The sequence below is a fragment of the Candoia aspera genome, chromosome 7 (assembly GCF_035149785.1).
Source record: "Candoia aspera isolate rCanAsp1 chromosome 7, rCanAsp1.hap2, whole genome shotgun sequence".
NCBI lineage: Eukaryota > Metazoa > Chordata > Lepidosauria > Squamata > Boidae > Candoia > Candoia aspera.
The window spans coordinates 32,688,755-32,832,933 of NC_086159.1; the positions used below are offsets into that span (position 1 = coordinate 32,688,755).

Sequence of the window (144,179 nt, forward strand, 5' to 3'; positions counted from 1 at the left end):
GTAACAGATGCCACTCTGTACATGACTAAAGCAGCCAAGGGACTTAAACTTCTTTATCCAAAAATGATCCATATCACATGCCTTGCACATGGTTTACACAGAGTGGCTGAAGAGATTTGAAGCAACTATCCTGATGTAGATAAGATAATTTTGAATTGAAAAGAAGGTTCATTAAAGCTCCACTTTGAGTACAAAAGTTCAACAAAATTGCTCCTTTGGCTTTCCCTCCCCAACCTGTCATGACACGTTGGGGGACTTGGCTGGCTGCATTTACGTATTATTTCACAAATTATGCTTCCTTGCAGTGGATAGTTAAAGAATTTGACTGTTGTGAATCTCCCTCCATCAAGATGGTGCAAGATTCCTTTTCTGAAACCTTGGCTGGAAACTTGGCATATATAGGATCTAACTTCAGGGGATTAGCAAGAGCAATCACCCGCCTTGAAACTGTAGGAATGGAACATAGTGATGCACTGAACATTGTAAAGTAAACTGAGAGTGATTTAAAGCAAGCAAAGGGGGAAATGGCTGAAAAAATTAGTGATAAACTGCAAAGAGTGCTGCAATCTAATCTGGGTTATTCAACACTTTGCAAAATAAGTAACATTCTAAATGGACTTGAAGCAAAATTTGAAGACTTCAAGCCAGAATTTTCTCTAGATGTGTTTGCTTTTTTTCAAATTTGTTCCTATAACCTCTTGTGATGTCAAACAGAGTTTCTCCAGATACAAGAACATACTGGTGGACGACAGAAGGAGTTTTGAGTTTGATAACCTCAACATGCACGTGGTCATCCAATGCAATTCTGTTGTTAATGAAAACCAATCCAGGGATTACCATTTTACTCTCAAAATGTTCATCTGATTCCTTCAATACTAGCACTTCTGCACTGGAAGTGAAGAAGAATAAACCTTTTAATTTGTTTGTGTGTGTGTGTGTGTAAGCACAGATTTTTGAAAATTGGGTGCTAATTTCAGAAAAATTGTGAAGTCATATTTTTGCTTTAAAAGTCATATTTTTGGTTTAATTGGTCATATTTAAATGGTTTTAAGGTCATAAATGCTTGCATATTTCTAACATTTTTAGGTCATAGAAATCCTTGCCTTAATAATCACTTATATGATAACACAAAAATGCCCATCTGTTCTTGTTTTACAATACCTTGGAAATGTATGATTTTATTCCCAGGGTCAAAGAATTCCATCACATTAGCTGAAATGATAGCCAGTGAACAGTGGTGATTTTTCCCCCTGAAATGCTCATAATTTCAGTAAAACAAGACCTATATTGAGCAAAGGATTGGACTAGACAATTTCCAAAGTATCTTTCATTTCTATGCATATGGAAACCACATGTCCTCAAAGAACCACTTACAGAAAGGAAACTGATAGGTTCTTGCCTTCCTGGCATAGATGAGAAAAGAGGGGTAAAGAAGCAGAAACACCAACTGGGGGCCATGGTAATCAGTGTTTGGACAGAACATATGAAAAATATAATTGCCAAAGCTTGAAATCTAGACTCTGGTTTCTTAAGCTAGCTTCATTTCCAGTTGGAATCAGCATGAGAGAGAAGCAGCTTAAGTCTGATGTGTGGAATTGCCCTTAGTGTAACTCAGCTATTTATAATTAACAGGTATAGGATTATTTGTTTGTAGAGAATCTGTTAAATCCTATATAATGAAGATTCTGAAGCACATAGGGCTGCAGACCATATCTAGATATGAAAAAGCATTTTAAGTATAGATATTGCCACTTTGCACTTAGGCCAATGATATTTACAGTATGTTGCAAATTGCTAAGATTCATAATCTAGTTCTATATACTCCATATTCTAGCCACATTTGTCAACAGACAGAATTTATCTATCTATCTATCTATCTATCTATCTATCTATCTATCTATCTATCTATCTATCTATCTATCTATCAAATGTGTGTCCGCCCATCTCCTCCCACTGGAGGGACTCTGGGCAGTTTACAACAGTAAAATAATAAAAATATGAGATGCTTTATAAAAATTACATATCATTAATAATATATGCCTTGTTAGTTTCAAATCTGAGTTTCTCATATTATTAATGGTCATTAAGATAATAATAGAATGTTATTACATTCCTTAGCTATTTTGGAAGGAGGAGGTATTCCATATTTTTAAGATCATTGGAGCTTATGGCCCTCCAATTTATAAAAGGTATCAGATAATACAGATTTCTAATCCTAACCCATGAGTGGAAATAGACTTGCAATTCATCAACCCAGTACAGAATTTGCAGGGTCTTCCCAAAGTCAGGTCCCATAGACAATTTATTATATGTATTACATGAAATGTTCAAATTGGTTGCCATTTTCTTCTAAACACTTCCTTATTCATTTGATGTATGTCCTTTGAACATTCCAAAGTAACATTTTCTCTGAAAAAAAAAAAAGATTGGCCTACAGGGCCTGACTTTTGGTATACCTGTATACCTTAAATAAAAACTTAATTCTAGAACATTTTTGTCTCTGATAACTTGATTGTTTTTTTAAAACTGATCAATTCATAACGATCAATTCATAAAAGATTAGTCTTTTTCAGTTTCATACCCCATGATTATTTAAAATCATATATGAGTTTATGGTTGAATTACAGTTTTCCTGCTGCCCGCCTGTCTAATCCTTGGCTGCAACAATCTACCATTCTATTTTACAAAGTATTTCAAAGCAGTTACTGAATGATGAGGTAACTATTAAAATTATTTGCACATTGCTATTAGGCATTGCATAACCAGGTAAAATGCACTAAAAATGCTCAGGGGGATCACAGACAAAAAGAAAATAAAAGAAAAACAACAACACTAAAATATGCAAAAGAACATGTGCAGCGTATTAAAGTCAATGAACTCTCAGACTGTGTTTTATTTATTTATTTAATTAATTTCTATAGCCGCCCATCTCAACAAGTGACTCTGAGCAGCTTACAATTATATAAAAAAAAATGTTTTCCTTGCAAAACAGTCAAGTCCTGCTATTCTGCCTCCTCATGGTATCTCTCTCTCTCTTTCTCTCTCCTGCTCTCCCTCTCCCTCTCTCTGTTATTGAGAAGGATGAGTGAAGAATGTGGGGAGTGCATGCCAAAACAATATATAGTAGAGATGCCCAAGGTCATCCCAGCTGCTCACCTAAGACAAGTAGGCTTCAATATTGGGGAGCAACAGTATAGGAAGATGCTGGAGACAAAGGCATCATTTCAAACTGTGCAGAAGAATGCAATGGTAAACCACTCCTATATTTTACCAAGAAAATCATATGGATAAACAGTGACGATATAGTGCTGGATGATGAGCTCCTCAAGTCGGACAGCACTCAACATGCTACTGAGGAAGAGCTGAGGATTGCGGATGATGGCTATGATGTGGCTAGATTAAAGTCTTTGTGGCATCTAGTTGCTGATGCAGGAAAATAAAATCCAAAGCTGCAAAGACAGAATTACAATAGGAACATGGAAAGAAGCATTAAAGTGGGAAAGCTTAATACAGTGAAATATTGAATGAACTTATTAAACAACATCATCTTAGATAACAGCAGATTGTAATGGACTGGAATTGGACATTTTCAATCAGATAATATTGTTTACCATTCAGGACATAAGAAACAAAGAAGGAATGGTGTTACTTTCATAGTAAGGAACATTGTAGCAAATACGATATTGTGTACAGTACAGTTAATGACTGAACAATATCAATTAGACTTCACAGACAACCCTTTGACAGTTATCCAAGTTTATGTTCCAACCCGTCCTGCGAAAAAGCAGGCTGAGGAGTTTTATGGTCAATTTCATGACAGCAAGATGTGCTGTGTGTGGTTAGAGATTGGAATACCAAAGTTGGAAATAGTAAGGAGGAAAACACATTTGGCCATATGGCCTAGGAAACAGAAATGAAACAAGAGAATGACTTACTAATTTCTGCCAATTTAATTATTTATTCATTGCTAATACAATTTTCTACCAACTAAAAAAAATGTCTATACACATGGACATCACCAGATGGAGTCCCTAGAAGTCAAATTGACTATATTATTGATAAAGGGGTTGGAAGAGCTCAGTTATAAGAGCAAAGATATGGCCAAGTGCTGACTGTGGAGCAGATCATAAATTGCTCATGTGCAAGTTCCAAGTTATGCTAAGCAGCAGAAGAAAGCCAGCCAGTTTGCGTGATATGATCTTGCGCATATACATACCATTTTCAAAGAAAACTTGGAAGAAGTTTTCAAGAATCACTTAGAAATCCTGAACCTCATGGATAGGGAAGAAGAGAACTGTGGAATGAACTTAAAGAAGTTGTTAAGGATGAATATGAAAAGAGGTTGTCAAAGATAATAAAACAGAAGAAAGCAAACTGGAGGTCAGAAGAAAGCATGGAAATTGCAAAGAAGAGAAGAGAAGAGAAGAGAGAAGCAATATTACAACATTTGAAAAGGCATCAGAGATGGAAACAGTCCTGGAAAAACAAAGAAAATCTTCTAAAATATTTCTGAATTCAGAAGGAGGTTCTAACCTCTAACTGGTATGCTAGAGGATGTCAATAGCAGGTAATAACTGATTCAAAGAAGGTCAAACAAAGATGGAAGGAGTATATTGAAATTTTATACAGTAGAGATGTCAACATCCAAGATACCTTAAAAGATATTCCCTACTTACAACTACTAGAAGATAAAATTAGATCGGCACTCTGGTCATTAACAATTGAAAGATGACAGGAATTGAAGGAATATCCAAAGAAATATGGGAAATAACAAGAATCAAGTTAAGTTTCTAACCAAACTATGCCAGCAAATGTGGAGAATGATATAGTAGCCAACAGATTGGAAGAGGTCAGTTTACATATCAATACCAAAGAAAGAAGACTTAACAGAGGGCAAACTATCATAAAATACCCTTAATTTCACATGCTAGCAAAAAAAAAACACCTTAAGATTGTCCAATGCAAATTAAAGTACTGCAGGGAAAGGGGAGATGCCAGATATTCAAGCTGGTTTTAGAAAATGCTGAGGAACAAGACACATTATTGCTGATGCATGCTGGATAATTGAGAAGGCCAAAGAATACCAAAAGAAGTCAATGTGTGTTTCATTAATTATAGAAAGGCTTTTGATTGTTTTTTAAAAAATAATCTTTATTAAAAATTTTAAACAGAAGATAAAAACTAACAAGAACTAATATAAAGTAAAAAGAAAAGAACAAAGAACAAAGAACAAAGAAAAGAAGTGCAAAAAGAAAAAGTAAAAAGAAATAGAGTAGCTTCTGATTTTCTCTACAGCAATTATGAGTACAAATACAAAATTACCTCTTACTCTATGGTTACAAAAACAAACTTTTTTCTATTATCTTTTTTTTTAATCATCAAAACCTTAACTCATAAGTTCAATTTTTTCCATTTCACGCAAAATGTCTATAAGGGGTTTCCAATCAGCAATAAACATAGACATAGTCTTTTCTCTAATCAAGGAAGTCAGTTTAGCTGTCTCTGCAAATTCCATTATCTTCACCAACCATTCTTTCATAGTGGGTAATGCAGAATCTTTCCACTTTTGTGCATATAATAATCTCACTGCAATTATCATTTATAAAAACAAGAAAGGCCTGTCAACCATGTCAAACTGTGGAATGTGCTTAGGAAAAGAAATTCCAGAACATCTTATTGTCCTCATGTGAAATCTATATACAGGACAGGAAGTCACAGTCTAGCCAGAATATAGCAGAAGGGACTGGCTCCAGGCCAGGAAAGGAGGGAAGGCTGTATATTCTTTTTCTTTTCTTTTCTTTTCTTTTCTCTTTTTTTTCTTCCATCATTCATTCATTTCTTTATTCATTTCTTTATTCAATCAATCAATCAATGCTAAATATATACTGAGGGAGGCTAGATTGGAAGAAGATGAGTGTGGAGGAAGAAATATCAATATCCTAATAACATTCTGATAGCTTGCCCCTTTCCTATCCTGTGTATAGATTTCACGTGTGCAAATTCATCTTGTGTGCCACTTGAGCCTGTTCCTAGATTGGGAAAAGCTGCTCTCAGTCACTCATGCCTTAGTCACTTCCTGGCTGGACTATTTCAATGTGCTCTACATGGGGCTGCCCTTGAAAAGCATTTGGAAGCTTCAACTAGTCCAGAATGCTGTGGCACATGTAGTTTTGAGTGCACCATGATACACCCATGTAATACCACTGCTGTGTGAGCTGCATGGGCTCCCAGTAGGTTTTAGGGTTTAATTCAATGTGCTGGGTGTCACCTTTAAAGGCCTATGCAGCATGGGGTTAGAGGTGCTTGCAGGACTGCCTGTCTCCTGTGGTTTTGGCCCATCCCAGCAGATCTGGCAGGGCAGGCATGCTCTAGGGTCATGTCTGTGAACGAATGCCACTTGACGAGACCCAAGAGGCATACGCTCTCTCCTGGGGCACCTGCCCTATGAAACAGCCTCCCCCTGAGCTTTGGATGGCCCCAACCCTGTTGGCCTTTCAGAACTTGGTTTTCCCTCCAGGTGTTGGAGCCAGGGATTAGTGGAGCCCAGTATGTGAGCTTGCAGTTTATGCTTTAGAGAATTTGTAAGGGTGCCTTGATTATGCTTTTTAATTAGTTGCCTTTTGTTATTTATACTAGGTTTATGCTTTTTTTGTTAGCCACCCAGAGGTATTGCTTAAGGTGGGTGGCCATATAAATTTGCATAATATAATAAATAATAAATAAATAGACAATGAAGATATTAAGGTAGTGGATGGTTTCAGCCTTTTAGGATTGACTATCAACAATAAAGGGACCAGCAGTGAAGAAATAGGGTGCAGATGAGCAATTGGTAAGATAGCAATGAAAGACTTGGAAGAGATATTCAGGTGCAGTGACATATCTATATCTATAAAGATCAGATTCATGCAGGCAATAGTTTTCCTCTGACACTGTAGGGAAATAAAAGTGGTCTCTGAAGAATCAGGATAGAAAACTGATGCTTTTGAACTTCGGTGTTGGAGAAGACTTCCAAGAATACCATGGATAGCCAAGAAAGCAAAACAAATGGATCATAGAACAAGTTAATCCAGAGTTTTCATTTGAGATACAAATTATCAGGCTCAAATTATCATATTTAGACACATTATTCAAAGAAGTCTATACTATGGAGAAAGGTGGAAGGAAAGTGAAGAAGAGGATGACCAGCAGCAAGGTAAATGGATTTGATTACAGTGGCAATGGGTACCCTGTGAAGACTTGAAGGGCCAGGTTGGGGACTGATCATCTGGAGCAGGTCTTTCTATACGGTCATTAAATGTTGACACAACTTGATGGCACATAGTCAATCAAAAAATCAATCAGCTGATGTGATGACAACAGTTCTGCCCTAATTGAATTGGTAAATTTTATCAGATTCTCAAGGTCTTCTTGTTTAGAGCAGTTCGTGGATATTTCATACTCTCTTTCCTTTCAGGTTTTGGTAAGTGGATTTGAAACCTGTTTGAAATAGTAAAGTAGTAGTAGTATTTGTTTGGATTTTGTTTTTATTAATGATACCATATGATTGTGACAATAATATGTTGAGGGCCTTGAGTGAGTTGCATACGTATGTGTGATTTTAGTACCACTGACACGATCAGTGCTTGCTGATGAGATTTCTGTTGTAAAACATGGTATTTTACTAGTGCCCATATACCATTTTCTTCCATTTGGAAACCATTCCCCCATATTTTTCTACTAATCTCATCAGAGAAAATTCATTAAGGAGGAGAAGACAGGTTGATTGTGCAGAATATTTATATATATAAAGCACTGGGAGCTTATGATGTGGCAGCATCCTCTAGGGCTATTTTATTATCATGTGAGTGTATCAGTACAATGTTACTCCATGGGCACTGGGCTCAATGATTAGAAATGCTTTCTTAGTTTTATTGAGACCAAATGAAATATACAGAACTGTGTTAGGTTCCTCTCAATTACTTTATTAGTAAAGATATTGCCCTCAGTGCAGTCAATTTTTTTTTTCCTCTGGCTTGATATAATGGTGAATCTGGGGTTGGATCATAATCAAAGAGATTATGCAAGTTGCCCCTGAGCTCTTAACTTCTGATGCAACTGAAAGACAAGAGTTTTTGGAATTTAATGGTAATCTGAGCACTTCAGATATTTTATAAATCTTTGCAGAAGGAGAATTAGGCCAGATTTTAGATTTGAATAGTATTATTTTCCAATTATTTCAGGATTTCATATTAGCAAAGTAAATAATACGAATCTTTGGCCTGAGCATCAGATTACATGCCAGTTACTTCTATTTTTTTACTGATAAAAGAAGCCTCAGGACCTACAGGGCAAACCTCATTGCTATAATTTTTGGACAGGGAAGACAATGATAACAATATGTATGTTACTGAGGTGCTGTGAGGATTAATTAGCTGTGGCTTGTAAAGTGCTTTGCAGATGAAAAGAACTCAACGTTATTAAAACAAAATAAAGTAAAGTGTCCTGGAGGGAGAACTGTGGCATTAGCAGGGATGCACTGATGACCTCATAGGTCTTCATCATTTCAATGTTTAGAAAAAGAAGACATCATTTCTGAGGCATGCATCAGAATACATCAGCAATTCCATTAGCCTGAAGGCTACCTGTCCTAAGGTTTGAGACTAATGGCAACCAGCACAAATTCTTGAAAGAAAATAAGGGACACAACTGACCTTGAAGCCAGTGGATTGTTATTAAAATAAAATTAGTATTGACAAAAGAAGTTTTCACTACAATTCCAGGTTCTGAAAGTATTCTTTTAATTTCATAAATAATAATTAAAGTTATTAGAACAATTTATAGTTAAAATTATCAGAACATGAATACCTCAAACTTTCTTGAAAGAATAGCAAGGTGATAGAAGAGAAATTTTACTGCCACAGGATTCTTCCTTATCTTCTTTTTGAATTATTCTGAGGGCAGGGAGGGAAGCTGGTGGAAAGTTCTTTTGAAAAAATGAATGGGAGGCAAGACAGAAATGAATTTAGTTATAATCTAGGGCTGTAGCCAAAATAAATCCACAAGGATCACCAGAGGACATTAATGCCTCATCATGTGATTTTAAGGTAGAACAATAGTTAATGACTACATACTTGACTATTCTCTTTCTGACCAGAGCCTTAATCCTCCCCCACACACTCTTATTAAGTTTTCATATGGCAGAGGATGAGATGGTTAGATAGCATCACCGATGCAATGAACATGAATTTGAGTAAACTTGGGAAGACAGTGGAGGACAGGAAGGCCTGGCATGCTGTGGTCTATGGGGTCACAAAGAGTTAGACATGACTTGACGACTGAACAAAGTTAAGGATCTTTCCTCAATGATTACTGTGATTACTGAAGTCTGAAATAAGTTATAGTAATAAGTTTTGGTTATAATTGAATACCACTGAATACCAGATTTTTTTTCTTTTTTCTTTTTGTGGTGGGGATGGTACTATTCAGTGTTAGAGGGCTGAGAAAAAACTTCAGCTTGATATCTTGGAAAATCCTTGTCACTCAAAGCAGACAGTGTGGAACTGTGTAGGCCAATAGTCTGTATCTGCATAAGGCAATATGGCTAACAGTGTGTGTCTAGTTATCTCTGTGATTTACTTCGTGATATGTCTTATTGAACCTTTTAATTTTTGTCTCATTTCAGGGAGTGTAAGAGCTGAAGATGAGGCCCAGAGCAGAGTGCTATTCTTCAAAATTCTGGCTTATGCTGGCAGTCTTAGCAACAACAGGTGGTATGGCTTGGGCCCAAAAGAACCACCCCAGCATTGGCATTGCTGTCATCTTGGTGGGTACCTCTGATGAAGTAGCTATCACAGATGCCCACAAGAAGGATGATTTCCATCACCTCTCCCTCATACCTCGGGTGGAACTGGTGGCCATGAATGAAACAGATCCCAAGAGCATCATCACCCGCATCTGTGATATCATGTCTGAACGAAGGGTCCAAGGTGTGGTGTTTGCTGATGATACTGACCAGGAAGCTATTGCCCAGATCCTGGACTTCATTTCTGCCCAGACCCTGACACCCATTCTAGGAATCCATGGAGGCTCTTCCATGATCATGGCAGACAAGGTAAATTATAGATTCCTGCACTGCAAATTGTAAGGGTTGTTTTCCATTATGGTCCTGGATGATATCTAGTGATGGCCAGTGTTCCCATTGTAGATGCCATAGGTCGGAGTTTATATCAGTGCAGCAAACATTATTTTTAATTTACTATTCATTTACCAATGCAGTGACTCACAAAATTAGACCACTGAAAGATTTAATTAGATAGATAGATAGATATAATCAAAGCAACTGCTATGCCATATGATTAAAAAAGAATCAAAGCAAGAGAAAATATATGCTGATGATCTGAAAATTATCTAAAGAGACCTTTAAAGATCTTGATTTTTCCAACGCTGCTAGGGAGCTATTGCTCATAAATTTTGAGGATGTTTTATGACTTAAAAAAACCCCCTCAGATTGTCTTCATATAATGTTTAACTCAAAAGATATGAACAGATGGATTACAAGAATGCTATCAGTGCAGAACTGACTGAATTGATTACAGGAGAAAAAAATCATCACTTTTAAAACTAGAAGATACTACAGATGATCTAAATTCCTTTGATGGCCAAAGGACTGATAATCTACAGATCATAGATTTGAATCTATGTAATCTAAATAGTGGTGTGCTATGAACATATGTATATACAGTAAGTGTACTGTAGAAAAGTGTTTGTGTTTTGTATCCCACTTTTTTGCATTCTAATATAATTGTTGCCTCCCTTTATTGTATTAGTCCTTCCAAATTAATTTGTAGTGCTATTCGATCATTTCAAATTTAGAGACTATTCTCTTCATTAGATAAGTTTTCAGTTCCTATAATCATCTCTTCTACTTCTGTGCAATGGCTTCCTTGGATTAAATCTTTCTAGGATACAGATGATGATATATACTATTCTATTTTCCATAGCAGAGCTAATGTTGCCCCCTTGGGGTTGTCCACCCTTATCAGGCAGTGGCAATTCTAGGTATTGGCATGTTTTTTTGTATGAAGAAATGGCAAGTCCATAGAGCCATAGAAATTGGTAAGGTCAACTGCCTCTCTGTCATATTCAGTACATAAGATCATGTACATCTGCTCTCTGTGTTAAGCCACGTTTCAACAGTCTGCAAAGTGACTTACTGAGACACATCCTCTTTTTCCTCCCCCATCAGCTGGTTATACAGTTGCTGGATTTTAATAATGTTTTCTTCCTTTCATTCCCTTTAGAAGTTTTAGTTTAGTTGTTTCTATGGTGGATGGAACCCCTGCCGGCTATTCAAACTTTCATTTGCAAATAGGAGAAGTAGCATCAAGCCCAAACATTTTGTCTCAAGAACTGAATAAATTCTGGTTGTCATGACCTTCTTTATAGAGAACTCAGATTCCCTGAATTTGATAGATCAATTTCAGTGACTAAACATACAAAGTATGGGTAGATTTTCTAGTTGAAAATCTAATAAGATAATTTGATTGAGTGAGGATTCCAAGATTTACGCTTCTCCATATCTGTCCCTATTACTATAAAATATTACTGTAATATAGTGTGTTGTCTATTGATTCTGATTAAAAATACTCATAAGGAACGGGCTCCAAAGGAAGATAGAATCAGAATTACATGCCTGCCAACATTTGTCAGGAGAAAACAAACATAAATTGTTTTGATAGAATGAAATAGGTGTATGTAGTGTGGTAATGAAAATAACATCTCTGTGCTAATCTAGTGTATAAATATTAATTTCATAATCAGCAAAGAATCTTGTAGTGCTATAAAGACTGACAATTTCATTATGACATAAACTTTCTGTAGTCCAGATAAGTGAACACCATAATAAATTTACTTGTGAAAGTCCTACAAGATTTCTTGCTGTTTTTCTTGCAGCAGATGTCAGTCATCTGTAAATTGCAGAAGACATGTAATTTCATGATATATATATTTTGCTATGACCAAGCAAATATGCTTTCAGGTTTAGAATGTAAAAGAGTTTTAAATTTGAATTGATATGTGCTTTAATAAAACCATACATTTTCAGAATAAACATCCTTAAAATAAGGGTAAAAAGTTGGCAAGAAGCAAGTAAAAGCATGAAGAGGGAAGAATATAGGGAGGCAGGCAAGCTCTGAACTAATCATATAGTGGAGGGAAGGCTAAGTAGCTAGCTCCCATGGGAAAGCTGTCTAAGATTTAATCTCTTTAAGCCATTGTGTAGTGCGAGTATATGTAAAGCATTAAAAAGAGACTGAAATGCAAACATATGAAAAGCTCCATGTCACTTAAAGATAGGATAGATAGCTCAGAGAGTAGGGAGGAAAGACTAGGCTCTCCTTAGCCACCTAGAAATGACACAGTAACTTCCAAAACAACATTAAGCTGTTTAAACTGAATGTGAATATATCTGTATACTACTAAAGCTCTTGGGTCTGTAACCTTTAACTAGGTGAAGCGGTGTGTCATAGGGTAAAAAATTTTCAACCAAGGTCCTTCAAATGGGCTAACTTACAGAATGTATCCAAAATCCTGGACCCATGACTCCCTTGGAATAGAAATTTGGTAAATTTTATAAAACATTTTATGACATAAAAACATTTTATGACATAATACAAAACATCATAAAACATATCCTTTGATCGACTCCTGATGTTTGACTGAGCTATACAGTTCAACTTGGGCTGCTTTCAAGGCAGATACATCTCTTCCTGAATTTTTAAGAACTTTTCCAGTACATTAGAAACTCTGCCATTGTTGAAGGCATTGAGGAATCTGGTAAGAAAATATCTCTGAAATGATGACCCAATGGCTCATGGGTTGTGTAGTCTCTCTTAAAATGTTCAATACATTTATTTCACTATGAGGCCCAGTAGTGATACACAGAAACATAAAGCATGCAGTGAGAGGATGGAAACTTTTTATGGACTAACTTGGAAAGCATTCATGAAAATTATCTTGCAGAGATTTCCACAGAAGAAATGAGGATGTACTTGAAAGGACTCTGACTCCTCTTTTCCTGTGCCCAATAATGTTTGCTTACCATTACCCTCAGATACTGAAATTTGTTCCCCATACCTTGTCCTGCCTTCATTACACCAAGTGATATCACTTTTTGGAGTGCACACGCTAAATACAGAGTTAAATATCTGAAGAGAGGTCTCACTAATGCTTTCCAAGTTAGTTCATAAAAGGTTCCCACCTTCTCACTGCATGCTTAATGTTTATTTATTTGTTTTAAAATAATTCTATGGGTATATCATTTTATTGTTTCCCAGGTTGTGAAACTGTTTAACCTCAAGGGACAGAAGAAACAATGAAATGGTTCATCGCTGGACTTTTCTATTTTTTTAAAGCCCAGGGGGAAATATAGCTGGTTCAGAGAAAGACAAATATGAATTTTTAAAAATCTGCTGAGTTTTAAACTGGCAACATTCTGTATGCTAAATAAAGGTCATAGCCACTGCACTATTTCAGCACTACTGTAATAGGAAAAATGCAGAGAACATGAGAGATCAGAGCAACTATTGACTCAGCTGAGGAGGTGTTCCTTCCTCTGTGAAGTAGCCAATGAACTGCTGTATAGTGCTCTAGCCATACTGGATAGGAGCATTTGAGGTGACATAATGGGAAAACAATACTTTAAAACTGCAGCAGGAAAGCATGCTGAAAATTTCATTCATGGTGAGTAGAGGGTAAAGAGAGGGTAACACCATCTGTTCCTGTTCCAAATAATGGTTGCTGCCCTGTTCTGGCAACAGGGCAATGAGGATAAGCCCAAGGAGAGTAAAATCAGCAGTGCCTAACTGAATGGCTACTGATTGGCTACAAACAAATGTAATTGGCCAATTAGCAGCTATATGCCTACATGGTGCTTGACCCTCAGTCTCCCGGTGGCTGATTAATAATCACATTGATACTTTTTGTCACTGCTGGATTGTGACAGCTATTCGTTTATGCTACATCACCTTTGTGGGACTACTGTATAAATTCATCTTCAGGTCACAAGGTCTGAAAAATAAGGGTGGGATGAATTACAGTCCAAATATATTGTAAATAAGATCTCTTCTAACTGGTTTTCCTATGAATGTCACTGTTCATATCCCATGTTTTTCATGTGAGTAGCTAGAATTTGGAAGTTCATATTCTTTTCTCAAGCTAAATTGCTACTGAAATGAAATGTTGTGCTTCTAAAACTGTGCAGCAGGCAGATATTTCCTGGCAGGGAGGGAAAATTCTTCTGAATGTTTATCTTGCAGCCAATCACCATTTCTTGGAAATAAGCAGTCTTTCTGTTGCCCTATAAAATCACCCCCTTTCCACTGAATTATTAAAGATAATATAAGTACAAGTAGTGAAGGACTAAAATTGACTTAATCTGACTGGCCAAATCATGAGGTCTTTTAAATAAAATTCTCCTTCGCTTAAGCACTACATAGTACATCTTAGAGCTGGCTTACGGGGTTGAACAGCTTCTGAACTCACTTCATTTTCTAGTTTATTTCACCTGTAGAAGGTAGGTCAGTAGTTGAAGTGAGTAACAACGATGCTTCATAACTAAGTGCTGAAATGGATGCAGCATGACATTTTCCTGTTCTGAGCATATAGCTGTTGGATGGTTTCTTTTTTTTATTCATTGTTCATTTATCCCACATTATAGCTACTTTTGTGTCACTCAGGGTGTCCAAGCAGAATTAAATCTAATAAAATACAATAAATATTCCAATAAAAACATACATACATACATACATACATAAAACCAAACAGATGCAACAGCTAAAATAAAGCATCAGACTAAAACTTACCTTTCTGTAAAAGAAATGTTGATAAGAAAGTTTTCACCCAAACAGAGGAAGACTATTAGAGAGGATCCAATATAGCTTCCTGGGTCAGAAACTTCCACAATTGAGGTGCAGTCTGTATTTATTTCCTCAAGAGAACAAGGACAGAAAGTAGGTTCCAACCAGTGGGGATGCATGCTAGCATCCATGTGGTTCAAGTTGCATATCTATTAAAAAGAGAACTGAAAATGTGCTCATGGTTCTGCAACCTCTTAATGTCTGTCTCCAGCTGAAGAATAGCAGTGCTTGTAGATACACCGGCTCTGTCTTTCATTATGCATATCAAATAAAGACTCAGTGGTTCACCCCCTCCTCAAGAAGCCATTGCTAGATTCAACTATACCAGACAATTTCCTTTTTTTAAATATAAGAATTTTCTTAGATTTAAGACAAAGATAAAAACTAAAAAAAAAAAACTAAAAAAAGAAAAAAACTAAAAAAGAGTGAAAACACAAGAATTTTTTTTTTTTTTTTAAATTACAAGAAGAGGTGACTTCTGGCTTTTAACAGCAAGGATATGCAACAAAATTTCCATAATCAATTTCTTACTCTATATTAAACCAAAATCACATTATTTCTATAAATCATTCCATTGGCACATTATAAAAATCACTAAATACAGTTGCTCCATCCTGTTATATTAAAATAATTTTTTTTTTGTTTATTTATTTATTTATCATATTTTTATGACCACCCATCTCCCCCGCACGGGGGACCCTGGGCGGTTCACAATAAAACAATTTAAAATTCAATAAAATCATAAATAATGCCAGTAATCAATAAATATACAATGCAATAAAATCCAAGCAAACAGCAGAAAATGTGTGTGTGTGTATACACACCTCCTAATCAACACCCCCCGCAAAGATAACATTTATTTAATTATTTCCTTCCTACTACTATTCTATACATTTCTGTCTACTGTAATAAAAATCAAACTAAAAAGCATATAAATTGTCTGCCTTTATAATTAATAATACAGCAATTATAATAAACTTAATCATATTAAGCCTAAAACCAAGCATATATTATTATACTTTATTAATCTTAATCCAAATCATTAAAGATGAATGAAGTCAAACCAGCCCTAAAAGTATCTGTACTGCTTTTAGGGCTGGTTTGACTTCATTCATCTTTAATGAATATTTTTCGTAAGCCCTTACCACACTTCAAAATAAACCAGAGCATTTACATATCCCCACAATGTGCACAGAGCTTTTTTCTTAAAAAATCAAACAGCTCAATTGCCCTCCTTAAGAACTCCCACTTCTCAGCAGAAAGCCTCCCATACATAATAACCCCTTCTTTTCCATGGTTTTCCACCAGAAATGCAATATTTATGGCTTGCAACTTGATCTGTCCCTTTAATTTCTTCAACTCAACTATCCGATCTTCATCCAGCATTTCAACAGACACCCCAATCTCACTGTTAGAAGAAACATTTCTATCATTGTTAAGCTCTTCAATTTCTTCCACAACATGCCCAACCAGATGACACATTTTAGACCTCATATTTTCCACAATGTCCTGAATGCCTTGCATAAAAACTTGACAGAAATCAAAAATGATCTGTTTAAAGTCTCAATGAAAATCCAGGAAAGTCTGCTGGAAATCCTCCATGTCTCACAAAGTAGATTATGGCACACCCTAGGTACTTAACCAGCGAAAATGTGGGAGATAATAGAAAAATTCCAAAATGTGTTTACAAAAGTGAAAGTATGGTAACAGGCAGTTCCCCAGGGAAAATAGCAACAGAAAGCTGAAAGTTCAAAACAGCAGATTCAACATGTAGGAAAATGCTAAAATCTTCAAATTTAGTACAAAAATAATAGCAGGGAGATGATTACATAGCCTCAACCTTGCTTAATATTTGGATGGGAAGCAAAATCCAAAACTTAAAAAGAATTTTTTAAAAGAAATTAATCACAAAAATAATGATAAGCACCAAGAGAACGTGTTTCTCTTTGCTGTAGAAAGCCTCTCTTAGGGTACACAAACTTAAAAATAAAGTGGGTGATTTAGAAATGGGGTAACCAGTCTTAATGTCCCTTTAAGGCTACAGTGCGGCTTGGAAATGGTGACGCCCCAGCCTCCCGGCTGCTCTTACCAGTTGATCACGAACGCTGTTTGTGATTTTCTGGCTGCAAGCAGCCTTCCTGAGGACAGATGGGGTAATTCCAAGTATTTTCCTTCCTCCAGAAAAATGCTCCTTGGCTTCAGTAAAAACTTGCCTGAGCCTGAAAATTGCTATGTTGTCAGTTCTGCCCATGGAGCCCGCGAGCATAGCTGCTCAGACCACCATGTTCCCACTGGAAGCCTATACCAGACAATTTCCATCTAGTATCCAGTCTTCCCTTTTAGGGAAGGTTATTGAGAAGATGGTCATGCAACAGCTTCAGAGGAACCTGGATGAAGTGTATTATCTGGACCTCTATCAGTTGGGTTTCAGACCTGGGTACAGTACTGAAACAGCATTGGTTGCACTACTGGATGACCTCTGGCATGAGTGGGATGGGAGTTGTGTATCTATCCATGCTCTCCTTGGCTTCTCAGCAGCTTTTGATACTGTCAACCATGGTATCCTTCTGGACTGACTCTGGGGGTTGGGAGTGGGTGGCACTGTATTCTGCTGGTTCTCCTCCTCCTTCTGGGGCTGGTTCCAATCAGTGTTAATTAGGAGCAAGAGGTCCTGCCCTCGTTCCCTGCTTTGCAGGATCCTGCAGGGTTCATTCTCCTCTCCTTGTTTACCATCTACATGAAGCTGCTGGGTGAGGTCATCTGCTGCCATGGAATGAGGTATCACCAGTATGCTGATGATACTCAGTTATACATCTCTGCTCCTGGTGAATTAAGTGATGCTCTTGATGTCCTGTCTTGGTGTCTGGAGGCTGTGGCATTTGGAATGGGGAACAACATGCTTCAGCAATGTTCAGCAACCCTAGCAAGACTGAGTGGCTTTGGGTGTTGGAAACTTCCAGTTCTGGGGATTTACCATATCTTGTTCTGGATGGGGTAACACTGTCCCAAACAGACTTTGTGCACAACCTCCTGGACTGACAACTCCTGATCGAAGACCAGGTGGCAGTAGTGGTCAGGTAGGCCTTTGCACAGCTTCGTGTTGTATACCAGTTGTGCCCATTCCTGGACCAGGAGACTCTAATCTCAGTCATTCATGCCTTGGTCAAATGGATTACCATAATACACTCTATGTGGGGCTACCTTGAGGAGCATCCAGAAGCTGCAGCTGGTACAAAATGTGGCTGCATGCAGTTATGTGTGCTCCTCATTCAGCCCACATTACAGTTCTGCTCTGTGAACTGCATTGGCTGCCACTGTACTTCCGAGTTCAATTCAAGGTGCTGGTAATAACCTATAAAGACTACCAGACACGGGACTGGGTTTTTTGAGCGACCACCTCTCCCCAGTTATTTCTACCCATTCCATTAGGTCCAGCAGGAGGCATGGTTTGCATCCCACCTGTTAAGGAAAGTCTTCTGACAGGACCCAGCAGAGAGCCTGTTCTGTCATGGCACCCACTCTTTGGAATGTTATCCCCCCAGAGATTAGATTGGCCCTGACCCTATTGGCCTTTGAAAGGCTGGTTTTGTTATCCAGCTTGGGGATCCAGTTGTAGTGTAGAACCTACTCAATGGTTATATGGAATGCTATGAATGTTTTGTATCTTGGCTGCTGATTATAGTGGTTTTAATGGATTTAACATGGTTATACTTTTATTTGTAGCAAGCAGGCAAGAAGGTAAGCAACTTCTCAAAATTTCTCCTCAAGGGAACTCAGTCCTACTGGTCTGATATTCTCTTCACTGCTAAAGAAAGAAACATCATAAAGTACCTTGCAAATCTCTAGTCAGCAAGAAGACTGAGTGGCAAGTCAAGCTAGAACAGAGTTCAATGTAGAAGAAGCTTCTATCATAATTTTTACCATTACTAGCTTACAAGAGAAAAGGGAATGCAGAAAGTGTGGATAGAAATAAGTGATGGTCTTTTCCCTCTCTTTTAAAACCAGTACATGTATAGTGTTCTATTGCTAAAGAGACCCATTTTATTTAGCAGATGGACAGAGATGAATGATAGACAAACTGATGTCATCTGATAGCTCATATGTGCTGATTGGCTACTTGTAGTCCATAGTTCATCTTCTTTAGCATTGTAACTGACTTGGGAATGAAGGAATTACAGTCATTCTTCTTCACACTTACGAGTTTGTGTTTGTATATCAGTATATCCTGCAAATTGTAATTCTATTCCTATAGTTTTACATATACTGACACCACTTTCAGGAGAATAGATTAATCATGAGTCTTAATTTGCTCAAGCAATTAAAAATTGCATTGTACAAATTAAATTATTTAAAGTAAATTTATGCACCAAAACTACTCGGGAAACATTTAATCTTACAATTCTTCATTTAGCCATATTTATTTATTTATTTATTTATTAAATCTCTCTAACCTTTTCAGATATGTGCTTTCATTGCTTATAATCACTCTTTGAGTAAGATGGGTGGTGACAAAATTCAAAATATCAATCAATAAACATATGTAACATGTTATTTTATTTATGGTTCTTTATTAGACTTTATAAACTTCTGAGGTCTTTTGATGGTATGTCACACACATACATACACACAATTTGCTCCAGCTATTCAAGATTAGTTTCTTAGTTCTGAAATAGGCAGATCTTTATTACAATCCTAACACTCTAAAATATTTTCATCCAACAATTTCTCTGCCTCAAAGCAGTTAAAATACAACACTAAAAACCTGGAGTATGAAACTGATTGTTCCTAATTCTTTAGATCCTCCTGTCTTTAATCAGTTACTGTATCAACATGCCTATATGGCAAAGCCTGGCACATGCAGTATTCCAAGTTCATACTCCAACGCTTTTAGTTGAAAATGGCCACCAAGAACTATGCCAAGAAATAATTCTGTCTGAAGCTCTGGAGAACTATCATTGTTCACAGTAGAACTAAGACTGACCTGCTGTAAGAAAATAGATGACATCTATTTCTTTTCACAAGTAAGATTACTTTCTTTACTCCCTCTCCCCATTATTGGTAAAGTGGGGGAAAGAAATGATAATAGAAGATAGGGAAATTATTCCGTAATTTCTATCACAAAAATATTGAAGGGAAAGGACTTTATTATTTATTCTTAAAATTGAAGGTTTCCTTCCTCCCCAGTATTTTCTGATTTTTTCCTTCCTCAGCTGGGATTGAGCAAATCATGTACATAGCTATTACAGTAGTGAGCAGTATGATTGCACATAAACATCTACCACAAAGTTGCCTGGAATGGTCCTTTTCCTACGTGTGTCTGGACTAACCAATAACCAATTTCCCTCTTGCACACATAGACTTACTGAAAAAGTTACTACTTTCTCATCATACAGCACACTGTGAGGGGGAAAAGTCTTAACTTGAACTTAAGTGTATTTACTTAAATGTAACATTTCAGTAAATCTGCACAAAATAGGACTTTTGGCCCCAATTTTTTTATCCAACTGTGCCCTAAAGAAAGACCACATAAAATATATAATACTGCCTGTGTTGGAATATCTCAAGCAAACAGAAGTTTTGCAAACTTCATAAATGTCCCGCTTGGACTTAGGCCTTAGAAATTCTCTCTCTAGAGACATATTTTAGATATTTTGGGCTTATTAAGCTATTAAGAAATTTGTCAGCTAAAGCTAACATTGAAAGCACTTTTATAATTTATTGTATCCATAGTTATAGAGCAGTATTTTTTGTAGCTATATAAGGAGTACAATAGAATAGTTGTTATTAAAAAAAATCCCTTAAAGGCTTCCTTAAGTTCATACTTTATATCCTATTAAAGGACATTCTTTTCAGTTTTCTGTTGTTATGTGAGTAAACGATACACACATGACAACTTCACTAATTGCTCTGTGCTTTCTCTAAGTTTCTCAAAAAGCAGCTACTACAAGATGATTATTGTACAGTATTCTAACAAAAGAGAAGATTATTACAACTCAACTAATGTATTCCTCTTTGAAAAAAGTAGGGTTAAATGCTCAGGACGTTCTGACCAAAACTATTAGGAACAGAGCAAAATTGAGCACAAGCAAAATGTAAACCAGGTATCAGAATTTATTTCCTGATGATAACATTTTTTTATTCAGGAAACAGTAAATATTCTTACATGGAGCTAAAGGTGGATAATTGATGAGAAACTGCATTGCAGAGCTCCATTGAAGCACAACGTGGGAGTATAACATACTATATGGTAGACATATAGTAATCAAAAGATGAAGTGATAAAGAGAATCTGGCCTGAATCCATGGGAAAAAAAATCATAAATGAAAAAATTCTGAGGAAGTATAGCAAGACTCTGTATGAAAATTGTAAATTGTAGCTCCAGAAAGAGAGGAACTGAAGTGAACACAGGATGAAGACAGAATCCACTGTGGTGACAGTTTTTTAAAAACTTAGATACAAGAATATCTTACTGAATATCACTGCCTCAGCCGTAGATTACCTCAGAAGTCACCAATCTATAGTAAAAGGATACTGCAGGTGTTCTGAAGAGAGTAAGGGAGGATAATGATATGCATTATTATTATATAGACATACACATTATGTGTTTGTGAGTGACCCTAGTAAATTATTAGAAATAGCTGTGTTTTTAATATCTCTTGATATATAACTTTGATTCCTATCAGCTATAGGCTTTATTACAGATTTTTAAAATGACCTCTGCAGGATGGTTCACAAAAGCTTTAAGTGGTAATGTACAGTACTGGTTCTTATAAAGGAAAAAATTGGAAAATTATGATCTAACTGAAAAAACAAGGTGAGCACTTAAGTTTATTTCTAAGTACTAGTGGGCAGGAGGAAGGGAGAAGTGATGGAAGAAATAGGTCGATTTCCAACAAGTTCACATACTAAGTAATGTAAAGAACATATGTATTTTGGTAATAACACTGAGCATAATTTTTTAAACACGCTTTTAGATATGATGCAAACTTCTGCTATTATACAGGTAGTCTTCACTTAACTACCACAACTGGGACCGGAATTTTGATTGCTAAGTGAAGCAGTCATTAAGCAAATCCAACCCGATTTTATGACCCTTTTTTGAGGTGGTCGTTAAGCAAATCACCATGGGTGTTAAGCGAACCATGTGGTTGTTAAGCGAATCATGCAGTTCCCCATTGATTTTGCTTGCCAGAAGCCAGGCAGGAAGGTTGAAAATGGCAATCGTGTGACCATGGGACACTGTGATGGTCATAGATGCAAACTGGTTGGGCCCAAATTGTGATCACATGACCACAGGGATGCTGTGAAGGTCGTAAGTGTGAGGACCAGTTGTAAGCCAATTTTTTCAGCACCATCGTAAGTCCAAACCATCATTAAATAAGTGGTTGTTAAGCGAGGACTACCTGTACTAGCAAATTTCATCCTCTGCATGTTGGCACAGATATGTAATTGCTCATGATTTTTTGTGAGATTGCTTACTATGTAATCACTGTACAAATTCCCTGAACATGAATGCATATTCCACATTCTGAAAGTCAAATATCACATCTCAGAATGAGCTCTTGCTTTTATGGTTCTAGAAGGGACTTAGCCAGTAAAATAGAACCTGCATTTGTCTCTTCATACTGTAAGCACAGTCCTCTTCCTTTGGATGAACTCAATCTAAGGCTTTCTCAGTGATTCTCTCGTTCTCTCATTGTAGCATTAGTGATGATCCATGAGCAGATCCAGGGTTGGCGCTAGGCTGCTTTGTTCTTAAGATGTCACAGCTCTTCTGTAGCTAAGTTGATTAACTTCTGATTTTATTGTGGAAGAAATGCTGCAAAAACAGTATTTTAGAATGGGAATTGTGAGACTGACTTTCCGATTCTCAAAAGGGTTGCCACTTGGGGACAACTAGTTACAAGGCACTGATTTATCAGAATGCTATTTTAGCCCACCTGATGTTCCATACTACACCTGCAGGCCTTTGTCTCTTTTCTGCGTACGCACTCACACTTCCAATCAATTCACACTTCCAGAATTTTGATTGTCTAAGAAACCATATATGATCAGTCTAAGGCATTCTTGCAAATTATGATGATGTTGGGAGCTGGGGGTTTTCCCTGCAGCATGCCAGTATCCAATTTTTAAAAAAAAATAAAGTTAGTTTAAAAGGAAATCTACTGAGTGCCAAGGGAGATACCTATGGGTACACTGATGTTCTTTGCTGCCACTTGGGGACTCCAGAGCTGGGCACTTTTTTTGTATGTACATGTGTGTTATACAGCTTTTCAGTTTCTTTAATTTATTTTAATTCATCTGGCTGCCCATCTCAACAAAGTGACTCTGGGCAGGTAACAATCATTAAATTACTTTTTCCTTTTAGCTATGGTGTGAGTAGTATATCTTTCAAATAAATAAGTGAGACCAATATTTGGGATTTAGTTTGGCTTGTGACAGTGGATGAATTCTGAAGAGTAAGATAACATGCTTATAAAGTTAATTGAATGAGGCTTCAAGCTTATACCCATATACCTGGCTTTAAGTCTCACTAAACTCAGTGGGAATTACTTTAATATGTAGGGTTGTGAGAATTAACTTTCAATATGGGATTGCATTATAAATAAATCATATGACTGATTTATTTATATATCAATCTGAATGGAAACATAACATCCTTAAAAGCAAGTAATTCGTCATTATTGAGTGCTGAAAAGACAGGTCAAGGATTTTGGGATAGTTACTCTCCAGGTGTAAAACTCAAACTGCCATCCATCCTAGCCATAGTTCAAAGGGTTTCTCTTCTCTGAGATAAGCTTTGTTCATGCAACCTGTAGCTATAAATATCAAGGCTGGTTCTTTCAAAAATGTCATACATTTCTTCTCTATTGTGTATACAAGGGTGCAGCTAGAAAAGTTGCTTGTAAACTTATAAAGCTTACAGGAGTATCTAGGTCTCCCCTGTGGTTGCAGCATCAAGAAGAAAAGATTTTCTTGCTCATAGAGAAGCAGTTCACAGTGAAACTACTTATTTGCTTGCATGGAAAGTAACCATTACTTTACAGAATGTATGAATATATATACTTTTATGCTATACTTTTAAATATAGTAAACGTATTCTAGGAAAACCTAGGAAATCAGGGTTGGTTGTTTTTTTTTTAAATACAGCTTCAATACTGCCAAATGGAAAAGCATGAGGCACTTTTAAGGGACTTTGTATTTATTTATGTAGCCCTAAAAAAAAAAAGATAGAATTGAGTGCTCCTGTTCAGAATTTCTGCCAGCTATACTTCTTCCATGAAACTCTACTCCACTCTATTCTCACCTCATTTTTAACCCATTTATTTTTTTTCTAAAGATGTATTGTGCTTCTAAATGTCTGAGTCTTCTCTGTGGCCTGCTTATAGCTCCCTGTTGTTTGAGGATTCTGCTGATTATCCAGGGCATTACACATTGAAACATTCCAAATTGCTGGGCACTTTAGAAAAAGGGGACCGTTACTCACATGGTTTATTGAAGGTGCTAAGCCTCCTCTTCCCCATCAATTTTAGCTTAAGATTGGGCAAAGAGAGAACCGCAGAGTAACCAGTCAGTTTATTTTGGTGTCCAAACTATATTGAATAACTTCCTCTTGAGACAAAAAACACTCATCACCATATTTCTGAATTGGTGCTGCTTGATTAATAAATATTTGTCACATTTGGAGATATTGTCTGTTATCCGTAATTCTTATCTAGTTTTGGGCATCCTCCTTCGGTGTAACTATATCTTTAATCTCTAGGAGGACAAACAGAATTAGGATTTTAGAACTATAGGTTCTAAATGCACTGGGTTGTCAGACCATGAGGTTTGTCACATGGTAATTGATCAAATTTCATTCCTTGTTCCTTTCTAACTCTTATTTTTCCTCTCTATTTCTTTAGCTTTAGCAGTTTCTTTGCTGTCTCTCATTCACTGCTTTTTACCTAATTACTATTTGTGCACTGTAATACTTTGAAAATGCAAAGTGCTGAGTACGTTCTAAGTGTTATTGATTGTTTGTGGCAGCTCTCTTTGCATTTGTTTCTTTGTATTCCTTTTCAATCTGGTTGCTGGAGAGTGTGTGTGCTGGTTTAAGTTATTTAATGGGGTGTTTATTGCAACTGTACACATTTTTATCAGATTATATACTAAAAAGATTATATACTAAACAGATTATTTACTAAATAGTGGTTCTTTAGACAACTAGGCTTAGAAAAGATAGAAAAGCTATTGTATATATTTGCCATCTATTGCTTAGAATATGAAGGAAACTAACCCTACACTGATACTTGACCCAATTTTCCACGTGCTGTGGAGAATTTATCTTTGGGAAAGTATATGCTCTGGAAATTTAGTATATTATTCTTTTATATGAATATCATCTATCATAGATATCTTACCTGAGCATTGCATATGCATTTATAAATTAATTAGTGAAAATTACTCTTTTAAATCAACGCTTAGCCTACTCATGAATGTGTTAACTATCATGATTATATCCAGGTATCTGCACACATAGTTCAAAAGATCAGCTCTTCTATTATTGGTTGTGCTATATTACCAGATTTTGAGAAGGGCAAGATTTAGTATTTTCTACTCTTCAAAATAATCATAACCAAATCGAAAGTGAGGCTTATGGGTGATATAATCAACCCCTGACCCAAAAGAGGAGACTGTACTTTTAAAAAGATTCCTGAAAGATCCCTCCTGATGTACAAAATTCTAGGTCCCCTCAAGGTAGTTTGTTTCATTCCCTAGTTACTACTACTTCTACTATGAAGAATAGAAATTTAGGGATAGGAACATGCCAAGAGATAGAAGAAATCTTATCTGAATCATAGAGTTGTAGAGTTGGAAGGGGCCACTAGGATCAGGGCTGCAACTAGGGGGGGCTACCGGGGCATGTGTCCCAGGCGCCGTGCTGGTGGGGCGCCAGAATGAGCGCTGGTGGAGCGCCAAAATGGGCGTGGAATTCATGTTTCCCCTCGGTGACACAGACCCTAGTGCAGGCCTGACTAGGATCATCTAGTTCAATCCTCTACAAACTGCAAGAAAACTAATTAAACCAGAGAGGTTCCTGTCCAGCCTCTTCTTAAAAATATTCAGAGATGGAGATCCACAATCTCCATAGGCAGACTGTTTCCATGTTATATAGATCTTACTGTCAAGAAGTTTTTCCTTATATTTAAATGAAATTTAGGTAGCTGCAACTTATTCCCATTACTCTTGGTTCTATCTTCTGTGACCACTGAAAAAAGTTACTGACCATCTTTCCTGTAGTTTCCTTTTATGTACCTAAACTTTGCTAACCTTTTGGCCTTCTTTTTTCCAGACTGAACCTCCCAAGTTCCTTTAACTTATCTTCATGGGGCATGTCCTCGGGTCCCTGTATCATCTCTGCTGTCCTTCTCTGAACCCTCTCTAACCCATCAATATCCTTCTGGAAATGTGGTGTTCAGAATTATATACAAGTGTGGTCTCTCCAATGCTAAGGAGAAAGGAATAATTTTTTCATGAATCTTTAATACAACGTATTTCTTACTACAGTCCTTCTAGCTGTCTCATATGTTCAGCTTGTTATCAAAGACCATACCCAAGTCCTTCTCAGATGTAGTGTTTCCAAGCCATGAATCCCTGATCTTGTATATATGTCTTACATTTTCCGTCCCTAAAAGTATACCTTACTTTTTTCCCCATGAAAGAACATCTTGTTCCTTTCAGCCCAGTCTTCCATTGCAATCTCATTCTGTCATTCTGGATTTGGCCAGATCCACAAGTTTGATAAGCAGCCTTCAATCCCATCATTCAGGCCATTAATAAAAATGTTGAATAATTCTAGCCCCAAGACAGTGTCCTAACAGTGAGACACACACTGAGACGAGGAGTAGTTCTCTAGTGTTTATTACTGCTACATAAACAGAATCCTAACAAACTGAATAAGCGTGGGAAAAACCCAGATATATAAACCCCAAAAGCTAAGGCGGGCCTGATCTGTGTCTCTTTGAATGGCTGCTTAATTCCTCAGTACTACGCATGCGTTTTCCACCCTGGATGGGAGCCCCTTCCTGCTCGCCATCATTACTCATGACAGACAGATTCTGTAGATCGCCAGTGGTTACTGCTCTCCAACTTGATGAAGATCCATTAATATTGACCCCCTGAGTGCAGACCCACTTTACTGTGGTCCACCCCAACCATTCTTCTAGATGGGAATGTCACGTGGAACCTTGTCAAAAGTTTTGCTGGAATTGATGTGCAAAGCTTCCGGTGAGGACATGGCAAACTGAAGACATCCCTGAAGCAGTGGGGATGACATTATGGCTGAAATCATGGCAGGATGGGAGATCCAGGATGGTGAAATCTTTCTGGAGAAAGGAGAGATCATGAGATTGCCCACACATCCTCCCGACAGCTGCTCTTCATGAGTAGATGGCAGGAACTGACATTTTTGCAATCTGCTTGTGAGTCAAGCAGCTGGGAGTCGAGGGATGATCCATCTAAGCTCGTAGTCATAATGTAGCCTTTGTGGACATAAGGTTCAGCTGATCCTAATTTCTTAATCGCTTTGGAGTTAATTTTTTATTGCTTTTTAAATATTGAGAACCTCCAGAACAGCAAGTTTTATGGTATTCACTGTGTGAGTTTCCTTCAATCCCTAATGATAGAAGTTTTAAGTACGAGTTTAAGGATTTGCAAAAAAAAAAAAAAGAGCAATTAGAGTGGTGATTTTTGAAAGTTTTATATGGACTAAGGGTCCAGATGGATTTAATAAAATTTTGAAAGTAAATATAAGAATTCTTCCTATGGAAAACTATTCAAGTTTTTGCTTTTGGAAGAAAAACAACATGATAAGATGGGACTTTGAAGGTTGGACACTAGAAGAACCAGAAGGAAATAGATTACAATTAAAGGAGAAGCATACTTAAACTCAATCTGACAATGCAGAATGGAGTAAAATACTTCAGCAATGGATCTATTGAGAGATATTTGTGAACAATTGACTCAGGAGTTAATTTTAAGGCTCTCAGCCATTACTGATAGACTAAATGATGTTATGGAAGAGGAATAAACTTTACTGTATAAGACTGAAACTGATTTAAATATGGATTTAAAAATGACAGGTTTCAAGAAGGATATGGAAAAAGATGAAATACTGAATATACAAATGAAGCTGGTTGATGTTTTAATCACTACAAAGGACATACAAATAATGGATCAGAAGAGTGACTTGGATAATCTTACTATATTGGATTTATAAAAGGGATGTGTTAATGTTGTCAGTGATTTTATGAGAAGAGACAAAGAGAAAATGAAAAGAAATGAAGTGTTTGGACATTACTTGAAGGGACTAAAGACCAAGATTTTGGGAAGTAAGAGGAAGGAATATAAAGTTGGTTTATTTGACCAAGGTTAAAATAGATAGGTTATCTCTGGTAATCTTTAATGGATTTTTTTCTGAGTAGGACTGGGTGATGGTGATTTAAGGTTTTGTATATAGATAAGAGTATTATGGGAAGGCATTCATTTGTTGCATTTTATGTTTATTGGATTAAGTTTAAAACAGTTATGTTGTTATCTCTGGTAACTTTTATTGGATTTTTATTGACTAGATTTGAATAATGAGGGTTGGGGAATGTGTTTAAAGATAGAAAATGAGATATAAACATAAAAGGAAGACATTCAAATGAGTATATTATATCGCGTTTTTAATAGATATGTTGTTATTTCTGGTAACCCTTAATGGACTTTTGCTGATTAGGATGGATGATGAGGCTTTAAATATTTGTTTATGGAGAATGATACGAGATATGGGATGAAGAGATTGTCTGTTGTATTTTAAGAGATGGTGATAAGTTGTTAAAGCTGTTTATATGTGCTGGGACAAAGGGGGAAGTTACTTCTTTTTCTCTCTTTTTCTCCTTTCAACTTTGAACTTTTTATCTTTTCTTTTTACTTTTTTACTTTTGTTTGTTTGTATTAGTTTTATCTGTATAATGTAGTCTTTAATAAAATTCAAGGGGCTGCCTTTGAAGAGTATCCAGAACCTTCAACTGGTGCAAAATGCAGTGGTGGGGGCAGTTATATGTGTTCCTAGTAGAACACATGTTACACCTCTGTTCCGTGAGCTTCACTGGTTACCAGTTTGCTTCCCGGTCCAATTCAAGGTACTGTTTTTGAGCTTTAAAGCCCTACATGGCATGGGACTGGCTTATCTGAGGGACCGCCTCTCCCCAATTACATCTGCCCATCCCACCAGATCCAGCAGAGGGCATGCTATGGGTCCTGTTGGCTAGGGAGCTACATTTGGCAGGCTCTAGGCAACAGGCTGTCTTTGCTGTGGCACCTGTTCCATGGGATATCCTTCCACCCAAAGTGAGGCTGGCTTCCTCACTTTGGACTTTCTGAAGGTCCCTCAAAACCTGGTTGTGCCATCAGGCCTGGGGACCCAGGGGACTGGTGAATTATTAAGGTGGGCAGACTGTTATTAACATCTCTTCACCTAATATTCCTTCTTTAGTTTAGTTTCTCGTAGTTTTTTTTAATGTTTTAATAATTATTATAATAATAGTAAAGGTAAAGGTTTCCCTTGACGTAAAGTCCAGTCGTGTCCGACTCTAGGGGGCGGTGCTCATCTCCGTTTCTAAGCCTTGGAGCCGGCGTTGTCCATAGGACACTTCCGGGTCATGTGGCCAGCATGACGACTCGGAACGCCGTTACCTTCCCGCCGAAGCGGTACCTATTGATCTACTCACATTGGCATGTTTTCGAACTGCTAGGTAAGCAGGAGCTGGGACGAGCAACGGAAGCTCACCCCGCCGCGCGGTTTCGAACCGCCGACCTTCCGATCGACAGCTCAGCGGTTTAACCCGCAGCGCCACCGCGTCCCTTATTATAATAATAGTTTAGTATTTATTAACTTCCTGTGTTTTAGCTTTGTTGTACATCACCCAGAGTCACTTGTTGTGAGATGGGCGGCAATATAAATTTTATAAATAAACAAAATAAATAAAATTATTATACAGTATATTAAAAAAGCTTTGCTGAAATCAAAGTAGGTTATATTCACAGCATTCTTCTTCTCAACTACAGTAGTTTTCCTATCAAAGATGGAGACAAGATTTGTCCCATGTGATCTGTTTTTGATAGAGCCATGTATAAATTACTGGACAAACAACTAGATTTGAAATAATTTTAAAAAGTTTCACAGAAAGAAGCAGAAAGAAGGAAAAGGAAAACAGTGGTATTCAGTAAGTTTATCTGGTTTATATGTTGGTGATTCCTCAAAATTTCCCATATTTTTTTCTTAGGTACTGAATGTAATTCATTTCCTAATTAAGGATTATTAAGTCTCCTCGGTGAGCCCTGGTAATTTCTGTAGAGATTCCAATATTCAGTACAATTAGCAAAAATACGATTTTCAGTAATAAATGGATATAGATGTAAAAAGGTACTTCATGGTTTGATCATTATGTATTTGTAAAAAGTCATTAACACCGAAGTTTGTCTGTATAGATAACTACTTCAATTAAGGTGGCACATGTTAATATCATTAAGCATGACAGCAGATATGTTTCTTAGTTTATAACCTTTATTGCCAGACAAAGTATTCTGGGTCAAAACCATGCTTTATTTTTTCTCCTGTCTAATAAATAGTTGAGTTGTCCTCATTTTCTAGTTTTTGCTTCCATCAATGTATTTAGAATGAGTATGTAGGCAGTTTTTATCTACACATATTAATTTTGATTAGCACAGCGATGGTGAAACTTTTGGGCTCAGTGTGTCAAAAATTCAGAAAATGCCTGACTCTGCTGGTGTGTTACCCCCCTCCCCGAACAAAAGAGAAACAATTCTTTGTTGTTTATTCGTTTAGTTGCTTCCGACTCTTCGTGACTTCATGGACCAGCCCACGCCAGAGCTTCCTGTCTGTCGTCGACACCCCCAGCTCCCCCAGGGACAAGTCCGTCACCTCTAGAATATCATCCATCCACCTTGCCCTTGGTCGGCCGCTCTTCCTTCTGCCCTCCACTCTCCCTAGCATCAACATCTTCTCCAGGCTGTCCTGTCTTCTCATTATGTGGCCAAAGTATTTCAGTTTGGCCTTTAATATCGTTCTCTCAAGTGAGCAGTCTGGCTTTATTTCCTGGAGGATGGACTGGTTGGATCTTCTTGCAGTCCAAGGCACTCTCAGAATTTTCCTCCAACACCACAGTTCAAAAGCATCAATCTTCCTTCTCTCAGCCTTCCTTATGGTCCAGCTCTCCCAGCCATATGTTACTACGGGGAACACCATTGCTTTAACTATGCGGGCCTTTGTTGTCAGTGTGATGTCTCTGCTCTTAACTATTTTATCGAGATTTGTCATTGCTCTTCTCCCAAGGATTAAGCGCCTTCTGATTTCCTGACTGCAGTCAGCATCTGCAGTAATCTTTGCACCTAGGAATACAAAGTCTTTCACTGCTTCTACATTTTCTCCCTCTATTTGCCAGTTATCAATCAAGCTGGTTGCCATAATCTTGTTTTTTTTGAGGTTTAGCTGCAAGCCAGCTTTTGCACTTTCTTCTTTCACCTTCATCATAAGGCTCCTCAGTTCCTCTTCACTTTCAGCCATCAAAGTGGTATCATCTGCATATCTGAGATTGTTAATGTTTCTTCCAGAGATTTTAACTCCAGCCTTGGATTCCTCAAGCCCAGCTTGTCGCATGATGTGTTCTGCATACAAGTTGAATAGGTAGGGTGAGAGTATACAACCCTGCCGTACTCCTTTCCCAATCTTAAACCAGTCCGTTGTTCCGTGGTCTGTTCTTACTGTTGCTACTTGGTCGTTATACAGATTCTTCAGGAGGCAGACAAGATGACTTGGTATCCCCATACCACTAAGAACTTGCCACAATTTGTTATGGTCCACACAGTCAAAGGCTTTAGAATAGTCAATAAAACAGAAATAGATGTTTTTCTGAAACTCCCTGGCTTTTTCCATTATCCAGCGGATATTGGCAATTTGGTCTCTAGTTCCTCTGCCTTTTCTAAAGCCAGCTTGTACATCTGGCAATTCTCGCTCCATGAACCGCTGAAGTCTACCTTGCAGGATCTTGAGCATTACCTTACTGGCATGTGAAATGAGTGCCACTGTTCAATAGTTTGAACATTCTTTAGTGTTTCCCTTTTTTGGTATGGGGATATAAGTTGATTTTTTCCAATCTGATGGCCATTCTTGTGTTTTCCAAATTTGCTGGCATATAGCATGCATTACCTTGACAGCATCATCTTGTAAGATTTTGAACAGTTCAGCTGGGATGCCATCATCTCCTGCTGCCTTCTTATTAGCAATGCTTCTTAAGGCCCATTCAACCTCACTCTTCAGGATGTCTGGCTCTAGCTCACTGACCACACGGTCAAAGCTATCCCCGATATTGTTATTCTTTACATATTCATTTATTTTAAAAAAATACAATCCAATTTTGGGCAGCCAAAAGGGCAGAGATAAGGGGGGGAGATAGGTGGGTGGGGGGAGTTGCAGTGCCTTTTGTTCATTCAGTTTGTTTGGTAACTCAAACAGGGAGAATAATTTTTGTCAGGTGTTGGTGAACACTGGTGTGTCACCCAAAACATTGTGGCATGTCACTTTTTAGATGCGTGTTATAGGTTCACCGTCACTGGACTAGCAGCTTCCAACTACAGCCAAAATGAAATATATGAAGACACCATCTAGCAACTGAGTTAATGTATTGTTGTATTTATCTTTGCTCTGCCTTTGCTCTGTGTAGGACAGCAGCATCTGTTACCAACAGATGTATTTTTTTTCTTATGTGTATGTCCATTTGCTTGAATATATGTTTGTAATGCTCAGAGGCTGGGAAGAAGTTGTACAGTGTGTCTTATGTTATCAAAACAAGGTGACAGCTTCCCCTGTGCAGCAGCTCTAAAATATAGTCTCTCTCTTGAATAATACATAGTCATTTTATTAACTAGAAGTGGTATGAGCTTTGGTTAATTATTCTTTCTGTTCATCTAGCTCATGCTACTGGAGAGAAATATATTATTGCAAATAATCAGTGTGGAAGGGGTCATGTGCAAGAATATGAAATACTGATGACCTTTTCTTCTTTTTGTTGATGTAACAAAACAGCATTACCAATCACTGCCGTTTTGCATATGTAGTTTCTGTTATTTTGGGAAAAAAAACTGATTTCAAAAGAATTTCAAAAATCTGATTTCAAAAGAAATGAAAAACTTAGGTAGGAGTTAGAAATAATTCCCAAAGCAAGTAGTAAAACTGCTCAGTGAGTAGGTTTAGAATAATTATGTCCTACAATCTGAGGGTAAGTATGCTTCATATTTAGAATATATGTACTTTACATAGCAAATATTTTCATTTTTTCTAGACCCAGGTATAGGAATTATGCATCAGCCATGATTGATTTCATGATTTGAACAATAATCTGATTCTACTCTGATCAGCAAAAGATGCTTAATTTGAGTCAGGCCAAATCTGAGTGGGATCCTAAAGCTTTTTTTTTTTAATTGACTCTTTGGGGAAATCCATAAACTGCTCTAACTCTGTTTTTATCTGTTAGTAGAACTGGATGAAGCCAGTCAAATTTTTGAGAAGTGGGTACAGGATTCTGATGTTTTGTTGCCAAAAATGAAATGAAATCCTCAAATGAGGTGCAATTTACAAATTACTCAATAGATTACAATGGACTTAGATGTTGAAATTTGAATTGAAAAGTTTCAAATCCTTATTCAGTTGCATGCCAAGACAATTTGAGTTATGACTGTCAAAATTTTGAGTTCATTTGTTGAAAAATGAAGAGGAAGAAAGAATCTAAATGAGAATATAATTAAGGGAAACATTAAGAATGTAGACAAAATTTTGAGTGTATGCTTTTGGAAGAAATTAAGGTGTGGAAGAAGAAAACCTTTGCAAGCGATGGCAGTGTTGTACTTTTGAATACAGGTAGTCCTTCTTTAGCAACCTCAATTGGGACTGGCAACTTGGTTGTTAAGGATTGCTAAGTGAAACGCGACTGTGCTTATGATCTTACTTCAGCTTTCCTTTGCTTTACAGACCTGCGAAGGTAGTAAATGCAAAGATTGGTTGTAAACTTATTTTCATCACAGTCGTAACTGTGAATGGTCGCCAAACAAGGCAGTTGTTAAATGAGGACTACCTGTACCTCTACAAGATGAAACTTTAAATGATTTGTTTAAAGTTATCTTGCCCTGTCATTTGAGAATAGTGAATGAAATGTAATTTATATATTAATTTCTATCAGTAATATTATGGGTGTCCAAGGTAGCCTGTATTTGCCTTGATGAGGCATATTGTATCAGGGAGGTGACATGATTGAACTTGTATAGATAAGCTGGCAGTGCTGTTATTTAGCCAGTTTATTCCAGTTTATTAGAATCTATTGTTACATATTTACACACATTAGTACAAACATTAGAGCCAAGCAAAAAGTTCACATTTTTCTCAGACAGGGATTGGGCTTTGCATCTGCCAGCAAAGTCACAGTCCTAAGAAGTCTATGAGCTTTCTGGAGAGACAAATTGCCAGGGCAGAATAAGAAAAAGATGAGGTTTTGGCTTACTTTTAATTGTACTGAAAATACTGGGACTTAGGCATCCAGTGAAGAATTAAACTTCTATTGATTAGTAGTATATCTGGTCTTAGTCCATCTTTGAACATCTCTACAAGGGTGGTGGCAGACCAATCCTCTACTTTGCCGGAGAGTGCTTGAAACTCCAGCGCATAATCCGAGACTGATCTGGAGCCTTGAACCAACTCCCTTAGGGCTACCTTTGCTTTTCCTCAGCTAGAGGATCACCAAAATGCATTTTCATTGCCCACATGAAATCATCAAAGCAATCCAACTCCAAAGCGTCCATGTCAACCAGTCTCACGAACCAGTCTGCTGCCCTCTCCTCTAGTTGGGTCGCGACAGCATTAATCTTAGCCCGCTCAGAACGAAACACGCTCCCAAACTCTTCCATATAGCTGTGTGCATTCGTCAAAAAAAATGACAGCTTTGTGGGATCCCCATTAAACTTCACATTAAAGTCTCGATATCGGACCCGGGTTGGGCTATCGTGTCTCTTTTTGTGCTTAGCCTTTCGTGGCTGTGGTGGCTCTTCCTCCTGCACCTCTGGCGCTATTTCTTGAGCCTCTGCCAGTCGAAGTTTCACACGTCTCCCCCCCTCCCGGCTCCGTCCTCTCTCCTTCTGCTCCCTACTTGGGGAAGGTAAGGAGGCTTTCTGTACATAAATGTGATTTATCCAACCTGTTATATATACATATGCCTATTTAAGCAAGAAGGCTTTAGGCATGACATTGTATTACTTTACATCAACCCAGTTCTAAGCAGAAATGTGGTGAGTTTAGGATTCCAGCTGATTTCTCTTAACTAGTAAAGCCTTTTAAATTGTTTTAATTATCTAATGGCAAACAATTTGAGGAATATTAAAAGGGTTGGTTGTGGTAAATAAATAGGGAAATAATTATGTCTGTTACATTAACTACTAATGCTCAAGAAGGATATCAAGCAATCTCTCCTTATAGCTTTGGGTCTTTACTCTTTACAAGCAACTAGGAATAATTTTTTAAAACTTTTATTATCAAGAGCTGAAGCTCAAAGGGAATTCTTTATATGGAATATTTTTCCTGTCAATCTTAAATTCCAAATCCACTTCATTTCTCAAGGCTTTAACTAAAGTTAACTTGTATTATTACAGCAGATTCCTGGATTTGTAATATCAAGGCTCAATCCCGTGTTGTGACTCATGCTTTTTATCTTTGTTGAAATAAAACAGCTTTTAAAGATTTACCTCCCAATCATTAACTACATTAATATTTCTCCTTTTCAAAGGCTATCATGAGGAATTATTATTGGAACTGGTTATTGGGAAATTTAGATAATGCCCCTGCAAGGAGGAGGCATGAGTCTCCTCAATGAGGTGTTTTGCATTGCTTTGAAAGCTTACCCAGCTGTTTAGTAGTAAAGGAACAGCCTCACCCATCTGGCAGTAGTAAAGGAACAGCCAGCAGCAATAGAATATTCAAGCAGATGAAGCAAAACAATACAATTACTTCCCTTTGCATTTACAAGTGTGGGGAAAATGTTATTTCATGAAGGCGGCTTCACTCAAATGAGGTGAAGCACCCATCGGAAACTTTGCACTGACCCAATATAGGTCTAACATGGAATGAGAGAAGGGAGATGACCCCACTTATGCATAAAAGTCTGTTCTGTCAAACAACCTTCAATGGCTATTCTAAGTCTATTATGGTCAAACATGCTTCCTTCTACAGAGCTTGAAATAATGTGATGTGGGTTCCATCATGAATCTGTTCACATCCAAAGATTGCTTTCAACCTATGCACACTTTTATGGTTTTTTAAAGTGAGAGAAGGTGAAGAAACCCCCCAAATCAGAGGCTATATGCGTATAAAATTTTGAAATTTTGAACACAATCTTCAGGGGTGGGGATGGGGATTGCATGGTTTTGGTGAGAGATGAAGACCAGACTTCAAACCTGACTGACCCTTGAGGTGAAGATAATATGGCATCGCCTAGCATCTAGTTTGATGTAGGGGTTAAGGCATCAGGGTAGAAACTGATATTGTGAGTTCTAGTCCTATATTGGAAGGAGGCAACGGCAAACCTCCTCTGAAAAGCCTGCCAAGAAAACTGCAGGGAGTTGTCCAGGCAGTCTCCAAGAAGGAGACGATTGAATGGATTAAAAAAAAAGCATCTCTATAAAAAACCCTCTTCACAGAAGGGATGCAGTCAATGCCCATTAACCAAGCCACAGATTATGGGAATTGCTATTGATATGCTCTAAAGCAGCCTTTCTCAATCTTTTGACCCTGGAGGAACCCTTGAAATATTTTTCAGGCCTCAGGGAACCGCTGCACATTCAGGCTGAAATATAGGCCAGAAGTTACAAAATTATTATATTTGTTTCATGTGTAGGCCTTTATATATGCATTAACAGTGTTCTTAAACTAAAAATAAAGAATGAAACTTACTTCTTTAAGGTGAAGTTGCTTGAATTTGAAATACTTTTTTAAAATAAATTGTGATCTCCCAGGGAACCCCTAGTGACCTCTTGTGGAATCCTGGTTGAGAAACCCTGCTCTAGATTTTTTAAAGAATGTAAGTTTTCCAATCTCTCAGTAGAAAGTTCAAAAGGAACCAGATCAACTTTTTTTTTTAAAAGGAAGCTTATAATGTGTGAGAGGGTAAGAATCCAGTAGTGGTTATGGATATGCTGAGAGACCAGATAACAATATATTTGGATGCAAGAAATGTGAGCAAAGTATGTTTAAGGTAATGTTTTCAATCATTTATGTTAGAAAATCATCAGTGAGTTTACATGAACAAAATTACTATAGTTATAATGTTTATAGCAACTGAATAACAACAGGCAGGTTCTTTTTAATAGCATTGCATGTTATATTGTTTGGTTAAAAAAAAAAACAAGAATATCTTTTGATAGTCCGAAGTATATTCTAGGCAAGGATCAAAAGAAGAAACTGAAACTGAATTTTAAAAAATGCAAATTTGCCATGTTAGGAATAAAATACCTAGGACATATTTTAACCAAAAAAGGTGTAGTAATCTGTTAACTGCAGTAATCAAAATAGAAGCCATTATTAAAATGCTCAGTCCAAGCCACAAATGATGAAGAAAGCTGTTGGCTGAAAATGCTGATTTTTACTGAATGTAAATGCATCCAACTGCATTCCTACTCAAAAATAATTAGCAGCCTAATAGAGTACATTTGTTGAAAGACTAATGAAACAAGTGTCAGTAGATATTTTGTAGAATTAGTTAGTTTATAATTGTTATAGAAAAGCTAATCTGTTGCACATGCTTACAAACCACATTCAAACAACTTTAAGTAGAAAAAAAATGTTGGCATGGGATATGAATTTACCAATACATCTATTTAAAAAAATATTCTGGTAACAGAAAGTAAGCTATTGAAAACAATTTTCTGAAAAAAATTATAGGAGGATGCTGAAATAAATTATTATCTCTATTCATGCTATAGAAATATCAGCCACAACTGGCATATGAACCATGCACAGTAGTAACAACTGCTGATGCTGTGTACTATGCCAGTAAATGTCCAGGAAGGTTCTACAAATGAGGTCCATGTATGGGATAAGAAAGCTAAGTAGATTGAAAACAAAGTACCTCTTTCTTTAAAAGAGGTAATTTTTACTGCATGTAAGGGAAGCAATAAGAAAAGAGCAAGACCAGAAAACTGAAACCAAGATTAGAAGCCATTTTTAGATCAATTATAATGTTAAATAAAGTTTGAAGTTTCCACATATCAGTCTCCTGAGATATTATTTGATTAAATCTGCATAAGTAATCCTTACATTTGCAGCCTCAGGGAGAAGCAGGGCAAAGGTTAGTAAATGGAAGGCAGAAGGAAAAATGATGCTGGAAGGGAGAGTGATGTTTTCAGTCTTTCAGAAGTTAGAGCAATATTTAAATTCATATTTAAATAATTAGAATAAGGAACATTCTCCCAGGTCAGACAAATGGACATAGTGTGAATTGTAGTGAACAGTCAGCTCTTCCTTCCTGTTTTCCTTTTAACCTCAGTTGGACCAGATGGTTGATTTCCTTGACTTTATAGCTGCCATCTTGCTTTATTTTTCTTGTTTTATTCTTTGTTTCTTGTCATTTTTGAGTCCTTATATTTCTGTTGGGGGCTGATGTGGTTATTGTTATCACTGGGTTGATGGGTTTTAACCTCACTATGGATGTCTTAATTCTTGTTTATGTAATGCTTTATATAAAGCATTTGACTGTGGTGGGATAGAAGTATTATAAATAAGTCAATAAAAATGTCAGAACCTGTTCTGCTTGCTTCTAGAACTAACACAGTTTTCTATTATGTCACAGAAAGCATTTCCATTTCTGATGTTAGTGATACTGATGTGTGGTTCATTGCTTGAATACTAAATACTTTGGCCACCTACTAAGAGCAAACGCAGACTATTCAGAAAAAGAATCAACAATTATGGATGTATAATTTTCTATAAAGGAAGACAGTGTTTGAATTGAGAGGATGAATAGAATCAAGGCTTTGCATCACTTTGGAGAGGTTCAAAGGTCATTTGGATATTCAGTGGAGTTTCTGGCTTTACAGAATGACAAGTTTTATTGCAGCCTTCCTTCCAAGTCTGGTGAATCAGGCAGTATAAACCTTGTACTAAATATTAAATATTTATTCTGCTGTTCTTGTTTATCTTGTTTGCTCATTCTTATGTGATCTTACTTTTTACACAGACTATATTTTATCATTTTGTAGCTCTCAGTATATTTGTCAGACCAACAATATAAACCTATTAGTCTCTGTGTGCAGTCTGTTTATACTTTTTCAGCAATTTTACTTCCCTGCTTTCATTTCTTTGCATCATTTCCACTCGCCACAAATAGAAAACAAAAGTCTTCTGTTTTCTTTCTGGTATTTAGCTGTTCTGTCTTAGACTGAATGTGCTAACCTTCATTGCATTAAGGGATTTGATTGCTCTTAGATTATTCCATGTAATACAAACTATTTATTTCTGTCAAGAGACAGCTTGTCGTAGTGGTTAAGGCAACAAGCTAGAAACTAGAAGACTATCCTGCCTTAGACATGAACCCAGTGTGGGTGACCTCGGGTGACCTTGGGCCAGTCACTCTCTCTCAGCCCTAGGAAGGAGGCAATGGCAAACCAATTCTGAAATCTTGTCAAGAAAACTGCAGGGACTTGTCCAGGCTGTTGCCAGAAATCAAAACTGATTCAAAGGCACACACACACAAAGTATTTATATAATTGTGTATTATATATGCAACATTAAAAAAAAATGTTGCATATAACATTTCATTCCAGAAAAAGGCTAAAATTGCCAATGAGTCATGCCAACAAATATGCCAGCTCAGAAAAACAAGTGATCAGAGGTAGTGTATTGTTAAAATGAGTTTTGGAAGTTGGAATGGTACACTTTCTGCACTGACTGAGCACAATTTAGGATCTAAGTTGGGCAGTTTTGAGGTGGCTGTGCTGCCCTTTCAAAGTTGCAAAGTTCTGGTAGAAGTTAACAAAATCAATGAAATAGTCATTTTTAGAATAATGGATATAATAAGACAAGATGTGAAGATATTGCCATCTGTATTCCCTCAAAATATTTTCTGTTGACTTGTATGGAAACAGTTTTATCTAGAATGTTAGAACACTAAAGTTCCTGTTCATAGAAGACAAGCCATGCAGTACAGCTCTCAAGGTTATTTCTGCACTAGAGAGTAATGCCATTTTAATCAAAACAGAAAAAGAAGGATTCAGTGCCTAATTTGTTTGTGGGCTTCTCTTTGTGGACTTTTTATCTGGAGGTCAGTGGATCTGTTCTTCACTAGACCTCAAAGGACAGAAGAATTATCAGAAGAAAATTGTAAAAACATTTAAAAGTAAATTCAATTAGTAATCAAAAATAGTGTGTGTTTGTGTCTGTGTGTATGTGTCTATCTGTTTTCATTCCTGCCTCCTATTTTCCCAACAACAACCACCCTGTGAGGTGGATTGGACTGAGAGAGAGTGGCTGGCCCAAAGTCACCCAGCTGGCTTTCATGCCTACTGTAAGGCAGGACTAGAACTCTGTCTCCTGGTTTCTGGCCCGTTGCCTTGAGCCCTAAGGCACAACCTCTGTCCTCCCCTACCACTGATTGGAACCTGCCTGTCTCCTGGTTTCTAGGCCAGCATCTTAACTTCTACACCAAGTAAATCAATTTATATATATTGTGTTGAGTGTTCATAAAATAGCAAAGTGAACATGCTTCAGTAAACATTGATATAAATATGAATATTAGATAACACCACCACATGCTTCATTTTTTTCCAAAATGTGTTTTTGTTTTAAATTTGGCTTCAAAATTTCTGATATTTTTGTCTTTAATAATCTGTTACTTTCAATCTATTCTGCCAAAGAAGAAGGGGAAGTAGTTGTATATATTTTAGTGCTTCCTCATTATAGCCAATGTCTGAATCTTTTATTAAATTGAACCTCACACTTGTTTAAACCTAATCTTGCCATCTTCCAGTATAGCATCCTGAACAGGATCTTGGTGAATTTGCATACCCCTAGCTAAGGGATGCGGTGGCGCTGTGGGTTAAACCATTGAGCTGCTGAGCTTGCCGATCGGAAGGTTGGCAGTTCGAATCCGTGTGACGGGGTGAGCTCCCGTTGCTAGTCCCAGCTCCTGCCAACCTAGCAGTTCGAAAACATGCAAATGTGAGTAGATTAATAGGTACCGCTTTGGTGAGCAGGTAACGGCATTCCATTCAATCATTCCAGCCACATGACCACAGAAGTATCTATGGACAAACACCGGCTCTTCGGCTTTGAAACGGAGATGAGCACCGCCCCCTAGAGTTGGACACGGCTGGGCTTAATGTCAAGGGAAACCCTAAGCTACTTACTTAGGCCTCTTTTGAAGTATGCTATTAAAAGAAGGAAATAAAGAAAATACGTTTTTTTGTATTCTAACATTTCACTCATTCTTTTTTCCTTCCAGTGCGTGTGCCTAGGGACTGACACATTAAATAACTTCTGAGTATTAAAAACACCTTATAAAATATGGTTTCATATTGTAATAGGCATATTCAAATGTGTAATTTATCTCAATCTCCCCTTTGGCCTTTTTCTCATAATTGTTCAGCCATTTAACACCATGAAGAGCTGGTTCTAGCTGCTGTGGGGTGATTCAGATTTATTATGGCAATGAGAACTACCTCCAAATTAGAACATTTTTCTGCTGCTTTACTAGATGAAATTTTCTACTACCTCATTTTTTCCCCTCTGCTATCTTTTATCTTATTGATATTAAACCTGAGAAAGTTGCGTACTTTTCTGTTCACACACTGAAAAGGATTATAGTTTAATTATTGTGAATTAATTCCTATGAAGTGTTTGTCAAAACAAATAGCATGCCAAATTTCACAGAACACAATTTAAGTTTACTTGTACTTTGTTAAAAAAGGAGAACAAGCTCTGCTCTGTTCATGAAATGCAAGAATCCAGAGTGCTTTTAGAAGAATGAAGCATTAGCTGTTGGAGGCAGTTTGCTTACTTCTTACCACCCTGACACAGAACTGGATCCTTGAAGCTTGCAGCTGCTTTGTGGCATTTTGGTTGGTTTTAATAAATGCACTATAATGTATATAAACAAAAAGTATTTTGTTTTTCTTATTAACTCACATCAGCAAAATTTCAAAGTGTGAAACCTAAAGTCATGGGCAGTTGGGTCAGAGTGCTAACATTTCCAGCCATCATTTCAGATGTCTTATCTTTCCTCTAACTTCTTAAGGTTTCTAAAGTTCCCCCTCTTCATTTTCCTCTAGCCCTTCGTTTGGATAATCACTACTGTAGTAGTGAATCTGGAAGAGGGGGACCAGATTCAAATCGACCTTTAGCGTAGAAACTGCCTGTGTGACTTTGGGCCAATTTACCTCACAGAGTTGCTGTTATGGAGATAAAATAAAGGGATGGCCCCACATAAGCCCCCTTGAGCTCTTGGAGGAAAGACAGGATATAAATCCAACAAACACATACCATGATGAGCCCATAAAAAGTTAAATGAACTTGCTATATTGCAAAAGAACATACCTCTAAATACCAATTAACGAGCAACATAGTCTTGTCTCACTTCCCTGCCTCACTTAATCATTCCCACAACTATATCGGTTACTAGTACTGCAAACAGAATATTGAACTAGAATATGGCAATAAAGGACTATCAGCTGAGTACAAAGCAAAGGACATGTCTGATCTCTAAACGGTGAACTTTCCTTGGATTCCCCATTTGCTGCTGTTCATTCATTGTGCAAAAAGGGTAATTGGGCAGGATAAGAAAAAAAAATCTTGTTCAGTATTGAAAACTAAATATTAAGCAGATCTGGTATTGGAGTTGGAAATATGAACCCCCTTTCCTGCCAAAATCAACCCCAAATCTCTATCCCTATCATTCAATTAATCAGCCACAACTTTATTTTTCCCCCCAATTTCCCCAAAACAATTTCCTTTCCATGAATCAGTTACATAAGAATAGTAATTTCCTCCCTTCAGTTTTTGCTCAACGTGACTGCTATCAATTCAGCCCAAGTCAGCCCTATCAGGTAGACCTGATCAAGAAATAGACCTAAAACTACTTTTATTAGAACAGCTGTAGTAACATAATCTTGCAAGTCTGAATGTACTACTTTTCCTCCTACTTTTATCTTCATGAGAATTGAGGGGGTTGGGGCTGTTTCAGATGTTTTTGCAAATTACTTTCTTGGCCTGGGCTTAAGCTTATCTGATCATTGCCTTGGTAGGGGATCTTCCTTCTCTCCTTCAAGGCCATCCTCTTTTTCACTACAGCCACTACTGTATTACTTGAAGACTGCAGAAGAAGGGTGCTAAAGACAGAGATGTACTGCAAGAAATGTTATTAAAACTACAAGAGATTGAGCTCTTTTTGCCTTGCGTTATACTTTTGCTTGCTTCTGGCTCTTGGCCTCCCCACTCTAGTTAGTTCCCTCCCCCCTGCAACACACCAAAGGAATAAACAATATATTGTAGCAGAAACCATTGCACAGTGAAAAACTAAGTAACAAAGCAGTTTTTGTTGTTTATTCATTCAGTCGCTTCCAACTCTTCGTGACTTCATGGACCAGCCCACGCCAGAGCTTCCTGTTGGTCGTCAACACCCCCAGCTCCCCCAGGGATGAGTCCGTCACCTCTAGAATATCATCCATCCACCTTGCCCTTGGTCGGCCCCTCTTCCTTTTGCCTTCCACTCTCCCTAGCATCAGCGTCTTCTCCAGGGTGTCCTGTCTTCTCATTATGTGGCCAAAGTACTTTAGTCTTGCCTTTAATATCATTCCCCCAAGTGAGCAGTCTGGCTTTATTTCCTGGAGTATGGACTGGTTTGATCTTCTTGCAGTCCAAGGCACTCTCAGAATTTTCCTCCAACACCACAGTTCCAAAGCATCGATCTTCCTTCTCTCAGCCTTCCTTATGGTCCAGCTCTCACAGCCATGTGTCACTACGGGGAACACCATTGCTTTAACGATGCGGTTAAACAAAGCAGCTACTACTAAGTATTATGGCCCTGCAGCTTTCTGGAGATCATCAAGCATTTTTCTGGTGCTGGAATATTGGAGACCAATGAAATCATAGCACCAGATAATTATGCGTATCCGAGTTATGGTATGGGGCTGTCTATACTGTTGGTGTGATATAGGTGCAGATAGGACAGCAATTATAGTTTATTTTAAGTCTGTATATTCTTGATGTAAGCCCTTTGAGGTAGGCCAGACTAGGAAACCAAAGTTATGAATGCTAATTATGAATGTTGCAGTAACAGAATCTTGCAAGTCTGAACGTACCTCCCCGCTCCCCCCGTTTATCTTCAAGAGAACTAGGGATGGTCAAAACTATGACACTTTCTCAAATTACATTTCTGCCTCAGACTCAAATTTCTTTTGTCTAACTGTTGTCTGGGTTGCAGCTCTGCCTCCTGTTCCTCAAGGTTATTTTTACTGTCCACTACACTTTACAAGGAGCAAGTTTATAATTTTGAATGTACAACTGTTGCTCACCTACATTTATCTGCAGACTGTTATATTAGATATAATATAATATAATATAATATAATATAATATAATATAATATAATATAATATAATATAATATAATATAATATAATCCCTGCCCTGTTTTATTCTGCCCCATTGCTGTAAAGTAAGGTCTTGATGGGGGGACAGTCAACTGAGGGAGGTTAATTCTGACTTTACTGCCAAAAATGGTAGTGGGTAGTGTAATTCCCATTGAACATAAGGAGTATTCCTGTAACTAAGAAAATTGAACAGTTCTTCCTGCAGAAGAGCACCTTCTGCTGTGGCAATGTCAATATATTTGAGTGTCTGTATGAATCTTTCAGCCTCTCCATTGGCTTTTGGTCAGTCAGGATGATGCAGCAATGTGTGAAACCAAAATAACCAGCAGATTGAGCAAATTCCTGACTCTGAAAAGGCAGTCCACTGTTACTTTTGAGAACAGGAAAGATAATTTTGTTTAGCATGCTATTTCTTTTATCCACGATGGGATACCAAGTTTAATAATTAATAATAGCCAAAAAATGGACACCATTATGGCAATCACAAAATTCTATAGTGACCTAAGACCATGACTGTGATAGAAGCATGAAATATGAAGTGAGCAAAAAGTTAGTGAATGAGTCTGCCACCTGACATAATGGACTGGTCATGATGGACCATTCAACATGTGTATCTATGCCTGGCAACCAGATTTTTTTTATAGGAGTGCTTTGGTCTCAACTTCCAGGGAAGAAATTGTGAATTGAAGATGGCTCTGCTAAAAGTGGAGCTGATGACCATGGTGGAATTAAGAGCTGCTGAGTAGACCGCCTCTTCATAAATCCTCTCTGGGCAAGGAGAAGACTTGAGATCACCCACAAGTGCTCCAGATAGTTACTCCTCGTGAGGAAACTGCAAGACAGTAGTTTCCAACAGTTTTAGAGGTTTGGGAAATGAGGGAAAGCCATCTTCGCTCAAACTGCAATCAGCGCTTTTATGGACACTAGGTTCACATACTTCCTTTTCTAATCACTTCCGGAAAATGCTTGTTAACTGCTTTTCAGCTATTAGGAACTTTTGGATTGACATGTTTTACTGCACTGGGTAAGTTTCTTTCACAATTCTTAGTGAAATAAGTTTTAAATACAAGTTTAAGGACTTAATTTTTTTTAATAAACAGCAAAAGGGTGATTAGTACATTGATTTTGGAAAGTTATATACGGACTAAGGGTCTAGATGGATTTGAAACAAGAGTTTGGAATTAATTATAAAAATCCGTCCTGTGGAAAAATGCTTTTGTTTTGAATTCTCTTTTTTTTAAAAAAAAACAACAACAACGTGATAGAATGAGACTTTGAAGGTTGGACACTAGAGAGAACCAGAAGGAGTTAAAGATTACAATTAAAGGAGAAGAACATTTAATTTTGACTTACTAATACAGTATGGAGCAAAACACTTTAACACTGGATGTATTGAAGGGTACTTGTGGACAATGGACCCAGAAGTTAATTTTAAGAATGTCTGTCTCTATAGATATACTGTGCTTAAAGGATGTTATGGAAGAAGAACAAGTTATACTGGTCAAAACTGAGATTGATTTGAAAATGGATTTAAAAATGACAGGCCACAAGAATGAAATGCAAAAAAGATGCTACACTGGATATACAAATGAAACCAGCTGATAGCTTAGTAATTAAAAGGAATATATAAATAACGAACAAAGGGAGTGACCTGGATAATTTTCCTATGTTGGATTTACAAAAGAGACTTGTTAAAGTGTTGAAGAATTTTGTGAGAAGGGACAAAGAAAAAATGAAAAGAAATAAAGTTCTAGGACATTATTTGAAGGGATCAATGATCAAGGTTGTTAAAAGTAAAAGGAAGGAATATAAAGTTGGTTTATTTGATCAAGGTCAAAATAGATATGTTGTTATCTCTGGTAATCCTTAATGGACTTTTGCTGATCAGGACTGAATGATGAGTATAGATTTGTTGATAGATAAGAGATGAGATACGGGAAAAAATAATTTGTTGTATTTTAACAGAAGGTGATAAGTTACTGTAATTGTTTATACTTGTGATAAAGGGGGAAGTCATTTCTTTATGTATTTCTTTTTCTTTACTATACTCTTATTTTTCTTTTCTATTTTTTTCTTTTCTGCCCTGTTTTTTCTTTTTTTCTTTTTAGTTTGTATTAATTTGTATCTTCTTAATTGTAATGTTTAATAAAATTACTATTAAAAAAAGAGGAGTGCTTTGTTCTCTGCTACCTCTAGGTCAACTCAACAGCATGGGCCAAAGAGATTCAGGAACAATTAAGCAAGTGAAACAAAAGAGATTTGCCTCAGTGACCATGAATTCACTATGAACTTTGGCTAGAGATCAAATAGTGCCCAATAAGTAATACTGTTCAGAAGTGTCTTCTAGTCACCATGCGAATGATAACTATAATTCCTCATAAGCACAAGTCCTGTCATGTAGCAGCCTCAATTCCTTTAGTTAAATTGAAGAAATCATCTACCAGATTATTTGGTCCTGGGTGATAACTGACTTTGACAATTTGAACATCCAGCACAGAGGAGATTGAAAAAAATAGGTTGTTGAACATTGGTCCAACAGACTTGAGATCAGTTATGACTGTGAAAGAAGAGCCATACAGATAAAAGTTAAATGGGAACATGCCCAGCAAGATCTTCTTTTATATTTGAATGTACATCTGTTCCATAAGTGAAAGAGCCTTGATGATAAATATAGCAATGTAGACTTTGCTTTATGAGATTCACAAGAGAACTTATACTCACCACCAGTTTGCTTTCCTTGATAAAGAATATGACATGCCAACATCATGTACAAATGATTTCAAATGATTATGTAGTTTTTCAAAAGCAGCCTGTGAGCATCTGGACACATCCATGGGTGATCTCTTTTTGTAAGATCTCTGAGAAGCTGAGATTGGGTGGCAAATGAAGGAATGAGGTGACAACAATAGTTTGCCAGTCACAAAATATTGCAGATTTTAGCAGAAATAGTTGTCACACAGCTTTCTTAATAGCCTGTACCATGCAGGGATATGTCAAGTCTATTGGAAGTAAGAGAGCTCTTCAGCACCTCATAACCTACTGACCACAAGAGATAGTGGGGTACAGATAGAGAGAAGGATTTTCTATGTGTCCCTCTCTGTCTATTGCTTTGCTCTTTGTCTATTAGATTTTATTTATTTACTTATATTTTTCAAATTTCCATTACTGCCCAACTCCCCCCAAAAGGGGGACTTTGGGCGGTTTACAGTAAAATCAACAATTAAAACCATAAAAATATAAATTACAGTATAAACAAACCAATAAATAAGAATAAAATAGATACAAAATCCAAGGGGTGAAGATCTTATTCATTGGGGAGGGATCTACAGTGCTAGCCATCCTCAAGAAGAACTGTTGCCCCTCCCACCCCAGGTGAGGCGGCAGAACCAGGTTTTCAAGTTCTTCTGGAAGGTTGGGAGTGAGGGGGCCTGCCTCACCTCCGGGGCCAGAATGTTCCAGAGGGTGGGTGCCACTGCAGAGAAGGCCCACCTCCTGGACCCCACCAAGTGGAATTCCCTTACCAGTGGGGTCCACAGCATTCCCTCTCTACATGACTGGGTGGGACGGGTCGATGTTATGGGGATGAGACAGTCCTTCAGGTAACCTGGCCCCATGCCATGTAGGTCTTTAAAGGTCATAACCAACACCTTGAATTGGACCTGGAAGCAAACTGGCACCTAGTGCAGCTCGTGCAGCAGTGGTGTCACATGTGCTGATCTTGGGGCACCAATAACTGCCCGTGCAGCTGCATTCTGGACCAGCTGAAGCTTCTGGATGCTCTTCAAGGGTAGCCCCATGTAGAGCGCATTGCAATAGTCTATATGGGAGATGACCAGGGCATGAGTGACTGGAAAGGGCATAACTGGCGCACAACATGGAGTTGTGCAAAGGCCCTTCCGGCCACGACTGCCACCCGCTCTTCAAGATTGCTAAAGAATTATACCAAAGACAGAGGTATATGCCACCATCTGTATTAATACTAAATGAAATCAAGCTCCTTCTGCCTTGTCTTACTCTTCTGCTTAATATTTGCTCTTGACTTCCTTTTTCTGGTTAGTTCTGAAATCTGAACCTGCTAATCAGATAAAATCTGGTCAGGATAAGTGAGTTGTTTTCCCTGCCCTCCAACCTGCTGTACAGTATAAAGAGCTATAGCTGGTCAGACTGGGAGAGAAGACAGTCCCCCACAACCTTCCAAAAAACACCCCAAAAACATACTGACAGCATTTAAGAAATATCTGGTATGTACCAGTTTGATAAATATTCTTGCCCAGGAAAACATTGGAGTACAATTTAGAGTTTAAAAATCATATACATTGGGCACAATAAACTGTCCAAACACATCCTTTATAAAGGCAAGCCATGATTTTGCATTATCAGATCTCTTCCATTTCTAATTGTGGAACACATATTTAAGCTATCATATGTTTTTTGTAAAGCATTCAAGTTTTTTGTAGAGAAAACATCTTGATAATTGTTCTTTCAACCATAAAAGAAACAGTTGTGTTACATCTTTCCCAAACTGACAAACCTTGATGCTTGAGGCAGGGAGGGAACTATTTGCTATTAATACCAGCTTTCTTAAAGGAAGGAAACCCTGAACTAATGAATGGGTATTTCTCTGTCTCTTAGTCTCTAATAGCATGACTTGCAAAATCATTTGGGACTAAGAGATTTGGCCTTCAGTAGATCTGGTTTATATCTTAAGCTAAGCATGCTTTTGCACCCTGGAGATATTTTTTATGGGAGGCAATGGTTTCTCAGTTCCTTATGGGCTAGAATTAGCATCTGCTCTTCATCATTTGGTTGGATTCATCTTAGTACATAACTCATTTATTTAAAATAAGCAGTTGATGAGCTTGCTCCCTGCCATAGTATCTTGCTAGCTTTTCATGTATCCATGCAGACATCCAAACAAATTCTTTGTGCTAACTGTGCTAACCTTTGTCAAGAATAGAGGATGTTAGATTTTCATAGGACATCATGCTCAGGGATGAAGGAGGGGCTGGTTTCCATATAAAGGTGGAGTTTTTAGCCAATATCAGAGGATTCCTGGAGAGGGTAAACTTGGAAATGGAGGTGATGATTGGAAGCTAAAATTTTAAAATGGATTTAGGAGCTTATCTATGCTACCAGGTTGTCTTGTTTCCAGAATGTGGCAAGAACAATTTTTGGAGGGCAGGGATGAACAACATAATTCTGTATTCTCATTACAAATGACATGTTTCTTGCTGATGTTTTAAAGCACTATTTTCTTTTCTTTTTTTACATCTCCTCAAGTTTGGCTAGTGGGCTTTACTGCATTACAGGCGAACCTCAGAAATTCATTGGCTACTTCACAGACGCAGGAATGCCCCCTGAACTAAGTTCATGGTTGCCATAATTTCCCATATCTTCTGCAATTATCTTTATCTGTAGTACTATAATGGCATAATGCTTATAACACTTGCCTTGTAAATATCAGACTGGTGGTTTGAAACCCAACAAAATTTGAATAGATGATTTTTTTTTTCTGGATTCATTTTGTGTTTATTGCTATTTTAATTCTGTGAAGTCACCCAGAGTCATCTGGTATAGGGTGGCTGACAAATCCATCCATCCATCCATCCATCCATCCATCCATCCCTGACCTAGCTATATTTTTAAAATAAGTCTAGCGGTGCAGTAAAAAAAGGAAAAAATATTTTAAACAAATTGTGTATACACACACAAACAAGTATATACTGTATATATCCAGGAAGATCCAACAGGAAGGAAAGTGATTGGCAATTGCTTTCCCAGAACAATATTTTTTGTTCATTATTATCTCCCTAACACCATGCCAGGACTGCTAAATAAATGCACTGGGATATCTTGTGCTCTAGCTTTTGTGCTTTAGGAGGATGGAGAAGCACGTGGTAGTGCTTGGAGCAGAATCTACTTAGCAAAACACAGAGTAGATGCATAATGCAAGGCAGTTTATCACTAGCTTTGAAGAAAGAATCTTTATTCCCTCAGCGCCCACCTCCATATCAAAGATTGACTAATACATTACCTTGGTAAAGTCCAGCCAAACTATTGTTATTGATTAGGGTTAGAAGTTATGGTAATAGAGTGCAGAAAGCTGATTTTAAACTACTTTGTCCATCATCCCATTATTCTGGCCCTATGACTCTTCAAAATGGATACTGAAAAACGAAGCACTAAAAATGCTTCAAGAGGCATATTTCAGAAGTTAATTAAGAGAAAATAATGTAAGTGGCAAAATACAAGATCTGTAATTTGTTCTAGAAATATTCTGGCCATGACATTCTGAATAGATTAGATATAAAATAATTTATGTAGGTAGCTTTTAAACATAGTTCTGAAACAGAAGTATATTTAGGCCATTTGCTTCCCCCTAATCCCCCTGCCTACAATGATCATAGAATCATACAAAGAACACCGTTGGATCAATCTAAAAGGCCAATTTATTCAATAATTGGTTCCACCTAGCTATTGTGACAATTAGATTTTGATACACCTTGGTAAACACCATTATTTTAATATGTGCTGCTCCAAAGCGGTCTGAAATCAGGCATTCTATGGTTATGGTAGAGATGGAAATGGAAATTATTTAATCAAAATGCTCCAATGGGTATTTTCAGTGATGGTCTCATCTCCATAGTTTTGGTGAAACAGTTCCAAAAGTGTATATGCCTAGTCAGATCTTTCTGATCTAAAGACTCATTGGACATCAGTCAAGAATAGACTTTCCCTGACAAAAAATTCAGTGCTTCATTATTACAGCAGTGCTTAAAGAACTCTGAAAACAGCTTTCTTTCCATGAGAAGTTACTACCTTTGGTTTCTCTTCCCAGCTGGCATGTAGGGACAACCGTGCACTTATTAAATAGTCTGGGATTCAAGAGTGACTTTCTGGTATTCGATCATTTGATTTTAACCTGTTCCTGTCATGGTGACTTTTTTTTTTTACAACTGCTTTGTCTTGTCATCCTTGGCTTTTGAACTGCAAGCTAGTAAACAATATGAAGCTGAACATGACTGGGAGAGCTAAAAGCAGGTCAGAAAGTCAAGCCTGAAAGTACCAGTAAGTGAAAAACAGATTACAAGAAACGGAAAGGAAGTAAAGGTTAAGCTAGGAGACACAAAACAATGTATGACTAGCACTGGTTCCAATAAATTGCAGTTGATTTCCCATTGATTAGATAATGATGGTGATGATGTTTGGTGATGATGTTGATGATGATGTATAATGTGCATGTTCAAATGCTAATTTTTAAATGGATCTGGGATTAAAAGAAAAAAATAATCCAGACGAAATTGGATTCTTTGTAGTATTCACTTTTCAGATACTGGGTGAAGAATAATAATATTTAAGTATATTTTTGTAAGTGCTCAAAGAGTTTTTGCACATTGTCTTATAATTAGTACAATAGTACCAGTATTACAGGTAGTATTAACATCTGTTAACAACCACTCATTTGGTGACCATTTGAAGTTACAACAGTGCTGAATGAGTAGTGGTTACAACCAGTCCTCAAAGTTCTGGCCCTTCCAGCACCCCCATGGTCATGTGATTGTGATCTGGATGCTTGGCAACTGGCTTGTACTTATGACACTTGCAACGTCCCGTGGTCACATGATCGTGATTTGTGACCTTCCCTGCTGGCTTCCCACAAACAAAGCCAATAGGGAAGCTGGCCAGGAAGGTCTCAAGTTGATTGGGTAAGTTTCCCCCACCCACACACCCTCCCCAAGTGTTGCTGCACTTGTGCAGCACCTCCCCCACCACTCAAGCACCCTCTCCCACCCTCTTCCACCCGGCAGCAGCCACTTACCTGCCTGCCAGCCTGCTTGCAAACCTGCTTGAGACTTGCAGCTTCCTTCCGGCTTCCCCACTGACTTTGGCTGTTGGAAGCCAGTAGGAACTTGCGAGGATGTGCTCGCTTAACAACCCAAGATCCTTGCTTAATGACAGCAATGGGGACTGCAGGGATCCTAAGTGATGTGGTCATATGACATCATGCTTTACAACTGCATCACTTATGAGTATGTTCATAAATCCACCTGAGAAACAAGGCAAGATCTGTTTAATGTTTCCAAATGGAGTCAGTCATTCAATCTGCTTTGAAAAATAAACTGAAAGTGCAAAATACTATGCTGGAAATGGCTTTGATTTAATCCAGACATCCATTTTATCAGGCAGATGGTGATATAATGTAAACATTTAAATTAGAACTGAAATGCATTATGCTGATTTTTGAATTACATGATGAATTGGTTTGGGATGAAACTTAAGTGATGGAATTTTATTTATTTATTTGTCATTTATTTGTCAAATTTATATAGCCGCCCCTCTCACAAAACAAGTGACTCTGGACGGTGTACAACAAAGTCAAAACAGTTAATAAATACCCAAAACAATCATCATCATCATTAAAAACTATTATTAAAATATTAAAAACTATAAAAACAAAGCTGGGGCCTAGGACAGGATCATACCCGTGCGACCTCTCTTGTCCCATCAAACCCGACACTCTCTGTGGTTTATGGAGAAGCTGAGGGTTCTGAAGAAGATTAGCTGAGGGTTCTGAAGAGACGGCTAGAGCACCTCTGGAGGAAGACAAAGACCGAATCCAACCGAGCTGCTATTAAGGCCTACCTTGTGGCAGTAAGAGCAGTGAAACGTCAATATTTCTCCACTCTTATTGCATCTGCAGAATGCCGCCCAATATTCCTGTTTAAGATCACTTGATCCCTTCTGGGGAAGGTGGACCCAGTGACCCACCTACAGGGCCGTGCAGAGGAGTTTTCTGGGCATCTGGAGGATAAAATTGCTTAGATTTGTTCCAAGTTGGATGCCAGGCGTGAGGCAGGGTCTGGGCAGATGCCTGGGGAACGTACTTGCCCAGTTATCTGGGAAGAGTTTGATCCTGTTGGGCCTGAGGAAGTGGACAGGATCCTCTGGACTGTAAATGCCACCACTTGTCAGTTAGATCCCTGTCCCTCCTGGCTGGGGAAGGCAGCTCAGGAGGTGACATGTGGGTGGGTCCAGGAGATGGTGAATTCATCCTTGGAGGAGGGAGTGTTCCCAGCTGCTTTTAAAGAGGCACTGGTGCACGCCCTCCTCAAGAAACCATCGCTGGATCCCACCATACTGGACAAATTTCGTCCAGTCTCCCACCTCCCCTTTTTGGGGAAGGTGGTTGAGAAAGTGGTGGTGTTGCAGCTCCAGAGGATCCTGGATGAAACAGATTATCTGGACCCTTTTCAGTCAGGTTTCAGGCCCAGATATGGGACAGAAACAGCTTTGGTCACTCTTTTGGATGATCTCTGGTGGGAGCAGGATGGAGGCAGCGCATCCATCCTGGCTCTTCTTGACTCAGCAGCTTTCTATACCACTGACCATGGTATCCTTTTGGGTCAGCTGAGGGAGTTGGAGGTGGACGGCATGGTTCTGCACTGGTTTACCTCCTTCCTCCAGGGCTGGTCCCAATCAGTGGTGATTAGGAGCGAGAGGTCTGGCCTATGGCCCCTCCTCTGTGGGGTGCCTCAGGATTCAGTGCTCTTTCCTCTCCTCTCCTCTTTAACATTTAAATGAAACCTCTGGGTGAGAACATCTGTTGCCATGGGGTGAGGTATCATCAATATGCTGATGATACCCAATTATGTATCTCCATCCCAGGTGATTTAAGTGAAGCTGTGGCCACCCTCTCTCACAGTGTCTGGAGGCTGTAGGGGTATGGATGGGGAACAACAGGCTTCAGCTGAACCCTAGTAAGATGGAGTGGCTGTGAGTTGGGGGACCCTTGGTGTCCAGGAAATTACCATCTTTGGTTCTGAATGGGGTTGCACTCCCCCAGGCAGACCTGGTGTGAAACCTGGTGGTTCTCCTGGACTCATGCCTCCTGCCTGAAGAGCAGGTGGCAGCCGTGACCAGGGGAGCCTTTGCCCAAATTCGTTTTGTGTGCCAGCTATGCCCCTTCCCTATGGAGTCCCTCCAGTCAGTCACTCATGCCCTGGTCATCTCCCATATAGACTATTGCAATGTGCTGTACATGAGGCTACCCTTGAAGAGCATCTGGAAGCTACAGCTGGTCCAGAATGCAGCCACGTAAGCAGTTTTAGGAGCCTCAAAGATGGCCCATATAACACCTTTGCTCTGTGAGCTGCATTGGCTACCAATTTGCTTCCGGGTTCAATTCAAGGTGTTGGTTATGACCTTTAAAGCCCTACATGGCAGGGTCCAGGTAACCTGAGGGACGACCTCACCCCCATTACATTGACCTGTCCCACCTGGTCAGGCAGAGAGGGCATGTTACGGACCCTGTCCATGAGAGAGTGTTGATTGGCAGGGTCCAGGAGGAGGGCCTTCTATGCTATAGCTCCTGCCTTCTGGAATAAGCTACCCCCAGAAATAAGGCAAGCCCCACCATCCCAGCCTTCCATAAGGGGCTCAAGACATGGCTGTGCCACCTCGCTTGGGGTGGGAGGGGGGAATAGTTTTTTGTGGGGGTGGCTGGCACCATAATACGGTCCTGGGAAATTTAAACATTCTACCATCTTGGGTTTTTACTACATATTTTATATATTTTAGAGCTTTTATTATATTGTATATTTGTATTTTATGGTATATTTTTCAATGAGGGTGGAAAAGGATGCACAAGATGCGTTGCAGTCAGCGTTAAGAGTTGACATGTGACTGCAAGCTAATAAAGACAAATTAACAGAGGGACAAGGATTTTGGTGGAGCAGGAATAGACTGTATATTCCAGAGGCATTGAGGAAGAAAATACTGGAGAGGGGCCATGATGTGAAGTCATCAGGGCATTTCAGGTTCCTAAAAACTCTACACCTGTTAAGGTGGCAATTCTGGTGGCCAACTCTATGTAAGGATGTAGAGGGAAACCCAGAGGACTTCTACAGAATGTAGCAAGCCCCACACAACCTTGGAAGCAAATATATATGGATTTCATAGTAGATTTACTAGAAAGCCACAAGAAAATAGTGATCTGGGTAGTGACTGACCTATTTTCAAAGCAAGCTCACTTCTTTTCTTGCGCTAGCATACCAACTGCTGGGCAACAACCCAAGATGTTTGTGCAGCATGTGTACAGGTTACACAGAACTCCCGAGTGGATTGTGAGTGACTGAGGCATACAGTTCACTTCAAAGTTTTGGGGGGCATTCCTTAAGATGATTGGTGTGGGGCAGGGAGTAAGTTCCAGTCATCATCTGGATACCAATGGGCAATGTGAACAATTGAATCAGGTCCTGGAGCAGTACCTTAGATGTTACATCAGCTATCAATAGGATGACTGGGTAGACCTACTTCCATTTTCAGAAGTAGCTTATAATAGTTCGGTACACCGAAGTACAGGGTTTCTCCATTTCAAGTGGTAAACGGGCAAGAGTTCATGCCATTCCCAGAATTACCAAAGGGTGAGTCTAAAATCATCCCATTAGTCAAATGGGTGAAATACATAGCAGATGGATGGCCAGTAATAGAGGAAGTGATGAGGAAAAAGTTGATAGAAGGAAGATTGATTCTTTTAAACTATGGTGCTGGAGGAGACTCTTGTGCATCCCTTGGACTGCAAAGATAACAAATAATGAAGTGTTGAAGTGCATAAAACTGGACATGTCACTAGAAGGAAAAATAACAAAACTTAGACTTAGTTACTTTGGTCATGTCATGAGATCAACATCGTTGGAGAAAGACGTTATGCTTGGAATGGTCAGTGGCAAAAGATGATGCCAAAGAATGTGCTGGTTTGATGTAATCAAAGCAGACACAGGCCAAAATATAAAGCAACTGAAAGAAGCTGTACAAGATCAGAAATCATGGAGAGAACTGGCTTATGGAATTGCCAAGGGTCAGAAATGACTAAATGAATAATTTGATTTGATTCGATGAAGAAAGCTAAGGAGGATTACAAGAAGTATGCTGATCACAAGAGAACACTGGAATGGGAATTAAAAGTGAGGGAGAAAGTATATTTGTCCACCAAGTTCTTAAAATCTTCACAGCCCTTGAAAAAGCTAGGTCTGAAGTGTGTGGGACCTTTCCCTTCCATTGCAGTCTCCTGAAACCAGTTATGGACTCAGCACCCAGGGCAAGCCCCACTGACCCCAGTACTAGTTAATGGAGAGCAGCACTTTGAAGTGCAAGAGATATTGGATTCCAGAAAACAGCGAGGGAAGTTAAGTACTTAATTCAGTGGAAACATTTCCCCAAATCGCAGAGTGGGTGGGTGGACAGCCGTCATGTAGAAGCTTCTAACTTAGTGAAAAAATGTCATGATCGATTCCCAGCAAAACCGAAGTAGAGGACAGAGGAAGGGAGGAACAGAGCACTATAACCTGTAAAGTGTACTGTATGTTCAGCATTCACCAAATAACATTGGAGAAGGCGGGGAGGAAGATGATTTTCAGGGAGGCGGGATGTCAGGATGTCATCCTGCCATGACATCAGGAAGGGGCACCTTGCCGGCTCACTGAGACCGGCAGGGCTGTGGGGAACACTTTGAAGTGTGGGATGATACTTTGAAATTTGAAGTAAAAACGGCCAGGCGTGTGAAGTGCTGGCAGTGGAGCGTTCATGAATTTGCAAACCTGCAGGCTATGTAAGCAGAAAGCTGTGCTGAGAAATTCAGCACCTTGGACAGATCAAAGGGCACTGTAATCAATGTAAATAATTTAACCTGGGAAGAGAGGGGGTGGAATGAGAGAATGCGGCAACTTGCAAATTGCTGATGGGGGGCGGGTGGGGGGGAGTCCTGATGATTTAAACTGCTGATCGCACGGGTTTTCCTCACTCGAATCTTTAATGTGCAATGGATCACTAGTTCTAATAAAGATTCCTTCATATCCCTTAAGTGGCTTGTGTAAGGAGTTCTGATTTAGCAACTAAAGGATCACAACCTGTAACACTGGTGTTTTTTGGCTGAATTGGCTCTCACTTGCTAGCATGCAGGTGGTTACATTTTGCATCAATTATAGCTTCCAAGTAGTTTTCAAAGGCAGCCTCATGTAAACCACACTGCAGTAGTCTAGTGATGATAAAACGTGATTCACTGTTGTTCAGGTTTCTTGCCCTAGGTAGGGCTGCAGCTGAAATTGGGCAAAGACCACCCCAGCTACAGTGTCCACCTGCAAGATCAGCAGAAGCTGTGACTGGACCAGAGAGATTTGTTTCTGGACAAATAGCAATTCTGTCTGGCAGGATTCAACATATGCTCTTGTGCTTTTATCCTCCTGCATTTTTCTTCTTCTGAGGCAAGGATATTAGTGACAGCTTCTTGTCACCAGCACTCGCTCTTGCCACAGTATTCCAACTCAGCTTAATTCTCTTTTCCCATTTCTAGGACTTCTCTGCAATCTGTAAAATACATCAGAGCTTCTATGTTCGCAGGCAGTAATTTGTATCCTTCATAGCAGTGATTTGCTCAAGCTTGGGCTATACCTCCCTCTGCTTTTTGCACTCAGTTTTGACAATAGGCATCTGAGCAGGCAAGTCCTTGGTTTCTCTGCTATTGTTTCCTACTCTTCATAGCAACAGTCTTTCTGTTGCTCATCTGTTCTATGGAACTTCTCATTTTCCTTTATTTGGATGTTTTGCAGCTGGGTTTTTAGATCAACTGTTGAGATCACAAACTCAGCTCATATTGTTACATGAAAATTTAATTTGTTCTATTTTTACTTTCAAACAGAACAGAGTGATCAAGTTTTCACTGCAAGATCAATTTAGTAGGATCTTAGCAATCCAAGAACAAGACCGATGTCAAATATGGTACAGCACATTTTATTAAAAGTTTTATTAAGAATATTCTATGTATAGATAATGTTCTCTGTACATAGATAAAAACATACCACCAAGATGGCTCTATGTAGTGTACCATAATGTTGCCTCTATATTTACTTGCATATCATCTCTGCTGGTTTAATTCTTGTTATACAGATTCCTTTGCCCTTAAAGTTTCCTTCAGATCACCCTCCTTTTTACATGAAAAAATTGCAGTCTATGAGAAAGTTATTTATTTATTTATTAAATTTATATCACCGCCCATCTCCCCCAGTGGGAGACTCTGGGTGGTTTACAATAAATAGGATTAAAACATAGCCAGATAAAAATTACATTAAAATATACATAAAAACAAATGTAAAATCCAAGTGGAGATGGATCACTAAGCGGTGCTATGGCGCCAGCCATCCCCAGGTGGAGCTATCACTCCCCCCTCCCAAGCAAGGTGGCAGAACCAGGTCTTAAGTTTCTTCCAGAAGTCCGAGAGTGAGGAAATCTGTCTCAACTCTGGGGGCAAGATGTTCCAAAGGGTGGGCACCACTGCAGAGAAGGCTCGCCTCCTGGACCCCGCTAGATGAAATTCCTTTGCTGATGGGGTCCGTAGCATGCCCTCCCTGCCTGACTGGGTGGGACGGGTCAATGTTATGGGGACGAGACGGTCCCTCAGGTACCCTGGTCCCATGCCATCTAGGGCTTTAAAGGTGATAACCAACACCTTGAATTGGACCTGGAAGCAAACAGGTACCCAATGCAGCTCGCGTAACAGTGGTGTCACATGGGCTGATTTTACAGCCCCAATAACTGTCCGTGCAGCTGTGTTCTGGACCAGCTGAAGCTTCTGAATACTTTTCAAGGGTAGCCCCATGTAGAGCGCATTGCAGTAGTCTATATGGGAGATGACAAGGGCATGAGTGACTGTTCGGAAGGCATCTCGCTCCAGGAATGGGTATAGCTGGTGCACTACCCGAAGATGTGCAAAGGCCCTCCTGGTCGCGATTGCCACCTGCTCTTCGAGCAGGAGTCGCGAATCCAGGAGGACCCCCAGGTTCCACACTGGTTCCGAATGGGGCAGTGCCACCCCATCCAGAACCAAAGATGACAACTTCCTGGAACCCGAGGAGCCATCAATCCACAGCCACTCTGTCTTACCAGGGTTCAGTTGAAGCCTGTTGTTCCCCATCCAGGCCCCCACAGCCCCCAGGCACCTGGAAAGGGTGGAGACCGCATCACTTACTTCACCCGGGATGGAGATATATAACTGGGTATCATCAGCATATTGATGATACTTCATCCCATGGTGATGGATGATCTCACCCAGTGGTTTCATGTAGATGTTAAATAGGAGAGGAGAGAGTACCGAACCCTGCAGCACCCCACAATGGAGGTGTCGAGGGCTGGATCTCTCCTATCACCACCAATTGGGAACGGCCCTGGAGGAAGGAGGTGAACCAGCACAAAACTACACTGCCCACCCCAACCACCTGAGCCGCCCCAGAAGGATACCATGGTCGACGGTATCGAAAGCCGCTGAGAGGTCCAAGAGGGCCAGGGTGGATGCACTCCCTCCATCCCGCTCCCACCAGAAATTATCCATAAGTGCGACCAATGCAGTCTCTGTCCCATATCCTGGCCTGAAACCTGACTGAAAGGGGTCCGATAATCCGTTTCCTCCAAAATTCTCTGGAGCTGCAACGCAACCACTTTCTCAACCACCATTCCCAAAAAGGGAAGGTGGGAGACAGGGCAAAAATTGCCCAGTATAGTAGGGTTCAAGGATGGCTTCTTGAGGAGGGGGTATACCAGCGCCTCCTTAAAGGCAGCCGGAAACACCTCCTCCCTCAAGGATGCATTAACCATCGCCTGGACCCAACCACAAGTCACTTCCTGGGCTGATTTTATCAGCCAGGAACAGCATGGGTCAAGCTGACATGTGGCTGCATTCACAGTCCGGAGAATCCTGTCCACTTCCTCAGGCCCAACAGGATCAAACCGTTCCCAGATAACAGGGTAAGTACAGTTGTTAGAAGTTGTTCTACTGTTGTGAGAAAGCTGTTTTTGTTTACCAGTTTTCTCCTACAATATAAGACAATTTTCTTGTTGGCATTTCAGTTATCACTTTTTAGCCTTCATGACATCCTCTGTCTCCCTGTGCTGGTTATCTTGCCACTTTATGCCAGTTATCTTCTCTACTGACAAGATTTGAGTTCATATGCCTGTGCTTTTCATGGGTACAGCAGAGCTGGGATGAGGACTGGATTTTTACAACCAAAGGTGGTTGGTAGGTGTGGGAGTGTCTCTCTTCATGTTGAAAAAAATGTCTGTCTGCTTCTTGAATGAACATAGATACGAATAAGCTTTCATGGTTACCATGCTTCTTTAGTAAGAACTTGGTAATAGGTGAACTGTTAATGTGATGCCAAAGAATTCAAAGGCAAAACATACGTAAAAGTAAAAGAGAATTCAGCAGAGCTCTCTGTAAAAGCCTATTCTATTAAAAATTAAAAGCTTTACCAGTGAGCTCACCAATGCATTTAGTGGAATGTATGTTTCAGTCTGTATGAATAGATTTGTGCATCTCCATGGAGACTTTATAATGGAGCACTTGTGTTTGTTGTGCATATGCAGTGCATGTATATTTTTTCCTTGTTCCACCTTCTGTTGCTCCCTTACCTAAACATACCAGGCAGGGCAAGACTACACAATCAATTTTTAAATAGTAACCTTCAAATGTACTGTTAGAAAAGGGTTCCTTACTTTCCCAAGGACTTTTTCAGTGCCTGTGGTTTAATATGAAAGTACTTACTTACTTACTCAAATGTAAGACTGTAATTATCAGGTTGCCCTGTGTTTGATTAACCAATTAATTTTCATTGCTCATGATTGCTCCACATTTGCCTATCTGTTATCTATCTATCTATCTATCTATCTATCTATCTATCTATCTATCTATCTATCTATCTATCTATCATTATAAACTGCCTCAATCCAAATAAATTATAGGCAGTGAACAAAAATGAACAAGAAGATACTCATGATGTATTTTTGCTTTACTATTTTCTGGCCAGACATTTGCTAAACCAAAATCTAGCATTTTTAAAAATTAGAAAGCTACCTAACTCTCATTTATAAGAAAACTCCTGAACATGCCATCCTTGCAGTTTAAAATAATGTTGCTTAACAACCACAGCACCAAACCCAAGGATAATTTTTAAAAGTAAAAAAATCCCCAGTGATTATCAGTGTAATGTATGATCACACAGAGAGAGCAAGGTGGACACTATAATTATGCACAATAGGATCTCATTATTTCACTACTTTTATTGTTTGCTGTACACATCCTAGTTTAATAAGGTAAGAACATATAACCAAATCTTGGATCTATTAAGTAGATATAGGCAGTTGTCACAGAAACAGTGGTTTTGTCTGACAGTTTTGTCTGTGCAAAAAAGTGGTAGGAGTAACTCATGTGGTCCCTTTCAACTGGAGAAGCATGTGGATGAAATGATTTTACCTTTTGGAAGCAACTCATAAAATAACAGTGTTCTCTGAGGTTGTTCAAACTTTAACAGTAGAAATAGTTGAGTGAAACAAATGCTGAATATAATTGGATTTTTAGATTTATCTAGCAGTGGTCTTCATATGCTTTTATGCCTTAGTTTGCTTCTTTTGGAAAACCATGTTTAAAAATGACCTAGATAAATGATTTCATATCAAATTTTAAGCATTTCTTAGGGTACATTATAGATACTTAAGACAGCCAGTTTGGTGTAGTGGTTAAGGCACCAGTCTAGAAACTGGGAGACTGTGAGTTCTAGTCCCGCCTTAGATGCAAAGCCAGCTGGGTGGCCTTGAGCCAGTCACTCTCTCTAAGCCCTAGGAAGGATGCAATGGGAAACCACTTCTGAAAAACCTTGCTAAGAAAACTGGAGGGATTTGTCTAGACAGTCTCTGAGAATTGGACATGGTTGAACAGATAAAAAAATAGATACTATATTTTGGGCATTTAGTATTAATTATTTCCTGTTAATAAAATTACTGAATCAGTGATTTATTAGTTTTCTTATATTTTTAGTATCTGGTTTAAAAAAAAATCATAAGGCCAAAGCAATAGGATACTAGATAAATCAGCTTAAGGTGGGGGGGGGCGTTCTACATCCTAACATGACTTCTAAAAGATAGTATTTGAAGAAGAAGAAGGTGTATGCCAAGAACAAATTTATATATGACTGGAATATGTACCCTAATATGTGTTGTCTGTGTTTGAACAAAACATTCATCCATGTTCAGTCAATTAACCCAACTTTGTGGGTTAGTATGATACACTAAACTATAACCGCACAGACTGTGTTTGCACTCTTTGCACAGCTAAAATGTGGTTAGTAATTTTTGACTAAGTGTTTGACTAAGTATGAACACAAAGATTATGTAAAAAAATGGCCTCCTTATCAAAATAGGATTTGAAAACAGAATATATATTCTCCATTATCTTTTGAAGAAACCATTCAACATTAATCAAACATTAACAATTAGGAAACAGTAAGGCTGGCTCCTTTTCTGGCAGAAAGTACTGTATTATTTAATTATTTCAGAATGGTGGGATGTGATGTGGAGGTGGTTGTTGAAAAAAGAAAGATGTTTTACTTGCAAAGGGGCCTGGTGGCATAAACTCACAATTAGCTGTTTCCATGGTAGTGCTGTAGAAACCAGCTTTTATTGCTATTTCTCAGAATGGATTTCAGTGCTTTATTGAAGCACTGCTGCATCCTTTAGAATGACTGATATTCATAGTTTCTTCTTCACTATTTTAATCATTTTATTATTTATACTAATGCATTTTGTAATAAAATATTTTATTAAAATCTTCCTATCCTTCTTTTATACATTAAGTCATGTGATTCAAGGATTATAATGTTTGTTTGACAGATAGACCTATCCTTTGCCAAAGGGGTTTTGATTGAAAATTGCTCCTTTTACAATGAGTTTTTAGGGAATATAGCATCTTGCAATAATGCCTAAACCCTTCAAAAGAAGATATAAGCACTGATGGAAAGCATTTCTGGTAGTGATGTGTGGTAATTACTGACCAGGATCTATAAGTCTTGGGCAAGAAATTGATGCATATAATGGCTTCCCAAATAGCACACAGTTCTGGATAGTATGATATAACTTCAGGTCCAGTACTGGATTTCTTACACCAGGGAATGGGTAGTAGAATACAGCTTTATTGGTGCATCTGGATCTCTTGCAGGATTCAGCATAATCAACCATGGTATTTTTCTGGTGTGGGATTGGTTTATGGTGTTACAATAGTTTTAGTCTTTCCTAGATGATCAGTCTCAGGAGATGGTATTGGAGAACAATTAGGTATTTTAAAAAATATCTCCTCAAACCATTGGGTAAAGTGAACTGAGCAATGGTTTGGGTAGGTTCTTGGGTCAAAGTTCAGGGCCTTCACATCATTAGGTTCCCTAATGACCATCCCAAGAATGCAGATGAATGGGCTCAGTAACAAACAGATGTAGCATTAACATCTTCTCTGCCTCAGCATGTCTGGGCTGTTGGGAAGCATCAGCAAGCATTGTTGATCTCAGCAATGTTTTAAAAGCAAGCTCCATTTTCCTCCTGAATGTTGACAATAGTGTGATTCAAGTGAGTTTAACAACTTCAGGATTATTTTATTTGTTCTAAGAGATTAAAGAAGTAGTTATATTAGTTAAGTATGGAATGGCTTTTTATGGGAAAGAAGATAAATGTTAATTTCATCCTTCATAGTAATTTAAAGGAAGGCTCTATTAGACCATGAAGTCCAGCAGCTAAAATTACCTAAGTGGATCACTTTGTGTTGAGAAATGACTAGCAAGCAAATGACAATCAACTCTACCTTTCATTTCCATTTTGTCATCCTAGGGAGATTGTGGAACTCTTGAGTCAGGAGGTGGTTTGGGGATTAAAGAGAGCAATCAAGTTCAAATTCAGTTCAAACAACAAAAGGGATATTGTAAACAGGGATATATGACTACTCTGGATGGAAGTTTACAAAATATCGTTCCTTTCTTCCTGAAGAACCAAGTATTTTCACAGTTTAAGAGTTTTCCTGGACTCCTGCTTTTTATGAACTTCAGTTTTAGCTGAAGACCTATCTACAAAGAACTCTACATTGAGATTCTACTTATATTGGACATCCATTGTTTTAGTTATTCATGCTGTAGTTACATCAAGGTTATATTACTGTAATGTACTGTATATGTGACTGCTTTTAAGGAGTGTTTAGAAAATTCATCTAATACAAAACATGGTCAAATACTGGTAAGTGCTAAGCTCTCAGATCACATAACACCTCTATATTAAAGTGCTGGTATTAGCCTTTAAAACCATGCACAGTTTAAGTCAAAATTATTTAAAAGATTACTTTCTTATACCAAATTGTCCAAATTCTGAAAACTGTAGTTATGCGCTTGCCTGGAGAAATAGAATTTGTCAAATTCTATTCCAATTGATAACCTTTATCATTACAGATCTTCAAATGAGCATTAAAGATTTACCATTTCACCTAGTCTTTTAAAAGCATAGAACCAGAAAGAACGATTTAGGCCACTCAATCTACTCTTCTGCCCATTGCATGAATCAAAATTAAGGCACTCCCAACAAATGACTTCCTAGCCTCTGCTTGATCACATCCAGTGGATATTATTTTTGGATATTAGAGAATTTCTGTATCTGATATTATCTGGTTTTTAACAATATTTTAATATTTTATCCATGTTTTATAGATTTTTCCTGGTTTCAGATGTTGAATACTATTTTAGGAGAGTCTTATTCTAAAAGGTGGCAATTAAAAACTATAATTACTGTAATTAATTAATTATTCCAGCAATAAAGAATGTGAATATACTGTGTATTTTTCAGTTGTCTCCCCATCTCCCACATTGTTGACCATGGACATATTTCTTTATTCTGTCAATGCAGGCCCTAGAATTTAGATCTTGAAGCTGAACTTAGATCTGTGCTCTGCAACATTAGTCAGCTAGAGAGCCACACTAGACTTTGTGGCCTAATTCAATAGCGAGCAGGGGCAGAGTCCATTTTTGGAAGGGGTTTTGTGAGGTTTAAGGGATGTAATGGATGCCTTAGGTTCCCTGAAACTTAAGGTACTCATTTTGTCTCTTCAAGCTCCCCAAGACCTCCACAATGAAAACAAAGCCCCAAATATATGGCCTCACCAACTCTGGAAGGCACCAAGGCTTTAAAGGAGTGCTGGTAGGCATTAGAGGTCCCAGGACTCTTTTGTTGGACAGTGGCAATAAATCCCATCTCTCATTGCTAAGTGATTACTTTTTGTAACTGGCTGGACAGGAGGGACTGGAACAGAAAATATACTAAGAATTCAGTAACTTGAAGATGTGTGGACTTCAACTCCCAGAATTCTGGAAGTTGAAGTCCACACATCTTCAAGCTGCCAAGGTTGAGAAACACTGGCTTAGGTAATCCGCATGGAATGATCATTGTGTATATCTGGTAGTAATATATTCCTCCTCCCTGAAGTTTAATTTGAATAACACTGAGCCACATGCTCCTATCATAAATGAGTCTTTTATTAACTTACTTTCTGTGTAAATAATTTTCAGTTTATGTAGATCTTTGTTAACACAAATTATTTCATGATTTGACAATTCTGCAAATTGGAAGAAATGAACAAGCATATGTACATTCATAAATAAATTGTACATATAGTAGCCCTGTTCACTGTCATTCTCTTATATACTCAGATCTGCTCAAGTATTTATGGAAAACAAAAATCAAATGATCCAGAATATTACTCATTGGATATCTATCCCCAAAGTTTCAGCTGTCTAATTTTCCTAATTTTAAAGAAACAGAAATGTTTACCATGATGACAAATGTTTGACAATAAGCAATTTAAATTCATAACACAAAGCACAATTTTCAGTAAAAATGCAATCTATAATCAGAAAAATAAATTAGTATTCCTATTTCTTACATGTTTTAAAAATACTTGAAGATAATAATTTTAATTGAATAATCTTGTTTCCTTAACTTGTTTTGACAGGTATAAGAAAATAAGCTTTCTAGCAGTAGAACTTTGTATTAATGTCTAAAGAGTTGGCATGTTCCCTTTCCTTCACATAACATTTTCAATTCTTCTTAAATGTATCCATTCTTTAGGTTTGCATTTTTGGGGAAGTTATCTGTTCAGCTGTAAGCAAATCACTTTCTTCACACAATGGTAATTCAACGAGCACATATATAGCCATGTGTATAAGAAATGGATCAGGATACATGGCTCTTTCCATAGTAAGAAATGGAGAACTCAAGTATGTTCCAGACCAGCAATAGATTGTCTATTTCTGTCCTGCACCCTTTCAGGATTCACAGATTCAAGTGACCAGGACTTATGCCTTTGCTGTATAAAAGTTAGGCTAGGGTGGAAAACATTTACAGGTTGTCCTTGTTTAGCAACCACAACTGGGACTGGCAACTTGGTTGTTAAGCAAAGCGGTCACTAAGTGAAACCACAACTGTGCTGATGGACTTACTTCAGCTTTCCTTTGCTTTACAGACCTGCAAAGGTCGCACAGTTACTTTTTCATCTCTGTCAGAACTGCGAATGGTTGCTAAATGAGGCAGTCACTAAATGAGGACTACCTGTAGTTTCTGTGGCTTTGTTCACTGATAGCTTTTCATTCTGAGGGATAGCCTGTGTCATCTGCCAAATGTCCTGGGTTTTGAATTAGCTGACTGGCCTTGTCCTCTTATTCACTCTCTCCCATCTTTGTTTGGAAAATTGCCTTCTGCTGAACATTCTGTAATGTTCTGAAACAAGAAGGCTAATCAAAGGCCCTGTTCTCTGGAACAGGGATACCAAGTGACAAGATCAATTTTTCTAATCAAGCAGCTGAATTTAGACTATTCCCATCCCTGCTTTTGCTTACAAAAAATAAGGTAAATCACATTCTGCCTAGAATTTTCCTTCTACATGCGGCAACTGTTTTTTTTTTTCCCTTTCTTGAGGCTGAAAATGGTAGTATAGCAATTTTTGCAACAGGGATCTGTCAGATGAAAGAAAGAAGGAATTAAATTTGAGGATATGGATGCCCTTTGGAAAGAGACATTCCTCTCACAAAGGGAATCTAGAGGTCTACGTTTCTACCCGGAATGTTAGCAGTTTGTGTACAGCAGCGGTTGCAGTAGTATACGGCATTGCTGTTAGGTTTTTAAAATGCTCAAGTACATAAGCTCAGTAGCTATTGTGAATGAACTGTTCACAGAACTATTAAGATTAAAACTGAGAAACAGAAGTGTCCGGGGGGTGGGGCGGGGGGTGTTAAATCGATACAACTGCTGCACCGTTGCGATGTATGACTGACATGACTTGCATATATGTACAACGTGAGTAGAGCTTGTGATGCAATGGCACAACACTGCTTTGGTTATTTTGATAAAAGCAGCAGGATCTTGAATACCCATGCTAAGAAAGATGTTTCACACAGAAATCAATCTGATTTTTTCTCCCAGATATGTAAATTGATGGTTTGTTTTCTTTTGGATGAATGGGCACTGGAAACTTATACAATCTTTAAAGTATTTCCTTTAGTTACAGATATGTAAACAGCATAGTGATGACAAGTATATTATTATTATTATTATTATTAAAATTTATTGGCTGCCCAACTCCAATGGAGAGATACATATTTTTCAGATATTTTTCTCAAAAACCTCAACCCCTCAACCCCTGACTGCAAATGCTTGTTTTCACCTACCCAACCATGACCTTCCAAAATGATTTTCATATTGCTACAGACTAGTACTTCCTTTGAATCTCCATCCCCTATACCACCCCATCATTAATAATTTCAGGAGGCAGTGACTGCATCATTGATGCTCAAGTTTGGTAGAGTTGGACTACTTCAATCCTCTCTAGTATCAAAAACTGTTCTTCCTTTGTCTTTGAAAAAGATTAAAACAATAATTAAAACAACTGCAAGTTCTTTGGGCAAATGTTGAAACACCTCAAGTTGTCTCTTAGGAACTTTAATTCCTGGAGGAACCACTATTTTCTCAACTTGCTCTGTAAGAAGAAAAATCTTCTTTCTTGAGGCTGATAAGGTCACAGATGACCTTCTATTGCTGGTGTCCTGGGCACTCAGCAAATAGATTTCTATAGGTTGCCTATCAGTAATTGAAGTGGCAAAGGGATTGGGGTCTAAAACATGTGTGTTTTAGCAGTGATAACTGAAGAAATGTGCTAGTGAAGCTTCACAGAACTATAGAGTTGGAAGCATTAATGTAGGACTTTAATGCAGGAATCCAAATTCAAGCATCCCCAAATAATCTCAAATCAAGTTTCTACCTAATATTCCTTAAACAGAACCTACGGCTTTCCTATGCATTAGATTTCACCACTGACAGTTTGGGGAAGAAATGAACACTTCTCCTTTTTACATTCATATTACTGTTGATCATTTATCTTATGCCAAATTTGTATCCACCCCATCCTTATGGCTTATAAAGTAATACAATATGTAATATGACACATCTGACAATGTAAGTTAACATTTCAGAAATGAAAAGAACCTTAAAAGCATGAAACCACAATTAATTAAAATTTAAATAAAATAAAATACCAGCAGACCTACAAAATTGCTTTTTTGCTTGTTCCCCTACTGGGGTGTGCACACATGTCTTTGTGCACAACTCTTATATTCCAGTCATACCTAGTGGTTTCTAATTGGTCAATTCTGCACTATAACAAAGCAATGCTCAGTGAACACATTTACAATTAGTAGCCATTGACAGTCAGTCAGAAGACTTTCTGATGAGGAATAAACTTGATGATGAACAGAATCCTAAGCCCCAAGGGAACTGTATGTGGCTATGAAAGAGGTGTAGGCTATGGAAAATTGTTGTATAGTTCAAGAATTTTCAGGTGGAGGTACTAAAAAGGTGCTTCTGAGTCCAACTTTTGAACAGGAGTTTTCCCCCTTAACCATAATGAAAGTGTTTCCTTAGCTTGCTATACTTAATGCTTTTTGTCCAGCTTCTTCGGAAAGAGATCAAATTAAGGTTAAATCTGTCAGTGATCAGTGTTTTCAAACATACGGGAAACAAGAACTGAATACCATCCCAGGCAGCACTAGAAATGGTTGCATGTTGCTCCAACAATTAGCAATTTCTTTTTCTAAGTGGCCCTAAATTTTTTTTAAAAAATCATTTGTGAATTTGAAGACAAGGTAAAGGTTGTTGTACGTGTTGTTAGGTATACAAAAGTTTTTGGTGCTAACATAACTGTGGCATGCTGCATCCCCCACAACTGCTCTTGGAGTGTACAGTATGCCCAGAATAGATATTCCCAGCAGGGTCACCCAAGGCATGAAAGTCATCCCAGCTGCCCAGCTAAAGCAAGCAGGTACCTATATTGGGCAGTGGAGATATAGGAAGATGCTGGAGGAAGATGATCGCTGTAGTGACAATGGCAAAGGAACCAATTAATACTGCACAGGAGAAGGTAATGGTAAATCACTCCTGTATTTTTACCAAGAAAACCACGTAGATAGAAAATATAAAATGATTGATGATATAGTGCCAGATGATGGGCCCCTGAGGTTGGATGGCACTCAACAAGGAATGTAAGAAGCATGAACACTGGAAAGGTCAACGTAGTGAAAGATGAAATAAAACCACTACCAATTGATTTATTAGGTATCAACAAACTGAGATGGAATGAAATTGGACACTTTCAGTCAGAAGATCACACTGTTTATTACTCAGGACTTGAGAAAAACAAAGAAGGAACAGCATTGCTTTTATAGTTTGGTGTATAACAAAAACAGTACTTGCCTACAATGCAATCAGTGACCAAATAATATTGATTAGACTTCATGGACAAGCCTTTAATATGATGATCATTCAAGTATATGCTCCAACCACTAATGCAGAAGAGGAGGTTGACAGAACATGCAAGCAAGATACGTTGCTTGTGATTGCAGACTGGATTGCCAAAGTTGGAAACATTAAAGAGGAAAATGTAGTTGGATTGTATGGCTTAGGGAACAAATGAAGCAGGAGAAATTACCAAGTTCTGCCACACCAATGATTTCTTCATAGCTAACACTGTCTTCAAACAACCAAAATGACATCGCTATACATGGACATCACCAGATGGAGTATATAAAAATCAAATTGGCTATATTATTGTTAAAAGGATCTGGAGGATCACGTCAAAGACATGGTTAGGTGCTGACTGCAGATCATGAACTGCTCATGTGCAAGTTCCAAGTTAAGCTAAAGAAGAAGAAAGCCAGTCCATTTCCATGATATGCCCTTCAACATATACTCACCATTTTCAAGTAGAATATCAGGAATTGCTCTGAAGTCCTGAATAATTGATAGAGAAATAGAGGAATCATGGAATGAACTTAAAGAAGTTGGTAAGGATGAATGTGAAAAGAGACTGCCAAAGATGAAGGAACAGAAGAAAGCAAACTGCATTTCAGGACAAACTAGAAATTGCCAAGAAAAGAGAAGCCGAAGCCAAGAAAGATAAAAATCTCAGAAAGGAACTTAAAGAGTTTCAGAGAGCTGTTAGAAGAGACAAGAAGCAGTATTGCAAAAATATCTGTAAAGACACTGAAGATGGACTTCTCTGTTTAAAATTTTGGAAAGTACAGATTTTGGAGCGAACTTTATTATATGGGTGAAATTGCTATATACTTCACAAGTGGCATAAATTATTGTGAACTGGGAATTGACTAAATTCTGTGAAACACAGAAAGGAATGAGGCAGGGATGCCCACTTTCACCATTGTTATTCATTCTGGCCTTTGAAGCTTTGAATAGAGATAAAACACAAAATGAGAGGATCGCTGGAGTGGAAGTTAAAAAGGAAGTGTATAAATTAAGGACATTTGATTTGGTTTTAATTCTGGAAAACCCTCTAGAAGGGATACACTAATGAAAAAACTAAGGGAATTTGTTGCACTGGCTGGATTTAAAATTAATAAGGAGAAAATGAAGATGTTGACAAAGAATATGAAGATGGAAGATCAAAAAGAGTTGTCTGTAAAAACTGGGTTTCAGATTGAGAAAAAGGTGAAATATTTGGGTATTATGATAACTAATATGAATTGTATGTTGTTTCAAAATTATTATGTTAAGGTATGGAGTGAAATTAAAAAGCACTTATTAAGATGGGAAAAGTTACAATTTTCATTGTTGGGAAGACTTTCTGTGGTAAAAATGGATGTGTTACCTAGAATGTTGTTTTTTATTCCAGACAATACCTGTTTTGAGACATGAGGCACCCTTTAAACAATGGCAAAAAGATATATCCAGATTTATATGGCAGGGGAAGAAACCAAGGGATAGATATAAAATTCTCCAAGATGCAAAGGAAAGAGAAGGACTGGGATTGCCTGATTTTAAATAGTATTTTGCTGCCTACTGTTTGGTTTGGATGAAGGAATGGCTGTTGTTAAGAAATCAGAGAATGTTAGACTTAGAACATGACCTGAGGTTTGGGTGGCATGTTTTTTTTATGGTATCATAAAGTTAATGTAGACTTTAAAAATCATTTTATTAGGAATGACTTATTACTAATATAGAATAGATATAAACCCAGGCTATGCCCAAAAATACTTTTTTTGGCCTTGGCTCAAGAAACGTTTTATAGAAAAGATAAATGGTTAACATATCAAGACTTATTAGCACAGAGAACTTAAGATGAAATCAACAGAACAACTGACTGCAGAAGGATTTACTTTTCAGTGGTTTTAATATGCACAATTAAGGGAGAGGTTTAATACAGATAAAAAGCTACCAGGTATAGAACAACATGTAACAGAATTTGAAAGGGAATTATGTACAAATGATGATCATGTAATTGTTAAAATGTATACATTATTGTTGAGTTTTGAAATGGAAGAACAAGTTAAGCAGTACATGATAAAATGGGCTAAGAATTTTGGTTATAATATCAGATGGATCAGTGGGAAAGAATGTGGTTAAAAATTCACATTGTCTTATAATTTAAGAGAGAATTTCTATAAAATGATGTACAATTGGTATATGTCACCAGAGAGTCTAAGATGTATAAAGGTACTTCTAATCATTGCTGGAAATGTGAAAAGTATATAAGGAATATTTTACTATGCATGGTGGACTTGCGAAAAAGCAAAAAAATTCTGGATGCAAATATATACGATGATACAGAGAATTTAAAAATATTCAGTTGAAATCAAAGCTTTTTTTACTAGGATTTATGGACAGACAACCAGAAAAGACTTGTGGATGATTGGTTTTATATATGGTTACTGGAGAAAGGCTACTCTATGCACAAAGATGGAAAAATTCAGAAAAATAACCACAATGGAGGAGTGGACTGTGAAGATGGTAGAGCTTGCTAAAATGGCTAAATTGACCTGTTTGATTAGTAAAGGAACAATAACTACTTTAGATAAATGACTGGAAACATTTTATGGACTTTTTGCTGAAAATGGACAAAAATGAATTGGTGATCTTGGGATTTACTAATTAAAAAAGGTTGTTTATGGGAAGAAGGGAACCATGTTGTGTAATTTGGGTGGGCAGAAACGGTATTGACCATGTTTGTAACTGCTGCAAAGAAGATCAGAAGTTGCTTCTTTAAATATTTTTTCTTTTTTTCTTTGACTTTTACTCTTTTTCACTTTTTCTTCTACTTCTTCATATCTTTTTCTCTTTTCTAATTTTCTCTTTATGTTTCTGTAGTTTTTAACTCTGTACAAAATTCTTCTTCAATTTTATATATATGGAAAAGATATTTAAAAGCCATACTGTGACTATACCTACAAAGTTTAGAACAGTGCAAGCCATGGTATTCCCTATTGCATTCTATGGAAGTGAAAGTTGGACTTTGAGGAAGCAGAATGTAAGAGTAATGATGCTTTTGAACTTTGGTGTTAGAGAAGCCTCCTGAGAATACTGTGGACAGCTAAGAAAACAACAAATGGATCATCAAACAAATCAACCCAGAGTTCTCACTCGAGTCACAAATGACAAATTTACTCTCTATTTCCTCATGGTTATTGATCTCAACAACATTTCTATGTACTTGAGTTGGAAAGTAGCCCTAGGACAATCCCTTGCAGATGTCATGTTTTGTTTTCCCTTGCTTCTTTTTCCTAAGTTCTTTAAATGGTACCAAAACACCAGTAAAATTCACTCTGTAATTGAATCTGAGTGTTTATAGATTATTGTTTCTAGGTGCTGAGTCATAGTTTATGAGTGGCAGGTTTTGAGATAGATAGTTTGGAACAAGTGCTTGCAATCATAGCATAGGTCCATTGGCTTTTCTTCCCCCAGTAATAACTAGATAGTTTCAAGCTGCAAAAGTTAATGGTTGACCAAAATGGGATAGTAAGAAGCATGCTGAAGTGCCTGAGAGGCTGGTGTGTGCATGTGCAAGAATGGTCCATATATCTTCATGTATATTTCTATTGATATAGATATATTGTCATTTTGAAGATTTCCTGAAAAATCTGTAGCAATTCTGCAGGCCATCTCATTAGAGAATAAAAATCTTCCCTTTCCCCAAGGTTTGTGGTAGAAAGAAAGTTTTTTAGGTTTAAATACTTCTAGTAGCATGTCTCCAGCAAAGGATCATTACCTTGTCATGGTGCTGGAGCTTGAGCAACTCAATGACACCATGAGCTAAACTGTGAAGGGCCACCCAAGACGGGAAGGTCATGACAGAGAGGTCAGACTAAATGCGATTCCTGGGGAAGATAATGGCAACCCACCCCAGTATTCTTGCCATGAAAACTAAATGGATCAGTACAACCAGAGATATGTCGGTATACCATTGGAAGATGAGACTCCCAGGTCAGAAGATGGTCAAAATGCTACTGGGGAGGAACAGAGGATACGTTCAACTAGCCCCAGATGTGATGACACAGCTAGCTCAAAGCCAAAAGGAAGGCTAGCGGCTGATGGTGCTGGTGATGAATGGTGAATCCAATGTTCTAAGGATCAAGACACCATTGGAACTTGGAATGTAAGATCTATGAGCCAGGGTAAATTGGATGTGGTTATTGGTGAGATGTCAAGATTAAAGATAGACATTTTGGTCGTCAGTGAACTGAAATGGACTGGAATGGGCCACTTCACATCAAATGACCACCAGATCTATGGACAAGAGGACCACAGAAGAAATGGAGTAGCCTTCATAATTAAGAGTAAAGTGGCTAAAGCAGTGCTTGGATACAATCCAAAAAATGATAGAATGATCTCAATTCAAATTCAGGGTAAGCCATTTAACATCACAGTGATCCAAACATACGCCCCAACCACAGATGCTGAAGAAGCTGAAGTGGGACATAGGCTGATAGAATTTTGCCAAGACAACTCACTCTGCATAAGAAACACTCTCTTCTAACAACCTAAGAGACGGCTTTATACGTGGACTTCACCAGATGGACAACACTGAAATCAGATTGACTACATCCTTTACAGCCAAAGGTGGCAGACATCTATACAGTCGGTAAAAACAAGACCTGGAGCTGACTGTAGTTCAGATCATGAACTTCTTATTGCACAATTTAGGATCAGAGTAAAGAGATTAGGGAAGACCCACAGATCAGCTAGATATGAGCTCACTAATTGTCATGAGTAAGGATGGCAAGCAGGGGGCTCCCATCCAGACTGTTAAGCGCATGTGTAGCACTGAGGAATTGGTCAGCCATTCAAAGAGACACAGATCGGGACCGCTTAACCTTTGGGGTTATATGTCTGGGTTTTTCCCACGCTTCAGTTTGTTAGGATTCCTGTTATGTACTAGCAATAAACATTAGAGACCAGTTCCTTGTCTCAGCGTGTTTCCTGGCTGTTAGGACACTAATATTCCTAAGGAATATGCAGTAGAGGTGAAGAATAGATTTAAGGGACTAGATTTAATAGATAGTGTCCCAGAAGAACTATGGACAGAAGTTCACAACATTGTTCAGGAGGCGGCAACAAAATACATCCCAAAGAAAGAGAAAACCAAGAAGGCAAAATGGCTGTCTGCTGAGACACTAGAAGTAGCCCAAGAAAGAAGGAAAGCAAAAGGCGACAGTGATAGGGGGAGACATGCCTAATTAAATGCAAAATTCCAGAGGTTAGCCAGAAGAGATAAAGAATTATTTTTAAACAAGCAATGTGCAGAAGTGGAAGAAGACAATAGAATAGGAAGGACAAGAGACCTCTTCCTGAAAATTAGAACCATCGGGGGTAAATTCCAGGCCAAAATGGGTATGATCAAAAACAAAGATGGCAAGGACCTAACAGAAGAAAAAGATCAAGAAAAGGTGGCAAGAATATACAGAAGATCTGTATAGGAAGGATAATAATATCGGGGATAGCTTTGACAGTGTGGTCACTGAGTTAGAGCCAGACATCCCGAAGAGTTAGGTTGATTGGGCCTTAAGAAGCATTGCTAATAACAAGGCAGCAGGAGATGACAGTATCCCAGCTGAACTGTTCAAAATCTTGCAAGATGGTGCTGTCAAGGTAATGCATGCTATATGCCAGCAAATTTGGAAAACGCAAGAATGGCCATCAGACTGGAAAAGAATCAACTTATATCCCCATACCAAAAAAAGGGAAACACGAAAGAATGTTCAAACTATCGAACAGTGGCACTCATTTCACATGCCAGTAAGGTAATGCTCAAGATCCTGCAAGGTAGACTCCAGCAATTCATGGAGCGAGAAATGCCAGATGTACAAGCTGGGTTTAGAAAAGGCAGAGGAACTAGGGACCAAATTGCCAATATCCACTGGATAATGGAAAAAGCCAGGGAGTTTCAGAAAAACATCTATTTCTGTTTTACTGACTATTCTAAAGCCTTTGACTGTGTGGACCATAACAAATTGTGGCAAGTTCTTAGTAGTATGGGGATACCAAGTCATCTTGTCTGTCTCCTGAGGAATCTGTATAACGACCAAGTGGTAACGGTAAGAACAGACCACAGAACAACGGACTGGTGTAAGATTGGGAAAGGAGTGCGACAGGGTTACGTACTCTCACCCTACCCTCAACTTGTATGCAGAACGCATCATGCGACGTGCTGGGCTTGAGGAATCCAAGGCTGGAGTTAAAATTGCTGGAAGAAACATTAACAATCTCAGATATGCAGATGATACCACTTTGATGGCTGAAAGCGAAGAGGAACTGAGGAGCCTTATGATGAAGGTGAAAGAAGAAAGTGCAAAAGCTGGCTTGCAGCTAAACCTCAAAAAAACCAAGATTATGGCAACCAGCTTGCTTGATAACTGGCAAATAGAGGGAGAAAATGTAGAAGCAGTGAAAGACTTTGTATTTCTAGGTGCGAAGATTACTGCAGATGCTGACTGCAGTCAGGAAATCAGAAGATGTTTAATCCTTGGGAGAAGAGCAATGACAAAATAGTTAAGAGCAGAGACATCACACTGACAACAAAGGTCCGCATAGTTAAAGCAATGGTGTTCCCCGTAGTAACATATGGCTGGGAGAGCTGGACCATAAGGAAGGCTGAGAGAAGGAAGATAGATGCTTTGGAACTGTGGTGTTGGAGGAAAATTCTGAGAGTGCCTTGGACTGCAAGAAGATCAAACCAGTCCATACTCCAGGAAATAAGGGAATGATATTAAAGGCAAAACTGAAATACTCTGGCCACATAATGAAAAGCCAGGATACCCTGGAGAAGATGCTGATGCTAGGGAGAGTGGAAGGCAAAAGGAAGAGGGGCCGACCAAGGGCAAGATGGATGGATGATATTCTAGAGGTGATGGATTTGACTTTGGGGGAGCTGGCGGTGGCGACAACCAACAGGAAGCTCTGGCATGGACTGATCCATGAAGTCATGAAGAGTTTGAAGTGACTGAACGAATAAACAACAACAACCAAGTCACTTACAATTCTGTAGTTGGGTGGCCTCTACATCTAAATAATAATAACAATTTATAATTTATAATTATGATAATTAAAAAAATCTTGGATGGCCCTTAGAAAATCTGTGCACTGACAGACTTCCATCTGTTAATTACAAAAGGCCACACTGCTTGGATCCTCACATATACTACACCAATACATTATGACATCGGAAGTTCTTGGGAAGAACTTGATGCAAATGAAGGCCAGCACCAGCTAAAGAACTGGCAGCTGTGATTTCAGATTGTTGTGCAAATAATAATAATAATAATAATAATAATAATAATAATAATAATAATAAACCACTAGCCACAGTCATATATTTCCTGGTCTGTAAATAGCTATTTGAAACCAATTATAAAAATAAATAAATTCCTCTAGGATATTTTCTTTCTTTCTTTAAATATACCATATCTTCTTTCTAAAAAGGATCTCAAATTACATGGCACTTGATAACATGTTTATATCCATGTTTCTTTCTGGTTTGCACTGTAAATAAGTGGCACAACTGGAATGTGAGATGAAATGGTAGACAAATTCTTGATCTAAGAATTTCTTCATAAAAAATAGTGATATACCACTATCAGTATTATTCTTCCTAAAAATGTCCTTCCAAAAGATTGTTGCTTTGGATGCAAAGTAGAGAAGATGACTGGGTGATACACATTTTCTGTCACTGTGTTCCTATTGTTTGTCTGAAGTCTGAATGTAGGTAATAAAAATATATATTTCCATTGCAAGCCATTGTTTAATGAACTTAACAATAACCATCCTGTAGTACATCATCAAAAAAATATGAATACTACTAGCATGAGATTTAGAGACAGATCATGTATTTGGCTTAGTTATTCATTGTATAGATTCCTTGAAAGTAATGAGATCATGATAGTCAAGACTTTCTTGAGGTCCATTGATTTCAATGGGATTAAAATATTACCTACTTAGTCTGGGTTATATTATGGAATTTGTCCATCTGTTTCTGTCTATTGTATATTTACAGTTATCTGAGATTCTTTCTGTTAATCTGATTTTGCAAATTTGTACTAAATAAATCAGTTGCAATATTTAAAATTGTTCTTATTTGTGGTTGGTTGGGTCATTATCAAGTATTGATTCTCTTCTGTTGCTGGATGAAAAGAAGAGAGGATTTTGGCTTAACTACTTGTGTGAATAAATTTAATTTTTGTGAGTGCTCATGCATATACTACTGAAATTTGCTTTCTTTAGTGAGCTTGAAATGAAAGTGCCAATGCACTAAGTATTTTGGCAAGTCAAAAATTGAAGGCAAAGAGGCAAACTAGATGCATCAAATGAACTGCAGTCCCTTTCTTTTTATGATCTTTGGTATGGCTATGGCTGCAAATCTTTGAACACATCTTAAAAATAAATAATTTTGAACAAGTGTGGCTGAATTCTGAATAAAAAGTCTCGCTTTTAATGTCACCATATTTTATTGACTGCAGATTTGCACAAGACTGAAGTTAATATGGTTAGAATAGAAACAAATGCATTTTGTTTGAAAGACAGGATTGGATCACATTTTTCAGTTTAATAAGTCATTTTAAACCTTCTTTCCAACTTCCCACACAAACATATATAATACTGTACATATTGAAGGGACTATGTAGAAGGAGATGCACTTTTGGCACAGGAAGTCTATTTTATTAATTTTTTTTCTACAAAATATTCTGCTCTCAAGAATGTGAAATATTAACATTATAAGATCTAATAGAAGATTAGCAATGAAATGCTAAAAACTTTAAATAGGAAATCAGTTCCACTGAACATGTATTGGCAGCAGCCTTTGGGGAAACTGGCAGCTTTTTTCCTGGTGGTAAAATTAGGTAGTTTACTTGAACATAAGAATCATTGCAGGGATTACATTACTTCCCCACTGGGTGTTTGTTTTAAAAAGAAAAAAAAAGTAGTTTCAGCTTTAAATTTCCATGAATTGTGTATTTTATTCTCCAGTTGTGCTTACTTCTGAATAAATGTGCTTAAGATTGTACCATAAGAATAGGGTTTGGCATTATGAAACAATGGACAACTTCTACATCCAAAAAGTTTTTTAAAAATCTTAATTGAGTCTAATTCTGAGCTAAATTAGAACCAGGTTTTTGGAAGCTGAAGGTGGCATTACGCAAATATATTTGCAAATAGTTTGGGACTAATACCTGCTGAAACCATTAGATTGGAAAGATATATACATCAGACTAGGGTGTAGACTAAATTGTTGTTTCTACCTGTCCCACAAGGTTGTACAGGATGGACATGTTCCAAGTCACCTTGCTGCAATGCCATCTAATGGGACTTAGGAGACATGCCTTCTCTGTTTCTGTGCCTGACCTTTGGAATAATTTCCCCACCAGGCTTGGATGCCTCAACCCTATTGGCCTTCTGTAGAGCCATAAAGACCTAGCCTTTCTCCCATGTATTGGACCTGAATGGTAGATGAACCCATTTTGTGATATGAATGTCCATTATTATCACCAGCCTCAATTATATGTTGCTTATATATTGGTTTTGTTTTCTTATCTTAGTTTGGTATGGTATTTATTTTCATTTTTATTATTCTACACTGCCCAGAGTCACAAAATAGGGAGGGTCAGTTTATAGTTTTTTAAAATAAATATTGTGGTCAGGTAGAAGAGTAAGGCCTAGTCTCACAAGGATCTTGAACTTTATCACATTTCTAAATTTCATCTAAAATATATGGACGTGTGGGCATATAAGTACGGACATGCAATGTCTACCCACATAATATTATCTTTTTGGGAAGTGTATTATAACATTAGGTGGGGCTTCAAGACATTCTGGTGCTGTACTGGCAATCTGACCTGCAGTCTGAAAGAGGTTCCCAGTATCTGATCTAACTAATTACCACAGTCCTGTTACATACAGAGTTTCAGTCCCAGATATATACATTTCATGTTTGATTAATAGCAAAGAAATTACAATATTTTAAAATATGTATGGGACATTTAATATATTTTGCCCTTCTATTATATATATATGCATTACCTGAGGTGGCTATATAAACAATATATACTAGTAGAAAATTAAGATAATTTAAAAGAAATATAAAAACAAGAAAAATATACTAAATATTTCTAATAAAAATAGGTAGATAATTTAGTTAAGTAAATGTAGAGGGTGATAATCTGGAATTTTCCACAGTTTAGGTGGAAACAGTTTAGGTGGAAACAGCAGTGGAGGTGAAGAATCGATTTAAGGGACTGGACTTAGTAGATAGGGTCCCAGAAGAACTATGGACAGAAGTCCGCAACATTGTTCAAGAGGTGGCAACAAAATACATCCCAAAGAAAGAGAAAACCAAGAAGGCAAAATGGCTGTCTGCTGAGACACTAGAAGTAGCCCAAGAAAGAAGGAAAGCAAAAGGCAACAGTGATAGGGGGAGATAAGCCCAATTAAATGCAAAATTCCAGAGGTTAGCCAGAAGAGATAAAGAATTATTTTTAAACAAGCAATGTGCAGAAGTGGAAGAAGACAATAGAATAGGAAGGACAAGAGACCTCTTCCAGAAAATTAGAAACATCGGAGGTAAATTCCAGGCAAAAATGGGTATGATCAAAAACAAAGATGGCAAGGACCTAACAGAAGAAGAAGAGATCAAGAAAAGGTGGCAAGAATATACAGAAGACCTGAATAGGAAGGATAACAATATCGGGGATAGCTTTGACGGTATGGTCAGTGAGCTAGAGCCAGACATCCTGAAGAGTGAGGTTGAATGGGCCTTAAGAAGCATTGCTAATAACAAGGCAGCAGGAGACGACGGCATCCCAGCTGAACTGTTCAAAATCTTGCAAGATGGTGCTGTCAAGGTAATGCATGCTATATGCCAGCAAATTTGGAAAACACAAGAATGGCCATCCGATTGGAAAAAATCAACTTATATCCCCATACCAAAAAAGGGGAACACTAAAGAATGTTCAAACTATCGAACAGTGGCACTCATTTCACATGCCAGTAAGGTAATGCTCAAGATCCTGCAAGGTAGACTTCAGCAATTCATGGAGCGAGAATTGCCAGATGTACAAGCTGGGTTTAGAAAAGGCAGAGGAACTAGGGACCAAATTGCCAATATCCACTGGATAATGGAAAAAGCCAGGGAGTTTCAGAAAAATATCTATTTCTGTTTTATTGACTATTCGAAAGCCTTTGACTGTGTGGACCATAACAAATTGTGGCAAGTTCTTAGTGGTATGGGGATACCAAGTCATCTTGTCTGCCTCCTGAAGAATCTGTATAACGACCAAGTAGCAACAGTAAGAACAGACCACGGAACAATGGACTGGTTTAAGATTGGGAAAGGAGTACAGCAGGGCTGTATACTCTCACCCTACCTATTCAACTTGTATGCAGAACACATCATGCGACAAGCTGGGCTTGAGGAATCCAAGGCTGGAGTTAAAATCGCTGGAAGAAACATTAACAGTCTCAGATATGCAGATGATACCACTTTGATGGCTGAAATCGAAGAGGAACTGAGGAGCCTGATGATGAAGGTGAAAGAAGAAAGTGCAAAAGCTGGCTTGCAGCTGAACCTCAAAAAAACCAAGATTATGGCAACCAGCTTGATTGATAACTGGCAAATAGAGGGAGAAAATGTAGAAGCAGTGAAAGACTTTGTATTTCTAGGTGCGAAGATTACTGCAGATGCTGACTGCAGTCAGGAAATCAGAAGACGCTTAATCCTTGGGAGAAGAGCAATGACCAATCTCGATAAAATAGTTAAGAGCAGAGACATCACACTGACAACAAAGGTCCGCATAGTTAAAGCAATGGTGTTCCCCGTAGTGACACATGGCTGGGAGAGCTGGACCATAAGGAAGGCTGAGAGAAGGAAGATCGATGCTTTGGAACTGTGATGTTGGAGGAAAATTCTGAGAGTGCCTTGGACTGCAAGAAGATCAGACCAGTCCATCCTCCAGGAAATAAAGCCAGACTGCTCACTTGAGGGAATGATATTAAAGGCAAAACTGAAATACTTTGGCCACATAATGAGAAGACAGGACACCCTGGAGAAGACGCTGATGCTAGGGAGAGTGGAGGGCAAAAGGAAGAGGGGCCGACCAAGGGCAAGGTGGATGGATGATATTCTAGAGGTGACGGACTCGTCCCTGGGGGAGCTGGGGGTGTTGACGACTGACAGGAAGCTCTGGCGTGGGCTGGTCCATTAAGTCACGAAGAGTCGGAAGCGACTAAATGAATAAACAACAACAGGTGGAAACAGCCAATGAGAATACTGTTCCTTTGCTCCCTATCATTTTACTCAAATACATTTATCATTTGTTTGTTCATTCATTCATTGAAACAATTACATGCTGCCTATTCTAGGTGACATACAATATAAGAGGATAAAAACAACAATCCCATGACAGTTTGGACATAGAAATAGACCTCTATCAGATCTGAGGTGTGGGAAGTAGATGGTTTGTAGGGAATATTGAATTTAAGAACTGTGTTTGGAAATAGACTAATAAATTGTGCAGCGCTTGCAGGATTAGTGTAATCTGGTCCTGCCTGTGAGCTTCCATGAACATTATTGGTACTCTGCTCTGAACCAATTGCCATTTCAAAATATTTTCCAATACTTGCCCCAAACAGCACTCCAAGAAATAATTTTAACTAGATCAGACTAAGGCATGGACCATTGTGGCCAGATCTGAGTTCATCAGGAACATGTGGTTGTTATACCAGCTTAAACTGGGCAAAGGCCATCTGAATTCTCCAGAAATATCCCTAGGCTACAATTCTAATAAGTACTATCCCATTCCAAACAGGCTCCAGAGTTTTCCAAATGCTTTTTTTCTTGCCTTGTCTGGATTAAGTTTCAGTTTATTAATTCTCTTCCAGCCCATTACTGCTGCCACTTTCTGATTCAAAGCATCAACTGCTTCCCTGATAATAAATGAAGAAAACAGAGCTTTGTGACATGCGTTGACGATGCACCTTAAATCCCCTGATGTTTGATTATGTCAGGCTCCCTTCTGTTGGTTCACCTGCCATTAGAAGTTTCTACATGTGTTAGCTGGCTTCACGCATTCACCGCATTCCCAGAGAACCAACCGGTGCTAGCTTCACATTCCTTTGCTTCAGGCATTTTAGCCAAGGATGCTTTGCTGCTGATAAGGCACCTGCATTGTTAATCACTTTAATGAACTGCCGAGATGGGAGGGGGGAACTCAGGAGTGAGAAACAGCTTGTTTGCAAGACAGGGAGGAGGGGTGAGATCAGAGGAGGGAAAGAATCACTTTGAATGTCTTGGCGCCAAAATCTTACTTGGAGCTTTGATTACTATCCTGTGTTAATCAGTTCCTTAATAAAGAATTCTTTAAGCTTTCTGATGGACTGTCTGGAGAATTTCTAAGTTAGGATCTTGGTACTGGGATTGTCACAGATTACTCCAGTTTCAGGTAAATGTTTAAAAATATAAGGGTTATTGAACAATTGAATCTTGAGGATCACCATACACAAATGTCCAAAGGGCTGAAAAGGAGCCCCCAGCATCCCATTCTGAAACAGTCCTTTCAGGCAGGACTTGAACCAATAAACTTGAACCAATTGTTAAACTTTATCTTCCAAGTTAATTCCTGGCAGGCAGTCCAGAAGATAAATAACAAATGTGTTAATATGTTTTATTTAATATTTATTAGAATATCCTTGACTTGTCATTGGCTAGAGATCACAGGGTTTTTTTTCTAGTGGCTGAGGGACAATGGAGGTGGAATTTTCAGTGTGCTTTCTGCATGTTTAGGAGAGGATTAGGGGATTTTAGTTACAGCTGCACTTGTGTATTCAGATGAACAGTATGGGCTTCATTAGACTTGAATATTCATCATATGGTTCATTAAGCTCAGTATCCATCATAATCACTAGAAAAGGTTATTTGCTGGGCCAGTCTGCAAAGAGGTTACATTCTGTTCAAACAATAGATTCTCTGTGGTTCAGCTAGCTCTTGGTTCTGTATATCTAACGTACCCTCCAACACTTATTTTCTCTTCTTACATTTATCTCCCTTTGTTGAGAGCTCAAACTGTGGAGACCTTCTGCCTGAATAGCCTGTTTCATTCTTAGCAGCTGTATCTCCTGCTGTTGCTTCTACCTACACCCCACTTTGCCATTGTGCCAGAATGTGTGTAAGAAAGAGAGTGGGCAATGGGAGATGCAGAAAACAAGATGTTTTGGGATTCTTTTTTGAGCCTGCAAAGGATCTGTTTCAAAACCTTACAAGCATCTCCTTGGGTTTTATTCTTCCAAGTCCTTTTATTCTTAATGCTATTCTCCCTTCACTTGGCAACCAAGGCAAATGTTCCTGCTGCTCAATGTCTGTGTTAGAAATCTTGTTCCACATATGCTACTGATCTATTTTTTCTCTTTACATGCATCATTCTTAGGAAAAAAGTTGCAGCTGAAGTCGAGTGGTTATAATCAAAAGGGAACATTCTAAATCTGGATGGAGAAGGAGGAGGAAGCAGGGGGTGGGGGAGAGAAGAAAGTAAAGGAGAATAAAAAGAAAAAATGATTGACTTAAGCCTTAATAGAGTTGCATATTCTTAAATTTCTAAGTTAATTATTGTATTTTAGTATGACTGTAAGGGGTTATTTATGTTAGCTTTGTATTTGGATTGTGTGGATCTGTTTCTTTTTGTTCCAGTCTGCTTGTTGTTGTTGTTATTGTTATTGTCATCCTTGCCATCTATACTTTTCATTTTTGCCTATCATATTTTTTCTTGTTTTTAATGTTTTTTTAACTGCCCAGAGTCATTGGAACAGCATATAAATTTTATAGCAACAACAACAGTTTTCCTGTCCACATTATATAGCCATTTGATCTGCTATATATTAAGAACATTGGGAGCTATCTTCTACTTCTTCAGACTGTTCATCTACTTAACCCTGGCTTATAAAAGAGTGACTAGTAGCCATTATCCAAGGTTTGAGGCGTGAATTTTACTTGGTTCCATTGGGGGATGCTTAGAATTGAGCCTGAAACTTTCTGCACAAAGCATGATTGTAGAAGAATTTTATAGTTACCTCAGACATCTTACATACTGGGTAGGTGAATGCTTATTTTAAGTGGTATATCTTTATGTTAATGCTTACAATGCATAAATATCCACATCGCCCACTATTTTTATCTGACATCCTTGACAGCTGCTGAATCTCACCACTAATATTAGTGTCTGCTGGGATTTCTACTCTCAGTCTCTGTTGATCATGGCCACCATGTTTATTTTCTGAGAATGCATATTCTGTTGTATTGGGGCATTTATTCATGGCAACTTCCATGTCCTTTACAATATCTTGGAATAAAGGCACTTCCAGGATACTGCAGTACCAAAATTTGGTGGCTGCAACTGATGGGGAGCCATTGAATAGTGCCCTGTTAATCGATCCCTCAACTGATTACCACATAAATTCACTAAGGCCTGTGCTGATTGTTAGTGCCTTTCTAGTTACAATGAGATCTTACAGTACTGCAAAAGTCCCATACTGTAATTTTGCAAATATATTCATAAAAGCTACCAGTTCATATAGATGAATCAGTTCAGAATGCAACTGCTGTGAATAATGCCAATTCCTTGTTGAGGATTATCAAGAAAGAAATAGTAATAAAAGTGCCAGTATCGTACGCTTTATATAAATCCATGATGTTCCATTCCCTTTCCTACACTCCAAGAAAATATTGAAAAGCTAGTAAATGTGTTACCTAATTATCAAGGGCTTGGAATAGTTATTCTATGGATGAGTAAAGGCTACAATATTGACTTTTTATTTTTAAATTAATAAAATACAATGTATAAAATTATGCATTGAGAAAATTAATTGGGATGTTCATTAGAATAAATTAGGCTGAACTGTGGTTCAAAGACAAAATGAATTAAGAAAAAGAAATTTCATGAATCCAGTCCCAAGAAATGTCTGTCATAGCCATTAATGTTATTTTATATATTTGCAATTCTATAAAATGTAGGTAAGGTTATATACTATATTAAGGATATTCACTACATTTCTAGTGAAGGAGATAATATTTGGATTTTCTAGAAAGGTTCTCATTGATGGGAAGGGTAATATGTAAAAGTATCTTTCAGACTGTTTTCTGATCAGAGGTGGCAAGATAAATTTTTCTGCCTTGGCCCTGCCCTAATTATGTGAAAACTGGAGAAAACAAGATGCACACATACACAAAAGAGTATACCATATGCATGAGATATTTTGTTGTTTTAGTTTCAACAAGGATATAATGCTACTTTTCTAGAAATATCAGAAATAACTGAGATTGAACTAGGAGTATCTTGACTCCCTTGATATTCTTATAAATAAGTATCTGAGCTTTACTGGTCTCAGAATTGTTTAGTTGGGAAGGGAGAAAATCAGTAAGTGTTAAAAACTTAAAAAATCAATTAGCTGAGCATAGAACATGTAACAGCAGCTTTCAGATGCACCGATTGTTTGCTGGTCAATTAGAAAACAATACAGATGAAAGCAAACATTTTTTTTTATGGTATCTTTTCTTTTAATGGCAGGTAACTATAACTGCTCCCACTTGCAGAAGTAAATGGACTTTGCTGAATATGATTAGTAATGCTGCTTGGGCATGAGGTATCATAAAACCTGGTTTCATCCTAATAGCAATTGGTCTTGATGCTGCTTGCCAAAACACTGTTTTTTTTCCTTAGTTTTAAAACTAATATATGGTCAGAGTAGCTGGCCAGTCATGTATGTTGTATGACTCTATGAAGCTTTGAAAGAATGCTTTGCTTTGATGAAGCTTGAGAATAAAGTGACTAAGTTGCTTTGTCTCATTGTACTTTAGATCCTCTTTCAGCCTTCTCCTACACCACTGGCCTACAGCATTCAAGGTCAAACAAATAGTTTCATCAAGTGTCTTCTTCACTTCATTGAACAAAATAGCATCACTCCCAGGTCTGAATCTCTGCCCAACCAAGTCTATGTTGCTTTGCACAGGCCTAGTATGTAGTTAAAGTGACTCACTTTATTAATTGTTATTATTAAAATGTTTTGTATGTAATAATAGTAAGTAGAAAAATGGGATATAAATCCAATAAATAAATAAGGCCAGGTTGTAAAATTATCTAGCCATGCAATTGAAGATGCAAACAAGCTTAGCATGTATATATGCTATATATGTTTATATTTCTATATTTCTTAGAGTTTTTATAACACTGTTTATCAAGTTTGTCAACAGTTTACAAGTAATTAGAATCAGAAGGAACATAAAAGAGTTAGACTAAAATGTAAAAACCAGAATTAAAACAATGAAAATGTCTATTCAAATTATGTCTTTTAAAGGCCTTTTAAAATCAATAAGGGTTTCATCCCCACAGCTAAGCAAGGAGCCTATTGCAGTGCCCTGGAAGCTATAGCTGGTCCAGAATGCAGAGGTCTAGGCAGTGATGGGCATGCCACAGTATGCCCATGTGAAAGGCCAAAAAGAACAAATGGAGTCATATTCTATCAGTCTCCAAACAATGATAATCTGATAATCCACTCTGAAGTCAATTTAAGATGGATCAAAATAACCTGCTTCCTTCAAACTGTCTACAAACATACTGTACATAGCAACAGCATATTTCTGTATTAACCTCTTATAGACCATGTTAGAACAAGCAAACCACTACCCAGTTGGAAAAAGTTTTGCTGGAGGGTACTCTGGTAACACAGTGGTTGTAGAGTAGTATAGTTTTTTCTGTAGTTATCATCCATAAAGGAGATCAAAAGTGAGCTCCTATATAAGTTTGCTTGTATGCATTGTGAATTTCAGACTATAGCATTTATATAGGTAAAGGTTTCCCTTGACGTAAAGTCCAGTCATGTCCGACTCTAGGGGGCGGTGCTCATCTCCGTTTCTAAGCCTTTAGAGCCAGCGTTGTCCGCAGACACTTCCGGGTCATGTGGCCAGCATGACTCACGGAATGCCGTTACCTTCCCGCCGAAGCGATACCTGCCTGGAAATATCACAAAATGCTGATGACACGCTTTCTGTATTTTCATTTATCCCAAAGCTTTAAAAAAAGAAGATATTATGAAGTGGGAAATTCATGCTTCTCCTGATGATGAAAGGCAATTTCCAGCAGCCCAGTTTGCATGATCACTTATGAGGGATGCTGAGAGTTATAATGCATAACAACTAGATAGCTACAGATTTCTATGTCCCCTGTGATAACAGAGGTTACACGTACTATACATCCTGTGAAAGGACTTCAAATATTTTGGTTTGAAACATTTGTAAGGCACAAACTTATTTTATTCCTTAGCTGCATGCTACATGTGTATGATATGCAAATACAAAGAGGCACATAAGTCTATATGTGAAATGATATGGGACAAGATAAGCAACAATTTTACTAGCATTAATGCTTTCTGCAAGGACCTTGCATAATTATAGCTCTTTGTGATCCTGGATAGTCAATTTTCATTCGCTTTGAGACAGATGACCCAACAATTTCTATGCTGAAAATAATATGACAGTGGTACCATCCTCTTCCATGTGATCATCCTGTTCTGCAACACATAGCAAAATTATTTTAAAGGAACTGAAATGCAAAAGATGCTTTACAGGCTCCAGAACCTGTTTCATTCAGTGCTTCTGAATATTAATAATAATCTTTTTATCTTTATAATTTACTTTTTGTAAGTCCTTCCAAATAACCTTTTTCTTTTTGCAGATAACTTTTTGGATAACCTAGCCTGAATGAGATTAGTTCTCTGAGAAGATTTCTTCATATTAAAAGCTAATAAGCTCCCTAATTTTAAAGACAACTTTTTTTTAACTAGGACATCTGAATTTACTTGATTGTCCTCTCAAGTTAGAAAAGCAAATGAGTACAGTAGCAGTAAACCATACCCATGATGATACTGTAGGAAATATGAACTGCCATCGTCTTGCTGTTGCCAGCTCTACTGAGCTTTTGGGAACAGCTATACAATTTGTGAGTGGTTGCTAAGGAAACAAACAAATTTCAGCTGGAACTAGAAATTCAGGGACCATTTTATATCCTCTAAATATGAGGCATTCAAACTGTTCTATGAGTGCTATGTAACAGCCCACACATAATATTAAGAATGGACCATGGATTGATATGATTTCAATTGATAGTGGTTTCACATCTAAATAAATAAACCTCTTACCTCTTTGAACAGATAAGATTTGATAACTGGGTGTTGAAAAACATGCTGTATTCTTGTATATTGATTATTAGGTAAAGGTAAAGGTTTCCCTTGACATTGAGTCCAGTTGTGTCCGACTCTAGGGGTCAGTGCTCATCTCCGTTTCAAAGCCGAAGAGCCGGCGTTTGTCTGTAGACACTTCCATGGTCATGTGGCCGGCATGACTAAACGGAATGCTGTTACCTGCCTGCCGAAGCAGTACCTATTATTCTACTCACATTGGCATGTTTTCGAACTGCTAGGTTGGCAGGAGATATCTATTATTAGTCTCCACTTTTTCTAGACCAGGAGAAAAGAAATTCCTTAGATGATCTCATGCTTGCATATAGATATCTGATCAATTCTTAACTTGGCATTTGACAGAATTCTGAATGAAACAGTTACTCTCCCCAGATGAGTCCAGTAATTTCAATGTTCTGTATAGAAGGGGGTAGTGGGGTGGGTGGAAGCTGGACCAACCTCACAGGTTTTTTTCCCACCCTCTTTAAATTATTGAAAGCATAATAATGATATACTGATCTCTTTAGTTAATTAGAAAATGGAAAACTAGTTTGAAACCTTTTATCAGTCAGATATTCATTTTATAGGGTATTTTTCTGTCTAGCTACAGACCACAGGTAGTCCTTGACTTACGACCGTTCGTTTAACAATGGTCTGAAGTTACGATGGCCTCGGAATGAGTGCTTTACAACCTGTAAAATGCTTCTGAGAGTCACAAAACATCACATACCCCCCACGGTCACATGATCGCATTTCAGGCGCTTGGCAACCAGCTCACATTTACGACTGGTTACAGTGTCCCGCGGTCATGTGATCACGTTTTGTGATTCTTTTGCCATTTTCTGGCAAAAAACATAGATCATAGATGCTTAATTTCAGAATGATTCCTATTTTCTGAGTTCATTTATTGTTCAGTGTATAACCAAATGCAATTGAAATACTTGGTTTGCAATTCATTGAGATAGTCCGATTTAGAGATACATAATTTGTCTTTCTTTTACTAATAGTAGCACAAATCATGCCAAAGATCAGAAATACTATGTATGGACCTAAACCATTATTGTTAATCCTCATTGTTCAGTTGTAGGGTTATCTCTAACTATAAACCTATTTTTTTTTCCTATAGCTATGCAATTAAGATACTCATAATGCTGTATTGAAGAATTAGTCTGCTTCCATTTTTATTTTTATTTTTTAAGCTTTTTTTACTTCTCAGTTTGTTTGTTTTTAAAAACTTAACCAGACTCTATTTGTCTGGGGTTAACAGTATAGGTTTATTTTTTTAAAAAAAAGACTTGCATGAAAGATTTAAGCTTTGACATTTCTAACTTTTACAGGATTAAGCATTGTATAGAGGCTGGTTTAAACATCCCTTCTTCATGTCTTGCCAAGTTTTAGGAAACATGGTAGTAAAGATTCTGAATATTGCAGTTTCTAAGAGATGACCTGAAGGAACAATTGTTTCTCATATTATTTTACACCATCATATGTTTCAATCCTTCAAAACCACATTTTATCTCTAATTGTTTTTGCCTGCCCAGTATGTTCCAGCAAAGAGGGTACACTCCAGGTTCCCTCTATTAAATTTGTCATCTTGCAGGACCAAGGAAGCATGCCTTCTCTGTTGTGGCCCCCACCCTCTGGAACAGCATCTCCCCAGAGATAAGGACAGCTCCCTCTCTCCTAGGATTTTGGACAGCTCTTAAACCTGGCTTTGAAATTCCACAGGATTTTGTTGTCAAATTAATTTGTATACCAGAATAGAGGGAAGATTTCTTATGATGCTTTTCTGTTTCTTAAATTAGAAAAATTAAGGCTTACATTTTTGTAGCCTGGCTATTACTTTTAGTGCTAGGTTGTAAGAGTGTTTGAAAAACCAGCCAAGGTGGGGGAAAAGTAATAGGCAAAAACCTATTCTTTGCTGTCTTTGGAAAACGACTGCTGGGTTGTGTATGACATTCTTACTCAAGGAGGCAGAAAAGTTCTGCAGGGCAGCGGTGTGTGGATGATACATTTAACCAAACCTTTCTAACTTGATGAGGGGAGACATTTAGGAAATATGCATATAGATAAATGAACTGATGGGGGTTATCACACTGGGAGTGGGCAGCTAAACTTCTTACAGAACTATACTCAAATGCAAGAATCCTTTTTTTTTTTTTGTGATTCAGAACTGTGTCTTGCTTTTTTATAAGACCCATAGTTTGCTTCTCAAGGATTGGGACAACCAATTATTCTGTGTTGACTAGCATATATTAAATTAAAACAATTCTATATCTCTCTTTTCCCATAAAAGAAGATGGGGGATATTTGAGGGACTGTTTGTGGGATCGCCTCTCCCCAATTTCATTTGTTTGTCCCACCAGATCCAGCAGAGAGGGCATATTATGGGTTTCGTTGTCCAGGGAGCTACATTTGACAGGCCCTAGGTGGCGAGCCTTTTCTGCGGTAGTGCCTGTGTTGTGGCATCTTCTCCCCCCTGAGGTGAGATTGGCCTCATCACTTTTGAGCTTCTGAAGACCTGGTTATGCCAGCAGGCCTGGTGGCCCCAGGGGAGGGGGGAACTAGTGAGGTGGCTCCGTTATTATTAACTCCCTTCATCTACTCCTCTTTTTGTTTTAGTTCAGTTTTTATAGTTTTTAATTTTTTTAAATAATAATTATAATGGTTTTAGGTATTTAAATGGTTTTTGCTTTGTTGTAAGCCACCCAGAGTTGCTTGTTTTGTGAGATGGGTGGCTATATAAATTAGACAAATAAAATAAAATGAACTGTGCATAAAGATAATATGTAAACATTAACACATCAGTATGTATTAGGTCTGTGCAACAAATATTCACTTTGCTAGTCCCAGAGAAGAATTATCTTTGTATGCACATACGTGCCAATGTAACAGTAGATAGCTTCTGCAGCAGCTGTGTAAACTTCACAAAGGAAATAGCTGTTTTAGCTTTTTGAAGAGAGCTGATGCATTCTCCTCTTTCAAATGCTTTGCACAGCCCGAGTATATCTACTTGGGACTTTATTTTCATGATTCTTAGAACAATAGAATTGTTGCAAGGGACCACAAGGATCATCTAATAGTTCAACATTTGGCAATGTCCAGGAAAACCAGTTAAACCATCTATGAAGTAGCTCTCCAGCATCTTCTTAAAAACCTCCGGAGATGCAAAACCTGTGACCTCTATAGATACGCTGTTTCACTGTTGTATAGATCTTACCATCAGGAAGTTTTTTCTTATGTTTAACTGAAATTAGATAGCTGCAACTTTTATCCAATATTTCTAGTCCTAGTTTCTGTGGCAGTGGAAAATAGTTCCTGGCCATCTTCCCTACAGCACCCTTTTAGCTGAAAATATTATTTTATTTTGTAGCATTTATTACACCATGTCTTTAGTTACAGGATTAATAGCTTTCAGCAATCAGTACCTCCTTTTTGTCTGAATTGAATCTTACTTCATCTACTCTCATCCAGTTCATTATAACACCCATTCATTTGATATTTGATTCAGATCTGCCACAGTATTACATTCACCCAATGAAGATAAAGCCACTAGCCAGGTATTATCTATTACTGGTCACATCTTTAGCCAAAACTTTGACCTTTTCCCACTGGTTTCATGTAGATATTCTGTAACCTACAAAGGAGAATAATGATTGGAACAAGCAGGATATTTGCTATGCTAGCAATAGTCATTTCACAACAGATTTTCAGGATAGAAACATATTTGACTTGGCTAAAACACTATATATATGGACTCACAGCTTTCTCAACTCCTCTGAGCTAAGAATGCTGATTAAAAATTCAGAATGAGAGAGCTTTTTAGCTTATGGAGGGAGAAGATATGGCAGTGAATCTGCTTCAGACTTTTGAGGGATTTGTGAAATATTTTGCTGTTCTTCTGAAGCACCAGCAGTAGGAGATATGTTGCTCACAGCAGGGAGCAATAGATGAGACATAATGATGGGCCTAAAAGCTGATTGAATGCTTGCAGACAGTGATGAGGAAATCGTTCAACTCTAGCCATGCTCCTGCATCTGAAAAAAAATCCTCTGCTACTACTGCTATTGAATTAGCTTTGGACTGTATACATTACTTTAAATTTGTATATCATAATATAAAAATCTGAACTGAATCTGAATTACATAAACCTTACATTTTCTATAATTAAAATAATGTTTATATTTTGAAAACTTCTGAAACAAAACATAGTTTGCTGTGGTATTTTGGTAGCGTGTCAAGAGAAGTTCAAAAATTAGGCCAAGATATCTCTCTCTCCACTTCTGCCAAATACATAGCAGGTCTGAAATTCCATCTTGCCTGTATTTCCTTTGTGTCACAGCCTGATAAGGGAAATACAGGAGAAAGAGGGAGAGGTGGGAAAGGGCCAAAGGCAGCCCATCATGTCTTTTTATCAAGCCAGTTAGGAAGGAACGGTAGTCTCTTTTAAAGGACAGTCCTGCCAGCCTTTGGCAGCATTTTTGACAAAGCACCAGACATACTCCTTGAGCAGGCAGTTTTTAGCATAAAGTAATACACTGTTGGGACTGAGTAAAAAATTGGGGGGGGGGCAGAGAGCTTTTTACAGTTATTTTGGTTTATCTAAATGCTATACTTAGAAACTACCCTTAATATATAATTTGGCTTATATAATTTTCCAATACATTGGCTTCATTGTTGGCTGAGTGGGAATTAATCATAGGTTACATCAGTGAGCATCTTAACTGTGGGGTGTCACTGATCAAACACTTCTTTTAATTGTCAAGGGGAAGGGAGCATCTCTTGGACTGTGGCAGCTCACTTTCCTTCTAAGGCTGCCCAGCTGGGCTGTTCAGTGACGTGTTTGCTTGGTACATCTTGGAAGATGAACAGGAGAAGAAAAACATGGCTCTAACACTTGGAAGTTTATTTCATCCTCCTAACTTTCATCTTATAGCTAAGAGGCTTATATTTTATAGAAGGTTTCATTTATCTGGAAAAAAAAGCCCAGGTTCTTTCAGGTTCCTTTTATAAAGTAGTGGCCTTTTGTTATTTTATTCATACTCTCATTGTGCCTTCATTCTGGTGCGTGAAGTAGTATGTGAAAATCCAAATTTAAGTTTATTATTTGTTTGTTTATTAAATGTGCTTGAACACTCTCATTTTAGAAAGTTATCCTTAATGTCACTTATTAAAAAACTGTGTTTATATACAATTATTATCAATAATAATTGATAATGTGAACTAAACGTATATTCTGTCTCTTTCATAATGCTTTCTTTCTTTTTAAAAGAAATACCTTTCATTCCTGTTGCTTGCATCCAACAAGAAAAAATATTTTTAGACCAGTTCTCAAATTATTTTAAATATTTCCAAGAATTGAGGGTCTGACACAAGCTCCAAAGATTCTTGGATTCAGCAAATCCAGGTTCTCCTTTCCAAGAATGTCTCTTGTCCAGCCTCTGTACACCCCCTTTGAAATGTTACCTATGTTAGAACCATCCTTGGAGGATAAGGAAAGGGTGATTCCCCCTCCAAGGTCAGAATCTCTCTCAAAACTTAGTAGAAGAATTATATGGCCATGAGATGCTATCATAGGGCCCACACTGGTCAAAGACCGCAATAAAGTTTATATAAAGGTAAAGGTAAAGGTTTCCCTTGACATTAAGTCCAGTTTTGTCCAACTCTAGGGGGCGATGCTCATCTCCGTTTCAAAGCCGAAGAGCCGGCGTTTGTCCGTAGACACTTCCGTGGTCATGTGGCCGGCATGACTAAACGGAATGCTGTTACCTGCCCACCAAAGTGGTACCTATTAATCTACTCACATTGGCATGTTTTCGAACTGCTAAGTTGGCAGAAGCTGGGAGTAGCAACAGGAGCTCACCCCGTCATGTGGATTCGAACCGCCGACCTTCCGATCGGCAAGCTCAGCAGTTCAGCGGTTTAACCCACAGCGCCACCGCGTCCCATATAAAGTTTATATACCTACCTGTTTTAGGGTCAGGCATTGGTGTTCTAAGCTTTCCAGTGTGGGTTTAATTTATAACTTGTTTCAAAAGAGAGAGATACCTGTACAATCTGAAGAAAATAAAAGGTCAACAGTGCAATCCATTCAACAGTGCAACCTCAACTGAATTTAATGAATTTAATGGCGCTTATGCCTGTGCATCATATTCTTTTAACATATTTTCAGACTGAAATTCTATAGCTAGAGTTACATTTTCAAACATTGCATACAGAATTATTTGAATTCCACATTAAATTCAACAATAGAGTTATTGTCAAAGCCTATCTCTTCAGTGAAAATCAACATGAGAAAATTTTTCTTTTTGTTGCTTTTGCTCTGAAAATTCATGTCCTTTTTCTCTGAATATTGGGGACAGGGATTTTGAAAACAGCGTACGTCTTTTTGCCTGGAGAACATAAACCAAGTATTTTAAACTGTTAATCTCTTTCAAGCAGTACAGTTGAAACAATTAGAACTGCAATAACTTAGGGATGGAATTTCAGTAATGCTGCATATGTTTCTATCACTGTATATTTTACCCAATCAAGTATGTAGCACATACTTGTATATTAGAATGGCAGTGTTTGAACCTTGTCTTCCATCTGCAAAATAGATGTTTTTAAAATTGGAGTTGTTTCAGTGTTCTGATTATTCCATCTATTCAATAGTATTTGTGTGCTACAAATTGAATTACTGAAAGTCAGTGGGGTCTTGTGAAGATATAGTTGCCTTGTAGATTATACTGAAAGTATATAGTTATCTCACTTTAGCCTATAAAATGAAGCAATTATTTCTAGCATTTGCTACAAAGCCCTAATCTAATCTTTAATGACTGCTACTGTGGTATACCTATTTATATATCTTCATTTTTAATAGCTATTGGAACTGAAAAAAGGGTAAAATACTGATAAACTCCAAAGCATTTTGGGGTCATCAACATGTTTTTATTGCTAATTTAAAATAATGATGTATTAGGATTTCCATTCAATTTAATTTGTGGAAAAGCACTTTTCCTTGCAATGTAATATTTTACTTTAGTACATCTCATTCTTGTAATAGCTGATTTTGCTGATTTTGTTAAAGCACACTGCCAGGTACTAAGATAGATTGGTTTGAACAATCCTAGCTCTTTTGTTTGAACTGAAGTAACTTCTTGCTGATGTTATGATAACAGTGAAAACTGCAGAAACTCTAGCATAGCAACTACTTGTCCTGTGGATTTGCCCATGACATTTCCCATGTAGATCAGTTGAAAGAATATTTGAAGAACTGTAAATTAAAAACGAAAGGAGAATTTTGTCAAGATTTTTATATTCTCCATTTTAATAAATGGATAAGATAATGGAAATAAGAGATAATGCTAGTTGGTATCACTGATTTGATAGGATTTTCTTGGGGATTTATTGCATATGTCCATATATGTACATGCATAGTAGGGCTATGATGTTGATATCCTATAACATATGTACATTTTCTCTAATTTCTGCTGCTGCAGCTTCTATCAAGTCACTGACCCAATTTTCAAAAATTGGATAGGAGTTTATAATTGATTTGTCAATTTAGTGGCAGTGGTGATATGCCTCTGAAGCAGCAACTGAGGAACAGTCATAGTGTGTATAAGGAGCAGAATTCTCCCTCCATAGTATTACTATTCCTTTTATTGAGAACCACTGAAGCTTGCTCTGAATGAATACAGAAACATTGATCTGAAGAACATACAGTTTCTTTAACATTTTCAAATTAATAAATTAAATTAACAAGTAAAGAATGCTTGTTACTGGGGAGATCACACAAAGCTGTAAATATTGTTCAATCTTATTTATTAGATGCAATAATTTTCAACTTTCTTCTGTCAAAACGTAGGGGTACGTGTGTGTTTTCAATCTCTCTTCCATTATTGGTTTTGTATGTTTTATGATATCTTGAAATTTTCAGTCCTGGTATTTCTATAGTAGCTTCAGTTAAATTATAAAGCTGACAGTTCTGTTGAATGAGTGCCAAATGCTTATAATTCCTGAATCAAAAATTGCTTAGGATATCACTACAAATTTTGTATTACTTCCAAGTTTCAAAATGTAGCCTGCATGTTGATGTTTCAGTGAATCTGATAATAACTGCAAAAAATTCCAGTGATTTAAACATACAGGAATAAACTTTAAATACTCTGATGAAATAGGTAGTTTGTCAAACAATTTTCAGTAGCAATGTATTTTTAAAAGCTATCTTCAAATCATTATGGTTCCATTCTACCCTAATCCAGAGCTTGATAACTGTGATTTTTTTTTTAGTACAATTAATAGACAGAGGAGATGATGAAGTGGTTCTCTAAGTACTTGTTTTAGCATCTCCACTCCACAAAGAATATTTTGAAGCATTTGCAATGTTCTAAATTGAAAGATAGGCTTCTTTTGCAGGACTTGGAAAATTATTTCATCTCATTTAGTTTCTCTCTTTGGCCTAGGATATAGTCCTATCATCAACAGATCTTAAATTGCCTATAATTTGGGTGGGCTCATGATTTTTCCAGGTTTTCCAGGAAAAAGAAAAGCCTGACAAAATTTCCAGCAGAAAAAGGTGCACTTATTATTGGCACCCTCATTTATTTTTATTGCTGCCTTCTACTCATATCTAACTTCCCAGCCGTCAGCCCTCAAATATTTTGCTCCCTTTCCCCTTCTTTGAAGAGTGGCAACAACAACAACAACAGAAGCCTTCATTTCTGTCTTCATCATCCATCCTTTCTCCCCAGGGCTCTATCAGCAGCTGAAGGGGCCTGTGGAAGAACTACGATGCCCCTTGTCATGCTGCTATTTTGGGGAAAACCATTCTACATGCAAACAATTAGAATCTGAAATAAAACCATCTGTCTGTTTTTAACCTATCAATTTGCTTTCCTTGAAATATTCCTATCTTTTCTTTTGGAATTCTAGCCTGGATATGATGATTTACAACTGATTATTTCATTTGACTATACTCACTTGATATGTGAGTATGCAAAGGCAACCTGAGGCTTCTCAAACCAGAGGAAGGGTTGAAGAAGATCTACAGTATAGAGATTTTACTACCTCAGGGAATATGCTTGGATGTTTTCACTGACTCTGGAATAATAAAACAAATTGTTTGATTTTACATTAATGCAGCATTTGAACTACATCGTGTAACACTATTGATCATGTATAAAATCCTTCTAAATTCTCAATAACTAATTAATTTTTTTAATGAAAAATCTCTAATGTGTTCACTCTACTGATCTATTTAGCCCAAATGCTTCGTAATCTAGAATATTTTCTAATTAATAAATGTGTGCATGGCTCTGCAAACTGCTTTAGAGAGAAAACAATCTTAATACTGATTCTTATTCTTTAATAGCAGCTCACGGATTTGAGAAGGAATATACATCTGCTTTTAAAATGTGCAAAATAATTTTTATCACAATATCACAAATAACGAAGTTATCACAGATAACGAAGATCTAGGATCTTTCTGATCCCTGTAATTTGTTTAACCCATTAACATGGCTTTTAGTCTAAACAAAATGTGCAAGTCAGTCAGAGTAGAATTTTCCCCTACATTTGTTGCTGCTTACTTCCCAAAGTAGAATGAAAGTTGTCTTTTTTGAGCTGATATTTCTCCTGCAGTACTTTTTTTCCATACTAGATGCATTTTAATACTGGGCTTGAGGAAGAGAAGTTGTTGACTTTGTACTTTCTGGGAAGCCTGTTGTACCAAGAATTTATTGTACTTTTCCCAATGTGATTGCAGGTTTTAAAGATAATTAACCAAAAATTTATGATTGTGCATGCATAATTATATGTAATCATAAGCCATGTATTTAAATGCAAAGCAAATCAGTACAAGTTAGCTTCCCTCTTCTCTGTATATCTCAGTGAAGCTATCCAAATTTTTTATTATGTTCTCTTTTTGACTTTTGCTTCCACCTCTTTTCTCCTCAAATAGGATGAATCATCCATGTTCTTCCAGTTTGGCCCATCGATAGAACAACAAGCTTCTGTTATGCTGAATATCATGGAAGAATATGACTGGTACATCTTCTCCATTGTCACTACCTACTTTCCTGGCTACCAGGATTTTGTTAACAAGATCCGCAGCACTATTGAGAACAGCTTTGTGGGCTGGGAGCTAGAAGAGGTACTCTTGCTGGATATGTCTCTGGATGATGGAGATTCAAAGATCCAGAATCAACTCAAGAAACTCCAGAGTCCTGTCATCTTACTTTACTGTACTAAGGAAGAGGCCACCTATATCTTTGAGGTGGCTAACTCCGTCGGTCTGACTGGGTATGATTACACATGGATTGTGCCCAGTTTGGTGGCTGGAGATACAGATACAGTCCCCTCTGAATTTCCCACTGGACTTATCTCTGTGTCATATGATGAGTGGGACTATGGTCTTCGTGACAGAGTGAAAGATGGAATAGCCATAATAACCACGGCCGCCTCTGATATGCTATCTGAGCATAGCTTTATTCCTGAACCCAAGAGTAGCTGCTACAATACACAAGACAAGAGGATCTACCAATCTAACATGTTAAATAGGTAAGGGAAATAAATATAATAATATATTGGTTGCTCACAAATTCTGATCATCATTAAAAAGCATTAAAAATATGTGTTGGAGTTGTTTTTTCCCCCCTTGTAAATGATTCTGAGCCAATAGAAGACTAATTTAGACATTTACTTGGGAATAAGGAACAGGTGTATGAATATGAACTGCTTGATGATACGGGGGTGATAACAATTACGTATTTCTAATGTTGAAAATTAAACTGTTGTTCCGGCACTACTCTCAGGGCCTTCTGCAAAGTGTGAAGTATAACCAGTGGAAACATTTATCAAGGTGGTTCTTGAAATAAGTATTTTTTTTAAAAACTGGTGGACCTGTAAATACCACTTCTAGGAACAGTAAATTTTTGGCAAGATGGGATAAGTAGAGGAACATGGCTACAAAGTAAAAAGCTGCTAGACTGCTGGGAAGGAAAACTGTTGTACGAGGCAGATAAGAGCAAGATTCAGATATCATAAGACAGATAAGAGTCAGATTAAGAAAGAAAAAAAAATCAAAAATAATGAGGTCAGCAGGAGAAGGGATTAGGAACAGGACTGGCACAGAGAAATGTCACAGGCTGGTACAAAAAAGCAGCCTATAGATGTGGTGGGTAGCATTGGGATATATGTTTGGTGTATAATTAAACAGTGCCAAGAGAGACAGGGTCTTTTTCTAAACCTCAAGCGAGAAGCAAAAGTTCACATGCTAGGGTGAATTAATTCCATTTAGAGAAGGAGCCTAAGCAGCAGTCAGCACCATTCGTTTGGAATATGGGTCCAGCCATTGAACCTGTGACTGGGCTCAGTGTTTTGTCAAGCCAGCTTCTAGCTGCCTGGTTGAGGGCAGCACATAGGAGAAACAGTTTTTTGCTACAGTCTACCTTTAGTAGGCATAATCTCCCAGAGCTCTCTTGGGTATTTAAGGATCTGAGCAATTGGACTTCATTCCTAAAACCAAGACCTTAAATGTTACAGCAGATTTGTGGGATGAAGTTACAGGAAAGCATCTGAAAGAAGTTAAACTCCAGATTCTCATTTCAATGAGATGCATATCCATAAATATGTGTTAAGACTTATGGCCTTAAATTTTAAAATATTAAGCTAGAAATAAAAGCCACTGTTCACCTATTTACAGAATCACCTTCGTACTGGAATATTTTATTACTGTGTAGTACAAATAAGACAGATTTTGTTTTCTTTCAAGAAAACAGAAGTTATATTGTGATATGTGAAATATACACACGGGAATTGATCATGAACCCTTTATTCACAGGACCCTTTGGATTTGTTCTGTGAGAAGTAATGTTGATTCTTTTGCAGTTTCCATTCTTCATGTTTTTATTTTTCATAGAAAAGCTTGGTGTCTGCACATAAGCATTCAGGGTGTGCAGTGGAAAAGTGGGACTGCAATTACAGTTTTAAGTTTCTTTTCTAAGGAAGGTTAGAGGTTGTATAGTTTTTACAGGTTACAGGTTTCCCTGGACTTATAAGTAGCCAGTTTAGTGTAGTGGTTAAGGCATCAGGCTAGAAACCAGGAGACGGTGAGTTCTTGTTCCACCTTGGGTATGCGGCCAGCTGGATGACCTTGGGCCAGTCACTTTCTCTCAGCCCTAGTTAGAAGGCAATGGCAAACCACTTCCAAAAAATCTTGCCAAGAAAACTGCAGGGACTTGTCCCGGCAGTTTTCAAGAATCGGACACGATTGAACAGATTAAAAAAAAAAGTAGCAGTCAGTGAAATGGGAGGCTCATAATATAGTGCTGACACATCTGATATTTTGTGATTCCTCAAGTTTATGGGGAAGATCAGAGCAGAAAATGTGAAGCTGCTACTTTTGAAGGCAGCCATGCATATAGTGTCACTTTCATTTCTGATTCAAGAGACAGCTGAAGCTCTGAAACTGCCAAAGCAAGAGATTTCAGATATCATTATAAACTCATACGCTTAGTTATATGTGAGATTCTGCCTGTCTTGTGGATTAGCAACCACAAGCAAGAAGAGTCCATGTCCATGTATTGTAAATCGGAGGTTGTACATTTTAAGTGAAACTGTTATTCATAAAGTATTTCCATGAGGGGCCCTTTTTTCTGCCCCGTTTAATAATTGTGGAGGACTGCTGACAAGATGATGAGGAAAGGAAGGGGCTAAAGGAGCAATGTTTATGGGCTGCCTTTATGTGATGATATGAATGTCATGTAATATCATCATGTAATGGGTTACAATCATAAGCTCCTTCCCACAGAAAAAATATTGCGGCTTAGTTGCTGGGAAAACCTGTGGTTCCCATACCAAGTATGTTTCTTCAGGAAAAAAAAAACTTTGTGATTCCTCACAATAATTATGCTGCTACATGTGGGAAGCTTGCTCTTTCCTTGAAGATTCCACTGCTATATAGCAATTGATAACCCAGATTACAGTGGAATCTGGAACATTGTTGCATCTGGGAGGTACTAAAAATATACAGGAAAAAGTAAAGACCATAATCCAGTCCGTTTCACGCTTGTTTAAAGATTTCAGAATGTATCCAGTCAGATCTTTTTCTTTTGAGCTGCAACCCCCATTCATATAATTTAAATGGGGCAGGAGAACAGGGCTGCCACCTATCAGTGCATAGAACTAGATGTATGATGTTCCTGACTGAGACAATGGCTGTAGAATGAAAAAGAAGCACAGTTTTGGGATACACCTTATTCTAGTTTCTATAGTTACTCACCAATACTACACTGCAGTGTTTCTCAACCTCAGCAACTTTAAGATGTATGGATTTCAACTCCCAGAATTCCCCAGCCAGCATGGCTGGCTGGGGAATTCTGGGAGTTGAAGTCCACACATCTTAAAGTTGCTAAGGTTGAGAAACACTGCTATACTGTAAACTCAACATGCTTAGTTTACAGTTGCCCATGAGCAACAGGCACTGCAAAGAGCTGGTCCTATTTAGAGTTGCTTTCGAAAACAGGGCTGTGGCTGTCATGTCTGCCCTCTGCCTTTAATAAACTAATATGCCCACATGCCCAAATTATACTAATATTTGAACTTTGTTCTTAAAAATTATTGTAGCACTTCACACTAAGTTGAGTATTTTTTTAAAAAAACAGGTGCAAGTTTGTTTGCTGTTGTTGCTGCTGTCTCATAATGATTTCACCACCTTCTGCAATGCCCTGAGGTGCTTGGCTTTCCCTCTTCCTTTCCCATTTCAACCTGAGATCTCCTGCTGATCTACTCTGCCACCCACCTTCTTTCTTTCCAGATCCTGGATCATTTCATGGAGAGAATGGCATCATTAGGCTGGACCCAAAGACCTTTAGTGATATCAGGCAAAAGAAGCACTGGTATAATGAGCCAGAAGCTGCAGCTATGAATACAACTGCAGCTTCTGGCTGCCTATCATAGTGATATATTATCATATTGTAATGTTTCTCTTGCTGGCTGGTGAGCAGGGAGGAAGAAAGGGTCTGTAGCAGTGGCAGCAACAGAAGTGGCAAGAGGCCAGGAAAGGAGGTAAGATGTGGTGATGGTGGGCAGGAATGGGACCAGAGAAATAAAAGGGCGAGAGCAGAAAAAGGGAGGAGGGCAGAGACAGGCCACAAGGCACTGGGTTTGGGCCTCTCAAATCCAGCAATGCCAGTGCAGAGAAACCCATTACCTTCCCAAACTCTACTAATGCCTTTCTTCCAAATATTTGCAACTTTATTTGTCTTTCCAAGTCTTCCAACTGAGTTGTATGCCTGAATCAGGTCTTGTACTTTCAGAAATGTTGCATATAGTTTACACTTGTTTGTGCATTGTGCAATGCAGCTGGTACTCTTCCATTTTGTCCACCTGGCTTTTAAGAAGTGAACCATGTATCTCCTCTGAATATTCACTGAACAGTTTACACTAGAGGACTCCCTTTAAATGAAATGTAACACCTCCCTTTCAGTAAGCAAAATGCTTATGGGATCTAGTGAGCTTGTTGATGTGCGAGGACAAATAATTGGTCCACATCAGAATAATAAAGTGAAAACAGTAAATAACCATGCCACTTAAGTAAATAGCTATTGATAATTTTGTGTCAAGATCTTGTAAAATAATTTGATTCTTGAAAGAACACACAGGCCTGTTTTTCGTTTTATTAATTAACATTCCTTGCTGCTCCCACTGATGTTTTTACTATATTCCATGATATAAAAATAGAAGTTGCTGTGTTGCTATGACTCCTTGCATATTTCTAAAACCTCTCTCCTTTTTTTCCTGTACATTTTCACTTAAAAAACTGGTTTAACAAGAGACCTGCTCAGTTTGTCCCCTGAAAGTTACATCTTGTGGAAAAGTATTTCCTGGTCATTAGAAGATCAGTGCAAATATTGGAAGTGCACAGTGTAGCGTCTGGCCTGTGCCTAAGTTCAGTTAGTAACATCTTTCTAGTCTCAGCAAATAGGTTCACAGTTTGACTAAACAGTTTGCTTCATTTTCCAGGCCTGAGCTGCTGAATTCCACTTTATAGGCATTTAACATTTGAAAGTACATCTAAAGTAAACGTTGCATTATGATCTACATTGATCAACATGCTCAAACAGATACTTAAGTCAAAGAATGAATATATACATATACATATACATACATATATATTTAATATGTATTATTTTCTGATATAACTCTCCAGCATTGCATGGAATATGGTGAATCCCAGTCAACTCAGGAGTCTGGGCAGCATTAGCATATAATTTTTATCATGCATTTTACCATTTTACCAGTCCTAAAGATTTTTCAAGAGTAACACGTTATAGGAACGTTCTCAAACCTGTTGTCTTTGAGGTGTTTTCGACTACGGCTCCAAGTTCCTATATTCTGCATGTTTGTTTTAGCTGGGGATGATTGGAGATGCAGCTCAATATATCTGGAGAGTGTCAGAGAAGTAGTCTTAGAGATAGAGCTCAGATTTAGTTCACGATCACTCATGTCATAGTCACCTTCCTTTGTGACCATTGTAACACATTTTACCTGGCACTATGCTTGATGAGCATTGGGAAGCTACAGCTGGTACAGAATGTAGTGACCTCACTGCTTCAGGATCTGCATTGGTTGCCAGTTGGCTTCTCAGTGCAATTCAGAGTGCTGGCTGTAACCTTCAAGGCCCCACACAACACTGGACCTGGTTATCTGAGAAACTACCTTCTCCTGTATTCATCTACCTAACCAACTAGATAAGATAGGGTCAACTTCCTCAGGTTCTGTCCCCACTATTTGGAACTCCCTCCTGGCAGAGATTCAGTCAGCTCTGTCTCTCTTGGGCTTTAGGAAAATGATCTTTTCCATCTTGCACAAGAGGATGATATAACTTTGCAAGCACAACATTTGTTTTTTCTGTTTTTTAAATCTTTCTTGATTTTGTTATTTTTATATGTACTTGAAGGGTTGGAGTTATTATTTTGCTTTATGTTGACATTATTAGCCTCCAGGAATGGGCAGCATATAAGCAAAATAAAATAAATAGACAAATAAATAAATGTAAATTTCACTGATGCTGCCCTATCCATCTATACTGGGCTATGCACAGGTCACTGTGAGCTAATAACATAATATCCTCCAACACCTCATAGATGAAAACTGTGACTTTTTTTCACATCTAACACTTATTCTTATACCCAGCAATGTAGTGTGATCAATTGCTGAAGGATCTCTGCCTATTATTGATTTAATCTTACTTACATAACCTGTAGTAATCCTCCAGCGAATAAATTGTAACACTCCAGTGTGTGTGTGTAATTTTATTTGTTTATTAAAATTTATATTTCTTACTTGTTGTTTAAATTCCACTCAGGATTGCTAATAATAATTTAAACAAATAAAATACCATCTAAAGTAGGAGTGGGGTAGGCAGAATATAATAAAAACAGGCAACTCCTAGGTAAAAGAGGATTTGATAAAACCAACACATTCAATAAAATTTTGCTTAATAAGAGTGTCTTTACTGTGCAGGAAATAGTACAGTATACTGTGCAGTCCAAACTACTTCTAGGAGCCAAGTATTTCTCAAGCTTCAGGAGGAACAGCTACAAAAACAACCTTTTTTTTTGTCTTTATGAGAGGATAGTTAAGTATTAAATATGCTCAGTAACATTAGAAGGAGGTAATAAAAGACATATGATATGATCCTGTTCACAAGATAGTATCTTTCTAGCAGATTCTCAATAAAGTTAAATATAGAAGTTCCCTTTATTTTAATATATTTGAATTTTCTTCTCCACAGCCAGAAGAATCTAATCCCAATAATCCTATGAGCAAAAGGTTTTACAAATCAGATGAATTTATTTCAATCTGTTTTGAAAATGCCTTTAAGTTTCCCAATAACTTTGGTTTTACTCTGCAACTTGGCAGTTTACCATGCAGCTAGAGAAAAACTTTTTGAAAAATTTGAACAGAAACTGTTAATCCAATTTGCCTGAGTTTTAAGCAAACATGTTTTCTTTTACATGTGATGGGTTTGAATTCTTTCTTCAGTCCTTGGTCTCCAGTTTATCTTTTCTGCATTGTATACTCTATCTGAGATTCATATAAGGCATTGGATAAATAATGCTTTCTCATTCAAAGAGATCTATCATTTTGAAACAGGGATGACACTGAAAAATTTAATATAGGGATAGAAAATGTATTAAATTGTCTGTTTCATCCTGACTGCTTGCATCATTTATCTAGTAACTGTATTATACAGTATATGCAGTATATGATTTTCCTTCTCACATGGGAACACATTTATAAGGTCTGACATTTGGCTTGATAGTTTGAATGATGACAGTCACCTTAGAGATTTGTAAAAAAGAATATAATGACTATATGTAATCAAGAAAATTTATAATGGGTAGATGAAACTTTAAAAAAAAAGTCAACTTCAGGGAAAAGCTAATTAAAGGTAGTATGAATAGTCTAAGCAAAATTGGAAGTTAGCTTTTATTTTCATACTATTGTAGTTTTTAAATCAATCAGAAAATTTCTATATGTGGAACTGAAATAATTAGCATTAATCTATGATTAGAATGTTATAGATGATATTTTTTCTATCCATATTTTAGCAAAAAAAATCATATTAGTGAACTTGTTACTTTCACCAAGGTTACTACATTCTTATTATATCATTATTTTACATTATTTTTATATAACTCTATATGTTTTATGTATAAGCTATGGTTATATTATTTTGTATTTTGAATACACCAGCTTCACAATAAATTGTTGAGATGTCCATATCTATACTGCGGCTTGACTTCCATCCTGTTTTAAGAGTGCTGGAGTTTAACGTCATGGCATATAAGTGCTAGGTATTACTTTGATCCTTAGCTTTTTTTTTTTTTTAGTATTTTCAGTTATACACTGCTTCTCTTTTCTTCTTTCAAGACACTTAGAATGGCAGATATAGGGTTTCCAGGCTTTCTTCCACTTGGTGTTGATGATCCCATCAACTCCTAATCTAAAGTGCCCTTTGGCGGGCCTTATTCTTTGTCCTTATGTTGCCAGCATTCAAAGCAGTGCAGGATAATCGGATCTAGTCACCCCTTTAATCGTTTACAAGCTTCAGAATGAAGTTAGATGGAGGATATTATGGAAATTTAAATGGATGGCTACATTTGGCTGCCTTGTGCTGCTTAGAACACTGCGCAAAACAAATGAAGGGGCTCAGCGCAGGCATCAGTAACTGGTATTACCCCAAATCTACAATATATATTTAGAATCTTTACATCTTTAGGATTAAATGGTTTCACTGTTGGATTACAGAAGTAGTGAGGAAGGAGCTAATAGCAGTGATGAAATCTATAGAACTGAAAATAATAAGACAATATCACTAACAGACTCTCACCAATGGAAGATAACAGTGACTGTGCATCACAGATGGGACAAATGCAGCTATCATATTTAAGCAATGCTTTTTTTAAAAAAACAGTTTTTAGCCCAATGCATTTGCTGTTTTGCTTATCAGTTGAACAAAGATTGGTATACATGTTTTTTCATACGTGGATTTCCCCACATAGGAAAAGCATCACCCACAATGGTAATTTTTCATCAAGTACTGAGGCTAGAATTGAAAACATGTACTTAATTATACTGTGACACATTATGAATAATTTTGAAATGGCTATGTTGCTGAATACTATGAGTCTGTTTGTTTTTAGAATGTCATGACCATTATTCTACATGAAGGTGCTAAAAACTGTTTGGCTTGTACTGAACACTAATTGGGCTGCATTTGGTCATTATCACCACTTAAGAAATTTCCCATTTCATTAATGAAGCAGGAGTTGTAATGATAATTACAATTTCAGAGTCAAAGAAACAAACAAGCAAGCAGTTTTAGAGACTATATTTGATAAAAGTATGCTCATGCTTTGAGTATATCTATTGAAATCAGTAGGACTAGTCATGTAATTGATTTTAGTAGATCTACCTTAAGGGTGACATGCCCAGATCCAGTCTGGTGTTTTAAAAGCACTTGTTATCTTCTGTTCTGATTCTTGTTATGAGAATCTTCTATCAATACATCAGATAGTTATCATAAAATAATCATCCTATTCATCATCAGAAGTGTAAAATATACTTGCAAATATTGATAATAATAAAAAATGAGAATAAGGGAGATGAGTGCATAAAAATGATATATATTATTACTGTCATAGAAATTAGTACCTTGTTGCAGCTTGGCAGAATAGCTCCAAGAATTCTCCTCTTTTAACTTTATTCTTCTCAGAGAGGTTGGAAAAAACAAGAGATGATCACAAGGATCAAGGCAAAAAAGCACCCTCATCTGGTATATAGTTAATATTCCCAAATGGATAACTGTTCATATAAGTTAATGTAAACGCCTTCTTAAACTGCTTGATTTATTCAGTAATAACAGAGTTATTCTTTAAGGGAAACTTGGGATGAAAATATACATTGGCTAGGAAGCTGTATAAAACAAATTTAAAAAATTAAATTTAAAAATTGCATTTTTAATTGCAATCTAGCCACTAGAACCAACATGAGATACAGATTAAATTAACAGTTAAAATTTATTTTAATCTATATCCTTGTTTCCCTATGGTGCTGCCTCCTCTTTCTCCTCCATAAGTAAATGGTTATTCTAGTGGTGAAACAATAATCTATTGCTTTCATTCTTACTCTCTGTGTATGTATGTATGTATGTGCAGGTGTGCACGCACACACACACTTCAGTTTACATTCTCAACTCTATGATTTGATTGCATGAATTGGTATTCAAAGGAGGTCAACCGCCCAGAGTCCTTCCTTTCGGGAGGAGATGGGCAGTGATAAAATTTGATTGATTGATTGATAAATAAATAAATAAATAAATAAATAAATGGAGGTCAAATCCCAATGACAGAAATAGAAGTTTATATTCAAGGTCAACAAATCATTCAAATGGGAAGGCTGGGTTATTAATACTGTTAATTAGCATTTTATTACCATAATTTCTCAAATGTCAAGCTTAACTGGGGCATTGTTATGCTGAGGGAAATATAATATGTAAATAGTGTTTCTTTTTAAGCCAACAGTAGCTATTGTAAATTTGACTTAGTCATTCTTCTAGAATTAGTAGATGAAAACTGTTCAAGAAGAATTCAGATTCTCCAGGAAATAAAAATGGAGCATTACCAATATAATCCTTTTATGTGTGAATTATATGTCCTATGTGATGTAGTGATAATTCTAAAAACTAAGTTGGCTGTACTAATTAATAAAAACACACATACAAGCATGCCATTTTATTTCTTTCTGAGTTAAGCAATGTTATGGAAAGGGCAGAAAATTAGATGTAGTAAGCAAAAGCCATGCAATAAGGGAAAAAAAAGGAAATACCTATCTATATCTAGTTCACACTTACACCACTCACTTTTATTTTCTATTTCTTTCTGTCTTTCCCACCATCCTTTCTTCCACCACATCTACATCCTACTTCATATATTCCCTTATCTTTAAGCTTCTTACATCTCTCTTTTTGAAGATCTCATTAGCTCTTTTCCATTCATAACTTTCTCCATCGTTTCCTTCCTCTCAACCCATTCATTTTCCTTTATATATTTATTTTGTGATGCAATCCTCATACATTCTCTCTGTATCTTCCAATCACCTTTTTCTTTCACATCTTTCTTCACATCCTTACCCACTTTCTCTTTTTGAGAAATCATCAAATTATATTATGCCATTTATTTGTAAAATTTAATCTACTTTACTCAATTCATGTTTGTAACATTCTGTGGTCATGCTTTAGTCTCACATTTCATCATCTCCCTTTTAATCTCTTTTAAGGCGGTCATTACAATCATTGGATCTTTCTTCCTCCCCTTCTTCTTTTCCCTTTAGAAAAGTGTTTTCTTCCATATTATGTTAATTTGTAGTTCATTTTTCTTGATGATTTTTGGAGTAAAATATGGGGAAGGAGAGATAATTGGGAGTGAATGAGCAAATGAAAAACATCTGAGGTCCCAGCACTGAGCTCTTTGATATGACTTTCTGTCCCCCTGAACATTGAGGCTTTTTAAAAACGTCATTTAATCTTTTCTAAAAGGAAAGTTGGCATGTTGCAATGCTAAAGTGCCAGCTTTCTTCATTCTGTTTCTTTCCAAATATGTGTCTCAGTCCCATTTAGAAAATAAAAACATCAAGTGACTGCAGTCCAATGCTTTGTTTATCCAGAGAAAAGAAAAAAGTATGTTGGGATTGTATAATTTTCTGAAAGTAACAGATAAGGTAGTTTGCATTTTCACCAGTTTGTCTTCTGGTAAATCAATGACTGGTGGCTATGTCCACTACCACAGCCATTTTATGAAGGGATAATCCTGTTGACCAGAAGAGCAATTTTATGAACATGTTCTTGAACCAAACCAGGAGTGCCTGGGAAAGAGGAATGCTCTGTCTTTAGTAACCAAAATATTGTATTGCCCGGGCTTAATCATTATTAATATACTTCCAGGGTCTAACTGCTTTTGATTTAGTTAAGACTGAGGAGGTCTATTTATATCACTCTTTTCCCAATCTCTCTAATAGGCTCTTTCATGATGAGATCCAAGAGCCAAATGAATTTCTCCTTCAACTGAGCACACAAAAACAGCATATTGAACTTGCTTTGAAGTAATAGTTAAACAATTTGCCCAGTTTTATTATCTGAATAAAATTTTATGTGCTTTCCATATTCACATATTTTAAGTGTGTGTGTGTGTATGTAAGTGAAGGTAAGACTACCCCTGCCTTACTGGATCCAGAAAAAAATGCTCTTGTTCCTTTTTTGCCTACCACTAGTGTTAAAATCTTATATCCAAAACATTTTTGCCCACTGTGGACGTAATTGATTGGTGTGATATCCTTGTTGTATTTACATGGTGGGTGTATCAATTTGCAGAGGTAACTGTCAACCATTGATTGATAATCTTAAACCTAACCCATTTGGCAGGGAGAAAAGTGCTAGGCAGCCGAAATAAGCAGATGTAATGCTGACTGATGTGCAAAACTCACTGGCGGTCAAAATCTTTTTGGTGGTCAAAAAAGGAAAAAGAGCCAAAAATATTTAGGATGAGTAGAGTGGAAATAAGGAAAAGGATCTGGCTGTTATTACCTGTACATCTCTCATGTTATATTTAGACTATTGTGCTTTATTCATAATAATATGAACAACAGATATAGTTTCTGTCATCTCTCTGTTAATCTAAGCAACTCTGTTTTCTCTAGCTATCTTTATCTTTGAAAACACAACGAAGATACATGTGTGAGCTGCATGTTTAGGATCATTATTAAGAAGAACTACCTCCCAAACATTTGCTTTCCCATTTCTTTGGTCATAAGTCTATTAAATTTTCCAAATCAATTGACACATCAGGAGAATGCCTTTTGTGTAATTCTCATTATTAGACTGTTTCCATTAAAATGTTAGATGTTACCAGGTTTCAGCTGGGTGGAATAGCCATCTTTTAAAAGTTCTTTTCCAAGCAACACAGCCTGAGAATAAGTAAAAGTTTGTAAAATAATAGATCAACAGTAATTCTATATCCTACTCATCTCAATATTTAAGGTGATAAAACTATTTCATTCAAAAGACAATTCTAGCACCCTGTTGACTGATTTTTTTTTTATTTTTATCGTATGGCATAGCAGTTTGGTGTTCATGCTGCTTTTTCTTGCTGGGAAATAAATGGATTTGGATTTGAGTAGCCATATAATGAAATTAAAATTAAGGTGGGCAGAAATAAAATGCAGAGATATATTTCAACAATATAGATATTTAAACAAATTCCAAGCTGCACCATATACATAGAAGTAAAATAACCAAAATATGGAAATAGGTGACTTTTGGCTCTAACTAGGAAAATCCTTTGCAGAGTTGGATTTATAACTGAGTATAATAAATGTGAATACAGATAGGGAGGTAGATAAATCATAGTTATATAAAGAACTGTATTTATTGTTGTACAGCTAAATGTCTTCAGGGCAAACATATTCACACAATTGTGGTCTAATGCAGGCCTCTTTCAACATGGATTTAGTGCTTTAGTGCTTTCTGAAAAAAGAACGGAGTGCATTTTTCTTGATAATATATATGCCTGGGATCTACTTATTGTCTTCTTGATACCTGTATTGAAAATGCAATATTTACCAACAGTTTTCTTATTCAGTTATCAAACTCTATGTAGAAAAGGTACTGTTAAATCATTTTTTAAACACAGATTAGCAAAAATGTTATCAACTGTAATGGGTAGCATCAGTTGTTTGCAAAATTGCTGAGTGGGCAAATGAGCTTATGTAAATGGCTTTCTCAGTCTGTGTACTATAGAATTGGATGAAAGGTATGTTTGAATGTGAATATGAATGATTAAATCATTATGTGATTGGATGAATCAGGTATTCATTAAGCAAGTTCTTACCTGGCTTTTTTTTAATCATACCATGAAAATCATGAAACCTTAAATCTGTGATTTTCTCCATGCTCAAAAACCATCAGGAACTCTAAGGAAAAAGCAATAGCTGGGCATTGCACTAACTTCTTTAGCTCTGTAGGATATTTTAACATTCTGACCTTTTTTCCCCCCAGAAATTTCCATTTGTAATAAAGTGTCATAAAACATTGTCCTAATTAAATCTTGTTAATTATACAGCATATCGGTGTCACCATTTAATTTATTTACATCATACATTGGCCCAGTCCAGTTTTGCTCCTTTATTCTGCCCTTCTTCTTGGATGGATGTTTCTAATGCAACAAGGTTTTTTCAACAAGGTTAACTACAACTTTGCTTTTTTTCATGATAAAGGCAGGACATAACAGTCTTTTACCATGTTATTAGTCTGAATCACAGACATATTTATCACAGAAGAGGCATTTTGTCTTTTGTGGCAGGTTTTGTGTTTGGCATAATATAACACAAACATATCTCTTTTTGAAATTGTATTTTTTAAAATAACTGACAATTAATAACTAATAGCTAATGAATAGTTCCAAGAAAGTATTGTAGCTATTATATTAGTTTGATTGGCCTTTAAAGATATTAGCTCTGTAGAGTTTCAATAAATCCAGGAGTTGTCTAGATGATGGTAGGCATTCACTCTACCTGGTGGCTGGATTTTAAGAATGACTGTGAAACGTAAAATGTAGACAATTCAATCTACTGCCCAAGAAGTCACAAACATCCCATTTTACACCCTAGGCAGATGTATTATACCATCTCATTTATGGTTTTCTGGATTTCTCTCATCTAACAAATTTGTCCAAATTTTCCCTGGCCAGTTTAAAGCAGTTGGATAGATCCAATCAGAGGCTTACATAAATTAATATGGATTAGACTGTACATGTATTTGTTAACTGGGTCAAAAGGTGGCAAATTCCAAAGAGATTTGTAAGAATAAGCACTGTCAATTAAAAAGGAAGAAGCTTATCCAGAATCTTGGGCTAATTAGGCATTTTTATGCTTCCAAAGCCTGTGCAAAACAGGACTGTTCATAGGGAAAATGCCTATTTTGTTCTCTCTCTCTTTTGACCTCTCAGAAATATCATCATCTATGAAATTCATTTTTACCATGGGAGTAATATCGAGGAATCTTGCTTTCTAGGCACCTCTTTGTCTCAGTTGACCCAGATAGAGATTAGTTAAGCAAGGTCAGAAGTAGTTTGCTTGCACCAAGGCATTTGTACCTTGCATGCTCCATGTGAACATTTAAACATAATTGTACCTGCTGGATACACCTGCAGGGGTGTATTGGGTATCCAGAGAGAGGTAGCACCTCTTCTGAAGGGGCCTGCTATGCTGCTCGTTCACCTTTGGTCCCCACCTGGTGCTCAGCTCTCACCTGTGGCTCCAAGAAGCTGTAACATGTACAGCAGCCACACCCTGGTAAACCATCTCAGCAGACGGGTCAAACCAGGTAAGGGTTTTCAACACCAAGGTCTTCAGCTCTCAGTGAGATAGGGGAGTTGTCTATCCCAGTGTGTAAAGTCTGGTCCTGGCAGATTGAGCAGAGGAAACTGATCAATGGTCCAATGGTCAAGAAGGCATTGTGGAACACTAAGAGCACGACAAGACACTTAGACTGTCATGAGTGCCGTTGAGCTGAAGTCATCAGCGCAATGGCACACATGACAATAGCAAGGAAACAGGGGAAGGGGCTCAAGATAAGTAGCCATCAACCCATAACGACTAACGGTCAAGAAACAATAGCTAAACGGATCACGGAACACACCCAAGCCATCAGCGCTAATACAACGGAGATCGCCCAGCTGAAAGCAATCACCGGAGGAATAGAGAAACCGATGATGGGCGATCCCGGAACGCCAGCGGGGCCTCGCAACCCCTCACCCACCGGCAGGGCAACGTATTGGACAAAGGGGGGTGACGTGACCGCGAGTGAGGGGGCGCTGACCGGCGCGGGGTATTTAAACCCCGCACCGGCGCGCTCCTGTCACTCTCAGCTTTTTTCCCGATGCTGTACCTACGCTATGAATAAACCAGAGCCTGTTCCACCGAGTCAGTGTCTGAGCATTATTCAGGGGTAGGCAGCGCATGACATAGACCTCCTGGTCATCCACTGCAGCAGGCGAGGTCTCCAGCCATAATGGTTCTCCCTGCCACTGGATTAAGGTCTCTTATGCTGAGAGAGTGGGACTGCCCCTGTGCAACAGCTGTTCCATTTAAAACTCCATCTTGCACGGGTTTCTGTTGTGCAATTCATCTTCATGTACAACTCATCTGCAAATCATCTCAGTCCAAACCTAATTCATTGAGCCCTGTGATGATAAGGGAGTGGAGAAGCAACAGGTGGAAATGACCACTGGCAGTTGTACTCACAAACCTGCACGTGGGTGGCCCTTGGACCAGTGGTGGTTCATCTCAGCACCTGGGGCAGCAGAGATGTCAGGCATCATTCAGGGTGACTGGGTAGCCCTTTTAGGATAGCACGGCCTATGCTTACATTGGGGGGGATGGGTCTGAAAAGGTACTGTAAACATTGCCTGCCCCACCACATCTGGCTAGCTAACTGTGGCTGGCAGATCAAGTCCTTAGTGGTCGAGCATCAAGAAGAATGAATAAAAGAAAACTCATTTTCAGAGACTGGAATGTCCATACCTTGCTGGATAGAGACAAGGTGTCAAGGCCTGAAAAACAAACAGCACTCATAGCAGCCAAACTTTGCCATTATAGCATTGACATTGCTACACTCAGTGAGACCAGGCTAGCAGACAAGGGTTCATTACAGGAAGCAGCGAGTGGATATACGTTCTTTTGGAAAGGGAAACCAAAGACTGACAACAGGACTCATGGAGTAGGTCTTGCAATCAAAACTGCTCTGCTGAAGAACATCTCTACTCTACCCACTGGAATAAACAAATGCATTATGAAGTTCCACTTTCCTCTCAGCAAGTCCTGGTATATCACCATTGTCAGCACCTATGCATCAACTTTCGTGAGTCCAGATGAAGACAAGGAAGGTTTCTATGAGGATCTGGACCAGATTATTTGAACAACCCTGCCAGCGACAAACTTGTTATTCTGGGCAACTTCAACACTAGGGTGGGGACAGACAGTGACAACTGGGATGGAGTGCTTGGGAGACATGGGATGGGAAAACTAAATAGCAACAGCCTGTTGCTTCTGAGCAAATGTACTAAGCACAAACTGTGCATCACTAACACAATGTTCAGACTTGCAAACAAGTACAAAACTACCTGGATGCATCCCAGATCCAAACACTGGCACCTACTTGACTATGTCATAACATGTCAGCACAACCTTAAAGATGTCACCATCACCCAGGCCATGCGAGGTGCTGAGTGCTAGACAGAGCACAGGCTTTCCTCAGCTACCAGTCTTGAATGCCCTAGACCTGCCTCCCTCTACTGATGAGATCAAGAAAGTGATCTCACAGATGAACTCAAATAAAGCAACAGGGCAGGATGGCATTCCTGCTGATATCTACAAAGCACAAGACCAAAACGCCTTAACAGGCATTCCAAGGCATCTTGGAAGACATTTGATCCACAAGGGAGATGCCTGACAACTTCCGCAATGCCCTCATTGTGGCTGTCTATAAAAATAAGGGAAGCAAATAAGACTGCGGAAACTACAGAGGTATCTTACTGCTGTCCATTGCAGGCAAGATTTTTGCCCACATTCTCCTGAACAGACTTCTCACTGTCTTGGAAAGGAACCTCCCAGAGGTGCAGTGCGGCTTTTGGCCAGAACAGAGTACAACAGTCATGATATTTGCTGTGAGGCAAGTCCAGGAGAAGTGCATTGAGCAGAACAAGCCTCTTTACTCTGTCTTCATTGACCTGACAAAGGTATTTGACACTGTAGACATGGAGGCTCTCTGAATCATCCTGAGATGGTATGGATGCCCGAGGAATTTTTGAAGTTGATTCAGCTACTCCATGACGGAATGACTGGACAGGCTCTTTACAATGGTGATACATCAGCTGCATTTGCCATTTCCAATGGGGTAAAACTTCGCTTGCATGTTATCATGTGCTGTCCAAGATCTGAAGGAGGGAGTGTGCATCAGGTACTGATTGGATGGCTCTCTCTTTAACCTTTGCTGCTTGAATGCATGGACAAAGTGCCTCTATGCAGTCATTCAAAAAAACCTCTTTGCTAATGACTGTGTGCTCCTGGCACACAAAGACAGTGATCTGCAGTTGATGCTGAACAAATTCTCAGACTCTGCTATACTCTTTGGCCTTTCAGTCTGAACAAGATTGAAGTACTTTACCAGCCTGTGCCAAATACCAACCCCATAGAACCAAAAATCACTGTTGACTACACCCAGCTGACAAATGTAAACAGTTTCAAATATTTGGGAAGCATCATCTCGAGTGATAGGTCTTTGGACAAAGAAATTGACTCCAGGATGAGCAAGGCCAGCCAGGCACTGGAGCAGCTACGTACCAGAGTGCTCAATCAACACTACAGCCATATCTCCACAAAGACAAAAGTCTACAGAGCTGTGGTTATCCCTTCTCTCCTATATGGATGTGAGTCCTGGACTTTGTACCAAAGACACATTAAACAACTGGAGAAATTTCACATGCATGCTCTCTGGTCCATCCTCGCCATTCATTGGCAAGACCATGTCTCCAACCTGGAGGTCTTGGATCGCATGGAGTCCACCAGCATTGAGTCCCTGATTATCAGAGCCCACATGTAGTAGATGGGACACATAATCAGAATGGACAACCACTGTATGCCTCTCCAGTTGCTCTACGGTGTACTGGAGTCTGGGAAGAGACTTTGAAGTTGACCACACAAGTGCTACAAAGACGCTGTAAAAGAAACCCGACACCACTGTGACATTCAGCCAAGGGAACTAGAAGCTGCAACTGCTGACAGAACCCACTGGTGAGCCCTGTGCTATGAAGCTTCCACTGGCTTTGAAGACAGGTGCCACCAAAACTTGATAGAAAACTGTGGGTGGTATCACAGAATAACATCCACAGTTACTACAACAATGGACTTCCAGTGCCCCCATTGTGCAAGACTCTGTGCTTCCAGACTGGGACTGCAGAGCCACCTCCATGTCCACAGATGAACTGCACAACAGCATGTCTTCTTTGAACCCGAAGGACTACCATATACCTGCAGGAAGAGGGCAGAAGGAAGGATCTGGTAAATGGTTGGTCTGCTCCCTTAAGATAAAATTCTCTATGCTTAGTGCACTGGTCACAACTTTAATCCCATTCCAAACAGTGCTTAGACAATGGTGCAGTTAAATCATTTTAGATTCTGAACATAATGATTAGATACAATCTGATTTAGGCTATACTATTTTTAATTGTGTACTTTATTTATATCAATGGTGATAGGCCAACTTTGCTACATTCAGGGGCTTTCCTGTTCATTGTTCTAAGTGGGACCCAGTAGTTCTGCCTGAAACTTCTAACCTGTTGACACTACTTTGATGACATGTGGGCATAATCATTATGATTAGAACAGGAACTTTTTTTCTGGCTTAAAGAGAATTCGAAACATTTAAGAAGATAAAAGATATAGAGGTTACGTTTCTCCAACTTCCCTAATTTAGTTTCAGGGTGGTACTCATCATAAAGTGAGTACCCTGCAAAACATGTTACTAAGTGGCAGGAAGATACACTTATGAGCTTTTTACTTGTCTTTGCACCTTGCACCATGCCAGACCACAGGTAAGTTCATAATATATATTGACTTGCATTCATTTTCTTTAAATAGTACATTAGCATAGTAAATTGCTTCCTATTAACTATTTTGATAAAGAAAATCAATATGCCTTTCTTAAAATATATCCACTCAGTCTCATTTCACAAACTCTACTTTTGTTATTGGAGTAGTAGTACTGAATACTGAAGTAGCAGATGGTGAAAGTACCTTGGCTTCTCTTGAGGTGTCCACAATTCCATATATCTTGTGCCAACCTATATTCAGAGGGGAACTGGAGTTGGTAATCATGGCTATTTATTTATTTATTTATTTAATTTATTTCTCATATTTCTGCACCGCCCATCTTGCAAGCGACCTATATCAGATAGGTCTTTGATTCTCTTTGTAGAAGATATGTGTGGTAGACAAAGCTCAGCCTTTGAGATTTGATATCTCATTGGATATCATTCTGATTGGGTATCATATATTGATAGCATCTGTGTAAAAAAGGGTGTGTATTAATTATTCGAAGAGAAAAGCTGATGGAGACAACTGGATAGTTGAAAAACAACACTAGAATTATTGAACATTCTTCTGTCTCTTTGGTTTTTTTTACATTTTTGAAAGGAGACTAAAATATTTGAATGAAGAGTGTTGAGATGTATTAATTATGTTGGCAGCCTTCATTCTTCATTTTCAGGTTAATTTAGACAAGAAATTAGAGGTGTTGGTGTCCAGCTGCTGTGACAATTAGGCTAAATTTCTCATTGCAATAATTTGTGTTTGGAACTGATTGACTATTGTCATTCAAAGTGTAAAATTCCTCAAAGTTGCTATTTTATTGCACTAAAAGTATTGAACTTTATTTTTTGTTTTTTAAATATTTTTAAAAGTTGTCATTTGCTATTTGTTTTAAAAATTGAGTTTAATGTTGTGTACATTCTCCCCCATGGATGGGGGAAATCAGTTTATTAGACAGTGTTTTAAAAAAACTTGCCCACCATTTCAACGTCATGATGTTTCCTATTTGTTATAAAATCCAGTATGCTGTATTGGTTAGAGTGGCAGAAAAAGGCTGCAGATCCCTAGTTGTCAATGAAGTAGTTGTTATATCTGATTTTACCTCAAATGGTTTAGGGACTATAAAAATTGGGAGACAAATTGTATGTCTCATTTTGACTTCCTTGGAGAGACCGATATCGGTGTCCTAAATAAAACTATAAGTTTGCTCTGCCTTCAGTAATGAACTTGGCTTTTGAAAACAGATGGGTTTCTGGAAGTGGTTGCTATGATTTTCTATTGGTCCAGATGGGTAATGATCAGAGTTATTGTCAAGGGTCCTTACACCTCCTGCAGCACTGACTGAGGGGTCTCTTGTTGTTGTTGTTAGTTGCCGTCGAGTCATTTACGACTCATGGCGACCCTATGTATAACAGAACGAATGCTGTTTGGTCTTGTGCCATATGCCTGACTGTTCCAATGTTTGCATCCATTGTTGCTGTAACTGTATCAATCCATTGCATTGAAGGTCTTCCTCTTTTCTGCTGGCCCTCGACTTTACCAAACATGATGTCCTTTTCAAGTGATCGGTCTTTCCTGACGATGTGCCCAAAGTATGAGAGTCTAAGCCTAGTTATCTTTGCCTCTAGGGAACATTTTGGTTGTATTTCTTCTAAAACCGATTTGTTTGTTCTTCTGGCAGTCACCACAATTCGAATGCATCAATTCTTCTTCTATCTTCCTTTTTTAATGTCCAGCTTTCACAGGTATATGTGGCAATTGAGAAGACCGTGGTGTGAGTCAGACACACCTTTGTTTTTAAACTGATATCTTTACTTCTGAAAACTTTAGATAGGTCTTTAATGGCAGATTTTCCCAGCACGATATGTCATTTGATTGCTTGGTTACTACTTAGGTAATTTCAAGTTGGGCTGCAAAGAATCTGCCATGCATGTGAGAGGGGTCAACCCAAAGCCCACTCACTCACCCTATACTGAAAGGATTCATGACTCAGCACAGATTATGGGGAATCACACAGCGTGTTTGAGAGACAGATAGCATGAAGCCCCCTCAGCATGTTCAGGGGATTTTTAGGCTGGATAGCTCCAGCTCAGACCTCAGGGAATATCATAGTGTGCATGAGTGGTCTCTCCAGCATAGCGAATCTGGTCACTTCCACAGCCCAAATTGCTTCCTTGAAGCAAATTATATCACTGTGCACAGAGCTGTTCAGGCCTGTAACTTATAACTGTGCTATGTTTTGTAATTCCCTTTCTCCCTTTTGACTATTGGGACTATGTTTTTACTTCTTGAGTCTTCCATCCCCTCACCAAGATTCCAGGACTTTTCAAACATTACACTCCGAGGCTCTGAGATCACTTTTAGACCTCCATAGTTATAAACCCAGGTTTCCAGTTCTTATGTATCTCCTTCAGAATAATAATCTCATTATTCAGCTATATAGGTCTCTTAAAATGTTCCCCAGTTTTTGTTCTTATAGTTTGTGTCTCTGCTTTCAGGAACTTATTTTTCAGAATAGTCTATCCTTCTTAGGCTTCTTTGTCCATTAAGAATTTGAATTGTGGTATGCTGTCCACCTTAATTTTTTCCCTAAAAGTCTGTCAACCTGAACTCCAAGGTATGTGACTGATTTCTTTCAGCATGTTTTTTACCTAATTATCTTGAACTTTGAGGAAATAGTGATTTTATATTAATAAATATTTTAAATAATTTCAGCTCTGAATATATTTTCTTATCACACTTTATTTCAGAGTTGATCTTCTATGAAAGTGCAAAGGATAGATGTTTGAATAATATCAGGCAAATTGAATTTCTTTAAAGACATTTTAGAAAAAAGAACCTCAAATCTTACTTTAAATGACTGGCTACATGATGCACCACAGTAACTTACCTGTTAATCCTACTTGAGGTTTTGCCAATCATCTTGGGTCCCTGTCAGGGCATGCCTTCATTGTACAAACTTGAGAATTGCTGAGGCATTTTCTATCCCCAAGGTTTCAGGGTTTTACAAGTGTATAATTTAGAGGCATTCCTCTGTAAACAGTTATTTGGAATTCATTGTTCAATTTACTAGTAGCATTTAAGAAGCTCCAGTATCAACCTGATAGCAAGAGCATTCCATTTGGAAAAACTTCAAGAAGCCTAGCTCTTGAGGTTGATCTGTAATGAATGCTAAATAAGAATGAAAGAAACTTCTGAGACCACCATAAATTGTGGACCTTTTTAAAGCCAACCAAAAAATTATATTTGGAAAAAGTTCTACTCTTATATTCACTGAAGTTTTTGGAACAGCTGACTGCAAACAGATTTTCATGGCCCCTGCGTGGACTTATGTCAAGTTGTATTCAATGAAAGCTGACAAGCTGACAGATTTGATATGTCAGTGGAATATGGAGAAAGGAAGATGTCTCTTATGTCTGTATCAGAGGCACAGTTACAAAATATAAGGCCATGACTGTGCCAGGAAAATTCTTGAAAATAATATCTGTCTATATTTGGATCATATTCTGATATTGTACTACACTGAAGTACAAACATACATACAGCTTCATTTTTATTTTCTGGGATCATATGTAATAAAAATATTTGTGGTTTTAAACTGAATTTTATTTTCAGAATTTTCTAAATGTTTTGGTGTATTTCTTTCCAGTATTTTGATAAAACATTGCTTCTTTGTTATGGCATTTCCAACATATATTGTATGATTTTTCCATCAATGATGGAGATACATACTATCTGTAGAACATTTTGTACTAATTTCCCTCAAATCATAATGGTGTAAATTTTATTAATTTTCCATTGTTTCACTGTTAAACGCTTCTTTGAAATTTTGCATCCATTTTATCATAAAGTTTTTTTTTAATTTTTTCTGTCTCTGTGTCATTTTTAAGTAACAATTATCGTATGTAATAAAAATATCTGTGGTGATCTTGGTTCTGTATAAGTATTTCAAATTCTATAATCTTTATTGTAGTCCTACCTTCTTTAAGACCACAATAGGGGTTCTGCTAGTTTCTCTTCTAGTTTTTTATTATATAGGGCTCTCAGCCCATCTGGCCCTGGCGGCTTACTAATTTTAATTTTATTTATTGCTTCTTTAATCTCTTGAGTTATTAATTTGCTTAATATTTCCTCAGATATGTTCTTAAGTAAATTCTTTAGACTCTGAGTTTTCAATGTTTCCAAATTTCCTTTGTCAATTTTATGCCCGGAATAAAATTCCTTAAAATTTTTTTGCGAGTTCTTCTATTTCTGATCTTGTATATAATATTTTGTTTTCTTTCTTTCTTTCTGTTTTCTAATTTGACATGCCAGAGGTTTCCCTGGCTTGTTTACATTTTCAAAATGATTCTGTTTGACATATTTTATATTGTTTTGAAGTTCCGCTCTTTCCAATAAATCTAACTGCTGTTTAACTTTATTTAACTCTTCCAGTGCTTGTCAATCTGCATTGGTTTAGTGAATCTGGTCTACTTCCTTTATTTTCTCTTCTAATTGTGATTTCCATCTATTATATTCTTTTTCCTGATTTGCTGCATGTTTTATTAAGATTTCTGTCATATAAGCTTTACTTATCTTCCATATAGCTGTCTCTGACATTTGAGTCTTGTATTTTAGGATGATAAAGAATAGGACTTGACATTCTTCATAACATCCTTTCAACAATTTGAGTAATGCAATCACTTCCCACTACTCTTTTCTCTTTTCAAGGCTAAACATTCCCAACTCCATTGATCTCTAGTCATATGACATGATTTCTACTTCCCTGATCATTCCTGTTGTATTACATTTATCCTTTTGGAGCCATGTCACACTTCTGACTCATATTCAGTTGATGATCAACTAATATTTCCATATTTTTTCAAAAGTACTATTACTGAGCCAGACATTTCTCCATTCTTTACCTGTGTATTCTTTTTTTTTATTTTCTAAATATCTCTCTCTTATACTAAAGGATATACGTAACTCCATATCTAAAGATGGCTTCACTGTAGGTTACAAAAATGATTTTAAACATTCTGTGCAACAGAGATAGCATAGAACCATTTGGTTATTTATTAAGTACAGTTATTTTCAGTGCAAAATAATTATTAATACATCTTTGTTTTCCTTTTCTTAAATGTGCCCTCTTTCATGAAAAACAAACTAACCAGATTTTGAATGTGTAATGAACTGGTTGCTTTGAAAATTCAAATGGATAATTGTACTGACTTAAAAATAAGACATGAAATATAAATAAGGAAAATCTGTCACTACGTAGGAAAATGTAAATGCCTCACTGTTCTAATACTTTTTGAGTTGAGCTTATTTCTGAGGTGACAGTTATATGGTTTGATGACATAGTCAGGCTTTCCTTTTCCCCAGTTGAATGAAGACAAGGCATATTTTGAGGGATTTCTAGAGGAGCAGGGATGCTTTCAAAGAGAGAAATTTAAACTGATCAATCAGTACACTGGGTGGTATATTTAAGCATCTCCATGTTGATTGCTATGAGGCTGAGCTACAGCCTTGAGGTAGCCATTATGGAATGAAAGCTAGATTTGTGACAAATACTAAACTGTTTGAATAATACTTGCTTTTCAGTGGTGAATTTGCATGATGTCAAGGAAGGTCCCGTTGCACAGGGTTTTTTTTGCCCCTTTAAGCATGTGCAAAGAGGTGGACAGGCTTTGGGCATGTATGAGATAAGCTTTTTAAGAGTCAAGATTAAGTCATTTGTGCAAAGTGCCTGAATTTGCTGCTGCTGCTGCTGCTCCTCCTCCTCACTTGGTTGCAGCAGATCTTGCTGGGTGTGCTCAGACATGAGGCTCCATATGGCTTCCTCAGAAAAACTGCCCTTCTTTGGAGTGACTTGCTTGGTGGGTTATAGCAGTACTAGTTTTTATTTATTATGTGCTTATAACTAAATGCAGTATAGGCATAAAATAAAATAACAGTTGAAACAGTAATATATTGCAGTTAATCATAATACCGTATCATAATATCATTCTTTAAACTAAAAGGTCCATAATACAAAATAACAACAACCTCTAAACATTTAAAATGATAGATAAGAATTTATGTTGAAACAACTTCTTAGGGGATCATGAAAAAGAAGTGTTCTAGTGCTTTTGAAATTTTAAGTGATCAGGTTCCAAGTGTAAGTTTATCCTACAGAACTGGAGCCAGATGAGAAAGACTTCTTAACTGTACCCATACACAGGACACAATGTGTCAGTGCCATCAATCTGTACTGATATCTTCTCAAATTCCAAGCCAGTGCAATAACTGGTAATAAACAAAAGGTACAGGCAAAGTAAGGAGTATTCACAGTAATACCAGGTAATATTCTAGACACAAATCAAGCAGTGGAGTGAGGCCTTGGGTGACCTAACTAAAAGGCTACTACAATACTCCAAGCGTGACATAATCACGGCATGAACTAAGAGGGGGTTTGGGTGATGATAGAGGGAGTTGCCCTGTTGCGCTATGAGGCTCTTTCATGAGTAGCCTATCAGTTACATCAGTGGATGCTAGCACTGCTTGATTACCACTCATAGGCAGCATTAGTGTCCAGGGATATCATTAAGAAAAGCAGTCTCTCAACCGTGCAGATGGATGCTAATGCTGCCCATAAGTTGCTTCAGCTGCTCAGAGGAAGCAGGCTGGTTGCTGCAAAGGAGCCATGTGTAGCTTCCAGGCCTACCCAGAGACATTTGCCATAACTGGGCAAAAAGAAGCAGATATAGCAACAAATGACGCTAGGGAAGAAAGAGGAAGTGCTACAGGGGAGGAAAAGGAAAACCACTGGCTCCAGAATCTAATACCCCAATTCAAGATTTCAATATTACTGGCGTTGTTATTTCTAGTATGTCAGTTATGCTGATCTGGAACTTGTGTGAATAATGAAGGTCCCATGTACACATGTGCATACAGAGATTTGGACTGCAAAAATCCAGCCTGGACAGCCCCCAGATGGCAGCAAAGAGTTAGAATTGTCTGTATCTAAAAACACAAAAAGGCCCATTCTCTCCTCTTTTACTCAATCTCCTCATAGAAATGTTAGCATGGAATTATAGGAAGAACAATAATATTCAAGATCTTAATATAAAAACAGATAGTCATATAACACAGTTGCAGATGATGTGCTCATTTTTCTTCAAAATCCTAAAAGAAATGTAATTTCATTGCATTTTTAATTAAATATTATGGAGTAGCTGGTTTAGAAGTTAATTTTGATAAGTTGTCTGCTCTGTTAATTAACATCAAGAGTCACAGAGACAGCTTCAGTAATCTACCAGACTTCATATCACTCCAGATACATTTAGATATTTAGGAGTAGTTACTACAAAGAATTGGCACTAGCTGCTAAGATATCATAATGACCCTCTTCTGTTCAAAGCTTAAACTGAATATAAGTCATGTCAACTTCTTTTATTAACTTTACTTGGTAGAATAGCTGCACACAAAATGACTATTTGTGCTAGAATTTTACTTTTGTTTCAAGCAGTCACAATTCATTGTGTGTAGAGCATTTGCCTCTGCACCAGCCATCTTCCTTAGGTTGCTGAGCCTGCAGTGAAAGCAAAGCTAGGGTACCTCTCTACTTGGTTCCATTTAATTGTCTTAATATATAGCATTTGATTACATTTTAAATATCCAGGTTATTAAGGGATTTTGTAGTAATCTGCATCTCAGGTTTGTTGAGCTCATCCAAGATAAATGAAGTGAATGAAGCAGGAGTTAATGAGTTAATTTTTTCCTCAAGTATAGTTAACTTATGAGGAAGTAACATTTCTATATAGCTTCCTGCAATTACAAATTACATCTTTGTTCTTGAACCATCTGTGCTGTGAAAACAGAGGCATCTGTGTAGTTCAGATGAATCCAGAAAGACTAAAGGAACTTACTGGGCTGGGGGGTGGGCTGGGGGGTGGGCAGGGGGGGAGATTGTTTCCCCATCCTCCTCCGCCTTTTGCCTCTCCATTCTTAGTTTGACTTGCAGGTCTGTCCATATGAATGCTGAGGTACATAGCTGTACACCTTATAGTTTTAGCAAATTTCAGTTTTTTGCAGAAATAATAGTTGTGGGTATTGGGTTTTACTAAGTTGTCATCATGCTAAATATATGGAGACAAACACACAACTGGGTTTTCTAAACCTGGTCTGACACTATACCAGCTTTCTCCTTCCTTTACTGGCATCTTGACTTACTTTGGCAGTTAGCTGTGTATGTCATAAAGTTGCCATGGAAACAGTATCCAGCACACTGCTTTCTCTCTGCCTTTCCTATCCCACCCTCTTCTTTTTTCTGAAGACTGTTGCCATGGAAAAACTTAAAATCTGCCATAATTTTCAATATTCCTCCGCTCCCCCCATTTTGGTTTATTTTATTGCTATAAAACATATTAAGGTGTTTTATTTTCAGGAAAGCTGGAGGTAGGGGTGCAATTTCCTTTTTCTTAAAAATAACTAGCTACTGATGGTGGATGAGGACTTTCTTCATGAAGTCTGAAGCATTCATATTAGAAAAACGTGTGTATGTATATATGTCAGAGAGAAAGAGAGGGAGTAAGGGATGGGAAAAAGTAGGAAGGTCCCAAATGCACAAAACGATATGAGGGACTTTGGGGCACAGCACTGAACATTAACTGCGATCACACATTGTGCTGAATCATAATGTTATTTCTTTGATTTGGTTTAGTGTGTAACTGAACGTAGCCATTATGGTCTGTAACCAATTCTTTATGGCTTAGTTCAATGTGTGAATGCTAATTGTGGGTTATTCAATAAAGCCCAGTTATGATATAGGACCACAATCAATGTGTGATCCTGTTATAAATGATGGAATATTTCCTGATCTATAATGTTGCCCTCAGTTTCTCTCCTTGGCAGTACAGCCCAGTGATACACTTGGCAAGTACATACAAAGTGGCATACTAGGTGATACTGCATAGGTTTGCTGGTATGTATCTCAGTTCCATTGGCACAGCCATTTGAAACTACAAAATCAAAAAAATATAATATTTTTCCAGCTATCAATCCATTAATGTGGCAGCACATATTGATATACCTAGTATTTCATAGGAATCCCAACAGGTTTTCTCTGAGAAAAATTTGAGTCAGTCTTAAAGTCAGTTTATTCACATGTGAATTTTCTTTATCCTGCCTCATATTCAGCTATGTTGCATTTCCAAATTTCCTATTCTTCTTTTAGGAGAAAAGGCAGAGAAGGATACGGTCATAAATAACAAGGAAACATTTGTGAGAGGTAATATAGAAGGTGGTAGTTTTTTTAGAATTGATGGAGTAAAGAAAAACTCTGTTAGTACATAAGCAGGAAAGATGAAAATAGGATAAGCACAATGGAATGGTAGTAGAAAATAGGGTAAATCAGTGCTTCCCAAACTTTTTCCTTCATTATCCAAACTCTTACTTCATTATTCCAAAACAAATCAGAAAGTCCTTTTTACCCAATGTAGGTAAAACATTTTAAGTCAATTTAATGGGTTTGTGTGTTGTTACCCAAAGAAAAACCACTTTTACCCAATTTGGGGTAATTTACCCAGGTTTGGGAAGCACTGGGATAAATGGAAAAAAAAGGTTCAGTGCTGGTGAGAATGGGGAACCACTGCTTATACCAAGTAAAACAATAGCAGTTTAAATAAGCATGACAATGAGAATGAAAGTAACTAGTGGATGAAGAAGCAAAGCCAGGTGAAAAGAATATCTGAATTGCTCAACACGGTGATGCTTCAACGGATGGTAGGTAGCTCTTGAGTTCTATCTGATTTCAGTGTTTCTAGAAAAATATTTGTCTAAGTGAGGGAAGTTTGTTCCTTTTCCTGTCAGGAATTTTTCACAGACACATACACACCCGACAATAGTTAAAAATTGATTTATCATTTAATTTGTATAGTTAAGGTCTTTAAAATGGTACAAAAGCCTTATAGATACAACATAATAATAAATTAGGTCATTCTGAGGAGTAGCTCAGTTTATTGTTTCCCATAAATGTTCCCCTCTTGTTTTATAAGGTAAACCATGAATACCTGGTGTCAAGAAAATGGATAAGAAAATGAAAAAGAAAAAAGTTTAAAGAAGTGAGTTGGCTAGGAAGGAGTAAACAGATTAAATGCAAAATAATTTTGAAAGCATAGAAGAGCATGTTTCTATGGAAACAGCAACCCACAAAGGGAGAAACTGTAAGAATAGAGAAAGGGGAGATTGAGAAAGGTGGAACAGCCATGTTCATATTCTTATATTACACTGATAAATCATTATTTGTGCCTTTTAATTGACAATTAAAAATTAAAATATCAATGGGTTGACAATGTAAATGCTTATATGTAAAAGAAGACAAACCAGTGATGACAAACTGAGATAACCATTTCAATTGCTTAATTTATTAATCTTTTTAGGTCTTAACCATGAATGATATCCACTTTCAGGTCTAGATGTTCATGTTTTAGTACAGGAAACCCCATTTTTTTTCATTGCTGTTATTTAGTACCCTAATTTTGTAGTTCACTTAATTGATGTTATTATTCTGATGGTGAGTAGAGCAGCAGTAGCTCTTCCATTAAATTTTAAGGGGATTTCAGTGTAGCAGTGTTAGATTTTTTTTTGCCTTTTTTGATTTGGACAGTCAGAATTTATGAATTAAGAATACTTCATTCAGTATGAAATAAGAATGCATGCAGGGTATAAACAATTGTGTATAAAGCAGCTATATACATCTTTTTCACTTCCCATCATATCTGGTTAAGTATATGTATTGTAAACTGCCCAGAGTCACTCCTTGGGAGGGAGATGAGCAGTGACAAAGTTTGATAAACAAACAAATAAATAAATAAACATGTAATGTTGCTGTTTGAGTTGTAAGGGTGTATATAATATATAGGTCATATTTTCACTCTTAATTTGTAAAATGGGAATGGTCCAGTTTTTCTTAAGGGAATTGTAGAAGCAAAGTAGCACAGAGTTGCCTGAGATGCAACTGTAGCACCAAAAACATTTGATTCTTTAACAAATATTATAGAAATGTTTTTTAAACTCAATCACAATGATACTGTACTTAATGTAAAGCTAGATACCATTTTTTTAAAGTCTTGGTAGCATCCTACAGGCTATTCTTTTCTCTTTAACTTTCTTTTCACAACTGCTTTCAAGCAACTTTGAGCTGTTGTTTAAACTAAAACTTCTAGCATCCCTGAAAAGGATGAACAATAGTGTGGAATGTTGGGAATTATAGTTAAACAACACTGTGTGCCTCAGGTTACCTACTTCTGGCATATTATAAAATGTCAGTCCCCAATGTGACCATACAATCATGGAATGCTTCAGCCTGATAGCTCCACTACTTTGTAGTTCAGTGTTTCATTAGGACTGGAAAAGTTGTTCTACTCCCAGGGGCATGCTGAATGGTCTCCTTTTGCACATAAGTTCTACTTAGGCTGTTTCTGACTTGTTGCTTCTTTGCTTTATTTCGCACTTATCTGGCCTTCTTGCGTTATCTTTTGTTCTGAAACAACATAAACATAAACTATGGAGGTTTTATCACTGTTCCACAATTTTGCTCCTCAGTAAGTCCATCCCTAAGCAAAAGTAAGTGTTTTTTTACATTTAGAGAAAAGAAAGGTAAAGGTAAAGATGTATTAAACAATAATAGTTTGCAGCTGAGGTATGGTTAAGAAGTTAAGCCATGAAAATGTATAGTTACTTTTGCATGCTCTTTCTCTTTTGCTGTCATTTCTTATTTGGTTATCTGAGGAAAACAGTAGGTTTATTGTCAGTTTATTGGTCTAAATGGAATGTGAAGAGAAAAAAATCATATGCTGATACAATTTTTCAAGAATTTAAAAGTACACATGTAATCAATTATTAAGTGATCAATTATTAAGATTTAGATATTACTAAATGTGCACAACAGTTATACTTCTCAGCATCTTTCTTCTTCATTCACTAAAATATCTTTGTTTCCTATGAATTGTGCTTTGCCTGTATTACCAAGCATAACATAGCTTTTCTGTTTTTTCTTTTTTAATTGATATGTTATATTCTGTCACTATAGATAAAAAGAAACCACTCTTCACTGTCAACCTTAACACTGATGCTAGATGAAGCATATTTATTTATTTTTAATTGCTTGTTATAGCTAATGTGAAAATAAACATATGGTTTCTAGAATGGCTGCTCCTGCTGCTAGTGGCAAAGCACTAATGGCAAGTGGGGAGGGACCCCTCTACTGCTGAACTGGGGTAGTTTTTAAATTACCTAACCAACATTATTCAAAAATACTTCTGAATTCAGAATCCAGGTCAGTATCTGAGACAATGTAAAACCATGATAGGTAAAAGTGTTTTTTTCCCCAAATTAACTTCATTATATGATCAATCCATTTAAACTGTTATAACTGTTTTCTGTAGCCAATCTCATTTAGACCTGCATGGTTAAAATAATCAGTTCAAGCCTTTGACTTTTTAGCTATTGCCTATATAGCTCTCTACATATATAAATTATCTGCTGATTTGTAGATCCTATATACTACGTATATCTTCAGTAATTGGGGAATGTTATCAGAGCACTGGTATCATGTTATCCTTTCATATTACTGTTGCACAGTATGTCAAGAACATTCATACAATAGCCAGAGTATAATAAGTATCTGTCTTATATAGTCAGAACAAAGGTGCATCTAGTCCCAATATTGGTCCTAGGCAGAATAGGAAGGAAAAGAACCATTCTGCTGGAGGTGACATTAATAAGATTCTGTGAAATGGTTCATCACAATGCAGGCAATACATTAGAAGGTGTGCGTGTGTGTGCGTGAAGAGAGCTATTGTACCTGGTAGTTACTAGTTAAACATTTAGCAGGCACAACCAAGATTTGTTTTCCATTTCTACAAAATGGAATGATGGAGAACAAAGAAAATGATAATCGTATCTCCTCTGTTTCTGTGGCCTATGAGGGAAGTCTATGAGGACAACAAAAAATAGTTGATGGAGCCACCTCATGATAGTGCATATTGTATGCCATGATCATGGAAAATATATTTATACATTATATCAAAACATTCAACAGAGTCTCTCATGATATCCTCATTAATATAATGTCAAAATATGGTTATAAGATACAATTGTTAGATGGATTAGACTGCCCTGTTCAGTATTTTTATTAATGACCAGAATGATTATCAACTTTGCAAATAAGATAAAGCTAAGAGGAGTGGCTAACACTTTAGAAGAGAGAGAAAATATTTAGAAATATCTCAGCAGATGAAATTTAACAAGAAAATATAACTTCCTGTATCTGAGAAGGAAAAAAAATGAAAGAAGTATAGGATGGGGGAGACCTGGCATGTGAAACTGGGGGTTCTGGTATTATAAATCATAAGTTGAATGTAAGCGAACAGTGGGATGCACCTTTTAAAAAGGTATATGCTATTTTGGGAGATATTAATAGGTTCAGGCATTAACTTGGGATCCAGATCCTGGGATGTAATTGCCCCACACTACTCTGCCTTGGTGAGGCCCCACTTGGAATACAATGTCCAGTTCCGGGTACCAGAATGGGTGGAAACTATGGGAAAGTAAATTCAGGTTAGATATTCAAACAATTTTCCTGACAGTAGGGGCTGTCAACCAGTGGAGCAAAGGGCCTTGTGGAATGGTACCTTCCCCTTCACTAATAGATAGCCCTCTTTCTGAAATGCTTTAGCAGATCCTGCACTAAGTAGGGGATTGAACTAGATGAGTTCTGTGATTCCTTCCAACTCTGTGATTCTATGAAATTGGCTCAAAGTATTTACAGGAATATTCTTTTCAGATGGTGGGCAGTATAAGATCTATTACATCTATTACAGCTTTTTATATGTATGTCTCAGGAGTGGTAGCACCTGCTAATCTCATACAATTTAAAAGCTAAGCAAAGTGGGGCATGGATAGTACTTGAATGGGCAATCACCAGTTGAATGGGAAATGGAAAAGATGTCATAGAAGAAAGTAATGGCAAACCACTCCCAAACTATTCATGAATGTTTTTACACCACTACCAAGAGGGGAGTTTAACTTCAAGGTATATTTACCCTTTTTTATATCTATACACAGAAGCATTCTATTATAGAGGATTCCATTGGTCTGCTGCTAAAACATAATATTTAAAAAATAAAAGCATGCAGTTGTGTTATATAAAAAATCCTAGGATTGTGAAAAGTTGGTAGCTCAGTACAGACTTGGTTGTCTGTGATTCTTAATGTTTCTAAATGGTGTTTTGAAGTAAGGTTTTTTAAAATGAAAGAATTAGGTCATGTCAACAAATCCCTAGGATTAAATACTTCTGGAAAGTATTTTGAAAGCCCCAGGAGGAGAGCAAAAATAAGACAAAACAATGACCTTTATTTAGTATTTGTTGAAATAATATCAAGGAAAATATGGCTTTTATTTTTGCAGTGAGAGTTTCATTTACAGTAAAGGAAGGCAATGGGTGCAGTTGCCCAATGAATGAATATTCATTCAATATTTAAAATAGGCAGGTAAATTAAATATTTCATAATAGTCATTTCAACATTTTTAGTATCTCATACACTCCAGTTGGGTGAGCCATTGACTTCAATGGACAAAATATTGGCAGAAAAAATTTACATGGACACAGGCTGTAGTAAGAAAAAGTTGGGGTTGGTGGGGTTAAAAAAAACATCTTCTAATCTTGCTAATTCTTAAAAGAATTCCTGATCATACTCTCCAAATCAGCAAGTTTGAAAACCCTGATATTATTGGATCTCTGTTACTAACAACTATAAAAAGTAAGGAAGTCATTAAAGCCCTTAACCAACCCTTCAACCTACAGCTTCTGACTTCATCCTCCTAACATTATTCAACCACATTTACCACCTACTGCACACATGCCTTCTAACTTCATATGCCTTCTGTCTGAGTTCAGGAACTGGGATTCTTTCCCAGTTCCTTCATCGTCCCCACCCACCTGTGCTACAGCATGGAGGGATAGCAGTTCAGGGTCTCTTTGTGTGTATGCACCCTTTTGTGCATGCCCACCAGTGCATTTGTTCATAAATCACCAGTTTTCTAGATATTACTGTTATGTCAGAGGTTGCTCAAGTGGAGCAAATATTAATCCAGATTGTGGTCAGTGTGTGGCCTGTGCTTCATTTTTTTTTTTTTACCATTTTCAATTGCCCATCATTGTGTCATACATATTTGTTTTCTCTCTGATCTTTCATGAAAGAACGCTAGTTACATCCTTGCTTTCAATACTTTATTGTACTACTTCTGAAAAATCATACTTTCCCTGTTGCTCCCCATGCAGCCTATTGTACATTCCTTCTGTATGTTTTTTTTAAAATACTCCCTGAAGTTATCTCAGTACAATTGTGCTGAACACAGTCACTTAGTTAATATGGCAAATTAGCAGTGATGGAGAACCGAAGTCTGTGACTGACTTTTCTCTTAACTGACTTTGTTCAAGAGGAATTGTGCTTTACTGGTTTTATTTCTTTTAAACCTCAGACTGCTATTTCTGATTGAGAAGAAATGAATTTGTAGGAACATGTTTTTTCTGCTGCTTTCTGTATAGTGATCATGTTGGTAAACTTGCTGAAGAAAAAAAGGTAACATTTCAATGAGGAATGTGTTTAAACAGTTGGTATGTACATATTTTCCAAAGAATTAAGGAATTCATTTGCTTTCTGAAACATTAGCATTCCAAATTGGGAGATTAAATCCTATCAGTAGAATGTGAAGCTGCTCTTATAGAGCTCACTATATAACTCCTAAATCAAAATCATGTTAATTTTCTACTAATTAATGCCAGTTCTGATCAAGGCACTGCGGAAGAAGGAAGAGCCAGTGGAAAAATATTTGCACTGGCCATTGGTCAGCAAAGAAATAATGGTCTGATAGTTATAAGATATAATGGACTGAGTTTTGTACACATCGTCTATTTAGGAAATGATGTTTTTTAGGAAATGATGTTTTAGAAAATCTGTGGATTTGATAATTTCTCAAAGTAAAGGAGGAATTAATTCTATTAATGCTCCATCTGTCTTTTAGAATCTTCACACTTTTCCAATATCACAACCTCAGGGTACTTGATAAGTAGCACCCAATATTCTTAGTTCAACTTTTCACTACTTTTAATAGACAGTGAGGAAATGAAAAATTCCAACTCTTTGGACAATTTCGCACTGCAGTCTAAATTGCTTGTCTCCTGTGCTGCTCCCAGCTGTTCCTGAAGCCAGTCTAACAAATTCCAGTCCAAACTACTGTGATTTGGCAACAGGGCCTGGCTGGTGCTCCATCTGGACTGTGGCCCCTGACTGATCATTCCCTTGCTTCTTGCAAGGAAGGTGAGCATTGGTGGCTGGCCTCTGTGCAGCTGGGTCTATCAGTGCTTGCTTTCTCCTTTTAGGGATTGTTCCCTCCTCACTAGTCCCCATCTTTTCGTTTGTCTTCCTAGATAGATACTTTATTGATTTAGTCTTTTGACCATATCAAGTATGAAGGAAAATAAAATAACATACACGTAAAAACAAGTAGATACAAGTAAAACTGTAATACAAGTTCATAGCAAACCATCACCCCTACAGTCAACTCCAATCTGGTCTAAGTAATCTGTCCTCTTTAAGATTGCCTTTGATATGAAGAGTGCAGTCTTACTAGTAATGAGCTGATTCTTACCCTGTAAAAAAATAAGAAAGTTTCTGCTGGCTGCTCCAGTACTTTTTTGTTTTTTAAATATAAATCTAAGTGGCCAGTCCTTATTTGCAATCAAATAAGATTTGATGCAGTGCCTTGATCAGAACTGGCATTAATTAGTAGAAAATTAACATGATTTTGATTTAGGAGGTATATAGTGAGCTCTATAAGAGCAGCTTCACATTCCACTGATAGGATTTAATCTCCCAATTTGGAATGCTAACGTTCAGAAAGCGAATGAATTCTTTAATTCTTTGGAAAATATGTACATACCAACTATTTAAACACATTCCTCATTGAAATCTTATTTGTAGTATCTTCAACAGCTGGGGCACTACAAATACATAATCTTTCTTCATATGGAACTCCTTGGAACCTCCCATACCTTACCATAGAGTCTAATTGGTCAAAACAAGCTCTAGTAAAAGCTCTTCTGAGATATTGGGGCAAGAAAGTTGTTAAATACTTTTCTAATTGAAAGACTGATTTGTGTTGGGCCAGCCACTTCAAGGACTTGACATATTTAAGGCGTGCTATATCCTCTTAGGCAGCCACATCCAAAACCCTTTGTCTGAAGCTTTTCTCGGCCTTCAAATCTAGTTGGACTGGAAAATGAATTGAAAATCCATATTGCGAGATGGTATTGGTAAGTCGGGCTGCCCAAACACAAGAAGGCATATTATGTATCTGCTCTTCAAAACAAAGCTTGGGTAATCTGTCTGAGTCCATGGATAGGATCTTCAGCCAATAATTAAATACTTTTGTTACTGAGTGGCTTTGTATGGGGAGTATGCCTAACTCTGCTCTTACTGCTCGAGTTGGTGTTGACTTGTCCACCCCCAAGATGTATTTCAGAAAAGAGGACTGTATCTGTTCAAACAAAGGGACATTTAAATGTCCCCACAATTCTGCACCATATGTGATCATTGGGACAATTTCACGGTTATATACCTTTATAATTGGGGTTAGCGATCCTGGGTAGCTGTGGTTGATTAGCTGCCTTAAGGTGTTGGCACAGGCTGTAGCCTTTAGGGAACTCCTCTTGAAGTGAGGAAGCCATGATCCTGTTTCGGTAAAAACAAGCCCTAGGTATAGATAGGACTTAACCTGGTCTATGTGTTCCCTGTCCAGCGTCCAGTTGTACCTGATCCTCCTCTTCCCAAAAACAACTACCTTAGTCTTAGATTTGTTGATGGGCAGGTAGTTAAGTATGCAATACATACTAATCCTGCGTAGCAGTCTTCTCATTCCTACTTGGGTGTGTGACATCAGTACCATATCATCTGCGTAGAGCAGTATGTTTACGTGTTTATTTTTAATTTTAGGCATATGTGTGTCAATTGAATATAAAAACTTTGGGATGTCACTTATATATAAATTAAACAAAATAGGGGCCAGTATGCATCCTTGTCTGACCCCTTTGTACTAATAGTCCCTGTTAAGGAACCATTTGCTCCAGTACGTACTCTTAGGCAGGACTTTGAATATAATGCCTTGATTAAAGAGAGGAGTCTTGGTTCCATATTCATATCTGTTAATTGCTTCCAAAGGAGGTCCCTGTTTATTGAGTCAAATGCTGCACTAAGATCAATGAAAGTTGTATACAGTTGGTTCCCATTAGCTGTGTATTTGTCTATTAAGTGGCATAAGATAAAACAATTATCAATGATAGAGCATCCAGGTCTGAAACCAGCTTGCTCTTCGGGTAGCAGGTCCTTTTCATTCACCCAATTCTCAATCTTATATAAAGATATTTAGCATACAGTTTAGCTACAATATCAATTAGACTGATTGGTCACACATAGAAGCCTTCAATCCCTTTCCCACGTTCTCTTCTTTGACACTAATACAGACCATTTTTTCCCCTCCTTATTGTACTATGGCTGCCCTGATGCTTTCTGTTGAGAAAATTTTCTTACCTAACCAAAAACAGAAGCAAGAGAATCAGTTTGCAGATTAATTTACTTGATCAAACCTCAAATCAACCTCTTACAAATTGGAGGATTGAAAGACAGAAAACTTCACAAATGGCTTCTCTTTTATGCAACTCGATGTTCTGCCCCTTAGTGACATCACTGTGTATGCAATCCAACTGCTTACTACCTCATAAAACATAGAGAAGCTTGATTACATACGCATAATAGGCAGGCATGCCTGATGGTCCAATCATGTACACACATTCTTTGGAACTGGATCAAACAAGTTCCAATCCCTTTTGGCTAGCTGCCAGAGGTAAGTTGAAAAGTTTATTGAATTGAGAAGTTAATTTGTGCTTGAGTTGTTCATTTAAAGCAAGGCTTGCTTTAGTAATCAAAGGAAATGTTTTGTTCAAATTGGAAAGCTAAATTTACAAAACCTCTGGTCTCTGAATGTGTGGTCGTAACCCAAGAACTACCTGTATGCATATAAATATAATGACACTTATTGGGACATCATTTTGTTGGGCTATTTTTTATGGACTTACATTTTCATATTCATGCATCTTACTTTCAGGAATGAATTCAAAAGCGAAAGAAAACATCAACATATATGTAGCCCAATATTATAAACTATTAACTGTTCAATTGTATATGTTTACCTAGAAGTAGTTCCACTGAATTTAGTTAAATTTATTTCTGAGTAAACATCTCTAAAATAGTTTTAAATTATTCCAAAAATCAAGATTTGTAATTCAGGATGGTATTATTTTTTTCCCTCCCATTTTTGTGAATAAAATGTCTTTTTTTAAGATATAGAAGGATTTATTTTTGAATTATGCAGTTTATTTGTTATAATACACATATTTGTTATTTACTCAGTACTTTATATGATCTAGAAAATAAAATATTAAATGGAAAAACAATTTAAACAGTCCATGGTTTGAGATGTCAAAGCTATATTGTGATTGTTGTATCTGTTATTGGATAGAAGATATTACCTCTAGTATTTTTAACTTTTGCATGCCTGCTGTAGTCTATTGTATTAAATTTCTTATAGAGAAAATAATTATGATTTTTATTTAAAAATGATGGTAAAGAAATATTGCGTATTCAAGATGTCTAAGTTAAATAGTTATTACAGAATGAAATACCTCTTCATGTAATATAGGTATTCTCAGAAATAGTTAGAATTCCTGAGAATAAATAATTGACTTGCAAATTAAAATAAATTTAATTTGCCAATAAGTCTAAATAAATAAATAAATAAAATTAGTATGGAAAACATTCCTATGTGTTGCTAAAATCCACTTACTTGGATGAATTTGGTACACCTGATCAGCACATTTAAGCTTGCTACATTTATATTTATTCTTGGTGATTCTTCATATTATAGGATGTGAAGGTGATCCGGCTGTGACATCTGTCACCCCATTCAGTGGTGGGGTGATTCTGCTGATCTGGCTGGCCAGGCAGTTGGTCCTTTCCTCCTTCACCATTCGATGTGCTTCCCTCCTGAAGCTGTGTGCTTGGTGGAAGAGGACAACCATCCCAGACAGAAGGACTATGCCATTCTTCGGTCTTACTTAATTCTTCTCACTATAATAAGTAACAAGGATACAGTACATTTATAGAAATATCATAGTTAATGGTATTTCTGGCAGGATCTTGGTATGAATTAATGAGGGAAATGATCATAATGTCAGCAAGGCCTTTTTATGACATGGGTAAGACCTACTTAGCTTTTTTTAAATTAAAAAAAAATGTTCTATGTATTCTTTCAGTTTTTCCTTCCTTCTTTGCCTCACTTCAACTTTTAGTTGATTTGCTAGCTATTCCAGACAACAGTATTCAATGTTTTGTTTTAACTATCAAGCTTTTACAGCCTACTGAGAGTCTTACTATTTTTCTTAGTGGACACACTATGCATCCTAATTTTATTCACAAATTTTCCTTCTTTCTTTTTTAGATACCTGATTAATGTCACCTTTGAAGGAAGGAATTTATCATTCAGTGAAGATGGCTATCAGATGCACCCTAAACTGGTTATCATCCTTTTGACCAAGACAAGAACATGGGATAGGGTAGGATATGTTTATTACATTTGAACTGGAATTGGGGCAGAATGTAAAGATGTTCTTCCTCTGGGCCTGTTACCAGGGTGCTCACCATCTCAGAGATCCGTTTGGGACACCTGGTTACTGGTTCAGTTTGCAAATTTCTGATCCCTTTTTATTTCTCACTTGTTTAAAAGCTGACAATTTTAAAGCACATTGTAGAAGGCAGCTAGAGTGACATGGCCAAGATAGGTGGTGGAATTTAGAAGAATTCATAGAATTTGGGGTGGGGTGGGGAGGTTCTGTATTGCTAATCTAAAACTGACATAAACCTTTTTTTTGTGTGAATTCTTCCCCCCAGTGTTAGCAATTTAAAAGTTTTATTTATATGAAGAAAACCCACGTAACAGCTGAAATGCAATTTTTCCTCCCTAGTCTGACAAATCTTCACTGAGGGTTGCCAGTCCAATGAATAAATGGTTTGTAAAGTTAACATACTAGTGAGATAAACCTTGACAGTAAGAAGATGCATGGGCAAGCAAGATGGAAGTAGATTCATAGTTTTGACTAGCTCATCCATTGCAAAGAGGCTGCAGTCAGTGCATGCCCACTTGACAATAAGCCCTGATGAACACAATCAGGCTTACACTAAGTAAGCATGAATAGAATTGCACTGTAAGCCCCACTAAAATCAGATTTTGAACTGCATATGAGAGCAATATTTCAGTTGGGTATATTGAACTTCCTGATGGGGAGTTCATAAATCATTAGCAATGTCAGTAGGTAATCTCAGTAATGGCTCTGAAGCAATAAATATAAAGCCAATGTTATTGTGCCCATCCTTCTTGAGAAACTTTGGTATGCTAAATAAGCTGCCAGAATTTGTTAGTTGCCCATTTCATAAATATCTGTGACTTCATTTACAGACATCCCTTTATTTAAGCCAAAATCAAGTCCTCCTATAATGAGGACTGTATCCTATAACTGTATCAAAGAACACACAAACAAACATATAAACATTAAAACTGTAATATATAATGATTTTTCTCAATATTTTGCTATGCCTTTAAGAACTGAAACTTTGGGGATCCAGAAAACAAATAGCATTCAATTTTCCTTAAGCAGAAATAAATTTTCTCAGCCTTTCCACACAATAAAAATGTGTAGATTGGACAATAATTAAGTTTGGAATTAAATGTAATAAATTGTCATAAAGCTGATATTATATTATCCTCCTACCTCACCTTTGAAAATCATCACACATTAAAAGTCACTAGATGCTACTAATACTACAACTTTATTTACACAAAAAACTTGGTGGAATAAAACAAGTAAGACTATGTGCTGGCCACGAGATCTGATTCAGAGCACAATACATCCCTTGAAAATAATTTACTTTGACTCAGATCAAATCAGAATTGTCCTGCTTTGATTCTGCAGTTGATTCAAGATGAGATGTGTGCTTGCCATTGACTGCAGGTAGTCCTTGTTTAGTGACCATTCACAGTTACTACAGTGATGAAAAAGTAACTTTGTGACCGGTCCTTGCATTTATGACCTTTGCAGGTCTGTAAAGTGAAGAAAAGCTGAAGTAAGATCATAAGTACAGTCATGGTTTCACTTAGTGACTAAGTTTCTGGTCTCAGTTGTGGTCGCTAAACGACTACCTGTACCTTGATAAAAATTTAAATGGCTACAATTGTCCTTGCTTTCAACAAAAAGAGTAAAATTTGTTAGAGTTACAAATTGTTCTAAGAAAATGAGGACTGCCCAGTTTCAAAGAAATAGGTGCACAGGTTTTGGATAGAGGTTCTTTTAAATTCTAAATGCAGTTGCTAGAAAAGTACCAGTAACTTCCATATTTCTGAATAGAGTTAGATGACATTTGCATTCCAGACAATTAAAGCATTTTGTACAAAGGTAATATTTACAAATGGGGTGGTTTAAAAAAAAAGAAAAAGAAAACCTCCTTAGAGGCTGTAATGAATTGCTGAAAAAAAATTAATGTTCCTATTTTCCATGCCCGACACTGTCCAAAAAATGAGGGAACTACCATATGAGGGAACTACCATCTTTTGGAAAGAGAACTGCTTACAATTGAGAGTACAGAGAACAGGTACAGGCCCCTTTAATAAACTATTCTGAAAAGAAATGATGGAGTGGGTCTAGGTCCTAGAAAAAGGACCAAGGATACCTAAGTTCATACTGAGTCAGCCTTGGAAACTCACTGGGTGACTTTAGGCCAAGGTACCTAATATAGTAGTTGGATGGGTTTATTTAGGCCATTGAATGTAACCCCTCCCTCCGTGCAGGAATACAAATGAAAAGCAGCTCTGTCTAGCCTCTGGATACCTCCAGCATCTCCTGCCATGCAATCCTATGTATTATGGCTTTAAGTTTGTTGATGTTTGCTTTTTAAAAATCCAAGATACGTATTCAATTACTCTTGCTTTAATTTCTCTTAAAATAAAGAATTTGGTATAAGATTACCACTTTCTCCCCAAATTTCTGCTACTTCGATTGCCTTGTTTGTTATTGGTTCCTGTCAAATCCAGAATAGCTGATCTACTGGTGGCTTCTTTCACCTTGCCAACTGCACACATTAAAAAATCTGAGAAGGCTAGGTGTCCTGATAATTAAAATCTGCCATTAGTACTATGACATAGGAGACTGTGAGTTCTAGTCCTGCCTTAGGCATGAAAGCCGGCTGGGTGACCTTGGGCCAGCACTCTCTCTCAGCCCAACTCACCTCACAGGGTTGTTGTTGGGAAAATAGGAGGAGGAAGGAGTATTAGGTATGTTCCCTGCCTTGAGTTATTTATAAAAATAATAAAGATGGGATAAAGAAATCTAAAAAAAAAGTAGAAAAGAAAATCTGGTGTAGGCTAGCCTTGAAAGACAGGATACAAAATTAATCGTCAAAGAAAGAGTTTGACTATTCTCCCCCATATTTCTCTGTGTGATTGTATACCAGTGCAGGTTAATATAATGATGATGACACCAACATAATGAAATGTGCATCTTTGCCCTTTGGAACTTGCATTTGATGTGAGGGTGCAGTTTTTGTTGCAATATTGTGACATACATTTTGCACTTGTGCCCCCTTGCTCCCCGCCCTGCAGTCAGTATGCTTCATACATCTAATGAAGTAGGCTCTAATCCATAAAAACTTATGGCAATAAACCTATTGGTTTTTAAAATACCATGAGTCCCTTTCTATATGTGTTTGATGAACAACATAGCTACCCTTTGGCAATTTATCACCCCCAATAGATAAAAAGTCAAAGAAAGACATGTAGAGCTGAATACTGTAATGTACCATCAGCATATTGGTGACAGCATCAACCATTTTCCCTGGCAAATTCCCTCACTCCAGTAGCCTTGCACATATTTTTGAAATAATGGATGACAGAAAGGATCATCCTCTCAAGAAATACTGTGCAGATAAAGATTTAATGAGTAGTCAACTATAACTGCTTGGTCTGATGGAAAGAGTGACCAGAAAAAAAAGCAAAACTGATCAAATGCTACTAGGTCCAGAATGTGGTGCAACCCTTATCTACTGAAATACCTAGTCATATAGCAGATATGTAGTGATCACTGTTGCTAACAATGATCAGGTTCACTGCATCAGTTTTATAGAATTATCTGAGGCCTCTAGTATCTGCTGTGATATTGTGACTATACGCTTTTGGCAAACAATAGAGAAAACTGTAAGTATAGCTTAACAAATGCTTCCTTTTAGGTAAAGTTTTCCTATGCATTTGATCTAATTCACCTCAAGTGGAACCAGACACATAAAGTGTTTTGCAAAGGCTTTGTTACTGTAAAGACTGAGAAGCTTGCCTTCACATAGTGTCAGTGCCTTTCTAAATCCAAGTGAAATAGCATAAACTATTACAAGCTTTTGAGTTTCAAGAACCCTTCATCAAGTGAATCAGTAAGGGAGAAGGGGATGTAAGGAAAAAAAAGTGGCTTATTTTGAAGTAATCTTTGTACCAAAGTACATTATTGGGTGGAGTGAACGGAGATGCAAATTGTGTCTTATCAGAGTAGTGTTAAGTTGTGTTAAAGGTTTTCCTAAACCTTGCTGAGATGAAGCAAAGAAATATACATTCTCAGTGCTGGGAAATAAACATTCTAGCTGTTAAAATGAAATGTGTTTCTGTCCTCTGAGCAAGAAAATTATTGCTACAGATTTGATTATACCAGGGTTTCTCCACCAGGATTCCATGGAGCCCTAGGGTTCCATGAGAGGTCACTAGGGGTTCCCTGGGAGATCACAATTTATTTAAAAAATTATTTCAAATTCAAGCAACTTCACCTTAAAGAGGTAAGTTTCATTCATTTTTAGTTTAAGAACACTGTTAATGCATATATACAGGCTTACATATCAAATGACTATAATAATTTTTTAACTTGTAGCCTATATTGGAGCCTGAATGTGCAGCGGTTCCCTGAGGCCTGAAAAATATTTCAAGGGTTCCTCTAGGGTCAAAAGATTGAGAAAGACTGGATTATACTATTAAGAGAAGATCTGTATTCTTTTTTAAAAATAGTCATTTCAATTAATTCTCCTTTTCTAAAAAGTGTGACTTCTAATGTAAGTTGATAAAGTGAGTCAACTGTTGATCTAGTAGTAATTATATTCTAATTATGTAATACCATATAAGATGATCTTGTGGCAAGTAATGAGGGTACCACTGGGTTTGAGTAACAAAAACTCTTGAAACTACTAAATTCTATATAAATAAATATAAATATA

The 144,179-nt window shown here is 37.5% G+C and overlaps 1 protein-coding gene across 1 annotated transcript; it reads left to right on the top strand.

The window, feature by feature from the left end:
* Positions 1-9,679: 9,679 nt before the first annotated feature.
* GRIN2B (glutamate ionotropic receptor NMDA type subunit 2B) lies at positions 9,680-100,154 on the top strand. Its single transcript, XM_063308569.1, has 2 exons — positions 9,680-10,090; positions 99,503-100,154. Exons 1-2 carry the CDS (start codon positions 9,680-9,682, stop codon positions 100,103-100,105), a joined length of 1,014 nt encoding a protein of 337 aa, XP_063164639.1. The 3' UTR covers positions 100,106-100,154.
* Positions 100,155-144,179: the final 44,025 nt, after the last annotated feature.

Excerpts from the sequence above, each read along its gene's own strand:
- GRIN2B (XM_063308569.1), top strand. The coding sequence starts at position 9,680 with ATGAGGCCCAGAGCAGAGTGCTATTCTTCAAAATTCTGGCTTATGCTG. Across the intron at positions 10,091-99,502 it reads CCATGATCATGGCAGACAAG|GATGAATCATCCATGTTCTT; the intron begins GTAAATTATAGA and ends CTCCTCAAATAG.